This window comes from Triturus cristatus, chromosome 12, assembly GCF_964204655.1.
Source record: "Triturus cristatus chromosome 12, aTriCri1.1, whole genome shotgun sequence".
Taxonomy (NCBI): domain Eukaryota; kingdom Metazoa; phylum Chordata; class Amphibia; order Caudata; family Salamandridae; genus Triturus; species Triturus cristatus.
Window position 1 is genome coordinate 137,433,955 of NC_140595.1, and position 144,179 is coordinate 137,578,133.

The 144,179-nt window shown below is 44.4% G+C and overlaps 1 protein-coding gene across 1 annotated transcript; it reads right to left on the reverse strand.

The window, feature by feature from the left end:
* Window positions 1-55,846: 55,846 nt before the first annotated feature.
* On the reverse strand, window positions 55,847-120,512 carry LOC146772904 (ras-related protein Rab-11A-like). The gene is made up of 5 exons (XM_085637741.1): window positions 120,219-120,512; window positions 70,871-71,066; window positions 69,112-69,305; window positions 65,998-66,078; window positions 55,847-60,730 (listed from the first exon to the last, which is right to left on the reverse strand). Exons 1-5 carry the CDS (start codon window positions 120,256-120,258, stop codon window positions 60,591-60,593), a joined length of 651 nt encoding a protein of 216 aa, XP_085493867.1. The 5' UTR covers window positions 120,259-120,512; the 3' UTR covers window positions 55,847-60,590.
* Between the last annotated feature and the right edge of the window lie 23,667 nt (window positions 120,513-144,179).

A 144,179-nucleotide genomic window follows, 5' to 3' on the forward strand; every position in this document is an offset into this window, starting at 1 on the left:
TTTGCTCACCATGCCATTCCAGTTTGGACCCAGCCATATGCAAATCAGTCTTGACCCTGTGCCTCATGGGAACAGTCCAGCCCGAACTGCCAAGCCAGGTCCTCCCTGGACTGGAATAAGCATCCTAGGACCGGTTTCGGGGTTTCACCCCTCTTCAGCCAGGATAGCTTGATTCCAGTGGCATGGAGAGCACGGGACTCACGTGTGAGCATACCCGTCCCACTCGGGGTGACAAATGCAAAAACAACAGTTGATGGACAGAATGCAGAACAATGTCATACATTCACCCCAGTACAGAGATCTGGGCCTAAATCCATCGTTTTTTTGCTCACCATCCCATTCCAGTTTGAACCCAGCCATATGCAAATCAGTCTTGACCCTGTGCCTCATGGGAACAGTCCAGCCCGAACTGCCAAGCCAGGTCCTCCCTGGACTGGAATAAGCATCCTAGGACCGGTTTCGGGGGGTGAGTGCTTGCAATGTTCAACACTCCGTCCATCATTTCCTTTGGTTTTGCTCCACTATGGAATGGGTGTACCCACTTATGCCAAAAATTATGTGTAGTGTGCCAGTACATTACCTTTCTCAATTTCTTCTCTCACTCACTCACTCCCTTACTGACAATGATGCTTGATCCTTGCAGCAAGGGTCGGCATTTTTTCGTTCTACCAATAGTGAATTATAAGGCTATTGTTCATTAATGCTGAAACGAATAGAGGGGCACAATCAGGGTGGGCGGAGCTCAGATACCCATAAGGGCGAGCTTCCTCTGCTGTGCTTATAGCAGATCCCTCCATTGCATCTTTGGATCTCCACCCCCAGGCAGCTGCACCTGTAGTCTTTGGACCCTTTCACAGCTCCAGTTTATAAAGTGAAACTTTACTCTGGTGAGCCAGAAATTACTTTCAGTTCACAGGACTGAAACGTAAACATGAATGGCTGCAAGACGCTGTTGGAATTAACACAGCTAACTGTGACATAAAAGCACAGGCCTGCAACGTTTTCATAAAGTGTGACCCACAAAGACTGCCTCTTTTAACACTGCCAGTTCTAAGAAGCTGTTTTTCTCCTGAAAGTTCTGAATGAAGTTGGCTCAAAGTGTATGAATAGTGTTGTAACAAATGGCTACACTGCAGGGAAGCATCTGAGCTCTGTATCTGACAAATTGTAATTTACAATCTCAGTGAGCCACAGTCTACATTTATTTATGGAGACACTGAAAACATTGTTCCTGGTGGTGCCTGGTTACTGCAGAGGCCAGGGGTTGCAAGACCAATACCAGGGCCACAAGAACAATGGCAGGGGTTGCACGACCAATGCCAGGGTCACAAGAACAATGGCAGGGGTTGCACGACCAATGCCAGGGGTTGCAAGACCAATGCCAGGGCCGCAAGAACAATGCCAGGGGTTGCACGACCAATGCCAGGGTCGCAAGAACAATGCCAGAGGTTACACGACCAATGCCAGGGTCACAAGAACAATGTCAGGGGTTGCACGACAAATGCGAGGGTCACAAAAACAATGCTAGGGGTTGCAACAACAATGTCAGGGTCACAAGTACAATGCCAGGGGTTGCACGTGAAAGCTTGGGGTCTCGACTGCAGCCTCTGGTGACCTCCAGATGCCGTCCATGAGCTCAACCTAAATACTGTATGTATTGCCTCAGGAGGGGCAAATTTTGACAGTAGAAAGTGCTTAGGTAAACATGAGCAGTGAAAGGAACAAACAAAGAGAATAAAGACCATGGCAAGGACAAATACATGATGGACAAGGCAAGTCATTGAATAAGTAAGTAAGTAAATGACAGTGATAATAAAGCCAACCAGTGGTAGGCAATGGACGGGCTGCACCACACTAAGGTCTCGGTAAGCTGACAGCGAGGCAGCTTGCGTTTTCTGCTAGACTCGACCTAACAGGAATAGTGGCAGCAGGGACAAGAGTAGGGAACGATCAGTACTATATTGTGGCAACTACCAATGTTGGATTAGTTAAATCAAAGGATATTGTTAAGGATGCAGACCAGTTTTTCATATAGGGGGGAAAATTACAAGTGTTGAGTCCCAAAGTTTGCCTTAGTAATCCAATGCCAGTGTGCTGCCGAATGCTGGGATTGGCAAATGCAAAAAGAACAATTGATGGACAGAATGCAGAACAATGTCATACATTCACCCCAGTACAGAGATCTGGCCTAAATCCATAGTTTTTTTGCTCACCGTGCCATTACAGTTTGTATGACATTGTTTTGCATTCTGTCAATCAATAGTTCTTTTTGGTATTGACAAATAGCACCTCGTGCTTCCTTCTTCCTCAGACTTACTCTCTCTTGCTCTTTATTGCACCCGTGCCTCTCATTTCACTCTTTCATAATCCAACTCTTTTGCCACCGTTTCTTTCCACCTCCCCCTCTCAGAATCAAAGATATCAATTGTAAAGCAGGTACAGAGGAACTGGGGCCAAAGGTCCCACTGATCCCAATTTCTAGTTATTTTTTTTACTACTAAACTATGGTAAGGGAGTACTTTTCCTTGCTTGCAGCACCCTCGATATGCCAGTGCTGTCTCTTGCTGTCGGCCAGTCTGATAATAAACAAGCATTGGTAACACAAACAAGCTTGCCTTTGGGATATTTTGGCTTTGCCAATGATTTTTGGTGATGTTGTACAAAAACCATAGTGCTGTGCAGCATGGCTAAAGACGACAAAAAGAACCCTACAACTTGTCCACCTGCGTTATTAAGTAAGCAGGCGCACTTCACAAGCGTGCACCTACAATATGATGCAGGCACTTTTTTCATTTTATTTACCAATTTGAGTTGGTACAGTACATTGGATAGAAGGTGGGGGAAGCAACCTGAGGGTGGAAGCAAAACACCGTGGGAAAAAGATGGTAAGAGAGCAACATGGAGCACAGAGGGGAGAAGAGAAGCGCACTAGGGAGAGAGCTGGAAAACGTATGCACTCTCGTAGAGGGCTTAAGATGAAAGAAAAAAAATACTTCCCTAAAAGTGAGCATTGAAAGGACACAAGATGGACAAGAAAAGCCATCAAATAAGAACCAGGCAAATGAGAGTGACATTAAAGCCAATCAACGATAAGCAATGGGCGGGCTTCAAACCCCTCTAGGTTCTTGGTAAGCCCGCAGTATGCCTTTCGTAACCAGAGCTGCGCTGTCTGGCAAGCTCAACCTAATAATAACCATCAGTCCCTAAAAAAAACCATCTTTGCAACCACTGGCACAAATCAAGCACTGACGCAGAGGTGCATGCGAGGTTATGCGTAGAGGAAGTCTCTTCCTAATAAACACAGGGATAGAGCCATACATTGAAATGTACGCAAACGTCCAACTGAACCCTATCTGATCTTGGATAGGAGAGGCCAAGGGTGACCTGGCATGACAGTGACGTGAAAAGGAGGTGATCACAAGAGCTGCTGGAGTGGGAACAACCTAGAGCTGTTTGATGTGGTACTTCGGAAGGCCACAGTATAGTAAGTTACCATAATCTAAATGGCATCCGATGTTCGTTGGAAAGGTTCACTATTCCACATTAGTATTCAATACAGTGAGCACTTTATTAAATAAACACATGTACAAAACGAATATCTCGAAACTACCAAGTGGACGTAAGAATTGAAAGGGCATCATTTAGAGTTGGGCATATGTGGGACAACCACCAAAAAGTAATGTATATCACCCCTGCTTTAATGAGAGTGCATTAAAGTCAATTCTATTCTAAATATGGCATAGGCCAAACTGTTTGGTTTGTAATAAGTACTGCGACTTGAGTATGCTGCGCACAATACACTTGGTGCTACCACAATGTAAACATTCAATGTTCAAACTTATTTGCGTTTATTCTTTTTTTCAGAACAATTTTTAAACTCATAAATCAACACAAGTGTACATTTCATTTAGTCAGTACCATTTGTACATAAATCCACATCATGTGCATAATATACACGTTTTTGAAAAAACAATATACTGTTTAACAAGATCATGCAATTCTCAGTAATTATGCCCAATGCATTTCGGGACATAGAGAGTCCCTTCCTCAGGGGAAAGTCTGGAAATGAAACATAAAACATGATGTAATTACAGTCAATGGATGTCCAATTTAGCCCAAAATCACATTTATACACTATGTTATTTACAAAGTTGGTCACATGCTGACCTGTGGTTATTATTTATTCTCCTATTGTGTCTAGTGTAAAGTGATCACATCTACCACCTAATGTGTTTGTGTGCATGTTTTCAAATCATACCTTCAACTTCATAGCGTGCGTCTCATACGGCTATGATTCTCGGTTAGAAGCTACAATCAATCAATACCACGTGTTAAACGACTGAATTTTCTATCAACAACACTGCAATATCGCTTGAGCCTTTGTAATTCAACTCAGGTCTCTTACCTCCTTATCACCGTCTGAGGCCAAAATCTGTAATGAAAATAACCAACAGGTTCAACCCAAGTTCAACTCCTTCGAACTACAATCTACATGGGTCTGTCCTAACTACGGTCACCACTTGAGCTGCCGAAAAAATATTACCCAAGTGCATGATGCTGCAATCCATAAACCAACTCCTGTGGCACAGAGTATCTGCCTAATGCCGGACACGCTGATTTTTCAAACCGTGCATTAACATGTACGTAATCACGAAAAATGGACTCCCGTCTAAAAAACGACCCACGGGTTGCTTATTCGGTCGCCATGATGAAAGAGTATGTTAACACTGTTATTCAATCCCGGGTGAGTCAGAAAAAAAAAAAAGGTTACCCACATTAATCTATGATCCAAGCGTAAAAACTTCCTCAAATCACTTCAAAATGCAGCATGTTGCGCGCGTATTTACAAATAGATGTAACCTATACCTCTCGTTAGATGGTCATAAAAAACGGACTGCTAAGACCAGATCCCTTTCTGTATTCAAACGGTCACCATATTGAATTGTCAAGCAAACTACCAATTTATTAAGTGCTCCGTACTGAACTATAAAGATGCCAATTTGAACAAATTATGCTCTGTGACCACGGTCATTTTGCAAGAAAACATACTGATACAAACACATGCTGTATATGTGTAGCTTTTGTCATGATTCATGCTGAATCCGAATGTGTAGTGCAACCTCTAGAGTGTAGTGTTTTCCTAGGATGTTTCAAATGTATTTCAATTTGATGTAAACACGTGATTGCCTACAAGAAACATGACATGTCTAGTCTGTCGTTAAGCCCTTTGGGAATTATGGTATCCAGAGTTTTTCTCCAATATGCGTCACGTTGAAGACATTTTTTACTGTTGTCTACCCCTGGATGAATCATTACTTTCTTGATAATTTGGAATCTTAATTGTGATATTATATGATTCGCTTCTGTCCAATGAGTGGCTAATGCTGAGGTTACATTTTTTGTTCTAATTCTACTTTTGTGCTCTGTGAGCCTGGTTTTAATTTTTTGTTCGGTTTTACCGACATAAGCTTTTCCGCACCCGGGATTGAATAATAGTGTTAACATACTCTTTCATCATGGCGACCGAATAAGCAACCTGTGGTTCATTTTATAGACGGGAGTCCGTTTTTCATGTTTACGTACGTGTTAACGCACGGTTTGGAAAATCAGCATGTCCGGCATTAGGCAGATACTCTGTGCCACGGGAGTTGGTTTATGGATTGCAGCATCATGCACTTAGGTAAGATTTTTTCGGCGGCTCAAGTGGTGACTGTAGTTAGGACAGACCCATGTAGATTGTAGTTCGAAGGAGTTGAACTTGGGTTGAACCCGTTGTTTTTTTTCATTACAGATTTTGGCCTCAGACAGTGATAAGGAGGTAAGAGACCCGAGTCAAATTACAAAGGCTCAAGCGATATTGCAGTGTTGTTGATGGAAAATTCGGTCGTTTAACATGTGGTATTGATTGATTATAGCTTCTAACCGAGAATCATAGACGTACGAGACACACACTATGAAGCTGAAGGTATGATTTGACAACATGTACACAAACACATTGGGTGGTAGATGTGATCACTTTACACTAGGCACAATAGGAGAATAAATAACCACAGGTCAGCATGTGGCCTACTTTGTAAATAACATTGTGTATAAATGTGATTTTGGACTAAATTGGACATCCATTGAATGTAATTACATCATGTTTTATGTTTCATTTACAGACTTGCCCCCGAGGAAGGGACTCTCTATGTCCCGAAATGCATTGGGCATAATTACTGAAAACTGCATGATCTTGTAAACAGTATACTGTTTTTTCTAAAACATGTGTATTATGCACATAATGTGAATTTATGTACAAATGGTACTGACTAAATTAAATGTACACTTGTGTTGATTTAGGAGTTTAAAAATTGTTCTGAAAAAAGAATAAACGCAAATAAGTTTGAACATTGAATGTTTATATTGTGGTGTTAGCACCAAGTGTATTGTGCGCAGCATACTCAAGTCGCAGTACTTGTTACAAACCAATCATATCTCACCGCAAGTGTCAACAGCCCTTACTTTGCTGCAGCACCTTAGGAAAAAGAAAAAAAAAGTGTGAGTTAAAAAGGAGTGCACCGCCTAATAATATAAATAGGCAAAACTGTCACATTATGCCAGGTGTCCTGCAGCATTAAACACTCAGGCCCTGAGTCAGGCATAGGACATGGACTATCATAAGGCGCTTGTCGTTGGGGTATGGCATTTAGAACATCTTGTGGGTTGGTGCTGGAGGTTCCAGGTACAACGCTTTCAGGGGGTCAAATCTTAGGTGTAATCGACCAAAACCAGTTGTACAACAGTGCAATGGGCCCTAATGCAAGCAAGGGGAATGGGCTCCATTTCGAGCAGCTTAACACAGCTATAATTGGGGTCCTGTGAGCCCACACCATACCTCAGCACTCTCCTAGAACAACTGCAACCTTCAGCAAATATTGTCGGTGGCTGGCCTCCTCTAGAGGGGCTGGTTTGAAGACCATCCTAATATAACTTGATTAGCACCAAAGTCTTGGCTGAATTGAACAAGTTGTGTTTGAGTTCTTTCCTGAAGAACAGAGCATCTGGTTGCACATTCTGAGACAGTCCAGAACATTCCGCAGCAGCGTGTCCTAGCATCCTTTGCGGTGTCGTTCTAAAAGATACATTTGGCACAATTATCTGAATCCCACCACTCGCGTTGTCCATCTGAAGGGATTCTATGACAGAATCAAGGCAGAAGTAGGCACTGTGGAACAAAACTAAACTGATTGTTCTGAAAAAGCTGTTCCAATTCAGAATAAGTTTTTGATGCACAGTTGTGCCAACCTCAATACTCTTTTATTTATGTCTTTCATAAAATGATTTGTCAAACAACATTGACGGGGTCCAGTTCAACGAGGGTACACACAAGAATCAAGCGGGTGCCTGGCGCTGAAGGCGGTGTGCCATTTTGCCACCACCCCCCTCCCGTGACCCATGGTGCAATTAACGATTGCACTTCTCAAACTCGGTTCCTCTCTAAATTTTGGGGATCTCTGAACACCTAGTGTTTATGATTTTTACACTTTCAACCCCTAATTAGGTTGGGCCTTAGCGAGCCCATACCGCCGAGGTTCACTACACTTTGGTCCTGATGAAAGCCTGATTAACAATCACACATAGGCAGAAACATGTTGACCACACTTTCAGGGATAAAACTGAACAATATCCATGTCTGATTGGCAAAACTAATAAAATATTTTTTTGACAAAGTCCAGACATTTTTAATTTACTCTCCACTTTTCACCAATCACTTATTACCAGCTCTGCAGTAAAACTGGCGTCGCAACACACTAGGGTGGCACTCGGCCACTCCTGGTGGGGCCTGATGATGAAGCATGTCACCAGCCAGGTTGGTGAGTGAGGGCTTTCTTTGAAACCTATTGGGTTTCTCTATATTCTTAATAACCTAACAGTTTTTTCAACATGCTTGCTCTTCGTCTACTTTTTTGGTACACTCCTTTGTTGATTTGACAAACGACTGACAACAGACTTCTGATTTGTTCACCATCCTCACGGGTCTCCACAGTGAAACAAACAATCACCTTGGGCGCTTTATTATTCCAGGGCAGCTTCTGGTATTCCTTCACTCCTAAAAACCCGGCTTTTCGATTTGGGGGTCTTTGTTCACCTATTAAATCTTGTCACTATAAGTTTAGAAGTTTATGAGTGCTTAAGTTACATGACATAAGTAGAACAGGAAAACAGCATGTTTGCTGTACCTAGATGTACAGCCTGTGCAATGTAAATTATGGTAGGCTGCAAAACAAATTTGCACTGACAGTCTTATAACAGGAAGTTCTGACTCTGACCTGGAAGTGAAGTCTTCAGAGCAATGGCAGCATCAAGCTTTAGGATGAGAGGGCTTGTGAAGATTTGTATTTTCTTCCTGAGACCTAAGGAAGATAAGCTCTGGAGAAGACAAGGAAAGGGGTACTACAAATTACTTGTGGTCCCATTAAGCCTCTTATCTACCTGAAAGTGACAATTCAAAACAATGTTTTCCGGGCTAGCAAAAGAACATACTTCTATTCCATTGGGCTTTGTAAAGCGCATGGCTACCTAGCGGTAAAACTGCATTTACAACCACGATCTCTATTCCACACAAGCATTACCACACTTGCCTTTACTCCGCATGTGTGTGGTAAGGCAGTTAGCGCTCTAGATTCAGAGAGGATGGGCGGGAACAATGGAAGGAACAGGAAGGATCGGGGCGTGGCTTGGTGAGTTGGCCTGAGAGTGGGGAAGGGTATTGGCTGAGGGTTGGGGTTTATGGCTCAGGGAGGGTTGGGGTAGTTTTTAGAGCTGATGGACGGATTTAGGGCTCAAGGTGGGGGGCTGGGGTGTTTTTAAGACAGGGGTCGGGCAGGTTTTAGGGCTGGGGCAGGAATTTAAGGCTTGGAGGGTTGGAGTAGTGTTTAGTGCTGCAGGCAGTTTCAGGGCTCAGCGACGGGGGCGTTTCAGGGCTTTTTTTTTTTAGGGCCGGGGGTCTGTTTCATGACTCGGAGTGGGTGTTTTTAGGGCTGGGTATAATCTTTACTATGCATATGCCTTTACCAATCAGTAAATTCATTCTAAAGGTGTGGTAAGTACGCAATTGTGGTAAAGACCGCGCTGTTAAGGCATGCAATATAATCACATGAGTGGTCAGTCAACCAACCTACCGATAGACATCCCAGCGCTAGCATCCACTGACGCTAGCTGACATCAAACATTCACCAGAGCATCCTGAGCTGCGGAGAGGCTTAATTCCAAAGAGCCAGGTTTTTAGATACTTCCTGAAGATAAATTCATTGTCCATCAGGCGTAGGCTACTTGGCAGGGAATTCCATAGTTTAGGTATAAGATAGGAGAAAGATTGCCCGCCGCATCTCATCTTGCGAATCTGAGGAACCCTCATGACCCTCACATTAGTCGACTTCAGAGTTCTCCTTGGTATGTATGCCTGCAGTAAGGCTTGCAAAAATGGCGTGCCTCTCGCATGGAATGTTCTATGTGCCTGGCACAGAGCCTTAAACTTCACCCGTTGTACAATAGGGAGCCAGTGAAGGTTAGCCAATGTGTTTCAAGAGGATTGCTGTTTCGGATGTTTAACAAGAGGAGTGCCACCGCATTTTGTGTAACGTGCAACCTTTTGGCTTCATATCAAGGTGCTCCCAGGTACAGCGAGTTCCAATGGCCGAGGTGTGATAGTACCATAGCGTGGACAACGAGCCTTCTAGAAAGGAGGGGAAGTAGATCTAGAATTTTCTGAAGCATTCCGAGACTGCCATAGCAGCCGGCCAAGAGTTTCTCACTTGAGATTCCATTGAAAGGGTGTTGTTGTGTCAGACCCCCAAGCTCTTTCTGGGGCTTTTACGGGATGGGCCAGTTCCTTAACAGTCAGGTCAGTCCGATAGAGACTTGATGTTCAGATTGCTGCCAAACAGCATGACCTCTGTTTTGTCCCCATTGAGCTTAAGGCAGCAGCTGGCCACTTTCTTCAGACATGAACCAAGTTGTTGGGATTTTAGCCCGTGCTCCGGTGAGATGGAGACCACTAATTGGGCGTCAACTGCGTAAGTTACAATCGACATCCCAAATGCTTGAACGATCTCAATGAGAGGGCGCATATAGAGATTAAAGATCGGGGGACTAAGTGTCGATCCCTCGGGCACTCCGCATTTCCAGAGGAAGGTGCCAGAATGACATCTTTCGTCAAACACCTGAAAAGCCTGGTCCTGAGAAACAATGAAAGCCACTTTAGAGTAATATCTGTTATTCCCACATTGGTAATTCAATGGGCGAGAATCCAGTGATCTACCAAGTTGAACACAGTGTTAAAATTCAGGAGTATGATGGTGGCCGAGCCTGCAAGATTCAGCAGCATCTTGAGCTCCTCACCTACCGCCAGAAGCTGTTTCAGTACTGAGCTGCAGCTGAAATCATGTTTGAGTGCGATACAGGATACTATTGGATTCCAGGATGAGAGACAGCTGTTGGTTAACATGGCAAGCTATTGGAGAAACAACAACAGGTAGCTCTGCCATTGTCAGTATTCCAGTAAAGACTGCCCGGGTGTCTGCTATGGACTGATGCGCAACCTTCACAAGATCCCAGTTGTATCCAGGATGCCGCTGGTCCTGGGACCAATCATCAATCAGCTTGATTATGGAAACGCCATGATGGCCTCCATCAATGCAGAGCTGCTCACCAAACTCCAGGTGCTACAAAATACAGGTGCTAGGATTCAACTAAAGCTACCCTCACGGACTCCATTAGTACCAAGTTTGAGAGCTCTCCATTGGTTGCCCATCAGGAAACGCATCCATTGTAAGATCATTTGCCTGGTCCACCAAGACTATCCAAGGGAACTGACCGTGTTACATTGCCTAAAAACTCATCTGGTATCAACCTGCCAGAACTCTGAGGTCCTCAACCAAATTTCTTCTCACCCCTCTTAAGATCCGTACCAGCAGCAGATCTTTTTCATATCTTGCCCCCTTTCTGTGGAACTCACTTCCATTAGAGTTAGGTATGGAAACTAATCACAGACCATTTCACAAAGCTCTAAAAACCTGGCTGTTCTAATCTTTTCTCTCCCTTTACTGGCACTCTTTCGCCTCTTTCCCTTCACGTTTTTTCAGGGTTTAGGCAAGCGCTTTGAGACCCCTAGGTGATATGTGCGCTCAACAAAATCCTAAGACTATGTCCGGCATACAAAATTGTTTAAGATGAGAACATTCTACATCATGGCTTGTTTAATTCAAAATAACTAAATAAGTAAACACTTGCTTTTGAACAGGTCTAAGCAAATAAGTGAACTGGATTCTGACTGAACAAATAAATTCACTGCACACTGTCCAAGAAGTCGTCTTTGTAAGCTCGCTCACTCATCACTTGAAGAATGGCTCGGCTGATTTTAATACTTCTTCTCAGAAATTGTAATCAAGAAATGTTATTCTTTCATTGTTCCAACTGGATACCGTGCATCTCTCGCTTTCGATTGTAAAAATCGAATAAAAAATTCTAACCCCCCTCCCAATAAAGGATGCTCCAGCATAACAATTGTTTGTCCTGGTTGTCAACTCCTCGTAGGTGCTGGAATTTCATGCACATTTCTGATTTGCCGATTCATTTTGAATGATTCCTGCTAAAATTAAGAACTGATTAGCTATTCTTGCTTTAGGGGTATCAGAGCGATCAATAATTAAAAAAAATCGATACATATGCTATGCAGTGCAGTGCCCACTCCCATGACCCCCACCATCCATTGGACGGGTTTACCGCAATCACGGGAAGTCTGGTGTGCAGTACTGGTTATCATTTCGCTGCTGATGTTGACGCATGCTTGTGTGTGTGCGATATGGAATAACATCTGACTATGTCAGGTTGGCTGGATGAACAAGAAATTTCAATTATTTACAAAATTGGAGTCTAGTCATCATTCGCTCTTGGTGGACAGATTTTGCGACTGATGCCCGTATGAGCTAAAACTTAATGCTGTAGCAATGCAGTCAACGCAATATTCATTGTGGGGTTATATATGTGTGTATATATATGTATACACATAAACACACATATATATTATCTACTGGCGGTCGCCAGTAGATAGTTATAGTTAGGACCGTGTTTCCATAGGAAATCCGCAACATTCTATTTGGAATAACTTTGGCGCCGGTTGACGAATCCTCGCGAAATTTTCAAAATCGGTGGGGCGCTCCGCTCCGCTCCTACCCTGAAAGTCTCGGGGGGATTTGTCAAGCAGGGGCTGAGAAAAAAGGGGGGTCCCAAAACGCGTTTTCCCCATGCAATTTTCCATAGGGACCTTTAGTCCAAGGTACAGCCCGAACGGCTGAACAGAATTACTTGAAATTTGGCAGAGAGGTAGTCCTCAGCTCAGGCAAGTGCCTTTTGCAGGTCTGGTGTCAATCTGTTCAGTAGTTCCTGAGAAAATCAAAAGTAAAATCATATATATATGTGGGCGGAGCCTAACCACACATCTCATCCTGAGATCTGATTGGCTGTCAGCACTTCATCCAAGAAGTGTTGGCAGCCATCTTGGGACCAATATTCATGATAGCACCTCATTAAAAAGCATTGCAGTTAATAGAAGGTTTTAAGACTTTAGTTACATTATAAATCATTTGTTGATGGTACCATACTCATTTTAGGAATTGTGGTATGTTCTAAGGTGATTTCACCATGTGAAAAAGCCTTCTGCTGGGATATCATGATTGAGAGAAAAATACTTTCTCATGCTTTTCCCACAGAGGTTTGGAAGGTGATCTATAAGCTAAACTGAGAGCTTATTTTCTGTAAATTCACATTATCTTTCTCAGTCATGTGAGAATGAAGTCTGACATTCTCAGTAAAACATGTACATCCAACAAGGGCAGAGACTGTCAGTTGATTCCTTTGTGTTCTACTGCAGCTTCCCAGAGTGTTCCAAAGAACAACTAGAGCGCTAACAGTCCTACTTATGATAAACGTATGGCACACCTGAAGCCATCTTGCTTGGATTCAAGTGGTAACTCTTAAAACATTTAATTTAAAAAGGATGCCTTCTTGATGGAATCAAAGTAAAAAACTGAAAGTATTTCCTACTGAGGAGACTGCAGTAAATGAGGAAATTAGGAAACTTCATAACAAATAAGTCTCCCAAGATGGCCACCAGAGACAAAAGAGCCCAAATGTAGCCCAAATATCACCCAGATGTAGCCCAAGTATAGCCCAATGACAGAATGTCCCAGAGTGTTCTTAAAAACAACTAGAGCGCTTACTGTCTTCATTATGACAAAAGTATGGCACACCTGAAGCCATCTTGATTGGAATAAACTGGTAACACTTAAAACATTTAATTTAAAAAGGAACACAATGAGGGGGTTCATTTTGCCATAGAAATTATGATTAATGCTGAAGAAAGAAAATGAGGGCACATTTTGAGTGACTTCTCAAATCCTCTTCTATTTCATTAAAACATTCTGACATGCAGACTGAAACATGCACTTTTAATACCAGGAGCAGACTTCCATGGTGAACAGTAGTTTTACTACAGTGATCTAATGAGCAACTAGAGTGCTAACTTTCAGAATTTATGGCAAATGTGTGACATATCTGAATACCTTCATGATGGAATCAAAGTAAAAAACTGAAAGCATTTCCTACTGAGGAGACTGCAGTACATGAGGAAATTAGGAAATTTCATAACAAATAAATCTCCCAAGATGGCCACCGGAGACAAAAGAGCCCAAATGTAGCCCAAAATCACCCAGATGTAGCCCAAATATAGCCCAATGACAGAAGTGTGCAAAACACTTATTATTTTGTGTTTTTGCAGTGTTATATAGTGCAGACTTGTCAGGTATTGGAGTGCTTTACATAAGCATTGGTTACATCACACAAGAACAAATTCATTTTGGTTGTAGACATGGGGAGACTAAGTGATTTGACCAGAATCACAGAATGTCGAGCTGAAGCAGAAACTCCAACCTGGTTCCCCAGTTGCAAAGTCTGCAGTTCTGGAAGTATCACCACATCCTCTCCCCTAAGTGCAACATTTAATCAAGTGGTCAACTGGATAAAAAAACATAAAGATAACAAATAATTTAAAACTGCTTTGTCGCTATTTGAAAACTCAGAAAATATGTCCTTATTTTAGTCTTTTAGAGCACTAACCATAATTTTGATGCCAATAAGACCCTCTCATTTATGTAATTTCTAAAGGAAATGCTCTAGGTATTACAGTTTTGATTACATCAAGATGACGTCAGGCGTTCTACACTTTTGTAATAAATATAGAATGTTAGCAATCTAGTTGTTCATTAGGATACTGTTGAGAGGCAGAGGCCAGGGGCACGGACTCTGAAAATTGAAGGCAGGTAGGAGGGTGCAAAGGCAACAATTTAACCACACTGAGCAGGCAGGAAGGGCCGTGGCAGCACAACAGACTATGGAGGGCAGTGGAAAGGGGGGCAGGGGCAACAAACCAACAATACAGGACTTGCAAGAGAGGCTGTGGCAATGTAATAGACCATTGTGGGCAGAAGGAAGAGGCAATGGTAGTACAACCATACATGCCAACAGACCCGATTCAGCCAGGAAACGTCCAATGTTTTTAAGCTCAAATGGGCTTTATTTGATCTGTCTTCTGTCTACAATCTCCTCTTTTTCAATGTAACTCAAAGGGGAAAATCAATACCCCAGTTTATTTTCAAAATCTCCCTCTTACCAAATTCAAAATGTTCGCAAGTATGGTACATTGGATCATGGAAGGAAATGGGGTAGGGACATGGACTTGGATAACAGAGGACAGGAGGGACATGGAGAGGTGCACCAAACTGACCCTGCAGGGCAGGCATCAGGGTTTGCAGCAGCACAATACACCACACAGGGCATGCGGGACGGGAGTGCAGCACAACAATCCATAGAAAGCAAGAGGGAGGGGAAAGGACCATGCACATGGACAACAGAGAACAGAGGGGCAAGAGGCAATGGTAGCTAGCTGACCATAATGGACAGACAGGAGAGAAAGCTGCAGCATAACAGACCATAAATGGCAGGAGGGACGGATCAGGGGCATTACAATGGAACAGACAAGCCAGGAGGGAGGGAGTAGGGGTCTGCACATGTAAACAGAGGGCTGGGGGCAAGGGGGAAGGGCAGGAGCAGCAAGATAGCCATGGAGGTCAGGCAGGAAGGGCACTAGAAGCAAGACACACCATGAAGAGCAACAGTGAGACTGTGATGGCATACACACAGACCATGGAGGGAAGGTGGGAGGGGGTCAGGAGCAGCTAACTGACCACACAGGGAAGGTGAGAGGGGCCATAGCAGCACAGAAGACCATGCATGGCAAGTGGGAGGGTTAGTGGCAGCACAATGGCTATGATGGGCAAGAAGGAGGGTGCAGGGGCATGCACAAAGGACGATGCAGGATAGAAGGGAGGGTCAGGACCTGTGCACAGACAAGAAAGTTCAGGGGAAGGGGCCTCACAACAAACCGCACAGGGCAGGCAGGAGGAGCAGTTGCAGCACAACAGACCAGGGAGGGCAGAAGGGTGTGGCAGTACAAAGGACCATGTAGGACAGGAGGAAGAGGATAGGGGCATGGCATGTGGACAGGCAGGGTGGAGGTGGCAGGGACAGGTTACAGTCATCTGACAATGCTAGGCAGGTGGGAGGGGAGGGGCAGCTCAACAGAACACTCAGAGTAGATAGGAGTGGCAGGTCCATGGAACATGGTGAGCAAAAAGGATGGAGCAGGGGCATGCACAAAGACATCAGAGGGCAGGGGGGAGAATAGGGGCAGCAAGCTAAGCACAGAGTTTAAGCAAGAGGTCAATGATGGGGCATAGAATTGGGCAATGGAGGGCAGGAGGAGGGCAGGAGGAGGGGACTGGTACATCATACTAAATTGAGGGCAGTGGCAGCACATCAGACCATGCATGGCAGGAGGGAGGAGGCTAGTCCATGGATTCACACAACAGAGGATAGGGAGGGGGGGGATGGGGCAGCAAGCTAACTGTTCAGAGAAGGCGGGTATTAGGAACTTTATTGTTTTTAAAACGTGTGTCTGTGCGAACTACTTAAAATATGAACAAGTATGCAGCATAATCTCACTTTTATTCAGGAAGAAGAGTACGTTTGTGACTGTGACTCTGGGCTCACTTGGCAGAAACACCCCCTGACCCTCCACCCCCTATCGCAAAATGTAATGCCCGTGAAAAGGGTAGGTGAACACAGTGTTATATAGAACATAGTCCTGAGAGCACGATTGAAAATGAAAACTAGATATAGTGTAAGGTATAAACTATGCACCAAAAAGTGTGATATAAGATGAACCGGGCGTGAAATATAATATGCAATACATTGTGCGCAGTGACAGATTCATTGGAGAGCGCGAGATAGCACAGGCACTAGCGCGTGCTATGCGATGTGCGCCTTGGAGTGTAATATGCAAAGGGCAGTGTTGTGTAACCTAACTAGTCTCTAAAGTTGTAATATAAAATATGTGCTGGGGAGTGTAACGTTGCATATGCACTGTGACAAAGATATGGATCCCAGATTGTAATATGTATGGCATAGCACTGTGCGTTATAACATAGGCATCAAGGAAGACACGTTAGATGGGGCAATATAACCCGTGCGAAGACAAGTGTGGCATGACATATTCACGGGGTGGTGTTACAGTGCACATGGGCTAGAGAGTGTCATAGCATATGCACTAGCTGGTGGAATACAACACAGAGGTGTGTGGCACTCGGCAGGCAATGGTGGGTGTAACACAGCATTGGGCTCTGCCAGGAGCGCGCTGTGACTCTCAAGTGATGTTCGTCCCCTTTCCAGAGAGTAAAATAAAAAGTATTACACATCCGGCAGTGGATGTGTGTTTTATTAACCGTGAGGGGGGTTTCTTACATAGTTTTGGTCGAATTTTTGTCGAATCCCCTTTGAATGGCTTGGTGTGCATGTGTATTAAATGTGCCCGTCAATAGCTACCCATGTTTGTATGAATAAACGACAAGGGTGTCTACCGGGATTAGGCACGGTAGGGCATCAGACATGTCAGAGCTTCACTAGTGGTGTAAATACATTCCACGTGGATTCATTGTATGCACAGTCGCCTTTTAATGAATATCACTCAAATCGTCATGGTGATATGTACGTACGGTTTGTCCAGCATGCCCTAGGTGTGTCTATACATATATATTTTTTAAAAATAATAAAAAACAGTGGCCGGCCCTGGGGATTGGGGTCAAAAAAATATAATTAGGAGACAGGCCCTGGGGGATGGGGTCATCAGGGCCAATAAATTAGAATAAGAAGGGGAACCACACAGCCCCCCTTTTTAAAAAATTAAAATAAATAAAAGACTGGCATCGTGCCGGAGGCCACGCCCCCTCCTTGCAGCACTCTGCAAACGCGCCCCCTGGCGAGTTGTAAGTTGGGGAATTAATTCTTCTTCAATACTGAGGGTCCCTGAGGGCCAAATAGCCCAACAGGCATCTCCAGTATGCGCCAGGGAGCTGCGCTGCAGACAGGTGTTCTGAGGCCAAGCCCCTTTTTACACCTCTCTGCAACGCAGCTCTGTGGCGCTTACTGGAGGTACCTAGTGGTCTAGTTTGACCCTAGGGACCCTTAGGATTCAAGGGGACTTAATCTCTCAACTTAGAACAGCCACAGGGTGCGTTTACACAGTGGTGAAGGGAGGGGGGGGGGCCTGAGGTGACGTGTGCAAACACGCACTATGGCACGTTTTAAATTGGGGATATAATTTCCCTTCAATACTGAGGGCCCCCGGGGGCTAACTAGCCCACCAAGTGCTTCCAGTAAGCGCCACTGAGCTTCATTGCAGAGAGGTGGTCCAGGCTGTGCCACTTTTTACACCTCTCTGCAACGCAGCTCTGTGGCACTTACTGGAGGTACCTAGTGGGCTAGTTGGACCCTAGGGACCCTCAGGATTCAAATGAACTTAATCTCCCAACTAAAAACGGACACAGGGCGTGTTTACACAGTGGTGAAGGGAGGGGACGGGGCCCGAGTTAACGTGTGCAAAAACGCCTTGTGGCCTGTTTTAAGAGGTAGTTTTAATCCCCCTGCCCTATTATATACTAGTGGCTTACAGAGGAGGTCATGCTAATCACAGGAGGACCCCAACGCATAATGTTCCCTAGTGTATGTAGGTGTTTTCACTGTATTCTAAGTGTCTTTTAACATAGCACTGGCTCTAGGACTGGTTAGTCAGACTCAGTTACCACCAGTATCCGTCTGAAAAAGTTGTGGGTACAGGATGATTTTGCAACAAGGATTCTTTCTGCTCTTCTTTTTGTTCTTTATGCACGTTATCCTTCTTCCTGCACTTTTCTTCGTCTTTGAGGACTTCTGTTGCTTCTTTCTGCACTTTTTTTTCTTTCTGTGCATTTTTTCTTCTTTCTTCACATGTCCTAGCTCTGTAGGCATAGTTAGAAATTAGCATTTAAAAAACCTTTGAAATTCACAGAAAAAAACATAGGTTTCAGGCACGTTATAGTTAGGAATTAGCATTTAAAAAACCTCAGAAATTCACTGAAAAAACCATAGGTTTCAGGGGTGTTATAGTTAGCTGGACTTTTCACTTGTACAAAACCATTGAAATTCCCCCGTTATAGTTAGTTCAGCTAACTATAACTCGCGCGCCCGCAATGCACTGCTGATGACGTCACATATTACATCACTCATGACATGGTCAGTGACATCACTCATGACATCACTGATGACATCTCAAATGACATCACTGATGACATCATCCTTGGGATAGAGTGGCAGACCTCCTCTCACCCTAATATAACCTTTGATACACACATTCAAAAATAGAGACTAAAATTTTCAAAACAATGGACATACCAATACCAGTTACAACAACCGCTTCAGTAATTCTTAGATCCACATACACATCCACTCATTCACCAACAGTCCTATACAGTCACTCATACATGTACTCACTCATCATATGTACTCATACACCTATACATCCTGTTCCACAATGCCACTCATCCATAGAGTTACTCACACACATAGTCACTCATGCTAATAAAGAATCAAACATACATTTACTTGCATATACAGTTATACACACACCACAGCACTTACTTCTACGGAAACTTACACATACTTAGTCTTTAAACAATCACTTATAGAAACACATACTTATTCATACAGGAACTCTTTCAATCTCTCACTCTCACATATACACCAATAGTCACATATACTAGTTTAAAACATATGTAGTTACTCATAAAGACACTATTGAGACAGTCATTCACTCACTAACATACCAATACACACACTCATCCACCCATACAGTCCTGCACACATGCTGTCTTCAACACATACAAACAGTGAGTCACTCGTTCATGCACCTATGCACTATGTAATACCCCCCACCGAACCATGCAGACACTCAGACTGATACTCAAAAAACCAAATAATAACCTATATAGACACCCATGTAGCTACTCACCAACCCATGCAGCCACTTATACACAAAGTGAGAGACTGATACAGATATTTACATATTTAAACATTACTCTCTAAGCCATGTATTCACTATGATACACTTAATCAGTCAGTTACACAATCAATTTTTCAAAAACAAATCAACCATTTAGACACTTATATACCCATTTATTCTTCCATCGACCTTGAGATATACATGTATAAAACATTTAATTTTCAGAAAAACAGACATTCACTGGATGATGTCATCAGTGATGTCATTTGAGATGTCATCAGTGATGTCATTGACCATGTCATGAGTGATGTAATATGTGACGTCATCAGCAGTGCATTGCGGGTGCGCGATTATAGTTAGCTGAACTAACTATAACGGGGGAATTTCAATGGTTTTGTACAAGTGAAAAGTCCAGCTAACTATAACACCCCTGACACCTATGGTTTTTTCAGTGAATATATATATATATATATATATATATATATACACCCACAATGAATAATGTGTTGACACACATATATGTACAGATATACACATACAAATGTATATACATGCATGCTGCTCTTTCAAAAACACAATCTAGATACAGAATTATTGAGGCTACACAATGAAAATTGTACACCATTAGGAACTATAAAGACCCTGGAAATTAAGAATCCAGTGGTCAGGCTTATAACTACTTTCAGTTGTCAAGAGAAGCAGGTCAGGAAGATTATGAAGAGAAATTGGTCTATTTTAAAAACTGATATTACTCTAGCCCCAGAAATAGATGCACTGCCTGCTATTACCTTTAGAAGGGCACCCTCTATGAGGGATGCTCTAGTAAAAGCCAGTCCGGAAGTATGTGAAACAGGACACTGGTTATCCAACAGAACAGGATTTTATAAGTGCAGTTCCTGTAGGGCATGTAAATTTGGAGTGAATAAACAGGAATTTTTAGATGCTTTTTCTCCTATTTCCCTGTAAAATCAAAGGACTGTTCACATGTAAGACAGACCATGCAGTCTATGTTTTGGAATGTACGTGTCACCTTCAATACTTAGAAAGCACTAAGCTTCAGGTTTTTAACCATATTTTGCAGCATTTACGTGCTATTGTAAACTCGGATTCTACATATCCAGTTGCACGTCATTTCAAATTGGTACATCAGAACAATCTAAATGACCTCAGTTATTTTGTAATTGACGCAGTCCCAAGATCAATAAGGGGAGGTAACAGAGAGAAAAAATTGCGTCAATTAGAAAGTCAATACATTTTACGGTTAGACACGAAAATGCCAAATGGCCTTAACACCGGGGAAGATTTGTACAATTTTCTATAGTTTTCCAACTTGTGACCCTCTGCTGCTATATCAGTAAATGACAAAAATGAGAAAATAACAAATTCATCTCTTATACTATTTTATACATGTATATATGTTTTTTTATGTGGGATTATTTATTCGTCTGGATTTTAGCCTTACTTTTATCGGATTTTTACTGGTTTTACTAGATTTTTGGTTTTACTGGTTTTTATTCGGTGTCTGTGTGGTATTGGGATCTGGTTTAGTTTGAATTTTTCCAGATAATCAAAGATATATATATAGATGTTGATTCATGTTTCAAATTTGTAGTAAAGATTTGTATCTCACAAGATATCTAATCTTTTATAATTAGGAAATAGCGTTTTTTTGCACATATTTATATACAACTGATTTGCACTTTCTATGTGTAAAATTTGCACATATGGTTATTTGTGTGTATTTATTTGATTTTTTTGCAACATTATATTTTGTTGCCTGGCATACTTGCATGATTTTGTATTAGTATTTTACATTTAATTGCTAGGCGTCCAGTTTCACCTATTCTATTTATCATAAAGACATAACTTTTTAAGAAATAGTAAGTCACTTATGGATTTAATAAGTTGACTCGCAAAAGAATAAAATGAGAATACTTTTTTGCACTGGTGGGTTTTTATGCACTTTCTTTCCAGGTTCAGGACATAATTTTGCACTATGCACTTTAATATTTCAACAGACACAAGTGAATTTTGTTCATTACATTGGCAATATTGAGATGCTTAATATTAAAATGGGCACTTGTCCTTTATTTCTGATATGTAATTTGAACATACAGTATGATTTGAATGTGAATTATCCTAATTTTACACTTCCAAATATAAAAATAACGATTACCTTGTGGGAAAAGTTATTTTTTAATGAATATTGTATTTAAATATAGGATTAATGTTGGTTATTCACATCAAAAGTCTGTTGTCTAGCTCTATGAACAAATTGGGTGGATCTTATTGTTGTGCAATTGTATATAAGATCACGATAGGTCTCGACATGTCAAGTGATCAAGACCAGGGAAACCCTGTCGAAACACGCCATGTTGCTGTTTGTGAAATAAAGAGCACTGAAGAAATACCTTGCTGCGTGGTGGTCCGTTCCTGCGTAATTGCCATTAGCAACACTGAGCGAACCAGGATTTCATTTTAAATTCATTTTGGTTTTGCTTAGAACTTTGATGCCACTTGATGACTCCTCATTAAATTTAGCATGCGTCTACTATAACCTGCTAAGTTTCAATATGTTAATTTCCTGTAGATCCATGCAGGGAAAGGAAGTAATGGAGTGTGGTGTGGATTCAAAAACACAAAGTTGCTTATCCCTACTTTTGAAACTTTGCTTTCGTTTACAGCAAACAAACTTAATTCAGAAAGTATTCATTTTGAGGTTTGGAGTAAAAGTAGGCTTTCAGAGAATTCCTTTTAAATTTAAGTGTGAGGTATCACGACAAACAACTCCGCAAAGCTTTTGCGCACCATAAATGGACTAGGGTGCTCTCTCCCTAATGTGGTTTCTTTCAACCTCTCGGAGCCAGTGTGGGACACTCAGGCAGAAACATGCCTTCCTCAATATCCCAGACACCCTCCTCATGGCTCTGCAGCTTCTATGCCATGATACCTGGGTCAGAATTAAGATCGGGGATGGATCGTGCCTGTCACGGCCCATAACCACCAAGCAAGTTGGGGAGAGAAGTTGGCCTAACGGCTAGGGCGCTCGACCTCGGACATGGGTTCGAGTCTCGGTAATGACGCTGAACATCCTGTGATACTGGGCAAATCACTTAATCTCTCCGTGCCTAACAAAGAATGAATGTGTGTCCTCATGTAACGTAACTGGTGCTATGTAAAGCGCTCTGATACCTGATTGGATTTGGGTCAAGTTTGCGCTACATAAAACTCTTGCTCCCACTCTATTCAACTTATTCTTAGCCGATCGGTCTCTGGTCCTCAACTCCGTGAACTCGCACGCACCCAAACTAGGTGGACTCTGCCCTCTCAAATCTACTCTATGCAGATGACCTGGTTCCTATCAGCAAAACAAAGATTGGTCTGCAACGCCTCCTGGTTGAAATTGCCACCTTCTCCAGAAGGAACAGCCTGGAAATAAATAAAAAGAAATCCAGGATTCTCGCTGTCCGAGTTGCCAAAAGCCATCATGGTCCTTCGACCAGGAGAAATTAGAAGCAACCAACTGCCACAAGTATCTAGGCGTCCTTTTAAATGACAATGGCAGAAATGGGAGCCAGATGACGGAAATAAAAAAGAAAGGCACTGCACTTTCGGTTTCTCTCAGATCGGCACCCACAAAGCTAAAAGGCCTCACATTTACACCAATCTTCCAGGTTGACCAAGCGTAGGTTCTCCCAACTCTAACATATGGGTGCGAGGCTCTGAAAGAGTAGGAGAGCGGGACACTAAACAAAACGCTGACAAAGATCTACAGATCAGTTTTCCAGCTCCCTTCCTACACATCATCAGCGCATATAAGACTGGAATTCGTAGACAGGCGCTGGCTCGCAAGGCTGCCTTTGCTATAAACTGTCACAAGCTTAGGGACTCCAAGGAAGGCTCCCTGGCACACCACTTATGGATGGACTTGGCCTCAAACTATAGGGCATTGGGCAACGACTATCTGGCCCAAGCCCTCAGCACACTTGGCTAGGTTCCCACCTTGGACCTGCACACCAGCCAGCAGGAATTCAAAAGGCTGGCAAACAAAAAGCAGCATGAAATGGCTCTCTTCAATAGAAGACAGGGCCAGTCTCTCTGCACGGTCCCACAGTTTGATGACCCTATGCACCTATTAATAACTGACACCCCACTGCTACTTAGATAACCGCTACAATTAAAGGACAAACCCGCAGTCCATGAAGCTGAGAATGGGGGTAATCCGCACTGCTGGACACCGTCCAGTGTGGAAAAGGGGCACGGTCAAGGCAATGTGTCGGTTCTGCAATCAACACAAAGAGGACATAACACGTCTTGTGCCTGTGCCCCATCCTTCTAGAGGTTAGAAGGGCTCTGCTACGAAGGGGCCGGTTAGCTAACGACATAATATCCTGCAGAGGAGCAGTCCTGGCCTGCTTCGACCCATCGAACATAATGCTGAATTGTGCCCTGGTTAAAATATTGTTTTGTGTGTGAATCTCACTTGTCAGGGACTATTTTGTAATTGTAACGTACTACTACCCAAGGTCCCTGACCATTACAATTGGGTTCCCTTGTTAAACACATTGCTTATATTTATGGACTGCTTCTCTAGGAAGATTGACTCTCAGAATCATGCACGCAATGGGCTGACAAATAACTCATTCACCATTGGGCCCTCGCAAACGACCACTCCCCCCTATTGTCACCCCCCCCCCTTCTTCTGCCTAGTGACTAACAGACAATACAAAAGTGTTACACACAGTAAGTGCTTATCTACTTGCACAAACTTTCCTTATATTTATATCCCATTTAGATTTAAATGACGACAACTCCTTGCCATTTAACATATGTATGCACTTTTCATTCTAGCACCATTGTGTTAGTAACATGTAATATCGACCTCTGTGACTCAACGATTTCTTAAATTTTATTGTTTTAAACCTGCATTTTAAAAAATAGAACCTTATGAAATATGCAAACTGTGATCTGATGCCACCTTTTCACATTGCAAAGGTTTTAACTCATCAAGCAATGAAGTCTTAACCTACGTGTGAGGTGGTCTTCGAAATTTCATTATTATTTTTCTTTTTAAATATCTTCACTGTTGGGGCGTGACCAACTGCCAAGGGAGATGGCCGCACGGTAGCCGAGCTCCAATGTGCCACTCCCATAAAAATCCGCCTAATTACATATATACCCGGCCAACAACACTCACCTCGGCTGCCAAGTGCTCCGGTCCCGGCCCTGAGGTCCGCTCCCGATTTCGCCGCGATCCGTGGCTCCAGCGGGCTAGGAAGGGCACCTACCCAACGCGGGGCGTCTGCTGCACGTTGCGCGTCCTTCACCACTCAGGGCGCGCGCGCTACTCAACGCCGGGGTTGCGGCGTGGCGTACAGGCCCCGGATCTGAAACTAACCTTCAGGGCCCACTCCGCTACATCACCAGGCTGGAGAGCCGCCAAAGAAGCCCCATCCATCCGCGGATTGCAGCCTGTGCCCCCAGGGCCTATTAGTGATTCAGATCCGGTGGAAATACAAAAGGCTGCTGCCCTGGACTAGGCGACCAGTGACTGAGGCCTGGGATAGAGCGTGTCTTACGGCCTCATATTGTGATAATCCCCCGGGGCATTGAGGCCTCGCAGCGCAAGACGTGAGCTCTTTACCACTGTAGCCCAGACCCACGGAGCGCCCAGACCCATGCCAGAGACTGCAACTGGAGATCAGTTCCGGAGGCTCAGGTCTGTGATTATTTTGGATCTGGGGGGGGGGGGGGGGGGCCTCACACCCCCAACCTGAGAGTTACTTCTTGTGGAGGACTGATTTCATCCTACTACCCCCCTTCCCCGTCTTGATATCCGGGGCTGAGAGTGGTGTTGGACGGGCCTGTGTCCTGACTCTCTCCAGGGGAGGGAGGACACCTAGCTGGTGAAACCAGACAGGCCGGTGTGGGCTGCTGACCATGGCAGGCGGCGGTGAGTAGCTGGTTGGGACGGTTCTCCTGGCCCCCCCCCTGCCTTTTGCCGGCTGACAGACAGAGGCCCTAGTCTACCACAATGGCGACAGGGCGCGGAGGTCGCAGCTCAGTCCAGGCCACAATTGATAAATTTGCCTGGCAGAAGAACCAGGAGGGAGATCAACCGACCTCAAAATCCCAAGGTGAACAGACGGAGCCAACATTGCAAGACATCCTGTCCGCTATAACGGGGGTTTGTACCTCCCTTGAGTCCAGCATCGCTACGGTGGCCCTCATCAGGGCAGACATGCGGAAAATGTCGGACCGAGTGGGTGTGGTTGAAGAAACCACTAAGGAGCTGATATCTAACTCGGACCTTCTTAAACGCCAAGTATCGGAACTCCAAAACGCACAGGAAGCCCTAACCCTGCAACTAGATAACTACGAAGGCCGCCTGCGAATAAATAAGGTCCGTATCCTGGGAGTTCCGGAGCGGGCGGAGGGGCAGGCGGCAGACCTATTCATGGAGGAACTGGTTCTTAAACATCTTCAGCCACGTGGCCTTTCCAAGTGCTTCTCCATCGAGCGAGCTCATCGCGTCCCTGGTGGGAGACCTAGACCTGGGGCAACGCCCGGACCCCTACTCGCGAGAGTGTTCAACTTCCGCGACAGGGATGCCATTCTACAAACGGCGAGAGCAGCACCGCCAATAATCATAGACAATAGCAGGGTCACCTTTTTTCCCGATTTTACACTACGTGTTCAGAAGCAACGTCACAGCTTCCTGGTGGTGAAGTGCGCTTTGAGGGACCAAGACATTAAATATGCCATGATGTTTCCAGCCAAGCTACGGATTGAGTTGGAGGGTAAACTGTGGTTCTTCACCAGGCCAGAGGACGCCTGGGACTGGCTTGAGGGGTGGAGAATGGTCGGTAAGCGCACGCACAGGCAGCTCTGGGGGCCCTGATGGGCGCAGATCTAGGCGCGACTAGCCCCAAGGAAACGACACGACTACTCTGAGTCCGGAAGGGTGAACCGTACGAAACTGCAAGTATTAATGCCCTACAGGGGTGGCGAAGACCCCCTTGAGGGACCCCATATATGACACTGCCTGTTCCCTTTTCTAACGTTCTATTCAGGGGTCCAAAACGTTTGCATATGCTTCGATTGTTATTACCAAATGTCTAACCACGGGGGTTGCTCTCCTTCCGCCTACATATATAGGGTCCTAGTGTCAGTCTCCATGATAAATGGTGTTGATGGGTGGCCGGGGAGAGGACACTAGTTACTCATAGTTGTCTAAGGGAGTGGGGTTGTTTCACGTTCCCCAAACTGTTGCGGGTGGGTGATAGGCACTCTGCAAGTTGGGGGAGGTGGGAGGCTGCGAACCAGTCATGCAGGGAGGCAGGGTGGGGGGAATGTTGGGCAGGGAGGGGGGAGTTGGAAAGGTTTTCACACTGGGATTTTTTGTTGGTCCTAGATTTGTTGTGCTCGAAAGTCACTAAGTACAGGTTGTTCTGTAAGTGCTCAACTGCAGACAATGAATATAATGGGGAGATAACCAAGCACCGGAGTGCCACAAGGGATCGCCCATACGTCACACTAAGAGACCAGCATACGTTAGCTGCACTGACTGGAAACGCTGAGCCCGCAAAAAGTTTAAAATGTCCAGATCTAATTGCCCTTATTGCTGATGATGGGGGGTAGAATGGAAACGTCACTCTCAGTGTTTACCTGGAATGTAAATGGTATGGGGGATAAGATTAAGCAGCGAATAGTCCAACAATACATGAAAAGGCAGGCGCCAGATGTGGTACTACAGGAAACGAATATGATTGGTAACAAGACTAAGGCCCTCACCAGATGGGGATACAAACTTCTGGTTCATGCGGGGTATACCTCTGGCTCTAGAGGGACAGGCATCCTAGTTAAAAGAACCTGCCATTGATGGTGAAACGCACGTGAGCAGACATGGGGGGGGATAGGTTTGCAGTCCTCGAGGCTCAATTGGAAGGGGAAGCTCTCAATATTGTTTCGCTATATTTGCCGCCAGCACTGGGTAAAGAGGCACTAATAGACCTGGGTAAGTTAATAACAGACCTCCCGGTAGGAACCTTACTCCTGGGAGTAGATTTCAACATGACAATGGATGACAGACAGGATAGATACCAACAAAGACCGGGGGAGAGGCCAAATATGTTGATGGCAGAATTCACCACAGCCATGGGACTGTCTGACGTATGGCGAGCACTGAAACCAGATGGAGCCCAATGCACTTATTTTTTTATGCACACAAAAGCTTGTCCTGTATGGATTATTTTTTAACCTATTCAGCTACAATTGGTCACTTCCGAAATCCCCAGGTTCTGCCGAGAGGTATATCGGTTCACTCCCCAGTAAGGATTGAATTTACACATGGGAATCCTCAGCCACGGGCCACAATCACCATAAATCCCTGGCTCCTAAAAATCCAGAATATTTAACAGGAACTACATACACAGACGACTAACTACTTTAAAGAAAATGTAGGTTCAGTCGATTCAGCGCTCACAATCTGGGAAGCTTTCAAGGTGGTACTGAAGGGGCAGGCATTGTCGCTTAAGATGGGATACATTAATAAGAAACGCCAGCAGCTAGTGCAATTAGAAAGAGAGCTCCAGCAATCAGAAGCTGATAACGCTGGGGCACCTTCAGAAGATACGCTTCACTATCTAACACTTAAACAAGAGGAATATAAGATAAAAACTAGGGAACAAACGATGGCCAAACTACTCCACAAAAATCAATTGGAGAGTGGATCACTAGTCCTGAAAGAACCAGGATATGCAAAGTCAGTGCTTAGTATTGTTTAAGAAACCCTCATTCACGTTTAGCAAAGATCGAATAAGGCGGTATATTTTGATTCTCCGCTCAATTGTTATCAACGTGACAGCATCATCATTGGGTTACTGCAATGCTTCCTCCACCCGGAGGTCGTCCCACTGGTAGTTTCAGTAGTGATCGTAGAAAGAAAAAATTTGAGTTTTCAGTGAGGTGACGTGTGGTGAAAGGATACTCAGTAAAAATCTCGTAAAACCAGTAAATGTCTTTAATGGAACTGGGTTCGAGATGGTTTTAAAAATATATATATATTGTAAGTGTGCACGTCTAAGACTTGTTATGGTCTAGTGCACTATAAAAAGGTGTCCATAAAAAGGTCGACATGTTTCAGCCCTATTAAATCCCCGAAGGGTCAAGTGGGCTTTCTTCAGGACCCAACGAAGTGGAGGACCCTAATTTTCAAGGGGTCTCTGGTGAAAAAATCAGGATGGGATGGTTATTAGTCCCATGTATGTTAGTTCAATTTGAACCTATATTGATCAATCAGAAAGAATTTGTAGGGGGAGGGGGGGGAGGGAAAATAACAAAAAACAGACCATGTTAAATTTCTACATATGTTAAGTATATGCAAATCGTAATAGTTGCGTCAAACATTATAACAGCTAAAAAATGGCAATTCTTTAGAAGTGAATGGCAGTTTTTAGAGAGTCACTCATTATGGCAAAATTCGTCCCTCCTTCCAGCAAGAACTCCACCGACACACAATCCATTTTGTCATATGTTTAAAACCAACTCAATGAGATACAATCATAAAGGGTAACCAAGACATGCATCAAAGTGCGTGTGTTTCCCCATGGTATTGTTATTAGAAATAAGGTGGAAAGGTCCTTAGACGAAAAAACAGTCAGCTCATACGGTTATTGTTGTATTGCACAATGAACGTAATTTCTTATGCATGCTCGCTGGTAGCCCCGAATAACCAAGAGTGCAATCTATTCAATTCTTATTTTGATAATCTTTTATCATCAGGTGCAGCCTTAAGGGCAAGGCGCGCTGTGTTAGCGTACATGTGCAGTGTTAGTCCTGAAGATTTCAAGTAACGACAAGCGCATGAGACACACAGATAGGGACTAATTAGGGTACGCATTAAAGCTGTTTAAAGGCCAATAGTGTGCAAGTGATGACTCGTGCCTTATAGGAACTTAAAAATGTAGATGAAGCTTTTGTTGCCGATTGATTAGAAAGCGCATAAGAAGCTGCTAAAGGGCAATGGCGCATTACCTTGAAATGCAAGGCATGTACGGGGAAAGATTAAGGTACGCATTAATGGCTGGTAAGGGGCAGAGGCGCGTTACATAGATTACAAAGCATGCACGAGGAGGGGATGGAGTTGCGGCCATGCCTGGTATCCCTTGTTGTGGGCTACAACGGGTACTCTAGGGAGGTCGCTTCACGCTCTTTCAGTAATAAAGAGGGAAGAAAAGAAAGTTCCTAAAAAAGCGCCTTTGAGGAATACGTTACGGTTTTAACGGTGGCCTCTTCTTCCTGTTACCTCTTTGGCGTCGGTACGTGACCAGTGCGGACTCTGCCTCCTAGGACCCGGTAATGAGACGGGTGCCTGCGTTGCAAAGATTTTAAAGAGACAGAGAAGGTGTAGAGGGAGAAAGCGGACTTGTAACAGGTTATGTCCCACCCATGAGTTTTTTTATCGGCTGGATGTCCCAGTGTTACGACAGTTGTAAATGAAAACATCAAACGAGATAACAGCAAGACAATTCATGGATTCTGAAGAGTTAGTCGTCACAGTCTGTTCAATAGGAAAAAAAGGCAGAAGGCATTCCTTCATAAGTATGTCTTGTTTCCATCTTCACATGCTATTTTCAATAAAGTTACTTTAGGCATAGCTTCTTTGGTACAGATGTTTCGCAGTATTCCGTCACTGAAATTTTCTTTATTCTCAGCAACAGGATAACGCGTGGTTAGAAAGCACTATCTGCCCAAATGAAGGAGTTGGGAAATTATTCACATATATATGTTTAACATCCATATAGAGATGCTCATTATGAATACAGTTATATTGACACAGTGGTCTCAAAAAGAAGAAGTGCTGACAGAGGGAAAAACACAGTTTGTCAATATAATTAGTTCTTAAAGCTGAGCCATGGAATATTATCGTTCAATCCGTGTATGTGTGTTTGAAGACGATAGACCCATCTTTGTTCTTTTTCGAACAGTATTTTCTCAGCGTTGAAGTTCTTAATGGTCAAGGTCTCCAGGATAACCCATTGTAGGTCATTGACAGTATGTCCTTTCTCTAGAAAGTGACTGCTCATTTTGGTAGTGCTCTTCTTGCACTTGACGTTGCTCCTGTGCTCGCAAAGTCTCTGTTTGACTTTGCGACACGTCATTCCGATATAGCGTAAATCGCAGGGGCAGGTGATCATGTAGATAACATGGGTAGTGTTACAGTTAGTATGTGATCTGATTGTCCATTTCAAATTAGGCAACAGTTGCAGTGTCTTAGTCGCCGTTGTTAAATGGCAAACAGAACAGGAACCACATGGGAAATGTCCGGTTATTGGTGTATTGTTCCAGAGTCCCTGTGGGGCCTTATTGGCAGGTTTTTCCGGTGGTCTTGTGTGTACTAGTAAGTCTTTCAGGTTCCTGGTTCTTTTATTAGAGAACCTAGGTTTAGGCCATTTAAGGGATCCCGAGGTGAGGATACTCCAGTTCTTATTGATGATTTTTTTGACGTCGTTAGACACTGTGCTATAGGTACTGACACAGGTAACTAGTTCTGCTGTAGGTTCCCTCACAATGGTGTCAAGGAGGGCGTCTCTTTGTTGGTTTCTAGCCCTCTTTTGGCATCTTTTGATAGTCCTGGCGTGATAGTCTCTGATGTGAAGTTTATCGCTGAGTTTTTTTGCTTGATTCTTGTAGTCTTGAACATTACTACAATTTCGTCTTAACCTGAGGAATTGTCCGTAGGGGAGGTTCTCTCTCAACGGGCGTGGATGAAAGCTTTAGTATGACAGAAGGCTGTTCTTGGCAGTAGGTTTAAAGTAAGTTTTCGTTTGTATTTTGTCATTTTCAATAAAGATTGTTACATCCAAAAAGTCCAATTTCTTTGGGCTTGCTGTATATGTGAATTTCAGCCACTCGTCGCTGGTGTTTAGCCATTGATGAAATTCGGTCAGATTTTCTCTGTTGCCTTCCCATATTAGAAGGACGTCGTCGATATAGCGTTTCCAATGATGTTGGTCTCAAATAGTGATCAGCAAATCGTGCTGCTCAGCAAAGAAGGATATAACCAGCAATGTACGGAATTACTTTCTGACACTAAATTCTATCAAGTGATCACCATAGACCCCACCCCGCGCCTACAAAATACCATCGCATCAATGGTGGACGAAGCGGAAACCAATAATTGGATCTCGAAGACTGAAGCAGATTTCCTGGTGACAAAAACACCCAGGGTGCCGTACTTCTACTCCCTTCCTAAAATCCATAATGAAAGGCGACCACCACCAGGACGCCCCATTGTTTCAGGGATAGGTTCTATCCTTGAACCCTTGTCACAATTTGCTGATCACTATTTGAGACCACTAGTACAACAGACACCCACTTACCTGAAGGATACCAAAGACCTTCTGAACCTCCTTCAAGACCAACAATATTCAGAGGAGAGAATGTTACTAGTTGGTCTTGATGTCGAGAGTTTGTACACTAGCCTTCCTCAACAAAAAACTCTGGAAACTTTAGAGACGTTACTGTTCAACCAGCAATGGGATTACAGAACACCGAGACACTTCATTCTCGAATGCTGCAGGTTAGCACTTACTGAGAATCACTTTGAATACAACAAAACAATGTACAGACAGTGCCATGGTACTTCCATGGGGAGCACCTTTGCGCCGAGCGTGGCTGGACTCTAGGTTAGTGATTTTGAGGTCAACCACATACATGACACCTCCAACCCTTTCCGAAGCCGAATCATCTTTTGGAAACGCTATATCGACAACGTCCTTCTAATATGGGAAGGCAACAGAGAAAATCTGACCGAATTCCATCAATGGCTAAACACCAGGGAGGAGTGGCTGAAATTCACATATACAGCAAGCCCAAACAAATTGGACTTTTTGGATGTAACAATCTTTATTGAAAATGACAAAATACAAAACGAAAACTTACTTTAAACCTACTGCCAAGAACAGCCTTCTGTCATACCAAAGCTTTCATCCACGCCCGTTGAGAGAGAACCTCCCCTACGGACAATTCCTCAGGTTAAGACGAAATTGTAGTAATGTTCAAGACTACAAGAGTCAAGCAAAAGAACTCAGCGATAAACTTCACATCAGAGACTATCCCGCCAGGACTATCAAAAGATGCCAAAAGAGGGCTAGAAACCAACAAAGAGACGCCCTCCTTGACACCATTGTGAGGGAACCTACAGCAGACCTAGTTACCTGTGTCAGTACCTATAGCACAGTGTCTAACGACGTCAAAAAATTCATCAATAAGAACTGGAGTATCCTCACCTCGGGATCTCTTAAATGGCCTAAACCTAGGTTCTCTAATAAAAGAACCAGGAACCTGAAAGACTTACTAGTACACACAAGACCACCGGAAAAACCTGCCAATAAGGCCCCACAGGGACTCTGGAACAATACACCAATAACCGGACATTTCCCATGTGGTTCCTGTTCTGTTTGCCATTTAACAACGGCGACTAAGACACTGCAACTGTTGCCTAATTTGAAATGGACAATCAGATCACATACTAACTGTAACACTACCCATGTTATCTACATGATCACCTGCCCCTGCGATTTACGCTATATCTAATGACGTTTCGCAAAGTCAAACAGAGACTTTGCGAGCACAGGAGCAACGTCAAGTGCAAGAAGAGCACTACCAAAATGAGCAGTCACTTTCTAGAGAAAGGACATACTGTCAATGACCTACAATGGGTTATCCTGGAGACCTTGACCATTAAGAACTTCAACGCTGAGAAAATACTGTTCGAAAAAGAACAAAGATGGGTCTATCATCTTCAAACACACATACACGGATTGAACGATAATATTCCATGGCTCTGCTTTAAGAACTAATTATATTGACAAACTGTGTTTTTCCCTCTGTCAGCACTTCTTCTTTTTGAGACCACTGTGTCAATATAACTTTATTCATAATGAGCATCTCTATATGGATGTTGAACATATATGTGTGAATAATTTCCCAACTCCTTCATTTGGGCAGATAGTGCTTTCTAACCACGCGTTATCCTGTTGCTGAGAATAAAGAAAATTTCAGTGACGGATTATTGCGAAACATCTGTACCAAAGAAACTATGCCTAAAGTAACTATTGAAAATAGCATGTGAAGATGGAAACAAGACATACTTATGAAGAAATGCCTTCTGCCTTTTTTTCCTATTGAACAGACTGACGACTAACTCTTCAGAATCCATGAATTGTCTTGCTGTTATCTCGTTTGATGTTTCAATTTACAACTGTCGTTAACACTGGGATATCCAGCCGATAAAAAAACTCATGGGTGGGACATAACCTGTTACAAGTCCGCTTTCTCCCTCTACACAGTCTCTGTCTCTTTAAAATCTTTGCAACGCAGGCACCCGTATCATTACCGGGTCCTAGGAGGCAGAGTCAGCACTGGTCACGTACCAACGCCAAAGAGGTAACAGGAAGAAGAGGCCACCGTTAAAACCGTAACGTATTCCTCAAAGGCGCTTTTTTATGAACTTTCTTTTCTTCCCTCTTTATTACTGAAAGAGCGTGAAGCGACCTCCCTAGAGTACCTGTTGTAGCCCACAACAAGGGATACCAGGTATGGCCGCAACTCCATCCCCTCCTCGTGCATGCTTTGTAATCTATGTAACGCGCCTCTGCCACTTACCAGCCATTAATGCATACCTTAATCTTTCCCCGTACATGCCTTGCGTTTCAAGGTAATGCGCCATTGCCCTTTAGCAGCTTCTTATGCGCTTTCTAATCAATCGGCAACAAAAGCTTCATCCACATTTTGAAGTTCCTATAAGGCACGAGTCATCACTTACACACTATTGCCCTGTAAACAGCTTTAATGCGTACCCTAAATAGTCCCTATCTGTGTGTCTCATGCGCTTGTCGTTACTTGAAATCTTCAGGACTAACACTGCACATGTACGCTAACACAGCGCGCCTTGCCCTTAATCCTGAACCTGATGATAAAAGATTATCAAAATAAGAATTGAATAGATTGCACTCTTGGTTATTCGGGGCTACCAGCGAGCATGCATAAGAAATTACGTTCATTGTGCAATACAACAATAACCGTATGAGTATGTTTTTTCGTCTAAGGACCTTTCCACCTTATTTCTAATAATAATACCATGGGGAAAAACACGCACTTTGATGCATGTCTTGGTTACCCTTTATGATTGTATCTCATTGAGTTGGTTTTAAACATATGACAAAATGGATTGTGTGTCGGTGGAGTTCTTGCTGGAAGGAGGGACGAATTTTGCCATAATGTGCGACTCTAAAAACTGCCATTCACTTCTAAAGAATTGCCATTTTTTAGCTGTTATAATGTTTGACGCAACTATTACGATTCGCATATACTTAACATATGTAAAAATTTAACATGGTCTGTTTTTTGTTATTTTCCCTCCCCCCTCCCCCTACAAATTCTTTCTGATTGATCAATCTAGGTTCAAATTGAACTAACATACATGGGACTAATAACCATCCCATCCTGATTTATTCACCAGAGACCCCTTGAAAATTAGGGTCCTCTCCACTTCGTTAGGTCCTGAAGAAAGCCCACTTGACCCTTCGGGGCTTTAATAGGGCTGAAACATGTCGACCTTTTTATGGACACCTTTTTATAGTGCACTAGACCATAACAAGTCTTAGACGTGCACACTTACAATATATATATATATTTTTTTAAAACCATCTCGAACCCAGTTCAATTAAAGACATTTACTGGTTTTACGAGATTTTTACTGAGTATCCTTTCACCACACGTCACCTCACTGAAAACTCACATTTTTTCTTTTTACGATCACTACTGAAACTACCAGTGGGACGACCACCGGGTGGAGGAAGCATTGCAGTAACACAATGATGATGCAGTCACGTTGATAACAATTGAGCGGAGAATCAAAATATACCGCCTTATTCGATCTTTGCTAAATGTGAATGAGGGTTTCTTAAACAGTACTAAGTACTGACTTTGCATACCCTGGTTCTTTCAGTACTAGTGATCCACTCTCCTATTGATTTGTGATTATTGAGACAAGGAAGCCGAGTGAATCTGAGACTCTTCTTTCTCCCTCCCGTTTGATTTTTGTAGTTTGTCAAACTACTTCACACCCAACATAGAATATACGAGCAGGGAGACAGGGCTGGTAAAACCCCGGCCTGGCTAGAGAGGCGGGACCAAGGTGAGAGATGGGTGCCCCGGCTGACCCTAGCCGATGGCACGCAGGTTACACATCCAAGGGACATTGCAGATGCCTTTGCAGGACACTTGGAGCGTATCCATTCCCCATCCACTAACTATACTGCGGAGGACTCACATCAGTTCCTCTCCGACAGGGACATTCAGACGCTATCCGACACAGACAGACACACTTGATGCAGACCTGACAAATGAGGAAATCAAAAAGATCATAAGCCAAATTCAATCAGGGAAGGTGATGGGGCCAAATGAGACCCCCATTGAGTTTTTAAAATTGGTCGCTTCCCAGACAGTCCCTCACCTATGGGCCATGTATAACGAAAGGTACGAAACAGGAATACTGCCAGAAGATCAACGTCTAGCTTCCATAGTGATGATTCGCAAGCCAGGGAAACCTGTAGATAACTGCGGGTCCTATAGGCCGAGCTCCTTAATTAATGTAGAAGCCAAAGTGCTTGCAAAAGTACTTGCCTCGCGACTGGTTATGGTCATTTACTCCCTGGTCCACCCGGACCAATCTGGCTTTATGCCAGAAAGGAATACAGCACTTAAGATCGGACGCCTTCATAATGTACTCGCACGTCGGGAATACATGGAAGAGGATGCAGTGGTGCGGTGACTGGATGCCTCCATGGCATTTGACTATCGAGTGGCCATACCCATTTGAAATCCTTAAAAAAATGGGCTCGGTCTGAAGTTCCTGGGCTGGGTGAAATTGCTCTACACGGGTATAAAGGGTCAGGTGAGAGTGAACAACTACACATCTCGCACATTCAAACTAGAAAGAGGCACCCGACAGGGATGCCCTCTGTCCCCTTTGATTTTCTCTCTCATGCTGGAACCCCTGGCGGCCTGGGTGTGGAGAGATGTCATGATAAAGGGCCTGAGATGGGCGGAGGGTCATGACGACCAAATATCCCTCTATGCAGATGATATCCGGCTTGATCTTTCCTCTCAATATAGATCTATTCATGGGGTTTTAAATAGATTCACGAATTTAGGGAAATACTCTGGGTATGCCATAAATTGGAGCAAATCTGTGCGGTTTGTCCTCCGGGATCCGGTTCCTCGGCTCTTGGTGGGTTGTTGTGTGAAGGTGGTCACTGAGGGATTCCGATACTTGGGAATATACATAACTTCGAGCCCCACTATTTTCTATGACCGTAATCTGGCACCCCCATTGTCCCGCCTACGGGCGGATGTGAAACACTGGCGATCCCTGCCGCTTTCGCTGGTAGGCTGAGCCGCTCTTTTTAAAATGTTGGCTCTCCCACGCTTTCTCTATGTCCTCCAAAACTGCCCACATCGGGTCCCAGGTACATACTTTTCAGAAATAGAGAGTGCAATTCGGACACTGCTATGGGACGGTGGGTCTCCTCACATTGCACTTAAAAAATTGATGAAAGGGTGGTATGATGGAGGCATCGCCTTCCCGGAGCAAAGACTATTACTGGGCGTCTCAATTAGTCGTAGTAAATCATTGGATCTATTGTTCCCCTTTGGATCCAGCCTATCTTTTAGATAGATACCAAACGGGACGAGGAGGATATCTAAGGGCATTATACTCCAAAATGAACAAGAAAAGGTACTTCGAGCCCACACGGTGACGACCTGGCAGCACGCAAACACCCGTCTGGGATGGTCCAATAGCCTCACCGAAGCCACGCCCCTATGGTATACACAGAGACTAGGAAACTTATGTCATCAACCCGGCTTTGATAAATGGGACCTTATAGGAATCTCCACTATTGGATATATGATTAAAAAAGGTTCGATCATCAGGTTTGAGGAGCTTAGGGAAAGATATGGAATGGCCCAAGGCGAAATGTACAGATACCTGCAAATCAGACATGCCCTCATCACGGCACTACCCAATCTCACAGACATACCTGAGACATCACCCCTGGAAGACAGATTACTGGAAGGACCGCTGCACTCAAAAGCTGTATCACTGACATACAAAAAGTTATGCAATAATTTACCGGACACGTTTAATAAATTACGAGGGCAATGGCAGAAAGACTTGGGACTCATTGACGATGAGGACTGGCAGACGGCACTCATGTCCCCTAGAGAAGCAGCAATTACTCTGTTTCAGATTAATTCAACTTAAAATTTTACACAGGGCATATCTAACCGGGGTCCCACTGGCTAAGATAGGTGCCAGATCAGACGAGATGAGTCACCGAGGCTGCCAACACACGGCCACCTTTTATCACATGATCTGGGAATGCTCAGAGGTGTGGAGCTTATGGGAGGGGGCCACGACCCATATTCAGAATGAATTAGGTAAGGAAGTCACCCTCACACCGCGCCTGGGTCTTCTTAATATATGGGAGCCGACTGACCTCACGTAAGTGGAACAACTAACTACACTGGGTTACACCCTTGTTAAGCATGAGATTGCGAAGGGATGGAGGTCGGTGGTCACACCTACTTCTAGATCTAGACTGTGGGTGAAAGAACTAGATAAATGCATGATTGCTTAAACAGAAGTATTCAAATCGCGAGGATGTCCGAAGAAGTGGGATAGGAAATGGGGTAAAAGGAATGCTTATCAGGGCAACCTATGTATATCCCCAACGGTGGAGCTAGAAATGCAAAGAAGGGAAGAATGTGATATTGTGATATAATGTTTGTAATATAATGTAGCTTACGATGCAGCAGCACTGTATAATCACTTGAACTGTCAACTTTATACTGTATGTGACTTCAGAGTTATAAAAAAAAAAAAAGTAAAAAAATATCTTCACTGTTAAATTTAAACAAAACTCACAAGTTCGGTCAATCATATTTGAACTATCTCATCAAATGCAAATGGCTGTTAAACGGTTTGATGTTTTTCCATATCGTCGAATCCAAAGTTGCGAATTATCCACCACTGAAAAAAATCTCAGAAAAAAAGGGGAGACCTGATGGCCAGTTCAAAAAGCCACAAAGGATGTGGGTGAGACAGGGTTCCAAAGGCACGGTAAAATTAATCTAAAAATTATGAAGATGCATTTGAAGAAGGTACATTTTCGAATGCCCCAAAAAAATTAACACCAAGCACTGCTATTGTGGATCTGAGAACGGACAACATTTCCCTCCAACCTTGCAAGTTTGAGAATTCCCAAAATTCATGAATACAATTACAAAAGAAAAAACACAGTTAAGACATCAATGTAAGCAAGATTAATGAAAGAGGGTGGATGAAAGAAGCATAGGACAATTATTGGGGTACAATAAGAACATTTTCATCTTGAATTAACTCCTAAACACATACAAATTAGTACTAAGAGTTCCAAAACATTTGCAAATTAAAATGTTTTCAAAAGATGGGAGTTACGTCAACTGGTCAGTGGCTGGGTACAGGGACTGTGGTGGGATGCATAGGTTGTTGACAACTGGGTCTAGCGAGACAGGAAACTGGGTGCCCTCTTTCAAAGTGATTGTAGAGCACCCGGGACTGTAGGAGACTAATTCCCACTACTTTCAGGTACCTATAGATCAACACAAAATTGAGCCAGTGAAAATTTAGGAGAGGTTCCATCCTCTTTTTTTTTTTTTTTTTACCAGCTAGAAACAAATGTTTTACGTGTCCTATGGATGCAGAGTCATCTGCCCAGAGTGATGTTTGGTTTTCAGCGCAAACTCATTGACTACAACTAGAGTCATGTGTCATACCCACATGCAATCAGGGCCGGACTGGCTGTAGCGTGCACCCAGTGTTTTCCCAGTGGGCCGGAGGGGTGGGGGTGGGGGTGGGGGTGGGGCGGGCCGGCAGGGCCTGTTTTTGTGTTTTTGGTACACAGGGCCGGTTTTGCAGCAGTGTTTCCCGCCAGTACCCCTTCCCCTCCGTGGCCTGTCCTACTCAATTGCCGGGGCTGGTTTGCGTTCCCAGTCTGGCCCAGCCTGCAATCCCGACTTCTCCATACAATTCCCATTCACAGGATGCTGAGCTGCCGGTGGCGATCGAACCATGAGCCCCACGCTCTGGAGTCAGCCGCTCTGGGCAGTGCGCCTCATCTCTCCGTCTCTACCATTCACCAACCCCACATACTTTTACCTCCTGCTCAGAACATGTGGGTAAATATACAGTAAAACCACATAGAATAGTGGATTCCATGTGGTTTCACGCATGGAAAAATCATCCCCACTTCGGTTTTGCTCATAATTGTTCAGTACTTTACAGCATGGAAACAGTAAAAACATCCCAGTACTGTGTAATTCCCAATTGGGGTTTTGTCCTCTTATCCGACACATGAATGTTAGGGATTAAGGGTAGTGAGGTGTGTCTCCAGGATGAGGAATAGGTGGACTCAATGGCCTTGTGGGATGAGGGTGCTACAGTTTCATCTCATGATTGTTTTGGCCTCATGCAGCCTATATCGCCTCTACGACTCATTGTACTGAAGAGATATTCAGCAGGCTCCTGAAGTTTATACCACCATAGGGAGCCTCTCTCAGATCCCTGGGTCCCACCTGCTGAAGACTCCTTACCTGACAATCTTAATGACCGCCCCCTCCACAAGCACACTCTTGATTCCATGTTGGGAACTAATTGCGGTTTTTAATTCTCTAGTGATTATTTGTTGAATGCCAATTGTTTGACCTTTATTTTATTTTTTTCAGTGTGGCTTTTAGGATACCATGCCTCGCTTCTGTGTGGATTCCAAAGAGACCAACAGGCCACTGCAGCCCGCCTCATCGAGGCACGCGTGCGATGCCGTACCAGCTCCTCAGGCGACAAGGAGCCCAGGCCCAGAAACTATTAAAAGTTCCTAGTCTCCACCCCAGCCATGCATTCTCAGGGAAGTAGAATAAGGTGCAGGGTCAATGGTGCATCACACTTAAATAAGGTCTGCACAAGCCTCCTATAATCCGATTGGCAGAAATTAAGTGCTTCAGGTGTACAATTATTTTTGGGGAATGTTACGTATTTTTCATCAGCAGGTTTTGACCCAAAACAAGAAAGAAGGGCAGAAAAGGCATTAAGGAGGAAGATATTAAAACATTGTCGTGTCGAAGGGAGAAAGCGGGGATGAAAAAGAATCTGCAAGAGGAGGATAAGGAGACAGGAAGTGTAGGGTGGTGGAAGAAAGAGGCATGAGGTGGAATCAAGAATAGGCCACCTTGATGCGCTACAACCCCATCAGCAGCAGCTCCTATGAAAATTTTGGGCGTTCCCTCAATGATTTCTTCAAAGCGTAGGCCCTTGAGATAAAATAAAAATGCATGCACACTTTACATGTTTAAAAGAGCAATATTAAACAGTTTTCCCCATTGGTGGAAACAGCAGGCAATAGGAAGTGACATCAGAGAGAGCAGCTGGAGGACCGTGGGCTAGCAGTGGGAAGGGGCTCGCAGATACCACGTGGTTGCTTTCACTTTAATGGGAGGCGAAAATGTAAACATTGTAGCAACTTATTTGTTGCTAGTCAAAGTACTGAAATTTCATTTCTGATAAGATGAATAATAAGTTGTGTACTAAGATGCATGCTGGTTCCAATTTAATATTCGAGTCGACATCTCTGTTGCGCTTGTTCTTGCATGCTAGAGCACTAGCCTCACGCTATTACACCACTGTATCCAACTCTCATTCCCTCTCAATCTAATCAGTCGATGGCTTCAGAGCAAGGAATGCGACATCGAAGAGTCCATGCACTGTGCAGTCTGATCGGCTGTGATGTCCCCATCAAGGGCCAAGCGAAGATTCAGTGATCACTGGGTCAATTTTCTATACCGATTGACTCGACTGATTGTGTTGGTTTAAAATCTCATTGCTCTTTTCGTTGGATCATCTTTTGATCGAAAGATCAATTTTCTGGCGCTTGTCAGAAATGAAAGTCAAGACTTTGCTTAGTTTTAAGATTTGGAAAGAGAAATCACAACTCTTTAGCCTCAACGCCTTTGGTAGCCAGTCTTAGGGCGAGGTTGAGCCACTACTCATTGGTTATTGCACCTGCTAGAGACACAGTCATGACTTGCTTGTACCCACGCTCCATCACTATCATATAGGATATTAAGAATCAGCTTGTAGACATCATCTTGTGGTCCCCCCCAGGAGTTATGAGAACTTCGGTCTTGGGGCTTTCATGGCTCAAACCGCCCAGATATGGTATAAAGGAGTCACAAAAGTTGGGTTAAGTTGTGAAACTTTTCTTTTGCAACTTACTACGGAAAACTATAACTAATAGCTGTGGTTCGCAAGATTTTCCGTGTGTTGTCTTTCACATTAAAATAAGGCTTTCTGTCCTCTTTTAAAGTTGTCTTGGCGGGGGGGGGGGGGGGGGGGGGGGGGGGGATTTTAAAGTTAACTTTGCAGAAAACACCTCTCCCATTTTGAATGCTAGCATGCCCTCATGAAGAAATATTAGCCATCACGAAAAAATATTTTCCGTTTATTAAAACTGCGCAAGAGAGTAGATGTAAGAAATCTAACAAGGCAGCCAACTACGAGTAGGTCAATAATTGGGAAATACACGAGACTTGGGTCACGTAATAAATAAAATCGTTGCACACCCCTACTCAAAAATTAAAACTAACCTACAGTTCTGCCCGATTACCAAGTGTCAGATTACACCTCCATTTATTCTTTGTGCCATGTAAGTGTTAATTGTTCTTTATTGTAGCGCCAGTAAGATACATCACCTTAAAGCCAACACTGCAGTGAATGTGCCCTACATAAAATCATTAACATGCCATTGTAATAAATACTATGGTCCTCATCACTAGTAAGGTGGGAATACGGTGATTTATTTACCCCTAAGCTGTTAATACCATTAGCCCTGGGTGAGGTATTTACCATATATGGTAAATACCTCCTATTCCAAGTTTTTGACTTAAATATACAGAATCAGTATGTAACACACCGAATTCCACATGTTGTGCCATTTTTACTCACCTTTTATCCCCATTAATGTGGGCAAGTTTGACTTGCCGGAATCTATCAGGGGGAAACTGTGAGGGTGTGATAATTATCTCACAACTCCCAATTCCAAACCTTTGCACAGGGATCGGGATATAGCCATACATTTATAATCAGGGCCTATGAGTCTCTTTACAAGGTCCCCGGTTATCTCGATTTACTCGCTGAATCGGGATTAGAGATCTACAGGCGGTCTGCAGTATTTCACACAGACACGTCACGAGCTTCACACTAGGGAGGTTAATGGGTAAAATGCCAGGTGCAATATTTGAGCCAGACTAAGCAGGATCAAATTAAAGGTTTCCCAGGTAAATCCTCATTTTTAAGGGGACTATCAGGGTCTCACATAATAATAGTCAGAATACCACCTACCAGAGTTACCAATGTCTCCGGATATTGGTAACTCTAGGCACGAGTTATCAGGTATGATTATGGGAACCAGTGCTTATTTTTTTTAAAGTGCATGTGCCAGGGCCCAAGGTATTCCGCTTCTGCCGCCACCCACAGCTCCTGCCACTACTACCAAATGTACTTAAAGAGGTGTGACAATGTGGAATATTGCAGGTCATACCAGGCTGTGGATATGGCATGGGAGTGCAAGTTTTATCATTTTTTAATACTTGAGCAAGTGCCACTGTTTAAAATTAAATGCTGGTGCTGAGCACCTGAAAACACAAGCCCAAATTAAGCACTGACTGGAACCTTGTAGCAAGACACTATAGGATAATCGCAGCACAACCACCACAAAGATAGGTCTTTCCCGTCAAGTTAGCCGGTGTCAACAAGTTCTGCATTTATCTCTAGCAATCCAAGCAGGGTATAATTTGTGTTCATATATTTAATTAACGTATTTTAACAGAAGCGGCTTTTCGCAAGCCAGTGATTTTCACAGTGTGCTTGAATTATAATTGTTTAAAACATTTGTGACCTTACAATCAGTTTGTCCAATTCTATTGAAATACTGATATTGCTTGTTTACAAGTGGGTCACGTAGAATTCTTTTAAAAAGTAGCCTCTGCAGTGAAGGAGTTTGGTGCAAGAGGGGCTTCTGGAATGAAGGTTTGGTGCAAGAGGGGCATCTGGAATGAAGGTTTGGTGCAAGAGGGGCATCAGGAATGAAGGTTTGGTGCAAGAGGGGCATCAGGAATGAAGGTTTGGTGCAAGAGGTTTATCTGCAATGAAGGTTTGGTGGAAGAGGGAAGGTTTGGTGGAAGAGGGAAGGTTTGGTGGAAGAGGGAAGGTTTGGTGGAAGAGGGAAGGTTTGGTGGAAGAGGGAAGGTTTGGTGGAAGAGGGAAGGTTTGGTGGAAGAGGGAAGGTTTGGTGGAAGCGGGAAGGTTTGGTGGAAGCGGGAAGGTTTGGTGGAAGCGGGAAGGTTTGGTGGAAGCGGGAAGGTTTGGTGGAAGCGGGAAGGTTTGGTGGAAGCGGGAAGGTTTGGTGGAAGCGGGAAGGTTTGGTGGAAGCGGGAAGGTTTGGTGGAAGCGGGAAGGTTTGGTGGAAGCGGGAAGGTTTGGTGGAAGCGGGAAGGTTTGGTGGAAGCGGGAAGGTTCGGTGGAAGCGGGAAGGTTCGGTGGAAGCGGGAAGGTTCGGTGGAAGCGGGAAGGTTCGGTGGAAGCGGGAAGGTTCGGTGCAAGAGGGGCCTCTGCAATGAAGGTTCGGTGCAAGAGGGGCCTCTGCAATGAAGGTTCGGTGCAAGAGGGGCCTCTGCAATGAAGGTTCGGTGCAAGAGGGGCCTCTGCAATGAAGGTTCGGTGCAAGAGGGGCCTCTGCAATGAAGGTTCGGTGCAAGAGGGGCCTCTGCAATGAAGGTTCGGTGCAAGAGGGGCCTCTGCAATGAAGGTTCGGTGCAAGAGGGGCCTCTGCAATGAAGGTTCGGTGCAAGAGGGGCCTCTGCAATGAAGGTTCGGTGCAAGAGGGGCCTCTGCAATGAAGGTTCGGTGCAAGAGGGGCCTCTGCAATGAAGGTTCGGTGCAAGAGGGGCCTCTGCAATGAAGGTTCGGTGCAAGAGGGGCCTCTGCAATGAAGGTTCGGTGCAAGAGGGGCCTCTGCAATGAAGGTTCGGTGCAAGAGGGGCCTCTGCAATGAAGGTTCGGTGCAAGAGGGGCCTCTGCAATGAAGGTTCGGTGCAAGAGGGGCCTCTGCAATGAAGGTTCGGTGCAAGAGGGGCCTCTGCAATGAAGGTTCGGTGCAAGAGGGGCCTCTGCAATGAAGGTTCGGTGCAAGAGGGGCCTCTGCAAGGAAGGTTCGGTGCAAGAGGGGCCTCTGCAAGGAAGGTTCGGTGCAAGAGGGGCCTCTGCAATGAAGGTTCGGTGCAAGAGGGGCCTCTGCAAGGAAGGTTCGGTGCAAGAGGGGCCTCTGCAAGGAAGGTTCGGTGCAAGAGGGGCCTCTGCAAGGAAGGTTCGGTGCAAGAGGGGCCTCTGCAAGGAAGGTTCGGTGCAAGAGGGGCCTCTGCAAGGAAGGTTCGGTGCAAGAGGGGCCTCTGCAAGGAAGGTTCGGTGCAAGAGGGGCCTCTGCAATGAAGGTTCGGTGCAAGAGGGGCCTCTGCAATGAAGGTTCGGTGCAAGAGGGGCCTCTGCAATGAAGGTTCGGTGCAAGAGGGGCCTCTGCAATGAAGGTTCGGTGCAAGAGGGGCCTCTGCAATGAAGGTTCGGTGCAAGAGGGGCCTCTGCCATGAAGGTTCGGTGCAAGAGGGGCATCTGCCATGAAGGTTCGGTGGAAGAGGGGCATCTGCCATGAAGGTTTGGTGGAAAAGGTGCATCTGCAATGAAGGTTTGGTGGAAGAGGGAAGGTTTGGTGGAAGAGGGGCATCTGCAATGAAGGTTTGGTGGAGGAGGGGCATCTGCAATGAAGGTTTAGTGGAAGAGGGGCATCTGCAATGAAGGTTTAGTGGAAGAGGGGCATCTGCAATGAAACTGTTTGTTGGAAGAGGGGCATCTGCCATGAAGGTTTGGTGGAAGAGGGGCATCTGCCATGAAGGTTTGGTGGAAGAGGGGCATCTGCCATGAAGGTTTGGTGGAAGAGGGGCATCTGCCATGAAGGTTTGGTGGAAGAGGGGCATCTGCCATGAAGGTTTGGTGGAAGAGGGGCGTCTGGAATAGATGTGTGGGGGAAGAGGGGCATCTGCCATGAAGGTTTGGTGGAAGAGGGGCATCTGCAATGAAAGTTTGCTGGAAGAGGGGCATCTGCAATGAAGGTTTGTTGGAAGAGGGGCATCTGCAATGAAGGTTTGGTGGAAGAGGGACATCTGCCATGAAGGTTTGGTGGAAGAGGGACATCTGCCATGAAGGTTTGGTGGAAGAGGGGCATCTGCCATGAAGGTTTGGTGTTAGAGGGGCATCTGCCATGAAGGTTTGGTGGAAGAGGGGCATCTGCCATGAAGGTTTGGTGTTAGAGGGGCATCTGCCATGAAGGTTTGGTGGAAGAGGGGCATCTGCCATGAAGGTTTGGTGGAAGAGGGGCATCTGCCATGAAGGTTTGGTGGAAGAGGGGCATCTGCCATGAAGGTTTGGTGGAAGAGGGGCATCTGCCATGAAGGTTTGGTGGAAGAGGGGCATCTGCCATGAAGGTTTGGTGGAAGAGGGGCATCTGCCATGAAGGTTTGGTGGAAGAGGGGCATCTGGAATGGATGTGTGGGGGAAGAGGGACATCTGCCATGAAGGTTTGGTGGAAGAGGGGCATCTGCAATGAAGGTTTGGTGGGAGAGGGGCATCTGCAATGAAGGTTTGGTGGGAGAGGGGCATCTGGAATGAAGGTTTGGTGGGAGAGGGGCATCTGGAATGAAGGTTTGGTGGAAGAGGGGCATCTGGAATGAAGGTTTGGTGGAAGAGGGGCATCTGGAATGAAGGTTTGGTGGAAGAGGGGCATCTGGAATGAAGGTTTTGTGGGAGAGGGGCATCTGCAATGAAGGTTTGGTGGGAGAGGGGCATCTGCAATGAAGGTTTGGTGGGAGAGGGGCATCTGCAATACAGGTTTGGTGAAAGAGGTGCAAAGAGAAAAATTGATTGACAGAATGCATTACAAGGTCATACATTCACCCCAGTAGAGAGATCTGGGCCTAAATCCATCGTTTTTTTGCTCACCATGACATTCCAGTTTGGACCCAGCCATATGCAAATCAGTCTTGGCCCTGCACCCAATGGGAACCGTCCAGCCCAAACAGCCAGGCTAGGTCCGCCCTGAACTGGAAACAAGCCTCCTAGGTCCGTTCAAGACTGATGTGCATATGGCTGGGTCCAAACTGGGCTGGTGTAGTGACCAAAAGAATGATGGATTTAACCCATATCCTTGTCACTGGGGGTGAATGTTTGCATTGTCCAGCATTCCGTCCATCAATTGTTTCTTTTGCATTTATCACCCTAAGAGGGAAGGGTATGCCCAGACATGGGTCCTGTGCTCACTACATCAATGGATTCACGCTAGCCTGGCTGATGAAGGGTGATGCCCTGAAACTGGTCCCAGGATGCTGGTTTCCGGTCCAGGGAGGACCTGGCTCGGCTTTTCAGGTTGGACTGTTTCCACAAGGAGCAGGGTCAAGACTGATGTGCATATAGCTGGGTCCAAACTGGGGTGGTGTGGTGAGCAAACGAATGATGGATTAAACCCAGATCTTTGTGACTGGGGGTTAATGTTTGCATTGTCCAGCATTCCGTCCATCAATTGTTTCTTTCTGTTTGGTGGAGAGGGGCATCTGTAATGAAAGGTTTGGTGGAAGACGGGCATCTGCAATGAAAAGGTTTGTGAGAAGAGGGGCCTCTGCAATGAAAAGGTTTGGGGGAAGAGGGGCCTCTGCAATGAAAAGGTTTGGGGGAAGAGGGGCCTCTGCAATCAAAGTTTGGGGGAAGAGGGGCCTCTGCAATCAAAGTTTGGGGGAAGAGGGGCCTCTGCAATCAAAGTTTGGGGGAAGAGGGGCCTCTGCAATCAAAGTTTGGGGGAAGAGGGGCCTCTGCAATCAAAGTTTGGGGGAAGAGGGGCCTCTGCAATCAAAGTTTGGGGGAAGAGGGGCCTCTGCAATCAAAGTTTGGGGGAAGAGGGGCCTCTGCAATCAAAGTTTGGGGGAAGAGGGGCCTCTGCAATCAAAGTTTGGGGGAAGAGGGGCCTCTGCAATCAAAGTTTGGGGGAAGAGGGGCCTCAGCCATCAAAGTTTGGGATAAGAGGGGCCTCTGCAATCAAAGTTTGGGATAAGAGGGGCCTCTGCAATCAAAGTTTGGGATAAGAGGGGCCTCTGCAATCAAAGTTTGGGATAAGAGGGGCCTCTGCAATCAAAGTTTGGGATAAGAGGGGCCTCTGCAATCAAAGTTTGGGATAAGAGGGGCCTCTGCAATCAAAGTTTGGGATAAGAGGGGCCTCTGCAATCAAAGTTTGGGATAAGAGGGGCCTCTGCAATCAAAGTTTGGTGGAAGAGGGGCCTCTGCAATCAAAGTTTGGGGGAAGAGGGGCCTCTGCAATCAAAGTTTGGGGGAAGAGGGGCCTCTGCAATCAAAGTTTGGGGGAAGAGGGGCCTCTGCAATCAAAGTTTGGGGGAAGAGGGGCCTCTGCAATCAAAGTTTGGGGGAAGAGGGGCCTCTGCAATCAAAGTTTGGGGGAAGAGGGGCCTCTGCAATCAAAGTTTGGGGGAAGAGGGGCCTCTGCAATCAAAGTTTGGGGGAAGAGGGGCCTCTGCAATCAAAGTTTGGGGGAAGAGGGGCCTCTGCAATCAAAGTTTGGGGGAAGAGGGGCCTCTGCAATCAAAGTTTGGGGGAAGAGGGGCCTCTGCAATCAAAGTTTGGGGGAAGAGGGGCCTCTGCAATCAAAGTTTGGGGGAAGAGGGGCCTCTGCAATCAAAGTTTGGGGGAAGAGGGGCCTCTGCAATCAAAGTTTGGGGGAAGAGGGGCCTCTGCAATCAAAGTTTGGGGGAAGAGGGGCCTCAGCCATCAAAGTTTGGGATAAGAGGGGCCTCTGCAATCAAAGTTTGGGATAAGAGGGGCCTCTGCAATCAAAGTTTGGGATAAGAGGGGCCTCTGCAATCAAAGTTTGGGATAAGAGGGGCCTCTGCAATCAAAGTTTGGGATAAGAGGGGCCTCTGCAATCAAAGTTTGGGATAAGAGGGGCCTCTGCAATCAAAGTTTGGGATAAGAGGGGCCTCTGCAATCAAAGTTTGGGATAAGAGGGGCCTCTGCAATCAAAGTTTGGTGGAAGAGGGGCCTCTGCAATCAAAGTTTGGTGGAAGAGGGGCCTCTGCAATCAAAGTTTGGTGGAAGAGGGGCCTCTGCAATCAAGGTTTGGTGGAAGAGGGGCCTCTGCAATCAAAGTTTGGTGGAAGAGGGGCCTCTGCAATCAAAGTTTGGTGGAAGAGGGGCCTCTGCAATCAAAGTTTGGTGGAAGAGGGGCATCTGGAATGAAGGTTTGGTGGAAGAGGGGCATCTGCAATGAAGGTTTGGTGGAAGAGATCTACAGTCTATCTGCAGTATTTTACACAGACACTCCACCAGCTGCTAACTGGTGAAGTTAATGGGAAAAATGCCAAGTGCAATATTTGAGGGGCATCTGCAATTAAATAGTTTGGTGAATGAGGGGCATTTTCAGTTAAATAGTTTGGGGTAGGAGAGGCATCTGTAACAAAATAGTTTGGCGAATGGGGGGCATTTGTAATGCAATAATTTGACAGAAGAGGGGCGTCTGCAGTGAAAGAGCATCTGGAAAGAACCAGTGGGCATCCAGCACTCCACACCTGCTCCATTTAGAGGTGCACAAACAAATGAGCTTCAGAATAGCTTCAAACGGTTACAAAATGGCCGACCCGGTGTGCGACAGCCCATCTACAAAATGGCTGTAGACATCTGAATGCTGGTAATATTGACCTATTTAAAGTAGACTTTCTAACATGCATTTTTTCTGGGCAGTTCAGTCATGCACAACATGGTGCACAGAAGCGGGGGTAAATAAAGCAGACAACTCCAGGTACGCGTGGCACTTCTTTTGCTTCACAGCAACAAAACTCCTGTGTTGGGTCTACTTTCCGTGAAACAAAACGAAAACAAATGCTAAGCCAGGCACCATGGTACGGGGACCATGTCAGTCAGCAGTATACTTTTGATGAAAGTGCTCTGTGTGGTAGTTGGAACACTTTCAGTACAAATGTTACCACCTTGTTGGTAAACCAAGTTTGTGCCTAAGCTTTGGCAGCAGACATGTGGGCCTCCCCACCCAAAATTAAATGCCACGCCCTTTTTCACTTTTGACTAAGGCAGAAACTGCCAGGTACGGAGTACTAGTAATCCTTTAATTTGAGCAGGTACTCCGAGGCAGTGAGTACCGGTACTATTATGCACTGACTGAGCTAAAATAACCGGCCCAGACCCATAGAGCTTCGACCAGATTAAAACCGGGGCCTCTCGGCTGTCAAGGTCACTCACTTTGATGGAAAGATTGGCACCTGCTGCTTCATTCACAGCTCTGATGTGGGCACACTGACCCACTGTGCTACAGTATCTATCCACAGTAGCCCGCTTTAAGGAACGAAGTGGTTTCAGTGAAAGCACCTTAATTTTCTGGGCGCCCAGAGCATGTGGGTGTGAATTCCTCTGCGCTCATGAGAATGGAGGGGGGGGGGGGGGGGGGCGGGGGTATTTAATCGAGCCAAGTCAGACATCCTGGATTCCAGCCAGTGCCCCCACACCACACTCTGAGCTGGGGCCCATTAAACAAGGTTAAATATTTCCCTACGCTCCAGTCACTCGTGTGAATTCCCCTTGGGCAGGGGAGCAGCTCTTCGCCGCATAATTACAGAGCCAGGCGCTGCCAAGCACCGCTGCCAAAATATATCGCGGCTCTTAAATGGAGGGGGTTTGCTAACCATTGTTATTTTCTGGCCATGTGTCCAGAGCAGTAACTGCCAGGACAGGATTAGGAAGGAAACAGAGCGCCTTTGAATTTATAGGCCCCGGGACCTGTTGCAGCTGTACTAATGCGTGTGTGTTTTTAGGTAACCGGTTTGTGGCTGCAACATCCTTCTCCAACCAACAGACTGCAGAAGGATGGTTGTGAAACCAGCGCTTGTGTTTTGAGGTTGGTTTACTTAAACCAACTGTTAATGGTATGTTTTTTGTATTAAAAAAAAATATATAATTAGTCCACAAGCAGTCTTACTGGGGTAATACCATCTGCTCTAAAGCACTCACTACAGCTGGTTTCTAGACGCTTTAAATTAACACAAGAGTCATGTGGCGAGTAGCAGTTGCCACCCACGGCTGGTCCTTTGCTAGCCCCATCACTGCTCAGGCTAGACAGGATCTCAGGGTTTCTGAAGGTGGCTAGGGGTACAAAGTAAACATGGCTCCCAGAGCCATGCTTTTCTCCTGCAGTGGTCACTCAATGCTGGTTTCACAACCTATGGCAGCCATAGGAGGCTTCTGGGGACCAAGGTTGGTTATGTGGGGGCAGCAGGCGTCGAGTAATGTGTGATGTCGCGTCTCCTACCCATGGCATTTTGGTGAATCAATGTCCATGACTGAACTGCTCAGCGAATTCAAAAGTTCCAAGAACTGTTAAAGGGTTGGGGACAAAAACTCTGGTTGATTCATGAAGGCAGGGATTTTTGAATCACCTGAAGAAAGTCTTTAAATCTGAACTGGTGACGGAGACTTCTCCGCCAAAGTTTCAGAATTCTGCGGAAGGGAACGAGTGAATCAAATGGCGGTATAAGATCTAGCGTGGAATAAGTGTTCAAAACAGTGGCAAGCGGAAGGCCAGGTCTATGTGCTACGCACAAGGCTTTGAAGGGAACCCCCAAATCCTACCCATTGGAGGCCACCGAGAACAGTGGTGATGTGGCATCGGTATGGAGATCCAGTTACCCAATGTGCCATCCTGTTTGAAGGCGGTGCAATCGGGCAACACATTTATAAGGGAGATCCTAGTCCAGGACACTTCTGTAATTGAATAATGTTGGACAAACATCTTCGGGTGCAACAAGGTGTTTCAATGAGGGGCCTGTTTTGCCCCAAACTTAGCCAATCTCAATGTCGACAACCTTAAATAAAATAATTCTTACATGTATTAATCTCTTCCACACCCAGATTTCTCTTTGGAGACACTATATTGAAAACCTTCTTCTCATTTGGCACGGCGAAATGGACTCCTTATCTCTTTTTGTTAACTGGTTTAACAAAAGAGATTTTTGCTGACCCTTTCCTCTTTTCATATAAGAGAGGAAGTAACTTAGGAGACTAGTTGGTCCATGCTGTTATGTGGAATCCCAGGACTAAAGCTAACCGGTCTATCACTACAAGTTGGGGGTTACCGCCCCTCATAGGCCACTTTAAATGCCAAAACTGTACTGTGTGCTCCCAAGGTCTCAATACAAAGACCTAGAATAGGCACTAGTATATATCCTCGGAAGAAAGTGAGCAATTTCCGAGCCACCATTGTCATATGCAATCCGCTGTCCTTGTGACTTGGTGTACATCGGGCAAACTACCCAGATGATCCAGGGCTGCATCAACCAACGCAAGAGCCGGATTAGGTGCAGGGTGAAGGCTCAATTGGTTTCCCACATCATCTCTCATAACCATACCGAAAATTATTTCGCCTGGCAAGTAACTGACCGGCCTTGCCTTCCAGTATGGGGTGGAGATATTTTGTACCTTCTCACATGAGAATGTGGATAGATTTTACGGTGCGATTCAGTTAACAGTGGCTTTAATACCCTGGAGGAATGGAAAAGTATGGTGGCCACATAATGCCCTATGATTTCAGCGGTTTTCAAGTTTTTAATCCTTTTCCATTTTTGACATTGTTGTTCTTATCCAATTTTATGATAGAGATTTGTTGCCCAATGTGTTCTTCTGAAGTGCACATTTGAAATTAAGTCCATATTGTCCTTTCTTCTTCTTTGAAAGGATTACATTATGTATTTGTGGCCAGTCCCCTGTACTACTTTTGATTCTCAGTTATTGTTGATTTTAGGTATATACATTTTTACTGCGTTGCACATACACCGGTTTGCATATTTAGCTAGACTCTATGCCCTTGATTTGGGGGGGGGGCGGGGGGGGGGAGGGGGGATAAAACCCATTATACTGTTCTTTTGTTCCTCTGACACTTTCTATCTTTTGGACTGATGCACCTCTCAGCAGGTTGGGTTCTCAGTCTCCCAGGGATTTCATGTTCTTCACAGGCCTCCCGGGCCATTGATTCTGCCTTTGACTGAGTGCATGCTGTGTGCTAGCATCTTCGAAAGTAGTGTGCCGTACCTGCATAACCAGCACTCCTGCCTGCAGGATGACTGACTCACTACAGGTTTGATTATATACTAACAGTTGCTGACCTCTTTCAGCCACGGTAGCTCTTTTCCTAGCACCAATACATGGTTTTCATTTTCTTCACAGAGCTCATTGCGGTGCGACTGTCTGACACACCACGGGCCCGATACTAGGTGCCCTGATCGTGAGCAGATTCCTTCGCTCAGTGATGCTTTAACATCGTTCCCCACTCTGGTGACTTATTTTAGATTGACGAAGATTGAAGGTTTTCTACGCCAATTGGTAGCTGCATCATCCCTTCGGCACGCTATTTTGTCCTGTCTCGACAATTACTTCGGCAATCAGCCGTGAGTGTAATTAACCTTCCCTACTCCTTTACGGGGTACTCAGGGGCTTGCCACGATTCACAGTTTACTTTCTTATTATTCCTCAGGTTTCCTAAATATTCTGTAGGACAGCTGTCACAGTATTCCACGTGTTGTGGGAACAGGTAAGAACAGTGGTTGTTTGGTAGTTCCCATGGCACAGCTGCCATAGATAAATCTCTGAATCAATGGAGGGAAGGAAGAGCGAGATATTTTACTGAGGTCCGACACCCCAGCTCCTCCCGGGAAACAGTTCATCTGTTATCAAAGTCAGGGTAGCTCCTCCTCTGCCAAGTAGACAAAAAGAGTTGAACCAGATGGCTAAGGTACGTGTTGCAGGAAGATCTGAAAATCAGATCTTGGTGCCCTCACACACCTGTTCGGGTGTCATGATTCATCTTTGGGGGTGCCTAGTCTGGCCGGCGCTACAATGCCTGACGGGCCTGGGTTATTCTTTGTCAGAGATCTTTTGATCTGGAGATGCTGTGTAAATGAATGCAAGTGAGGGAATTAAATGAGCTTGGTGAGCGAGTGGTGACTAAAATAGGCGGCGGTAACCTAAAACAATTGCTTTTAATAAAAGGGTACCAGGAATAAGTAAAAACAGTGGTGCCATCATGTGGTCTCCAGGTACCAGGATAGCTACTAGTCAGAAATGGTCACCAGTTTGGTGTGGTCAACATGCGTCATGTTTCAAGAGCCCCATGGTCGAGCGGGACTTCATCAGGACTAAGAAAGAATCAGTTAATGCCCTTATCTGGGGCTGAGGGTCTCCTTTCCAATAAAGGATGGCCTCTTAGTGTTTACCAGTGTCCCCTGGTGGGTGCTGGTCAACGATTACACCTAAAAGAAGGAAACCAGGTGGAAAGGTACAAGCAACACAAATTTTTAGATAAGGGTCAAGGTGTACCATACAGGTGCAATCGTTTATTTACAGGTGCAGTAGTGTATTTACAAGTTCTTCTGTAAAAGGTGACGTGTGCCTGCTCGGTTTTACAGTGAGGTAACCAATCCTTACAGTGCAAAGTTCAACAGACATTCAATTAGAATTCTTACGTGCAACACGTAGAGAGAGGACATAAATGTATTGTTTAGATAGCAATGGGCTTGCAGACGTGACTTAAGGGAGACTGTGCTTTAGCATTGTAATGACTTACCTCAAAAGAGCCGGGTTAGCTGCTTCTTAGGCGAAATGGAGGGTCCCGAACACAGTGAGGGGCACCTTTATTAGAAAGAAAAAGAAGCATCCGTAGTCATAGGTTTAAAGCATCTGATCAGTCCGTTATGAGTGTCCTCATTAGTGATAAGGCGCAAGTACTTATTGTTCGGCTTAGTGGGATGAGTAGTAAATGCAGGGTGACACCACTGCTGTGAAGGAGAATGTTCTCAATGGTCAGATCCACAGAGATGTTAAAAAGTGCTGGTGTCTCATGCACTATTGTCACCAGACGTGTTTGTAATGTGATACCAGGTAAGATGTCCTAACATCCTGTAAGATCCTGGCCTGGGGTACTGTAGCAGTTTGAATATTAAGGCCATCTAGTGGCACTGTATGGGCAACCACTTGAACGTCTTCACTAAGATTGTGAAATGTGGTCGTCAAAGGTTCTCCTACAGCCTCGTTCAGAAAGCCTTAGAAATCATGTTTAGAACATGAATGTGCAGTGTTTCCCCTGCACATATTTTGCAATGTGTTATCCAACGAAACAGGAGCATGGGAAAACTGCAATATTTTGAGTTTTGCTGTCAAGCATGGGGCAAAATGCGTGGTATTATTGGGTTAGCCCCATTCTGCCTTGTGGAAATGGCACACATTATAAATTGCGCACTTTGCAATATCAAGATATACCAGATGTGGTATTTACCGCACAGAAAAAAGGCAGCTCCGATTAAGGCCATAAGACATCACATAAGTGATACATAGAAAAGAATCAATCTAAACCACAGAACTCTGAGCGAATTGCATAACATTTATTTAGCTCCTCTGTGCCATTTCAGGCTTGGACCAACCATGTGCCGATTTCCCATGGTTCCACACTAAACTCTTCCTCATGGTCATAGCCCCTTGGGTGGCGAACTGCCTTCAATGCAAAATGTTACAACACAAGTGGATCATAAAGTTGTTCAATATCATAACCCATAGAATAAGGTTAAGCATTTGTCTTCTTGAGGCTCGAACCTACTGGGGACATCCACTGAGCTGTGAAGTGTTGTTTTCTCCAACCTTTCGTCATAAATTACTTTCTCTACAACAAATAAAGGTATTAAACACTGATAAGCTGAGACAAATAAGAGACTTCATCAGTAAGTTGTTTGTACGTATTTTTGCTTTCTATTGGGTTGACCGGTAGAGTTAGGGTCCTAGAAAAATACTGGTGTGCTGTGCATAAAGAAACAACCTTTATATAGGACCGCCATGCAGTACCAGTTTCGCTTGCAGGATGCTTGTACAATTCCAATGTTAGGCCACTCACTGGTCAGTACACGCCAGACTACAGATCCAGGAAAATGATTACCATGGGAAGGACAGCTTACAGGGACATGCTGGTTGTTTATCACATTTCCAAAAAAATATGATTACATAGGCAAATTTCAAGTACGTACAACCTCATCTCTAGGGACTGGAAAAAAAGAAAACTACAATTATTTTAATAATGTATAACATTTTATTCAAATATCTTTATTTCAGAAAAAGTAGAGGGTCATTTTAGAGAAGGCATTCCCTTTCAACACAATGTGGGATAGATCCCATTGGTTATTCACAGGTTACAGGATAGGAGTGGTTAATTCAGTATTTACACAAGATGGCATAAAACACGTACCCCACCCCATTCCCCAGGCACACAGCGAGTATCTGCAACAACAAAAACAAGTTCTACAGGAATGCTTTGTTCACCATGGTCAATTTGTTGGCGATCGTACAATATACATAAAAATATTTCGTTTTTCCTGAACAGTTTCTCAATTTTTTCTGTCTCCATGGCCCAGATTACCAAATCTTTCCATAAAGAGGCGTTGTTTCTCCTGACAGACATGACTTACTAATGGAAATTCATCAGGAAGCTACATCTAAGTCCGGTCTACTCAAGGAGAAGGGGGAAAAAAACATTTGCCCACGTTCATGTTGATTAATTCAAACAGCCACAGACTAAGGGATCTCCAACTGAAAAGATTAAAGAAAGGACAACACAAAAGAAAAAACACTTCACGACCATCTTCAGTTAATATATGCTCTAATCTAGAAACCTAGAAGCAGAATTTCAAACATCACCTCCGAGGAAGATCATGTGTATGACTTCTTCAATCCAAGGCTTTTCTGCGCATACATTGCCAACAACAGTATTTACTTTTTTTCACTTCAAAGAAAAAGAAAGAAAAAAATTCTAGACTCCCGTCCAATCAGATTTTTCAAAGATATATGGACAATACAGTGTAGAAGATGGGAACATGTACTCCGTCCTCTTCTGAATTTCATCATCTTGCGCTGCATGAGCTACTAGTAGTCCAATGCAAAATCCTGAGCAAGCCTGCACTAGATGGTCATAAGGCACAGCCTAAAGTTATGGGTTGGTGAGACTGCATGGCTGGGGTTAGTAATGAAATAAATTACTGTCTTAATGAAATGCAGGTCGTCAGTCTGGCCAATGTAGGTGTGGTCAAAGAAAGGGACCAGAAAAAAGTGATTAGCAGTTGAATGATTTCAAGAGTGAAAATGAAGGGCTTCATACGTTATTACCAGAGAGTAAGCACCGATTAGTGAGAACACAGTCCTAGTAACAGTGAAGTAACTAAGCGGAACGGAGCTCTATGAATTCACCCCTCACGAGCAGCTGCAAACTTGACTTTGAATTAATCTAAACAGAGTGGAAACGGTGAGTTTTTAGTGAAAACTATGTCCGATAGAGTTGCTCAATTTCACTCAGGCAATGATCAGCTCCCGAACATAAAAAAGATCGGAGAGGATTACAATTCAAACTCAAGCAGGGTCAGCATTCCTGGGTTTAAATTCAAGAAATAAACATTTCATGTTTCATAAAATACTGAAAAGTTTCCCTGAAAAAATGCAAATGGATTGTGCGAGGCAAGGATAAAGATAATTCACTTGGCTTTTTCTACTTTAAAGCGAAAATTAAATCCCATTGAAGAGAAATTCTAAATGAGACACTGATAACTTTGTGTATGTATAATTTACCTAAATGATTATTCCCTGCCTGCAGTTGCATAAAATCAGAACAGCTAGGGAAAAAGAAAAAAAGAAAAAGAAACCACAGGATTTTGTTGATCCAGGATGGCCATGAAAAGTTTAAGCTCAGAGGACATTTGCTGCCAAGATGAAACACAGTGAATAGGTTCAGTATACACGATTGCACTTGTGTCCCAAAAACGTGTACTAAACACAAGCGGGATAATTCTACTGGGCATACCAAACACATCCGGAGTCGAGCTAGAACAATGCTCCCAATGAAAAGCCAGCTTTGTGGATCTTTGTATGTATTACACCCTCTTACAATAGCAGGACATCTGCAAAAATAAAATAAATCTCAACTATATTCCCAGTGCACTCAAGGGCAGTGATCAGCAATGTCCAACTCACTGAGAACTGGATTCGGTCTACTGGGCCCAATTCTTTGGGAAATGTCCTTGCTCCACAGCTCTCACACTTGCTGTACATCTTCAAAGTAAGATTTTCAAGGCAACCACAGAGTTGGTATAAGCTATCGCAATATCCTACAACTGACTCCTTCTCAGATATTCAGTCACACAGAGGAAACCCCGTCCGGGGGGGGGGGGATGCAGGGGGGGGGGTGAAGGTGGGGAGGAAACCGGAATAGAACTTTCCGATTACACTATGATCTCATGTGTGTTCACAGGTACCCAATTTTCCTCAAGTGCTTGTATCCGTCTATACACAAAAACTAGTCAAGCATGATCACACCTGTGATAGATTCCTGATTAAATACTTCCAGTGCCAAGACAGAGTCCACTGAAACAAAGAGAAAAATACAAGAATGCTCCACAAAAAAAAAAAACACACACACCAACAATAATATAGGACATCTTCTCTAATATATTATTTTTCACTCCTCACAGCAATGCCCCCCAAAAACTCATGAAACGCGAAGCTCCACCAATCCAGATCACTTTCCACCCCCCCAAAAACCAACAAACCTTCAGATCATTTCACTTTTCAAAAGATCATCTAACCTCAAATCAGCAATTTCATCAAACTGGCTAGTAAGGCATTAAGGCACTAGTGAGACTACCATTAGTTTAAAAAAAATCTATCGTGGGGATCCATCACGCTGGGAATTAGCACTTCTCGAACTTGATGGGCTCATTATTAGAAATTGTATGCTAAAAAGTATATTTTCAAAATGACAGGGTTGGGCTCTTGAATGCCTTTTCCAACACTTAAGCCAGAAAGGGCCACCGTTTCTGCTGATCTAGTGAATACATCTACCCATTGACTGCTGCAGAAGGAATTTTAACTCCCCCACACTTAACATTCATGTCTACGTCATGACATATCTGCAATGTTTGTATTGTCTGGTTTGTTAGAACTAGGCACCAACTAATCATCCTGCCTTTTAAATGTTAGCCACATGACTGCTGCATAATTCTAGGTGCACTTACTGGGCAACAATGGCTTTCGCAGACTGAAGAATCAGATGCATGGGTAACGAACTCAGCCAAGTGCCCTCAGCAGCTTCCGTCTCTGCTCCGCTCATCCCTGCCCTACCCCAAAATCATCCCATAATCAGAAAGGGTTTAATTTAACTGAACAAAGAAAAACCCAACTCCACTCACCAACATGATAAGCAGAGGCATTAATGACAGTGTGAATGCTAGCAGAGAACCCTATAAAGCGTTCTGTATTAGCTTCTGAAACAACTCAATATGCCACAACAGCTTTTCAAAATGGACCATCTGTGAGCAAAAATACATTAAAAAAAACACTTGCTTACGAACTTGAAAGCTGGTTGGTACAAAACTGAAGATCACAGGATGATCTAAACTCCTGGCACATTTGAAGGAAGCCACCACTGATTCTGTAGCAGTTCACTGGCAAACTAATAACAAGAAGGTCTAAAGTTTCACCAGAAAGTGGGCGACTCTTATCCAAACAAATATCTGCAGTATTTTCCACACCTGGACCTTGGACTGCTCCAGTCAATTAAATATCTACCCAAAACCCATATCAAAGGCATTAATTATACTCTGCACAGAAACCTTCCATGTTAACTCCCACACATGACGGAAACTAGAGGGTGCAAAATGTAAAAGCCTTGCACCAAGCAGAAGGTCGTAAAAAAGGTTAATTACAAAACACATCACTCGGACACCGTTTGGTCAGAAGTGGGCAAAACAATGAAATTCCCCAAACTTCGCTGCACTCAATGTGTTACTAAAGTGAAGGCCATAAGACATATCCAATAGCAGCAAAACGTGAACTGGTCGATAAAAACTCAAAATTCTGAACGGACACAATCTTCTAAAAAGTCAAGAGGAAACACTGAGTCAGTTGCATGGCGCACATTCTCTAGACTGTTACAGCCACTATCTGAGTCCTTCAAGCCTTGAAGAGGTTTTGGCCAATCAGAAATTGAGTTTTTTTTAGGCCACTCCACCCCCTACATGTTAAGGCATATAAACTGGCAGCATACACAGAGTTTGTGAGAAGAGCTGGAATTACTCCGTTAAGAACTGTGCTCATGAAGAAGATGAGATAATATCTAGTCCGTACTTTCTTGTGCGGCCTATCCCAAAGGATCTAAAGAGGATCCCAGTGAGAAAATGGGGATGCAGACACCACAGCTGCTGAAAAGAGCACCTTCAAACAAGAAAGGACAGCCGGGGTGTATTAGGGCATTAGTATACAGAAAACCACCAAAGGCCAAATACAAGTAGCACCACTACAAGTATAATTCAACCTTCTGCTGCACTGGTTTTATTCAGAAATCCAGATGAAAACTACAAAACGAAAAGTGTGGTTATGCATCTGCGGGTCTTTACACGGTAGAAAAGAGCAACAGTATATACCAATCTGACTGAAAATTGGATTGGCATAGCCCAGGAGTAGTGCCCATTTCTTCACCAATCACAATTTAGACAAAGTGAAACTGTGTTCTTCATGTTGGAGAACTGTGTTCTGCAAACACCAACATCAGGAAACGTCAATGTTAAACCGTGCAATAACCCAGACATTTATTTTGCTTCGGCTTAAAAAAATATGCAGGTTGAGAGCTAATAAAAATAAGTATTATTTGTGGAGTAAGGAGATATACACTTTGACAGTGTCCTTAATAGAGATGCTTCAATCTTCTTGACCTTGTTGTGGCGCTGCCTGCTGCTGCAGACTGCACGTTTCTCCAGATTTTGCTCTGATGATTTAGATGTTCTGGCAGCATTGAGTGTTTTTAGTTTCCTGACGAGTTGGTAAAACCTTGATTGGTTCAATTGTGGAACTGGGCCCAAACTCTGTGTCTTGCTGTCCTGACATTTGCCTCTGTGAGACAATCCGATAGATTTCTGATGAAAATGAGAAGCAGAGAAAAGTTAAATATATGTACAAGAAACTGCAATGCCACTACAATATACATAAAGGGAGAGTTCAGATTTTTTTAATTGAATTGTTCTACTTGTGGTGCTGACCAACATTTTATCTTACTGAAAAGATAAGTGAATAAAATGAATTGTAAATAAGTTCAAATGAATCTTGCACACCATATACAAAAACAAAGTTTCTGGGACATGTACTCAGCAAAATATACAGTTATTAACAGATGAAGAGCTTTACTCATTACAGTGGGCATGACTAACGAGCTCAATCTGGCCACTGGAAGCAAACGCCATTGATTTGTGAGTTTGTCTCTTAAAGCGCTAATTTTTTCTGGAAAATATTCTAAATAAGTACCTCTCCCACAGTGTGAGGTTCCAATGGCAACACAAGAGCAGTAAACAAAAGGCAAATCCAATTCGGTTTCTGATGTGTTTTTGGAAGAGAGTTTGAATGGTAAATCTTTGGGTAAAGAGATACAGCGGAAGCTCTTCTGAGTCCTTCTATAAAGAGAACAAGCATTTGCAATGCAATAGGTCTCGCATTTGTGAGAGTTAGAGCTATTTGCGTTGTAAATGATAATATTTTTTACCCATGTGCTTTGGTTTAGAGTGCAGTGGATGTAGGTGGTGTGGAGTGGAATTGTGTGGGTCGAATTGGTATTGTTAGTTGTGGAATTCTAGGAGGTAGAATTGTGTGGTGTGGAGCGGATTAGTGTAGTGAAATTATGTGGTATGGTGTGCAGTGTTTTTTGTGGATAGTAAAGATGTGGTAATGAGTGCACTGGAATTATGTGGAGTGGCATCGTGCATTATGGAGTAATTATTTGGAATGGTATTTTGTGTTCGGGAGTGGTATGTAGAGGAGTTTAATTATGTGGTGTGCTGTTTTTTGTGGCATGATGTGGAATTCTGTGGCATGGATTGATTGAAGGTATGTGGTGTGTTGTGTAATTGTGTTGTTGAGTTGAATGATGTGGTTTGCTGTATGTGGTGTGGAATGGAAATGTGAAGAGTTGAATTGTGTGGTGTGAAAGTGCATAGCTAGGAGTGAAATTATGCGGATTGTATAGGGAAGAGAAGGGGGATGGAGCACGTAGTGGTGAGGGAATAAGCGCTAGAGATGAGAAGGAAAAGGGAAGGGTGATGGTGGAGCGGTGAGAAATAGAAATGATGCCGATTGCATTAGTTGGGGGCAAAAAAATAGAAGAAAGGTGGAATCTGTAAGGAGACTGGTGGAGCTAGAGGGGGAGGGAGTGGGGGAGGCGAAGGTAAGAGAAAGGTGGGAGATGATGGGGCGACCCTGTAGGACGTGGACATGGGAGGGTGACCGAAGAAGGACGAGGAGGAAGAGAGGACAATGAAACTGGGAGACAGAGAAACATTTAAGAAATATGTAGAAGTAGAAGGCAGAGACCCAGGTGCGAGAATGAGGTAATGTGGAAAATATGCAGGCGACGGAAGAAGAGTGGAGGTGGGAGAGAACCAAGGAATAAAAGTGGAGCAGAGGGAAACTGGGAAATAGGGGCAATGGCCAGAGTGAAAGTGAGAGCGAGCAGTGGAGGGTAACGGTTTATATTTTTTTATGGACGATTTGTTGTCCCTGTTGTCTGTGCGCGGAGTAAGTCACTGAGGAATGTGCATGAGAAGGAACGATAGGGGGCAGTGTGGTAAGGAAGAGAGGGGTAAAGTTAGTGGGGAGAAAGTGAACTGGTGAAGCTGGAGTGGGTGGAAGAATCAGCGGTGCAGGTGGAGAACCAGAGAGATGAGGGTGAGAGAATGCGTGGTGGAAGTCAGAGCAAAACTGTGAGGGGGGGGGGGGAAGGGGAGTATGAGAGAAGATTGAAGAGGGAACTAGGACGGAAGCAGCGCTTACATGTAGGGCGGCGCCGAGTGCATGTGCATCTCTGAATATATCTTCTCCTTGGTGAGTACAGAGCTGGGCAACCGTGTGCATCCATGGCACAAAGTGGAGACCTAGTGTAGGCCGCCTGCCCATCACAGAGTTCAGGGTTCGCACCAAATTGTTACCCAACCCACAGTATACGCAGGGCAGTAAGCAGAAAGTAGCACATTATGTGCAACACTGGGCACAAGTATAAGCCTGGCACGGCATATGGGCTCAATATGCCCAGATGGAAAGCATGCAGGGCAGAGTATACGCACAACCTGCAGGGTGACGTTCTCGGGGTCACCGAAGCGCCATCACATCAGAAGCTGGCAGTGTGTAGAGAGGAGCAGGCGACTCAACTACAAGGAAAAATATCTCCCGCACACCCTTGTTCACCTTTATATAAAACTTTTAAACAATAAAATCATCTGCAAATCTACTGTTCTTCCGCAGGGACCCACGTGCAGCTCTGCCAAACCACATCAGTCCTGGTCTGCCGCACACTGCTGTTCCAATGCACCTCATTCCTCACCAACACAACGCTGCAACTCCAGCAGTTGGAGCCGCGTCTGGGCCTCTGCCAGGTCACCGCAATCTGGCCGTGGACCCCCCCCCCCCTGCTGCATGCTTTGAGCCACAAGAAACATCCCTCGCGCACCTCCCCCACACTAAAAAAACAGCCAAAAGCTCGCTTGTAGCTTCGCCCAGCCCACTTCCTAATCCTTCCTGTCTCCAATGATGCAGTGATTGCTCTCAGCACTCCCTGTCAGGCACAATATCCCCTGCAGCACATGTTCTTGTAACTGCACGCTACACACATCCCTCTCCCTGCAATCCCTGCTCTGGGCTCCGGATGCTGTGAGGGATGCTGATATTTTTAAAGAATTCCGAGTTTGGAACAATCAGAGGAAGTGAAACGAACATTAACCATTTCAGTCAAGATGGAAGAGGCTGGGCAGTCAGTCATTCAAGTTTGCAAAGAACTAAAACCAGAAACGTCACCGCTTTCCAATATCAGTACGAGTCTGCTTCGGATACAATGAATCCAAGAGCCGGTGCACCCCCTATAAAGGGAACTGTTGTGCCCTTCTCAGCATTGTGCCTCGCAGGCCCTTAGACCAGAGGGTCTGCCCCGCCAACACTTTCTTTCGATGCCAGTCATTGTTTCTTGGGAGACCCACGCCCAGGTTACACAGTCCATGTGGACGGCACCCTGGGCCTGTGTGACCCTCTGCACTTGGCACTGGGGAGCAGAGACCCCGGTCCTCTTGTTGTGGTGCTGAATGATCTAAGCCCTTGGGGTGCCGAGAGGTGCGTACCTGTGCTGTTGGGGAGACCTGTTTATGACGTAGGAACAATGTGGAAAAGTGGGTGCTTTCATCAGTAAGGAAAAGGCCATTGACTGAAAGTTTACTCCTCTTCCGCAGACCAAAATCTGGATAATATTTAGAGCCTGTTACTGTGTAATTAAGCACAGGATGTGTAATTACCAATGGAAACCCAGTGCCTGCTCCAAACTACAGCCTGTCCCCGGAGCATACCCAGCACAGTGGCCTGCCCCCTCCGCTCAGCATTGGTATCTTCGGGCTACGGCACGTACATTCGAACAACAAGAGGAGACGCTAGGACCGAAAGGCTCTGCGCATGCTCACATCGCACAAGCGCTCACCATGACGTATTTGCTCGGCTTCTGTCAAAAGGTTTCTTGTCTTTATGGGGCCATGTGTTTGGTCCCATAACGATAAGAAACCTTTTGCGACCAACGCAAAGCAAGCGAGTCCGTCCAAATGGGACGGCTCGGAAAGCCAAGCAAATACGTCACGGACACCTCTTTTCCAATGGCTGGCCACAGTTTAGCATAAACGGTGACGCCAGCCAATGGAAAAGAGGGGCGAGGCTTGATGCCCCTCACAGAAAATACCACATCTCATTAAATCTCACCAGCGAGACTGCGCATGCGCGCAGCCTATGCCAGGCGAGACCTAAAAACGGGGGGTGTTTTCCCCCACCATTGTTCCCAAATCCACTGAGCAATTATGTCAAGACACTACAGGATGAAATGTATCCTACAAGACCCATGCCTCTAGTGAATTTGGTGGAACTATGGAATCTGTCCTCACCTTTTCGGTGGTGAGAAGAGGAAACAGGGTGCCTGTCTGCACCATTGCAGTGGAGTCAATAAATGTAATTCCAGTAAGAGTACAAATTTATTAGCAATTAGAGTTAATTTTTGGGGGATGTGCCCAATCTACATGTTCATGTTTCCCACAGCCAGTGAGCAGTAGAAGCTTAACAGAGAAACATGTTACAATATCAAGTTATGGAATATGGAGAAGGTTAATCTGCTTTGTCGCTTACCCCAATGTTCGCAATCATACATCAGAAGATGAGCTTCATGAATAGTTAGCAATTCAAAAACAAAGGATTACTGGACATTATTGTAAAAATTAATGCAAAACGGCAATACTTCTAATTTTTGCTTATCTATATCTTGGAAAGGTGTACCATCAGTACTTGATTTCTTTGATTCAAGAGATTTCACACTGCAGCAGAAGCAGCTATGTTATAACTGTGGGAAATGCAAATGTAGAACTGTAAACTACAAACACTTGCTTATGGAAAGCTCTGTGATAGCTCCTCGCTTTTTGGGATTGGTATTACAACAAACAAGTCAAATATCTGCAAAAGAAAGCAGTTAAACACACTCTTCAGGCACATTCCTGGAAGTGTACCTCTAGGACAGGGGATCCAAAAAGCGATGATGGTTGCTAAAACAAATTCAGTGAAAAGGATCTTGAATGTGCTTACATTAAAGACTATCAACAAATCTATAAAACAGATACTCTATCAAATGTGATTTACTCATCTAGAGATTAAAAAGTATGTCATTCATAAAACATGAGAAAAGACTAATTTCAAAGGTAAAAAAAATCCGCATTTAAATGATTGCTCAGACACCTATAGGCATTATAGTTAAATGCACTATTTCTATGAAGATTGTAAATATCTTCAAGAGATGTAATCTGCTCTTCAGTAGCAATAAACTGAAAGTGTTATTGCATTTATTTCACTTGTTCATTTCAGTAATATCCGTCTACAAGCTCAGGAAGAACTATATATTAAAAATAGCGGCCTCTACCACAAAAGATTATCAGCACGTTCCCTTGACATCAGGGTCTCCTATATTATTGAATAAAAGGCCCATGATCTGAGCTAATTGTCAATTTCAAGATTTAAGATGCACAAAAGCTGTTTAGAGCCGAATGGTCTAATTGGGGAAGAAGGAATGACTTTTCAAAGACAACAAATAATGGCCAATGTTTTTCTTTTTTTGCTCACAAAGCTTTACCTGCAAGGACATTGTGGAATGCAGTTTCTACGTTTGTCGAGTCCAGCGCAGATGTTTCCATAAAAGAAAGGCCATTCTTCTCTATATAAAAAAAGAGAAGGGTAAAAGGTGAACGTTTGACACAATGTTACAAACCTTCAGGTAAAAAGTCTCAAATGGTTTTAACCAATACATCTCAAACCACTGAATGTCTGGTAGATTCTTTTCACATTCCCTTCACAGTCAGTTCAGGCCGTGATGAACGCAATGAATGTGGTTGGCAAGCAGATCATCAGGAGCAAGGCGACTCGGGGCCAGCAGTGCTAGAGTTGCTGTGAGTAACTTGCACCTACATCCAGCCCACAAACACACATCCTCGCCAAAGTGTTCCTTAGTATGAGGCAATATCTAACAGACTTTGTGAGTCCATCAATGGAACAATGTATACCCCAGTGCAAATGATACACAGCAGAACAGAGTATAAATGCCATAGAGGCTGCCATATCTGATGCCTTCCAAAAATAAATACAAAATGGGGGGGGGGGGGGGGGGGGGGGGCGGGGAGTTGGGGTGACCTTAAACATGCATCACTTCCAGAGACATGAAACCATCCACTGAGTAATGAAGATTTTTAATCCGTACATCTCACAAAGAACCAGACTAGTGTGTTGTATTGCAGGGGCACAAACCCTTGTGAACACAATAAGGTAAAATCTAGCATTCTGGAAGCAAACTCTCAGTTCTCAAAACAGAAGTTCTCAAGAGTCATTTTGCTCATGTCTACATCAAGAATGTCACGGGGATAAAATATGTTTTGGATGATGTTTCATGCTCTTAAACAAAATTGTTCAAACAAGCTCTGCCAAAAGCTCGTCAGGGAACAGAGTCCAACTCCTCTGGAGAGAGAGTTGCATCAAAGATCAAGCACGCAAGTGGTAACAAATGGAACAAGATCTACTATGTAGGATTACACCGTATTGTACTGTGGGCAGAATTCCTATCTGCCATCATGGCCCAACTGTGCTCTGAATGGGGGTGTTGGTTCTCTCATCTGTCCTTGTTTCAATGTCCATCTCAGCAATGTTTCAGGTATGTCATATGTCAGCAATACTTGGATCAGTGAGGACGAATAAAACATTTGTTCATGAGGACCGGATGGCTGCGTCACTTTCCAGAGGCTTCTGAAGAGGTTGATGCTATCTGCACAGATTTAGTCAGCTCTTTGAGCATGCGACTCATTCACACTGCTTGCATCTCCCTGAAGTCCCCTCTGCAGTGGATCCTTATTAACATGTGCCCTTATTAACACTATATTGGGGACTATTATTTTTAAGCCTGGTGCACAGGATGAAACAATCATGAGAATATACACTGCGAGGGCACAGGTAGGCTTTGGCAGCGAAAACGCCATACTTCATTACTACTAAACCACCAAGGACTGAACTGCAGTAAGGGTATGCCTTCCCAACATCCAAGAATGTCGTGCCTGTCAAGTTAAAATTCCAAGGTCATAGAGCCCAGGAAAACATACTTTCATGTTGCTTCCCAACATCAAAGTCTTAGATATCCTACATTGAAAATACTAGTGGACTGGAGACCGTGCGCATGTTTCACAAACTGGCAATAGTACTGCTCCCTACTACAAAAGGCAATTTACATGTCTATGACTGAAGACCTCCACTGGCACTATCTTTTTTATGTGGAGCTCTCCGTCACAGTGATGGTGAGCTCTGCACATGCAAGTATGGCACATTGTAGTAAATTGGACGGGGGCAAGGGGATGGTGGGAAAATGTGGAATAATAACTCCCAAAAAATGGGAGAGCTTACGGGAAATGTAAAGAGAAGGTTGGACTCTGCATACTTATACAAACACAACCAACAAAAGTAAGACCATTAAAATTCAATAAATATACTTCAAGAGTTACTACACCTTAAAAGAGTCAAAACAGGTGTAAATGTACTCCAGCCCAGCCTTCGAGTGAGTCAAGCACCACACATGGCTACTAAGAATGCAGCATACTCCCATACAACAATACAGGTACACAATTAAAATAACAGCCATAGGAATTCATGTTAAATTACTTCAATATTTAAATTATATATTAGTTTTAAAAAATGAGTACAATTGATTTTTTTTATATTTTTAAAAACTTAAACCTAATAAATGTAATTAAAATTTTTATTGGATTAACATGCATTTATATTATTAAATGCATAACTTTTAACCAAGTTAAATTAAAATGTAATTTACAGTGGGTCATTTGTCATCATTTAAACAGTAATATTTACTAATAGAATTGATTGTCTTAATCTTTATTCCATATTTGATATGTTAATGTGCTGAAATATTTTATTAGGTCCAGGTTAATAATCATTTACATTTATTCTTTTTTTAAACAAACTATTACATTTGCCCTATATTTTCCAATGGGGAAATTGCTATCACAGTGGCAGCAATCACCGCCAACAAATGAACAGTTATTAATACTATTTACACTCATAAATTCTGTTGGAGATACCACCTCCACATGAGGGTTGAAGACATGCAATTCAACGCCTAGGTGTAACTCACTACTTGGAAATGTTGAATAGCAAAAAAGTGGAGAGTTAAACCTGGGTGTAGGAGTAGACCTGCATAGGAGTAAATATACACACGTACACCCCTGTGAATCAAGCCCCAATTCTTTCACACCCAAGCTCGGGTCAAACAGTGACCACATAAAAATGTGATGCTGAGATCCAAAACCTCTTTCTTAATCTCTGAATGCGGATATGATGGAACAGGAATGTTACCTAAAAAAAGAAAATTAACTAGCCTTCCAAAGAATTCCATACTTAACGTTTAGGACAGTGGTGTGTTCTAAATGCTTGAAACTATTGAGTAATTTATGCTGAAATGAATGGCACACAGTTATAAATACCATGAGAAATAATTAAGATTAACTTAAATATTACTTCTTTATAAATACCAACTAAATTAACCTTAGTATCGTGAACTTACTATACAGAGGCAACAGTAGTAACCTAAAACAAACTACTGTAGTTTTAAAATGTGCAATTCATATGTAAAATGTTATTTCATGCCTTCGTATCTGCATGGCACCTTCTGCCTCCCCTTAGAAGTTTTAGTTACCTGAAAAACTCTTAGCCTCATCGGTTGGTACTGCCCGCAGGTGCCGGAGGTCACTCTTATTGCCTACAAGCATGATGACGATGTTGCCGTCAGCATGGTCCTGCAGCTCCTTCAACCAGCGTTCCGCATTCTCGTACGTCAAGTACTTTGCAATGTCATACACAAGGAGAGCTCCAACAGCTCCCCGGTAATATCTGCAGGAAAAAGGGTGTAAAAAGACAGTAATAATTGCCCTTTCCTTATCTGCTTGCACAAATTCTTCTGGTACCCAAGGGGTACTGTCTCTAAAGTATAGATTGCACAAGAACAAAACCAAACTATCCATTTTAAATTTGTTGACGGAACCAAACACTTACTTACAGCTGCCAAATCCATCCTATACCCAACAATTTATTAGCGGTTCGACTATTCTAGGGTAAACACTGACCTTATGCATTTCCCAATATGGACTAGATACGACCCAAAAGTATTCTTAGGGTACTCTTGCTTATTCTTCCTTTATCACCGATTACGAATCATAAATTACTAACACTAACCAGAGAACAATTACCCTACGTGGTTTTAGTCTAGAGTAAAGTTAGTTTCCAACAAATTAACAAATGCCCCCAGGCGCTGAATTTTAAAGTAGACTTTCCCTTCACAGAATCTTTTCCTCCAAGGCCACCCTTTATTCACATCTGTTATCCTCGGTCTACTTTAACCTTAAGTATTGTAGCATTTGGTGCATTTACTCTGGACCAATTTAATCTAAAATGGCTTATTGAAGAACAAAAACCAGTTAGGATGTTTTAATGGACTGGTTGTTTGTGGCCCTTTGCATATTATTTCTTACAAGGTAAATCTGGTCTTGTCCTGGAAACGCCTAGAATCCAACAAAATGTTGTACCGCTTGAACAGAAGCCAAACCTAAATGAATGACCAATAGGTTTTGTTCAGGTCCGGCACTCATTACCAATTGACGTTTAGTTATTAAAGTAATTTTGTGAAACCACACTTTCTTGAATTTATAGCATTTAATTGCAGACACTAATGTCTTGCTTTAGACTGGTCCAGAGGTATTACCTCCAGCCAGGCCTAAAGTCGCGCCCTACTACACCATTTCACCTCCACCACCAGTAATTGCCATTTATGAATGCAGGGTCCAACATTAGCACAGTAGTGCAATCAGCGCCTTGCTGATCTCAGTTTCACAACGCTCTCCTTCCTTAGACAGAATGGTACCTTCCAAGTGAAAGCATTTGTCCAATTAAAGGGAAACCTCAAGTATTACCCACACCTTAATGCAGATTCCTACACACATGCGAGGAAGAGTAATCCAAAAGAATACCATTGGATCTTAGGTGAGAGTATGAACGAAGATTTTTCTCTTCCTGAGGACCAGAGAATCCATGGGGCTCTGGGAGGCTTTCCCAGAGCTCCACGACGGAGGAAGACAGAGTTCTACTTCTAGCTCTAAGCATCACAAAATATTCAGAAATTGACACCTTTCCGAAATTGTTATGCAATTCACACAAGACAGCCAGTTACAATCATGGTAAGTTCACTCTAGTTTCCAATAACCTGTCTTAATGCTAGATGGTGAAGAAAAAAGCAAATAATTAATTGTTTTTAAGGTCAAAGCCTTAAGGAACAGCTTTCAGTGGTCATGTGCACACTATAAAGGATGTCATTCAGAATGTGGTTCTACCGACATTAGGAGTTCTACCAACAAGCACAGAGCATGTGCGCGGTGACCACGCCTGATGCGAGAGGTACTCACGCTGAGGTGATGGCCCGGTACCGCTCCTGGCCAGCGGTGTCCCAGATCTGCGCTTTCACAGTCTTGTTCTCAACTTTGATGCTTCTCGTGGCAAACTCCACCCCGATGGTGCTCTTGCTCTCCAGGTTAAACTCATTCCGGGTAAAGCGGGACAACAGGTTACTTTTGCCTACACCAGAATCTCCAATCAACACAACTATGGGATCAAAAAAAAGAAAAATATTTAAAAGATGACTTTCATTCCAAGTCCACTTTACTGCCAGTATTGACAGAGTCAACTTTCATGATATGCAAGTTTACAATGCACAGGATTTCAACCAAATGCATCTGCAGAGTCACTGCCTCAGGCAGAGCCAGCCATGGCGGGCAGCTCTTAATGGAGATCCTCGGCAGAGGGGCGTACCCTGGCAGATCTCTCTGCAGACTGCGCCTTCACGAAGAGGCGTTAGAGCTTGGAAACGGATATTTATTATGCAGCACAGACACATAGGTATTTAATAAGTTACACGGGTGGTTGACCTTCAAACAATACAATATTCTGAGACAATGAGGCGTAGCACCAAACATCTCCATTGCACAAAGCTAAAGGTGAAGTGGTTAAACAGAGTATGACAGTACAGTAGAACAGCAATAAAGGAGAGAAGCTTGCAGAGCACCCAGGAGGCTTGGAGCTCTGGAATGCACAGCGAAGGGCAGTGTCCTACTGCGCGGCTTGGGAATGCAGGCCAGTTTTTGTCCTGGATTGACAAGAGCAGCGGTCAGCAAGATCTGTTGTTGATTTAAAATATTCCCCTGAGTGGGTTTTAGCGCCTAACACAGGAGTATTGCTTTATCACCTCGCACCATTTGCTATTTGGTGAATCATTCAACCTTAAACGGGAGAGCTTACACTACAATGCACGAGGTCATTTTCCACATCTCAAACGTTTACGCAAACGTATTGTTGCAGGTTCAATTCTTTAGGAGTCTTTTAAATTAATAAACGTTTGCTTTGTACTGCAGACAATCTTTAATATTTTAGTCAGGGCTCAAAATGCATACTGGAGTTACTGGGTTTGCCAATGTTTGTTTGAACACAAACACATGGCCTTGCTGGGCAGCAACAGACTGATCTACTACCACTGGAGGCTGGAGGGGATGCCAAGTCCTCTCTATCCAGCGGGGGGTCTCGAGTCACTCAAAGCCATTTAGTTGGCCATTATTCGCAACTTCAACGGTACATCTATTCACACTGATCCACACCCGAATACACCGAGAATGTCATCAGGGGGACATAATGGGGACAATGTATTGAAGCGCAATCAACTGAAGAAATGGGCAGTGCTCAATTTATAAAACAATAAGTGCCGGACCCAGACTCAGAATCGGCCACAGCATCTTTCATCCACCCGACACTCCCTGCTCCTCTATATCACACCAGCACTCTATTCCATTTCTGCTTTCTCCCTTTGCCACTGTTTTTCCACCTCTCTCTCTTCCTCGAGATGTTCCCCTTTTGTATTTTTAGGTCTCGGCTGCGAAAGGCTGCGCTTGCGCAGTCTCGCTCCGAGATTTAATGAGTTGGAGTGACTTTGAGAAGAGGGGCTTGCACCTGCCCCTCTTCTCTCCTGTTCTCCATTGGCTGGCCTCTTAAATGCTGGCCAGCCAATGGAGAAGAGGTCCAGTCACTCCGTTGAAGCCCCGTCCTTTTCGGATCGGGGGGCGTGTTTTTTGCGAGAAGTCTCAGGGAGGAGACAACAGCAAAACACGCCCCCAAATCCGAAAATGAGGCTCCCTTTCTCCGAGGCATTTTTGCTGTGCCTCGGAGAAAGGCGGTGGTGTCTTCCGGTGCCCTCGGCTTGTAGGCATCAGCTGGGTCAGTTTGTGGTTATACTCTCGTTCTTTAGCACCATTTGCCAGCAGGATGTTTCTTCGCATAAACTGATGAGCTTCGTTTCCTACGAAGGCAATAATCTATTGGATTTACATCTCACTGGAGTAAAATAGGTGTTCTAAATAGCTGCTCTTGTGTTCTTAATTCTACCAACCAGGAGGTGCGGAATACCTGAATCATCCCTTTTGTTTCCCTTACGTTTCTCTTGTGTTTTCATTGCTTGTGCACTCAGCTGTCTGTTATGGATGTGCTTTTAAGAGTCATTGATCATTTGATAACAATTTGGCCCCCAGTTTTCTCCCTGCCGTCTTGTAATCTGCTGAATGATCTATACGCTTTCTTTGCGAGGAGAAGTGCAGACACACCAGGCGCGCAACACCCATTGGACTCACAGGGCTTCAGCCCCCCCCCCCCCCCCCCCCCCGTCGTGTGTGGCAGCCCGGGATGAGACACCTTCCCGAGCAAAAAAGAAGCCGCACCCGAGCACTTCACAGGTCTTTAAAAGACCATTTGCATGTTAATGAGGCCTTGCTGTTGTTTCACCCCTTCTAAGAGCCCCTGCAGCTCCACTCTGCCTGTTGCTTAAAGTTCAGCCCCCCCCGAAATTTTTGCTCAGCCCCCCCCGAAATTTGGCTCTAGTTGCGCCTCTGAGACACACCCTGCGGTTTTTAGCAATGCTGCCTCTGGATGAACTGAGGTTTGCCAGTCTTGTCGTGATCACTTTGTTTGCCTACCATATGGAAAGTTACAAATTGTCAAGTTCCATTGATGACAAACTTTAAAACCTCATGTTTTTTAAAACGTGAATGGCAAATGAGCTAATAAAAGCATGTCTTTGGATCTCCGCTTGGCGACGCTTCTCTTTGGAATCGTTTTGAAGTCTTAACCTTTTTCCACTGGGCATTAGCCCGGGTAAATGTAAAGGCACTTGTATATTGATTGATGGGTTTTTCAAACGCATGTTCCGTGGCGTAGATTCATCCGTGAACTAGCAGTAGGTCGAAATTCACCACGTGTGTGCCTCGATTGAATTGGGATCTTCCGCATCCATTACCCCCCCCACTCCCCTCCAGCCTTCCAAAAGCCGAAAAGAGCTTTTTCGTACCTTCAATATGTTTTAGAAAATTAAAGAGACGGATTTTGTAAGGGTTAGTGCAGTTTTGTTTGCCTTCTACATCTATAAATCTATGTAAACGGAACTTCTCGTCTGCCGAACTCTCTTTTCCCCTTCTTTTTAAAACCGTTAATACATAGCTCATCACTCCAAAGGATTTGGCAGTTTCTCTTCAAAGAAAAGCCATACACGACTGTAAGGTCCATCATTTACAGCTGACTTCGTTGGCGCTTTGCATCGTGTAAGTGGATAGCATATCAATACTTTCTGTAAAGGATTCTCATTGATTTTGTTTTCTTTTAGTTGGCGATTTTGCAGCATCAGCAAGCTACTAATTAACGTGCTTTGAATAAGTCTGCCCTCTAGTGGCTAGATCCAGAATACACTTCTTTTGACAAACCGCGTGTGGATGTTTACAGAAGCAACTTCTCTGTCTGAGTCTACTCCTGATGCCGTCTTCAGTCCGCTCCTTTTCATATTTTATTGTGTGAAGTTACCAAATCGACACCACCGCACTTTTTCAGTATCTATGTCGCATTACTAAGGTATACTCCGGTCACTTGTTCGGGGTCAACGGCACATTGTACGTTTTTAGGTCTCGGCTGCGAAAGGCTGCGCTTGCGCAGTCTCGCTCCGAGATTTAATGAGTTGGAGTGACTTTGAGAAGAGGGGCTTGCACCCGCCCCTCTTCTCTCCTGTTCTCCATTGGCTGGCCTCTTAAATGCTGGCCAGCCACTGGAGAAGAGGTCCAGTCACTCCGTTGAAGCCCCGTCCTTTTCGGATCGGGGGGCGTGTTTTTTGCGAGAAGTCTCAGGGAGGAGACAACAGCAAAACACGCCCCCAAATCCGAAAATGAGGCTCCCTTTCTCCGAGGCATTTTTGCTGTGCCTCGGAGAAAGGCGGTGGTGTCTTCCGGTGCCCTCGGCTTGTAGGCATCAGCTGGGTCAGTTTGTGGTTATACTCTGTCATTTCTGAGGACGATGACTCTCTGCTCAGGTGAATGCTTCGCGTATTATCGTTTACTGTGTCCGTGCATTGATGACGTACTCGGAGATCGTCGGTATTATAGTAGGGAAATCATATTGCTAATGCATGAACACGTTTATTGTAAAAGTTTAAATGTTAAAAGCCCGTAAATGGATTTTGGGAGCGCTCGCTTGTGCTGAGCCGCATCACGTGCCTGGCGCCGACCTCAGTCCTGCTAAAGGGCGCTGCGGACATCAGAAAGTATTGTATCGCATTGCGTTTCAATATGGCCTCTGCAGTCGTTGAAACCCCTTACTATCTTCTAGAAGTAATTGAACAAGATGGGAGATGCAGGCTTGTGCTACATTTTTTTTCAAGTCACTGTAAATGTATTTAGTTTCTGAACTAATTGGGAAACGTGCAAAAAGTAAAGTAAAAGTAAAGGTAAAAGTGAAACAACACAAGGTGCGGAACTGCTGCACGGGTAAATAGAGCAGCCATCTTGAAACGGTAGTAGATCTCCATGTATTAGAAGTCCAAATCACCAGTAGTAGGACACGCCATTAGTGCACGGGCGTACAGGAAACACACGAGGCAGATTATATGGAATTTCCTACCTCCGCATCTCATCTCAGAATTGCTAGTCACTTTTTCCTAGGACAGAAGTGAAACTTCACTGCACTTACCGTGTGAAACAGGTAAAGCGTTGAACGCACAATTTGTTGATTGCAGCAGCAAACGGTCTTAAATCGTCATATAGGGTAGCGATTCTCACCCTACTGACTGTATCTGCTTATCTGCATTCTTGCTTGCCATGCGCACTGCCTAGCCGTAGCCGATGGAAGGGGGGAGGGGGGCTATTACGTAGCTTAAAAGTTCTTGTAGTTTTCTGGGTTGGCTCTCACTCTGTTTGCAGTGGATACAAGGCAGCCTGCATGATCAGCATGTCTTTAGAGTGTGTGCAATTATGAGACTGATTCAGAAAAGTAAAATTACCCGTTTTGTGTACTATTTGTTTTTGCTATTCACAAGCTCATCCCTATTTTTAGGTCGAGCCTGAGGATTTGTTGTAGGTACTGCAAGGAAGAGAAGACCTGCCCACATTTGTCATTGGCTTGTGTTTTTGTCCTTCGAAACTGCTGTCATCTGATTCCGTAATAGGATTGTTAGTCTCTCCTTAGTATGGCCATGTGGCCATGTCGTCATTTGTATCCCCCCCCATAGCTGGCCCCTTTACTTGGTTGTTACACGGTATGTCTCCTTTTTTAGGTCGAGCCTAGCGGCAGCGCACATGCTGTAGTCGAGTATGCTGTGGAGGCTTTGCCTTCTCTCTGCCCATATTTTTAATTGGCTGGTGTCATTGTGCTTGGTAAATGCTAGCTTCCGATTGATAATGAAGCTACAAGCTCCAAAACAGGGCCGGCTTTAGGGCGGTGCGACCGGTGCCACCGCACCGGGTGCTGGCTTCCTGGGGGCGCCGTGTTTGAAAGTTTATTATGCTTTTGAGCACCTGCTGCAGCGTTTCTTTCTCCCGGCAATTACCAGGCCCCACATAAATGTGGTAAACCAGAAGATTGCTGATGTTGATACATTTGAGGGATTCTGCATGTGTTCTTTCTGCGTGCTCGTTGCTGCTCCTGTTGTAAATATTTTGTCTGCAAACTACAACCTGACGCGACGCACAGCGCTCGCAGCTATAAATGTAAAGTCTTGCATTTGGTTGTTTCACAAATTTGCTTCCAGAGCCTACTCTTTTAGAATCGTCAACTCTCACTTATCAGCAGGTACTTTTTTGTTTAAGAAAACCCATTCCAAGACAGCAGACAATGTATCATCATGATTGTGCACACATGGACTGATGTATGTCATTACCATGCATGCCTTTAGTACACATTGCCTCTACAACAAAAATGATAAGTTTATATCAGGCAACTCAAAAAACCAATATATATATCAGTTGCTCGCTTTTGCTTCGTTGCTTCTTTTCGCCAACAAACGAGTGGACCCAAATATGTGCAATTTGGATTTATTTACCGCTCAAAACAGCCACGCCATTACGCGTTTCGGCAGCTGCCTGCCTTGATCACATGACATATAGACACACACAACAAAACATTTTCTCTTGCGCAGAAAAAAGCCATTGAGACCTATTCCATGGAGTTCACGTGCTTTATTAAAACAGATACAGTTCATAAGTTGCCTGCAAATATTCTCTGTCCCAACGCGTTTCAACTCGGTTCTAGAGCCTCGTTCACGGGGAAATAATCACTTGCTTTTTTGAAATGAACATGATTTAACAGCAGGAAGCTCTGTGTCTGCTACATTGATGCCGCCTTATTTGAGTATAGGCCCCTTTCACGGAGCAACTTTGGGAGGTGGTTTTTTTGTCAAAAGAGGCCCTACTCACTCTTATTATGCTTTGGAAAAAGAGGGGATTTCCCAATAATATTACCAAAGAACACGAGGCAAGGATGTGAGCTGGAATACCCTTCAAACTCACGGATTCCAAATGAAGTCAGATACGATATGGACTATCATGTGGTGCATGCCTGCAAATCTGGTGAATTGTGGTTTTATTCAATGACTTTGCGCACTGAATTGGCTTTTAAAAATGACACTGCAGTGTGTGCAATAAGTCAAAATGCTGCATGAAAACACCAAGTGCCGATTTGTATTCACTGTGCATGCTAAAAGTAAATGACCTGCAGGCTCCGTGAATTGTGTAATCAAGGGGTCTATAAAAAACACATGGTCATTTCAAACAAGCATTTACAATGCTACGGTCTCGGCATTGTTAAAGTTAGAGCTATTGGCATTGCTCATGACAATGCCGTTTCTTTAAATGTTTTGAAAACAAAAACATAAATAAAAATAATGTCATGAGCAATGCCAATAGCTCTAACTTTACCAATGCCGAGACCATTGCATTGTAAATGCTTGTTCTCTCTTGTTCTGGGTCCAACTCGATGAGGTAAAATATGTGCCGGTGGGCCCTACCTGCCAACCACAGCTCAAATTAAGCACTGCAAACGGGCAAATTCCACACCCCAGCAGAACTAAGCAAAGATAATGTTCCACACAGACCCAGAGCCCAATCTCGCAGTTCGCTATACAATATATTCCATGACTAAACAATATATTATCCTACTCCAGCCTTACTAACCACCATCCAGCACACCGTATTAACAGGAAACACTACAAATTGCAATATCAACAGAACAAACGTCAACAAGAACGCCAGAAACGTAAAGGGTACACAGATTGTGAAAGCACCTGGGAACCATAAGATTGTGACAATGCACTACACTGCACTGCACTTAAGAGAACATATTTGCACTAGACATTCTATGTTGCAAACAGAGCAAGAGTGACTCGCACAAAATGGCACTACATGTATTCAAGTTCAGATACTGGATTTGTAGCCGGCTTATCAGATTCTCAGAGCAGCACTTCAACCACTAGCCATTATCTCTTTCTAATATTGAAAGAATGGTGCACCACACTGGAGCTACTGCATCATATCCTAGGTTTCCAAGGAAAGATACAGAGTACCTGCACGTACTTTTTTATTTGTCGGAGAAGAAGAAATTTTTTTTTTTTTTTAAAGCAGGAAGTACCAGCACTTCTCATAAAGGGTGCTTCTCAAAAGAAAGAGGAAATCGCGATACAGAGAGCCTGCATTTTTGCGTTTCCATTCTAAGCACTAATCAGGCCTTTGAAAAAGTCACGGTGGCCAAAAGCCTGGCACTGGACAAGGAAGACTGAAATAAGAACTTCGGAGTGATACAGGAGAAGAAACCAAAACCAGGGTGAATTTGGTAGGAACTCTCTGGACCCTGAATTTGCCTGCGCTATACCAGATATAACAGCGGATGCAGGAGGCTTAGCAAGTGCTCCAAGAGCCACGCCTGGCAATAATGGACACAGGAATTTTGGCCCCATTAGACCCCAGTTCAGTCATTCACCAGCTGAAGAAGAAAAAAAAAAAAAAAACCTCTTTAGGTCACATGCTGTGGTGCTTCAAAGCAGTGGCACAGAAGTTAGTTTAGTAACATTTCCAGCCCTTAAAAACATTATTTAATTTTAACTGAATAACCAATGTACTGCCAATTACTTTTAAACTTCCCGTTTCAAGTTTTTTTCTATTGCTTTTGCCCCTTAAGGTCCTACATTAAGTGTTAAATAAAATATCCTGCAGCTCTAGATTCTGCTTTGCCCTGTGGGACATCGTTAATGAATTTGCCAAAAGCAGGGTATTTCACATTTATTAATTACATTGGCGAAGGCCTCGAGTAAAGGCTTCTGGCGCAAAAGGGGGTTTTGAGGGCCAGCCACCCTCATCATCCCGTGTAAGGCACTGGCCTTTGCAACATTTTATGTCCCAGGGCCAGAGGGAGGGTTAACCGTGCAGCCGGGCATGCTACACAATTGGTTAACTCGTGCCTTTGAAACCAAAAAAAAAAAGAGTTATGGAGAGTTCTGTAACTAGCACTGTTCAGAGTAGGGGGGCGGGTGCGGGGCGAGGGGGCAGCGCGCACCATACAACACCTGCCCGCCGCCCCCGCGGCCCACCCTAGCCAGCATCCAAGGCAAGGGCCGGCGCCGCGTCACAGCCCTGGGATTCAAGGAATGCTTGTGTGAGGACTGAGCCTTATCGGAGCACATTCCTTGCCCTCACCGCCCACAACACGACCAGCTAACAGGCAAGCCGACAAATCCTTTTTTTTTTTTAATTTATTTCTTTACAAACCTCCATTCGCAAACGCAAAAATGTAAATGTAGCACCTTTCAAAATTATTCTTATGCGGTCTCGGAAATACCAACTCCGAGAACGGTAAAACGCTGTTAATTTAACAACTGAGTGGATTGTGTATCAAAATAAAAATATCAAAATACCCCTATGTGGATTGCACTATTGGAACCGGCTACAGTGTCTGAAAAGTGCCATCTCACATGCGCGACCAACACTGCCATACGCACCGGAGACCTCCCCCCCCCCCCCCTAGGAGGACTCTCGACCACTCTGGAAGTCTCACTCCAAGGGACTTGTTGGCGGAAGGACACGCATTGATTTCAGAGCCTTGGCAGAGGAGCAGGACAGTTCCTACTACAGAGGGGGATCTTCCATTCTATCACGAGATGATAGTACATGGGTACCACAGATCCCACAACAAAATCATTGAAGCTGGCAATTTACACAACAGGCAAAGGGCGTGGAGCTGCTTCGTGGGCCTACACATCCCAGTGTCTCCAGACAAGCACCCAGCGACAAATGGGAACAGACCGCAGGATCGGTCTTTAACAGCAAAGAGCCAACAGGCCTTCGAATACACCCAAAAGGCGACTCTTAAAGCTGGTTGTAAATACATCCAGTTTAAGAAATTATACAGAGAATCTCTCACACCGTATACAACATATGCTGTGTAACCCGTTCAACTGAGAAACCAAAACGTAGACAATGAAGGCTGTTGGCTGGCAGTGTATCCTCCATCCCAAAAGAATAAGGTGACCACTAGGTTCATCGATCTTGCACTATTATTGGCAAAGAGCTTTAGGTATGAGATGGAAATCAGCCTAGCCCCTAGGACTAGAAGCTTGGAGGCAAGACAGGATATATTGGGTGGAAGAGGAGAGCAAGGCGATGGGAAGAAAGAAGAGGGTTGCACAACAGACCAATCCCAAATACCTGGGATGAGTTAGTTTAAGTATATTAAGAAACTGGGAATAATAAGGATAGCCCACCTTAGATGGTTGTGACAGATAAGCTACATAAACCTACGATACCATAATCTACCAACATACACTTAAGAGCTAGGCTTCACTAGGCTGTCAGAAATGATTGGATCGAAGGATAAAAGGAAAACCATGAAGAACTATACCAAGAGGTACAGATTTATACCCAAGTGCTTCCCCCTGCAACCCTGCCCTATCCCTGTATAGTTAGTGGTACCCCTTTCTGTGGTGGCCATTTAGATGGGGAGACAGAGTACTCATTTGACCACCATCTAATTCTACACTTGGATTGTAAACTGATGGCTTTATGAAGAATATTCTAAGTGGCAAATGAGTCAAGGGTGAGAATATGTTCGATGACTTATGTATACTATACACTTGGAAATGCAAAAAGAATAGGATACATTATCATGAATCGCAATACTGGTTGTAAATTGTTGACTAGCGTAGATTCCGGTATAGATATTAGTGTAATGGAACTAATATTGGTCTACCAAAATGTGCACACGTGAAAAGTTGAATAAACTAAAAAATGATAATAAAATAGTTGAAAATAAATGTTGTCTACACAAGATCAACTTCCAACATATCACAAGGGAAAGCAAACATTAGGTGGTGTAGGTATATTATTGCAACAGCACATCTACTAGCCTTGACGATATGCATTAAATGGGTACTGTGCAAACTAGTTTAATACTTTATTTCAGTCAAGGACCATAAAATCAGCATAACATAGGAAACACATTGTATTAATACTACAGTAATAAAAGTTTTGTTTTTAAGTTTACATAAACATCTGTATAACAAAAAGGGAGTTTCACATATTAGCACACAATTTTGAAGGAAAAGATGTATAAAAATCAATATTTGGCTAAAAATAATTGCTTTCTTGGCAGGTTGTGTTTGACAGTTCGCCAAACAGAAGTATGCAGCTGTAGCTAAGCTATCGTAATTGGAGTCGATTTACATGCTCAATGTTTAGATTCTGGCATTTGAAAGAATCCTAGAACGAACAGGCCAGGCTCATTCCAAGAATTTAGTTATCGAGAAAACCACACAAGACCCTATGTCTGATTCGCAAATATGCAAAGCTTGTTTATGGAGCCGTATTCCAAGGTATCTGCACAAGGGGACAATCCAGAGTAGCTGGGCATCTGTCTACTGCGCTGCTCTACATGCAGAGCAGGCTGCACTACCCTGTGAATGGGATCTCCATTTACTGGTGAATGGTGCAAGTGCCAAAGTACCCAACCTACATTTTATATACAGAGATCTATTAAATGGCAGGTCAATTTCGTCCAAGAAAGTCTCAAACCTTGGCTCAGATTTTTGTCATGCAGTACAAAAATAAAAATAAATCAGCATGACTACCACTGCTGGTGGATTCCAATAGCATCCTCCATTCATTCGTCCAGAAGGCTTTTTTAATCCCCTTTACAGAGGAAGCAGAAATGCCCTCTGGCCATTGCCAAAGATCAGAGCCCAGTGCAGAAAAGGATTGCTTGATATAGCTTAGCCACGGCAGAGTTTTGACACACTTTGGGATGAGAAGAATGTCCTTCAATCCATTCCGAAAACATTCCAGCTCGGGAACCAACCATAATCTCAGCCTGTATAAGATTGGTATTAATCTCACTATGGCATTGATTGGGCGAACATGTAGGTCCACTCTGAAAAAGACCCGGGGCGTGCCTTGTGCAAGTGCTGTTCTCAAAAACGTGTTTTTGGCAATTCCCAATTAATTAACATTGCTATGGCCTCATAGTTCGTAGCCATAGATAGCCGTAGCAACAGCTTAGGCTCGCCAGATTTCCAGTAGTGGGGATACTGGTTGGAAAGATGTATTCTTATCAAAGTTCAGGGTGGCAGCTGCCCTATGATTAAGAAGCAATCCACTCTTGACAACCTGGCTGTTCCACGAACTGGTGTTGAACAGACGTATGTCCAGATTAACTCCCCCTAATCCAACTGTTTCACAAAACTGGTTATGTGGGTGGATAGCCATAAATTTAGTTTTATCAGAATTTATTGCTAGACCATTGGTGGTGCAGAACATGTTGAATCTTTCCAACAATAGTTTCCAAACCTTTAGGGGTTTTTGACACTACTAGGTATCATTGGCTAATAATACCCGGATCTTCTTAACACCACCCAGGACCGGGGAGTAATTTATGCACTCCATTAGGAATTCGACATGCCTATTGATAAAAAGTAGAAAGAGTGTTGGAGCAAGGACACATCCTTGCCTTATACCCTTGTCTACCAAAATAGAACGTTAGTTTACCCTATGGCCCCCATCTTACTTGAGCATTATTTCCAGTGTGTAATCTCACAATTTCCAGTAGCGAGGGAGGGGGCGGGGCCATTTCCTTCAAGGTGGCCCAAAGTTAGTCTCTGTGCAGACAATATATGTACTGGTCAATAAAAAAAAAAAATCTTGCAAATTTTGGTAGAACACCATGGAGTAAGATGGCCACACATAGCAAAATTCTGATCTGAATGTTAACAAGCACTGGCAAAAGCAAATAGAGCTGACAGTTTTAGTTCACACAGGAACAAGTCTGCTGCAGTGAGAAAAAAAAAAGCACGGTTTTCTGTTTAGCATGGATTTAGGAGTTTAAGAATTTAATGTGTGATAATTGTGTATTTTGAGTCATAGAATAGTCCCTCATGCATTGTAATGCAAGCACTCAGGCAGATTGACACAAACAGCACAGTAACTCTCGAAGAAATATGGAGCTGTCAAGCTAGGCAAAAAAAAAAAATAAGGGACCGGAACAAAACCAGTTTCCATCACAAAAAAATAAATAAAAAAGGTACACAATACACAAAGTCATTAAACTTCACAGTTTTCATGAAGTGTAACTGTGGGCACATAGCTAGATTAGATGTATACATCTGTTATTTTAAAACAGAGAGCCTGCCTCCAAAGTCTCTGTAGGGATGTTTAGGTTCTGTAATCTTTAAAATAATTTCAAAGGTCTTATGAAGGATTTGGGTGCTGGCTGTGCAGTGTCATAACCCCCCCCCCCCCCCTTGGATGACATTTTGAGGGTTGCCACCAAATCCGAGGAGGGATGACACAGCTTCAACAGAGGCACTTTAAAAAGTAGTTTTTGAATATCTGCCCAACTTTATTCGATTTAAAAAAAAAAAAAAAAAAAAAAAAAAAATCACTAATCCACAAATGCACCCTGGCTGAGTTTATATTCAATGAATGAATGAAAGACAGACAAATCAAAGCTCACAGGGGCGTTCTAGTTAGGCTCAGATTTTACTTGTACAAAACCAGAGAAATTGTTACTGATAGTTACCCGAGCTAACTGTAACTTCCGCCCCTGCAATGCACTGCTTATGAGCTCACATATTACATCACTCATGACATCACTGATGACCTCATCCACAGAACCACTAACACCCCATACAACCTCTCGTATGCCCACTCACACACCCACATAACCACACACCCATTCAGACTCATACCAGTACTCACACCCATTCACTTCTCCATAGAGCCACTCACACAACCAACCACTTACGCATACAGCTACTCACAAAACCAGTCACTAACCTATACAGCCAATCACACAGCCACACACTCAGCCATACAGCTACTCACACACCCACTTATTCACCTAGACAATAACTTACAACCACTCACTCACCCATACAGCTTCTCAAGAAAGCCACTTACCTATACAAACAAACACACATCCACACAATAACTTACATACCCGTTCACACATCCATACAAGCACTCACACATCTGCCCTTACAAGCAAGAGCATTAAGAATGTTCGCTCTTTCTGGAAGTGACACAAAATTGCTTTTACACAGGGGAAGCTGCAAGTGTAGCAGCCCCCGCCGGCCCAGTGAATAAAGGGAATTTTTTTTTTTTTAAGCCGGGTGCAAGTCAAGGCCTGCCTCTTTCACTAGCACTCTACAAACATGCCTCCTAGTGCGCTACTAGTTGGGTAATGAAGTCCCCTGGACTCCAGAGGGACATGCAGTTTTTTTTTTTTTTTTTACATTTTTCTTTTTATTAGGGTGCACCCCTTTCCTGTGCAGTTTCAGGGATCCCACGGGAAATGAAAAAAAAATAAAAAAATAAAAAACAATTTTCGGAGTCCCCCCCCCCCCCCCCAAGAGGACTGGGGGGGGGGGGCAGTTTTTACCCAGCCCCCTTTTCTTTTCACATTTTTTCTGGGATTTGGCTCAAGCAGAGTCCCAAGATGGCTGCCAACACTTCCTGGTTTGAAGTGTTGGCAGCCACAATAAGGAGCTCGAGGGTAATTTGTCAGGTGGCCCTCCACTCACTAATCATAAGAACAAAAAAGGGCTGACAGACACTGGGGGTCACACCAATTTTTCTTTTTCTGTGATACTAGACAGGCAAAGTACATTTACTCTATGTCCTTCAATCCTCTGTTAAATATACAGATAATATACATCAAGTTTCAACCACCCCACCAAGTTAATAAAATTGTTTATCAGTCATCACTCAACAGACATCTCCCTAAATATAGAAGTATATGCAAAAACAGCTAAATGTGTGTGATGGTGGGAGAGTCCCTCACATGCGCACCACCAGAGGGGCTACTGGTTGCAGCACAATCCAGGATTCCCACACTGGAGCAGGCCCTACGGGATCAAGCGGAGGCACTTGAGACGGCCACCAGGTTCAGAGACGAAGCCCATCCAATTCTGTCGGACTCCTCAGATGGCACTTCGAACCATTCAGACTCAGAATCCAGTATTAACTTATTTAGCAACATTACACCCCAAACTGCTGATTGTTTTTTGGGATAATGCTTGGTTATGGTCTAAGTTGGGGCAAGCTGTATGATAACTCCGCCCTTTCTGCTTATGGATGTCTTGTAATTAGCAAAATAAGGCCACACCCATAGCTCCGAAACTGCAAAATATGATAAAAAGCGGAACGGGCCGCATGAAGCTTGTGACGTTCTAAACTACCTAGGCAGTCTGCAGACATGCACCCCCCTTTAGCGAAAGCAACACACACACTGTTCTTATAGTTTGCACCGTTGTGCATATGGTTTGGAAAAGCACAGTTCGAATAGCTGGCCCGAGTATTGTAGTAGGTAGTTATGTAATTTCTAGGTTCTGGCCCACCACTTCCGCTATTCAGAGCAGTGCTACTCCCCCTCTGTTGCGCATGCATTCCATAGTGGTACACCTTAGATACCAATGCAGGACAGCTACAACGTGATTACCTGGAATGTACCTGGAATGTACGGGGCCTGGGGTCGGTCCACAAATGACACAGAGTTCACGCACAGTTAAATAGGCGGTGTGCACACACAGTATTCCTACAGGAGTCCCACCTGACTGCTGCCGAGGCGGCCAAGCTCCGCAAAAAATGGAGGGATCACGTCATATTCCGCATTTGCCAGGGGCGCGACCATAAGGGTTAGGAGTGGGGTCCCCTTCAAAGCTCTGGAGCAACGGGTAGATCCATTGGGCAGATATATCCTAGTGAGAGGCACCCTAGATGGCACACAGATAGTCCTAGGCAGCATATATTCACCCAACTTTGAGCAGAATAACTACCTCTTGAGCCTTGACCCGGTCCTGGCACCCTGGGCTACACGTCCGTGGATACTGGGAGGGGACTACAATGCCGTGATGGACCCCTCCATCGACAGATCACACCCCCGCCCCTTGGAGGAGCAAATACTGTCCGTCAAGCAGAGGCACTGTGCTGCTTGGCCGAGGGATGGGGCCTGGGAGATGTCTGGCGCTTGAAATACCCCACCAGCAGAGAATACTCATTCTTCTTGCACCCACACCAACTCCACACCCGGATAGGATAGTTTGTTCTAACCACATCATAACTCGGGTGACGCATGCAACATATTTGGGTAAGACACTCTGACCATAACCCCCTGGAGGTCTCTCTCGCCTCGGGCAGAATCCCTACCCCTGTTCATACCTGGAAACTATGGCCTCTGATGCTTGAGGACTCCGTCTTTCGGGAGGCACTGGCTGTAGGCATAGATCATTACTTTGCTGAGAACACGGGAACTGCATCCACACCTCAGCTGGAGTGGGATGCATTCAAGACGGTGATCAGGGGGATAGCCATTAGCACCACTGCGGGGAAGCAACAGGAAATACATAATAACTTGAAAGAGATCGAGTACTCCCTGAATGGTCTCGAACACGACGCACCGAATGACCCCCACTAAGGGAGCACTTTTACAAGACACCGAATAAAACATGCCGAGCTGCTTGACACACTTAGGCACATTGACTACACCGCCTACACGCACGTGAAACATGTTGACGCCGACAAGGCGGGCCCGCTGCTAGCATGCATACTCAGAGATGTCCCCCCCATACACCCAGATACATGAGATAACCGCTAGTAACGGGGACACAGTAGATACACAACAGGATATTAACGCAGCCTTCTGCGACTATCAGGCTTTGTACCATGCACCCCCGCTGGTGGAAGAGGCCCTGGACGCATTTTTAACCAGCACAGGACGCTCTCTCTGGCCCAATCACGAGGACCGAAATCAAGGCAGCCATTAGGGACTTACCCCGGAATAAGGCCTCTGGTCTGGACAACCTCCCAACCAAATTCTTAGCCACGTTCTCGGACACCCTGGTGCCGCAACTAGAGTGACTGTAATACCGTGTTGACTACGGGGGACACTGCCCCCTTCCACTAGACAGACGCTGGTAGTGTCTCTCCCCAAACCGGGACGCTCGGCAAAAGACCTGTCGGGTTACAGACCTTTGTCCCTACTCACAACCGAATATAAAATATTGAGTAAGGTCCTTGCTGGCTGCCTACTCCCTTATTTACATAAACTAATTCACCCAGACCAATGCGGGTTCGTACCTCACTTATCAGGATACTATATCATGTCATGGCAGCCGCCCCCACCCCCCGGAGAGAGATAACGCAGGATGTGTCACCTTAGATTTGAGACAGGCATTTGGCAGGCTCAGATGGGACTATGTTTTGAGCACTCAAAAGATTTGGCATCCCCCCAGATTACCTAAAGAGGGTCAGGCTCCTGTATACAGATCCCAATGCGAGGGCCCGCACGGGACGACACATCTCACGGAAGTACCCGATTGGTAAAGGCACCCGTCAGGGATGCCCTTTGTCTCCCCCCCCCCCCCCCCCCCCATCATTTGTGCTGGCCCTGGAGCCACTGGCCCTTAGGGTACGGCTAACGGCGGCGCAACAGGAAATTCACCTGGGGCAAACGACACACGTAATCTCCGCATACACGGACGACATTATTCTATATGCCGATGACCTAACCTCTTTCACACCCATCCCGGACATTTTTGCCTCTTTTGCGCAGCTCTCAGGCCTTAGAATTAATGACAGCAAGTCTTATGCCTTCTTTTTTCAACAAGGGGAACGCCCAGAGATGGTCCAGTTCGGCCCCCACTCCTTAACTGTCGCCGCACATACGTTTAAATATCTCGGTATACAGGTTTATCGAACAGCGCCAGACCTCATTCAGGGTAACCTGGGCAAGGCTATACGAGCTCTCCGTTCGCAGGTCACCTTCTGGTCCCCCCACCACTCTCGGTGATGGGTCGAGTGGCGATTTCAAAAATGGTAGTCCTGCCTATTGTACTTTTTCACTAACCCCCGTGTTGTGATCCCGACCCCGCTGCTTAACTCCCTGAACACTATACTTTCCACCTTGATTTGGGGTAATGGCCGCCGCAGAGTAGGGCTGACCAAGCTGCCGTTGGACACTGATAAGGGTGGCCTAGGTGCCCCAGATTCAGGCATACTGTTCCGTGAGCCAACTACAATGGCTCTCGTATTGGCTGGCAGGGTACAACTTTAATCAAATGGGTTAATCCCTCGCTGATATAGACAGGGGGCGGTTTCATACCCTGCTCCTACCGCAGGCTAAGATCCCAGTCAATACCCCAATGCTCCTGTGCACGGCACTCATACTGGAGAAAATCCATACATTACACGCGGAGCTGCCTTCCTTAGTCTGACACCACACCGCTTCTTGGAATCCCTACTCCCACTGGCCTCCTCACTAAAAGGCAACTGCTTGCCTGGGCGGAGGGTGGTGTGGCCACTGTGGGTGACCTATTTGATGAAGGCACACTCATGGACCATGGTAATTTTGTCCGACGAACGGGAGTCACTGATGTGTTATATTTTCTACACGCCGTAGTCATAAATAAACATTGGGCCCCTCACAGAGAGGAACCCCCTCGACATGAAATGGTCTTCATGACCTACCTAATGGGAGAAGGCCGTCATCTCACCAAGTGGCTCTACAAAAGCATTAGTACCCACACTAGAGTCCCACTGACGGACTTGCGCAATAAATGGTCCATAGACCTGGGTACAGACTTGAGAGATGGGGACTGGTGCAGGGCCTTGACATACCCTAGGAAAATCCCACAAAACTTCAAATTTATCCAATATATGGTTTTACATAGGGCGTACCTTACCCCGCATCGACTGCAACGTATATTCCCGACCACGCAACACTGCTGCCCCAGATGTAAATTAGAGGACGCTGATGCTGTGGCAGTGCCCTGTGCTCGTGCCTTATTGGTCAGAGGTACTATCCTTGCTTGAAGCTGCAGTTGGGATTCCCGTCCTGGGCATGCCTGCAGCATATCTCTTGGGACTGATATGATTCCCTAAGACGCAGAAAGTGCAACTTCGATTTATAGATTTAACTTTACTCCTGACTAAACGCTCCATTACGATGTGGTGGAAAATCGGTGAAACCCTCCACAGCTTTATGGCTGCTATCTGCCAGGAGGAAGCCCGGGGATTGCGTAAAAAGATCATCTCTCTAGACTGGGACAGTATTCTGGAAGCGTTCAAGGCTCTGGCTCCGCCGTCGGTAACTCGGAACTAGTACCTGCTTTGTTACCTAGCCCGTTTCCAGTTTATGCTAACATTGATTTACACTTTATGTAGACCCTACATCATAAGGTATAATATATATATACACATACATATACACACACACACACACACACACACACATATATACACCCATACATACACACACACACACACACAACCTCGAACGTGTGAGTGCAACTGGGAGTAGCTAGCAGAACACCTTGCCAAATAAGTTGTACGCGGAAGGTGCCAGACGAAGTTGTTGGGGGGGGGGGGGGGGGGGGTTGGGATAGTTGCGTTCATGTATTACACAATTCTTGTATAAGATGATGCACTTACACTGCACAGTGATTTCAATGTGATGCATTAATGTGTGTAAACACATTAAGTTGTAACTGAAGGGATGAAAATTAATAAAATAAGTTGAAAAAATATATAATATATATATATATATATATATATATATATATATATATATATATATATATAAGAAGTTAAGAAGTTGACGTACACCAAGTTTTTAATTTTTAATTATACTCGTGGACGATACTCAATAACATCTAACTTGCACATTATAGACCATTCAAAGATGGGCCATCCTAACCTTAACTCAATTTTACTTGGGAGGAAGGAAATTTTTTCAAAAGATTTCTTCCCACTTTGCACTTTTCTGGTCTATCTTTGACATACACATTTCGGTTTGCACTTTCTTCCTTTGCACTGGACACGTTCCATTCTATTTTCTTTTGTAAGTGAGAGTGATACCGATGATTAAAAACGTGGGCAAGCTGGTGAGAACCAACCAGTAGCCCCTGGTGGTGCGCATGTGAGTGACTCTCCCACCAGCACACACATTTTTCTGTTTTCGCATATACTTCAACATTTAGGGATAGGTCTGCTGAATGAGGACTGATAATTTTATAAACTTGGAGGGGTGGTTGATACTGGATGTATATTATCTGTATATTTAACAGAGGAGATTGAAGGACAGAGTAAATGTACTTCGCCCGTCTAGTATCACAGAAAAAGAAAAATTGGTGTGAGCCCCAGTGTCTGTCAGGTCTTTTTTGTTCTTCTAATATTGAAGTGTTAGCAGCCAATCAAATCTCAGCATAAGATCCGGTGGGATAGCGAATCCTCTGCATCCCTTTTTATACAAATTTTGATATGCTTAATTTATAAAACTACTGAACGGATTTACAGCATTTTACAAAAAGGGTGCTTTCTGGACGAAGAGATACCTTTCTTCCAAATTTAGAATAATTACGTTCAGCAGTTTGGGCTGTAGCCATGTCTAAAGTTCCTATGAAAATTAACATGGGGACAATGTGTTTTAGACCCCCCCACCTTTTCCTCAGCCCCCACTCGACGGATCACCCTTAAACTTTCAAGATAGCAGCTGAAGTAAGCGACAAACTAGTTTTGAAAATTTCGTGAGGATCCATCGAACGACGACAAAGTTACTGGCAAACAAAAAAACACTCTTCCCATGGAAGCTAGGTCCGAACTATAATAGTCGCCAGTAGGTGAGAGATATAGAGATAGATATCACTAAGAAAGGGCTTCACAAATTAGAATTGTGTTTGTTATACTGTGGAATCGCAGGATATGATCGCTGGAATAAGGGTGCGTAACATTCTACAGCACCCCAGGAGAACCATGAAAGTGCTCAGATGCCCGTTCAATGTTTCTCTGCTGGTAGTTATTGCCATCCTAGGTGAGGCTGTAGCGGTTTTTATAAAGATTGACTTTTAATTTCAGGCAGTTTATTCCGACAAACTGCTCTTATTTTTTTTTTTTTTTTTTTTTTTTTTTTTTTTTAAACATGGCATGTTTTTATTTTCCTTCCTCGAACCTGGAACACAAGTGAATTTAACTTTAACCCCTTCGATGCGAGTGACGGAGCGGTTCCGTCATGCACGTCGGTTGCGCATGACGGAACCGCTCCGTCATGGCCCCGCCCGGATCCTTCAGCACAGCGCGGTAATCCGCGCCGCGCTGAAGGGGTTAACCTAGTCACAACATATTGGAGTCTGTGAAAGAAAAGGCAACAGCATGACAATGATTTCATACATGCAAATAAAGGTATTTCTGCATTATGGCCTAAACTTTCGGATTCTTTTTATTTAACAAATATTTGAAGCACACAAGGAAGCATCGACTTTGGGCAGGATTTCTTTTTTAAGAAAAGCAATTTACACGAGTAACTTAACTGGAGCACGTAAATGGCTTGTCTTACAAGTGTAACTTCTCAAAAAGTGAATTAGCACTTGCAAAATGATTTACTCATGCGTAAAGTCATCGTAACAGATTGTAATATTTTGGATGAGTAAATCTGCTGCCAGGTGTTTGTAGGAGGAATGCCAGCACAGAGATGGCCTGAATGTTTGGGAACACAAGCACACACCAAAGTTAAGTGTTGTGCCTATTCTCAATCTTCTCCCCTTTCCACTTGTGAAATATACACTTGCACCAGTCAATAATAGGAGCAAATCGGTTCCTGAATGGGAAGGATACACTTTCACATTTGGTGGCGGTGTAGGAATGTTTTCCTTTAAATAAAAATATTTTTTTTAGTGGAGAAAAACATTTTTTTTACCATTCAATAGAACTAATGCAATGGCATTTCCCATGCACAAGTATACCTGGGGCTGTATTACGGAAGTGTCCTGGGGGCACAACAGGTGTTGGCTCCCGCTTTATGTAGGGCTGTGGCACATCACACAAGAGAGCACTTTCAAACGTCCCTTTAGTAAAGATGAAGTAATGAATAGATGAAATTAATAGACAATGTGAGTGGACAGGCAGTGTCCTATAATACAAGAGAAAAATAAATCAAGTTTCCACTTAAGACAGTATACCACATCGTGGATTTACTTAAAAACCACCCACAGACATGAAACTACTGCTATAAATCCCAGCTCGACATTCACTCTGTCCCAATCAGAACATAAAGTTAATAAAATCTGCACGTCTGGAGCGTTGAAACTTTTCAGACATTAAACCCCAGTCACTATTAGATCTGCGTTAAAGCCATCATCATTCTTCCGCTCACTTTGCCACCCCCGTTCAGACCCATGGAAATTCAGTCTTGCCCCTGTTCTTCATTGGAACAGTCCAGCCAGAACTGCCAAGCCAGGTCTTCCCTGGACCGGAAACAAGCATCCTGGGACCGGTTTTGGCAAAGAGACCTAAAGAACGATGAAGGATTTAACCCAGATCTAATAGTGACTGGGGGAAGTGTGTCGGAAAAGTTTCAGCACTCAGTCCATCATCTCCTTGGGTTTACTTAAGATCAACGCGTCATTGACTGAGGCTGTGTATCCAGATGCTGGAACAGATGGATTCAGCTTGTCTCCCTTTATGTTTATTGAGTCACTGCGCTTTAGTGACAAGCAAAACACCCTAGGTTTTTTTTTTCTTCTTTTTTTTAGTTTGCTTACCACCTCAAAATATTGACTATGGATAACATTTCATAAGGTATGCACATCGGAAACATTGAAACTCCTGTAGGACTAACTATCGTAATGGCGAGTCCCATAGCCAGTGGTCACCCCATGCTCACATTGGAGCACAATTTTGGAGAGCCATTATAATTTTAGAGATCCATAGCAATTGTAATGTGTTCTAAAACATTTGCACAGTTAGTTTACAGGCATTTAAATTTTGTTGTGTGCTCGAAAAAAAAAAAAATATCATACAGCCTTCGTCCAGCACACCCCAGTACCCTGCATGATTGTCACCTAAATCCTCTCACTTTGAAGTCAGAGAAAGAAAAGTAAACACCAAGGACCCTCTGCAGAAAGACCCCAACATTTGACATCTGTATTTAAATGAACAGCAAATGTAACAAGATAAGAACAAATTTTAAGAGCCAGTTTACAGTAAGTGAGCACTCATGGAAAAATACAATAAACAGACTATGCTCCATGGTAGGGACAAAGACATACTACACAGCCTCAAACAAATAAAGCCAGCATATAGCACGCAAGCAACTGTGAGTTACAAAACACAAAGCCAATGGTAAGCAACGGGTGGACTGCATTCCCAGTGAAGCTTTCCGAATGTCCTCAAGCAGTCTTTGCAAACCAGACAGCTGAACAGTCTGGTAGCCTTCAACCTAAAAATCAAAGTTGGTAAACAGAAGTTCTGCTACCAGGTAATACATGAAAATCAATCCATAGGGCTATTTAGGATGGTGCACACATTAATAAACTCTACACGCTGCTTTGCAGGCACAATTCCATCACCGCAACTCTGTAAGCAGCAAAATTCTTCTTTCACTAACAAAATCAACCTTTTCATTGGAGAGCTGCCGTTGATTATCGAACCTGCCACTTACATTTCAGAATCCCACTTAGGAACCTTCCACTTTCTCTCTGGTCCTCACCTCTCCAGATCAAATTCCTCTAATTTCTAAGGACCTTAAACCCACTTATGTTGCAGTGGACTCTGTACCACCACAACTAATCGGGGGATATGGTATCTAGTTAACACCTTTAGTAACTCAGCTGCTATATGGTACAGAATATAACAAAGTAACAATAGTAATTGTACATTTGGCTGGTAAGTAAGATGTACAGAGTTATATATCTTGTTAGACTGCACTAAGTTAGTCATCGCTTGAACGAAAAATGTTTAAGGCCTTTTTTTAAAGAAGTACAGTACATTTACATCAGAGACAAGCGGTTACATTTTTTAACGGACATGAACTATCTTGAGGCCACGTGCAATATAATGGCTTTTAATAGCCGTGTAACTTTTGAACGTTTTAATTAGTCTGGTCAAAATAAAGATTAACAGTTGTCAGTAAAAAAAAGTTTCAAAAATCTGATTTTGAGCATCATTCCACAAATGTGGAAAAAAACCATTAATGGCGTCTTTCTGCCAGGGTGGGGGGGGGGGGGGGGGGAAAGACACCACACGCAGTCACAAGGGACTATGCTGATAATACTCCAGTGTACATAAAGTTCTCCTTCAATAACAAACTCATCAAGTTCCTATCAATATTGGACAAAACAGCTGAATAGAGAAATCTAAAGCGGAAAACACTATTCCTAGATCACACAATTTGAATATATTCCTCAAACAACTAGACCTTTTGTTTGTCAATATAGATCGCAATCATTTTTCAATCCAGTTTGTTTTAGAACAGTAGATTAGCAAGAATTTGGTAATCGAGGAATTTATTTTTGGGAGTAAGTCTCCATTACCGAAGGAGCATCAGATGCAGACACTGAAGCTTGGCGGGTCAGTATCACATTTTTGCCTAGGACTGGTACATGCCTCAGTCAGTAAGGCCGCCACTCAAGCTTACCGTCAATTGCAGCAACATACAAGGCAGAGGTACAATTCCTTTCAAAGGACGTTATTAACCGTGCTATAATGCGACCCAAGTCAATGGCAAAGCCCATATAACCTTTCCACTGGGAAAACATCTATTTACGTAATTCGTCAAGAGTGTTATATAGCCACACAACATACTCAAATTCAAACTGGACAAGAAGAACCGTCTTGTGTGGAAGTGGATAGTAGAACTAAAAATACTAGTCTGAAAATATTGAGAAATATGACAATGCAAACTAGGATCATTCCAATATGTTAATTTAATGGTGATATTTGAAATATATTTATATATTAAAAAATTGTGAGTGTTTGGCAGTTGCACTCTGCTGCTGTCATAGGGTGCGGTGTTGAAAATTAAGTGCCAGCGCCAAGCACCGGAAACCACCAGCTCAAATTAAGCACTGATTTCTGAACTCACAGCATGAGGAAGTAAATCTCCTTGGCTTCAAGGAGGAACTTAGTGCACCCTCTTCACTGACCCTCCGAGTTGCCCCAGTCTCTGTTCCCCTGCCACACACAGCAACCATGCCCTGCTGCATGGACCAAAACTACAAGGTGAGCTTAGAACTTCCACAGAGAGCGGTGCTCTTTGGCTCAGAAAAGTCAGTGAATGGTCCTCAGCCTCAATACATTCTTTATTACTTTTTGTTTACAACATTTCTAAGCGCAGCCTAACCCGAAGGAACTGGAATGGGACACTGCACAGGGCCAATTCTTAGGTCTTTCCTTTAGAACAGAAATAAAATGGAAAGGGGAATAAAAAAAATACCAATCCTGAAATAGAAATACCAAAAAAAAGATGTATTTAACACATACCCAACACAACGTAACCCACCAGCCAATTAAACCCACCAACCAATGAACTACCATTCATCCGGGAAGAAGGACAGCACAGCAAAGTCCTACAGCCCACTCATTGAGACAAAAGACGCTTTGCAAAGAATCAGTGAAGACTCGGATACAAGCAGGTGTGCTCTATGCAAGGTATAGAAAGGTACTGAAGGACACACCTTGACAGCTGTGAGCACCATGAGCCCATGCAGTACACAAGTGCTAAGGTAGCACAACACTTTAGCCGACTGCAGACATCAATACTGCAACCTCAATTAAAAACACAAGGCCCCATCCAACCGTCAGTTCACCTTCTCCAACAGTACGAGAAGCTAGGTTGAGCAGTGTGTCAAGTGCCAAAATATGGTGAAGAAAAAGCTAATGCCTTTAAGAAGTAGGGTCAGAACTAAAGGGGACTGTATACAAAAATGAAACAAAACCAAACACCAGAGCACAATATGACAAAACGTAATTAGAGGTGGAAAAGGTATATATATCATTCCTATCCAGACAGTCAATAGGATTTCCATAAATGGTGCATACCGCTGTGGCTGAACAACTGGAAGGGAGTTACACTAGTGAATGAAGACAGAGCGCTGTAGATGAAAATACATAGGACGGCTTGCAGTCTTGCACCGTTGTGCATGAGAGACCAGGCGTTCATCCCCTGGGTAATACTTTAGAGTAGTGAACCTGCTTGATTCGAAGGAAGGGCCTCGTGGGGACATTGCTGCAAGCGGAGGGTTCAACTCTGAGTGGATCTGTTTGTAGAATAGAATCATACCAAATATATCAACCAGGATGGGTGTGTCTGTCCAGCATCTTTTCTGTGTATTACCTAGAAAGAGAATATGCACAACTCACAAGAGTGTGCGTGTGTATAGCGGTGTCCGTGTTCAGTGCAAATAGACTCCCTTGAACACAACCCCTTCTCCAAATTCTGGTGTCCGCACCCTTTCCCGACTCTCTGCTTTGAAACACTCCTCCGGCCCCTTCCAGTGTACCGACCATCACTCCCCATCTGGACTTTTCTCGTCATTCTCAAGCATCTCAGAGCACTTCAAAGCAGATGGAAAACCACACGCAGGCGATGCACAAAACACCAAATACCACTGCCCCGAGTCGGCTCATGAGCGAGTGCGAAACACGAGCACCCGAGACTATGCCAAGGTGCATTAGGATAATCGGTGGAATGGAATAAAACACATACTAAAATTAGTAATTAGAAGTAGTTTAATGTCACACAAGCCTGTACCTTTATACCTCTTTGCTCAGTATGTTAGACAATTGCCGCATAAAAAGTTGGCTTAAAACACTAAAAAAAAAAAAAAAAAAAAAAAAAAAAAAAAGACTCGAGTAATTCTTCAGCATGAACTCTTAATGCAGATTAAGTTACCGATGACGATTGAATAAGTTTCCGTAAACCTAATGAACCACAATAAAAATGTGGCAGTTTTAACCTTGAGATACTGAGAGTGCGGCCTCGGTGGCTAATTCCACACGCGCGGCTGCTGGGGTGAGTCACTGGGCCACTGCCTCGTGACTTCAACGCCCAGGGAAACTGCTGGCAGGCCGAGGCCGCCGAGCAGGCACTGCGTGTGCAAGCCCCTCCTCGCTGGAGGTGAAAGGCCAGCAGTGCACGGAGGGTGGAGGGAAGGCAGTATTCGGTGGGACGCGGTGTACACGCTTGGGCGCCACGGGGCCTCCGAGAGTCGCCCCCATGTGCACATTCCACGGCAGAGGCACTGTGCAACTCGCTGGGAGGGATTAACAAATTGTCCGTTCAGCAAGAGCTTTAAAAATGTGTCTCAAGTTGTTCTGTGCCTGGTGCGAGTTGCGCACTGATGGCGTTATAGCTCTTATAGGTCTATATTTAAAATAAAACTTCAAAATGACCGGTATCAGCTTGCCAAAAAAGCACGTGTCGTAGGGAGCTTATTTGCACCTGGTACAAAACATTTTCTTAAGATCACTTCTTTTGGGCCACAATTATTACATTGCAATGGTAAACGTTTCCTTGTAAGTCAGCTTTAAATGGGCCGGGACTCGCCGGGACTCACCGGTACTGAGTACCGGCACTTCTTATTTTTACCAAGCAGAGTACCAGCACTTCTCCATTGTCAAGGAGAGTACCAGTACTCTGGGTCGGATTGAGAAGGTGGGCACTGGACTGGTGCCAGAGGGCCAGCATGTTGCCTGTTGCCGTCTGTCTAGACTCTAGATCATTTAACTGTGGCAAGCTGCCCAATGGGGCCTGAACGGCCTATTGGAGGCCTACCACTGGGTCATCTTTGGGACATTGGCGAAGCCCTGTACATGAGTGGCCATGGAGAAAAGCATGTACAAAGGGTCATTTTCACCCCTTGGCCTCCCACTGGGGTTGGATGGTCTTTCTCCCGACTCACTTGACCCTGCAAATCCACTTCCCACCCGGCCCGCCTGCTGGGACTTCGAGTCCATGATGGGAGGGGATGAGGTGGTGGAGATGGTCTAAGCAGCCTACCTGGTGCCCAGGTGAGGCGGGAAGAGGTCATCGGACCTTCCCATTGGAGGCAAGTATCGTTCTTCCCCGGACCTCTACCCTGCTGGACTCTGCACATGCTCGGGACCCTGCAGTGCTCACTGCCTGCCACTGCAAGCTCTCCTGCCGAGGGGAGAGGAGGGATAATGGGTGCGAGTGAAGGTAAAGACTGAGGGGGAAGGAGCAGAGAGTTTAAAGTAGGAAAAGATAGAGAGGCAGAGGGGCTAACCACAGCTAGAGAAATGGAAGAGACTGCTATGGAAAGAGGCAGAGAGGCGCGGAGACGGCGGATTAGAAATAGAAAGTGATGGTAAGAGTGATAGGATACAACTGGGGTAAAGAGCAGGACAGAATTAGCTCCAAACAGAAGAGAGTGGGTGCAGGAGGGATCTCGCGGTAAGAGATGTGAAGACAGAGTGTATGTTTGAGAGGAACAGAATCAGGAGGTATTTGAAAAGAAATGCTTGTTTGTGGCTGTGTGCACTCTTGAATATATAAGGATTTTCCCAAATGCAAGCAAGTAGGAACATCATAATTATTATGATATTAAGAAGCTGCAAGTTTTACAAAAGCAGGAAACATGAACATTTGGTGTTTGGCCTTCATTTTGTTTAACAAGTGAACACATTGTGTTTAGATTGATACATTACTCACATGTTTTCCCGCAACCGGTGTAAGTGCCAGAGTGTCTCTCGTCCTAGAGCACATGGATTATTAACCTGAAAGTGCTAAATGTACTGTTGATGGCTTGCTCATTCAGGGTTTTCGCTGCTAATCTGCACATATGGAAAGTTTGAGACCACTATCCAGGGCAACGCAAGGGCAAAATGAATACTCAATTGAAGTGTTTTTGTATCATCATGTCTAACTCCGCCTTTAACCCCGCCCAAAAGCCACAGCCCTAGCTCAATTTAATGAGTACCTGCACTTATGTTTTCCTATTTAAAGCACTGTGGTAAGTTATCTGTAAACTACACTATGATGGCGGTACAGAGTGGCACTTTGCCACCATTTTATATGGGAACACGAACTACGTATGGCAATCTTTTCCGCATTCATTTTGACTCCAAAATACAAGAATGATGGCCTGGAATTAGTGTCAAGGCGCCATTTTATTCCCCGATTACTAGACCGAAGAGGGAAAGATGCCACTACTGTCCCACTCCCCAGAGATCACATTTTGTCCAGGTGCTGACTGGGATGTCAGGACCAGCCAGCGCTGGCTGTGGCAGCAGTCCAGTTTCAAGAAGCAATGTGTCAAGTCCCACTGTAAATGACTGACGGAATGGGCCAACACCAACATCTAAGAACGACACTCCTCAACAGTCGATCATAAGGCCATTGCTGCCATGTAAGGAATCAATGCTTTATTCTGCATCATGGATATCGCGATGTGCTCCTTGCAAGCCCAGCACACTCCGACCATGCACCACGTTACATGGATGTTCCTAAAGATAGGCCTATATTGGCATTCTTTTGACGCTACACTGGAGTAGAGAGCCTTATATTAAGATTTTGATTTCTTAAGAGACTAATATCCAAGCTGACTGAGCGTTTCAGGTTCAGGCAAGAACTCAATGGCAATTAAGGTACATCCATCAACACTCGGGTGACCATGGGAGTCCTGGTGTACTATAGGGCTGCTTACCCCCAGTGCACCGCAAAGCAGCCCATACAGGTTCAAGCTGCTCCAGCTATCCCAGTTGTCTACCCACAAGCTCATGAGAACATCCTGAACACAGATACCAATTCTGACAGGCCATCCAATGACCAATCAGAAGTGGTCTCTGTATTGAAGACATTACTGGTCATAGGAAGCATCAACAGGCCAACGAAATTCACAACGGTGGGACAAGTGCAAAGCAAATAAAACCCCAAGAGCAGAATTTAATGTAATCTGAAAGAGGCAGCCTACATCATCTTGTACCGGAAGCACCTCACAAGAGTGCAGTGCATCAAAGCACATCAGTTTCGGTGTTGTAAGTCCATCAACTATGATTCCAGCAGTATCCTGAAAATGTAATTGTGGAATGAGCCTCTCATCCTCTGAAGCTGGCTCTGCAGTGTAAAGTGCCTTGAATGTGTGTTAACTTATTTACATTTCAATCTAATTTAGTGATACGGGTTCTCTTCAGAAGAGTCTGTCTCAATATTGAAAGTTAGCATTTTTTCTTTTTAAAATGAATGTCACATTACATTAATTACAACCACAGAATTTGGGATTTTCCTTATTTTTTCTCACATGGGTGAGAGCACCACAAGGACCTTTGCAAGAGGTATCTCCTGCAGAACTCGAAGAATAGAAATGCGTTATAGATTTTGAAAGGGCAGTTTCGTACAGTGAATAGGACACATCCGCTTTCCTGGTACAGGATGTGAACTGTTTCCCTAATGTGACATAACAATCATGTATCCAGTGTGTAAGAGAAGCAGGATGCGATACGAAACATTTCCAGCAAAATATAATTGAATAAATAAAAAGTAAAAGTAATTGAATGGCTCTGAAGATCACAGCCTGTAAGCAAAAACGGACCGCGGCAAGAATGCTAGAACTAAAAAGAATTCATCCCTGGTGCATCCAGATCTGCTGGCCCAACAGTCCTAACCGTTCATATTACAAGATAAAATAAATTACATATATATTAGAAGAAAAAAAAGCACAAATTCCCGCCAAAGAGCACAAGCCACTATTTTTGTTTTTAACCGCAACTGCAACAATGGAGACTGGATTACCATAAATATGACTTACATCAAAGTTAAAGCAAAATGCATTTTTCAAACGTTCTGCCAGTTCGATCTCCCAATAAAACAAGCATTTACAATGCAACGGTCTTGGCATTGTTAAAGTTAGAGCTATTGGCATTGCTCATGACATTTTTGTTTATGTTTTTAAAACATTTAAAGAAACGGCATTGTTATTTACAATGTCAATAGCTTAATCACTCTCAAATGCGAGACCTATTGCATTTGCACCCACACACAGAGCCACACACACACACACACACACACACACACACACAGTCTACTCACATAGAGCAACCCACACACAAATAGAGCCACCCACAGGGCCACCTACACACACACACACACGCACGCAGCCGGACATGGGAGCCGAGAGCAGGGGGAGAGGACGCCATGAACACCACCGCCTTTCTCCGTGGGCTTTAATCCCTTTAAAGTAGTAAAAGCAGAAAACTGTGTATAATATGTTGACCGTATATTCTCATTTCAGTAGGCTTTCTCAGTGGGTTCTTTCACCTGATGCGAAGATCAGCCCTGCAGGAGCACGTTATAGTCCCAGTGAAATAGCACAGGTGGCTGATGTACATGCAAGCGTGACGTGGGTGTAACCTGTAGACCATATGTCTGAATTAGGGAAAGTTCTTCTAAAACATTAAATCTCGCAAGCGAGACCTAAAAAGGCATAGACTCCTCCAATTCCCACGACTCTCCGACAGGAGTGACCCCTGCTAGAGACACCAAAGTGTGAATAGAAAATGCAAAGATTTGGATTGTTTTAATAAATACCAAATATGGTTCTGTAGGAAGCCACGCAGCTAAGTGACACCAATTCAACCGAACATGTAAAGTTTGGTCAGCTGGGTTTATACCACGTATAACTTCATCAACATCATACAGTCCGTGCTTTTTTTTGCAACAGCAGCGTACATGTTGGAACTTGGTAGCTCAAACGTACAACAGCACAAGAGAACGCACATGTCCAGAATGCAAAAAGCTGTTTTGTGTCATTCGACATGGGACCGCGGGCAACTAGTCCGCGTCACTCGCTTAGAAATAGAGCCTACGTCTCTTTCCTAACTTTTCTCTCACCTGTGGCTCCAAACACGACAATGATGCGCTTCGACATGGTGGAACAACAGGTAGATGCTCGCTGGCAGGAGCGTCACACTACACAGCGGTGGGGTTGATGGATCTGTGCCTGATGGTCTCCGCATGCCCCCACTCACTCTCTTGTGTCCCAAGCGCGCGCCCTGCGCTCTTCAGCAGCTATATCGCGCCGAGGGGGCGGGAACAACGTCACGCCCTGACGTCATGCAGGCCTCTTGCTGATTGGATGGTGGAGTGTATGTCAGATTGATCGATGTATTCTTCACCGTAGTTCCGCGGGCAGATGTTTGGAAGTCCTTGAATTTATTCACTAAAGCTTTTTATGATACATCTTGTTAGGGAAGCTTCTCGGTCCCTTCCCGGGTAGGCTGACTTAATGCCACACTGGCACTGGCACATACCTGCGTGCACAGCCTGAGAGGACAGGGGGGTAGGAGACCAGAGCAGCAGCCGAACACGGGAGCCAAGAGCAGGGGAAGAGGACACCATTAACACCACCGCCTTTCTCCGAGGTCAAGCAGAAATGCCTCGGAGAAACGCAGCGGCGTTTTCGGATTCGGTGGCGTGTTTTTCTTTCTCTCCTCTTGCCATTGGCTGGAATGTTTACATTCCAGAGGAGAGAAAGAAAGTAAAAAACACGCCCCCGAATCCGAAAAAGACGGGGCTTCTTTGGATAGACAAAGCTCTTCTCCAATGGCTGACCAGCATTTAAGAGGCCAGCCAATGGAGAAGAGGGAAGAAGAGGGGCGGGTTAAAGCCCCACTTCTAAAACATTAAATCTCGCGAGCGAGACTGAGCAAGCGCAGCCTTCGCTAGCCGAGACCTAAAAAGACTTAACAGCGTTTAAACAGAGTAAAAAGTAACATCCGCCAAGTTATGTTGTAAATAAAGCACAATTCACACGTTTTGGTGTGAATGATGCACATTGGATGGCAACTTAAACGTCAAATCTAGAGAGAAGTGCATGTCAGAAAATTTAATTAAAGAGGAAGAAAGCTTGAAAGAACAAAATGAAAAATAAAAGATGAACACAACTGTTATGCATCCGTCTTTCTTGGGGTCTTTTTCAAATATTTCAAGTGACACTTTTACTAAGTGTCAAACCTTACGTTATGTAAGCATTATTAATAATGTACCACCAAGGTTGCTTTTTTCATTGAAAGGACTAAAAGGATAGAATGGTGACAGAAATCACAATTGATTTATGAATCAAAAACCGTGAGTTTCAAACTAGTGGCCAAACTTATAGGTGGACAAATTACAGGGAGATTGTGACTGCTAACTAGACTAAACATTTGCCAGCGACTAGACAATTCCTTTGAAATTACTGAATCGTCAGTCGTGTAATTTAGAGTTTTTCTCTTCACAGGACAGGATCCAGGGTAATAGACTTCCTATGGTTTAGTCTCAGTCACATCAAAACCAGTGCAAAGATGTATACACCCAAAGCAAAGTGACATTTACTAGTCCCATCCTCACAGCATGGGTGAGGCTCACATTTGCACCTTTAAGCCAGAAACCGAATGCCATTTACATGCCTCTGTGGAGGGCGCATAGTCTTGCCTCACCCTAAAAATCAGCCCTGGTTACAATTTAGAGGTTAAAAATGTAACAAAATTGCTCCTGAAAATTTAGGAAAAAGTAAAGACTGTCAAGCAGATCCGCAATTTTAGGATTATTTCAGCTATGCAACCATTAGGCCCAACCCAATGATCAGAAGCCTAAACATAATAACAAAAAAACTAGGTGCAATCAAAGAGTCCAGTGCGCCTCAGGCAAGTGGAATTAGCAGAGTGAACATCTGGTCACTCCTTAGCTGCCAGGCCGGTAATGCATTCTTTCACTGTTACCAGGTATAATAAACATGTCAGTAGGGCACAGAAGGTGCGCGCCAAGCACACCCCTAATAGGCATGGAGGATTTTTGCCAAGTGTGGCAAAGTAATGCACCTCGACAAGTGGTTCCTATGTGTAAAGTCAGTGCTCCAAGATGAGCACAATGTAAACAAGCATTGGTATAGCAAACAGATCTCGCATTTGGGACCCTATAAGTGTTTAGGCAGATCTATTGGCTTTGCTAATGTTTAAGCCAAAAGTGAAACTACAGTCTGTGAAAGGACTAGAAATCAGGGATGAAGGGCTGAGGCAAGACATTGAGAGTTAAGGAAGAGGACTAAATGGACAGCAGAAGAAAGAAGGTACAAAATTAGGGAAGAAAGGCTCAGGCAAAACAACGAGCCTCCCATCAAACCTTGAAAAAGTTGTTTAACTTCTCTGTTCCGTCCTGTGGCAGCTGACCGAGGCCAACTCAAAGAATAAACTAAATACAAGCTGTCCAAAGAGCTTTTAATGCAGATGGGCCTGCAGCAATTTTGGATTGGTCCCGGCAAATGAGAAATAAATACAGGAAACAAAAACAAAAAAGGAAAAGAAGACGGCAAAGGGAGGCAGCAGTGGGGAGCAGCAAAGGAGAGCGGGCAGGGAGGTGGCAGCAATGGGGAGCAACCAGGAGATGGGGTGAATCAGAAAGCAAAGCAGAACACACGAGTGAGAAAGCAATGCAGGGGAGAAGCACACGAGGGCAAACGCAACAGAGGAGGGCAGGGGCACACAGGCGAAAGCAACACGAAGCATGTGCAAATAAAAAGCAAACAAATGAGACTGACAAAGTTTGAAGCCGACAATGCCGTTTTCGACTGGGCAGCTTGTGCTGTCTGGTAACGAAGAGCTAAACAGGTCCCTAGGGTGAGAGAACACATAGGGTCTCTTCTAGCATACAGCATCACCCAGTTGCTGTACCCATTAGCTGTCTCCTCGCCAGTAAACAGACTTGCTTCAGAATGAGGAAACAGATTTTACAGCATGGTCCCTGAAAAAAAGCATTGGTCTGGGGAATAAATAAGGCCCCCTCATCAAACGGCCCGGGTGCAGACAGTTGTGACTTTTGGTTATACTTTCCCCCCCATTCTAAATGCTGGACCACCTTTAACAGTTCCACAGCCCCTGCAACCCCCCTTCCACTCAGCTCTGCCACTCTCCTCACACACGGACTCTCTCCAAGTATCCTCCTCTATCCACTGTTAGCCCATTCTCTCCTGCCTCATTCACACCCTCTTCTACCCATTAGTCTTCGCAACCCACAGTATAAACTCCACTATGTTCAATGCTCTTTTGCTTTGTAGTTAGAAATGTGGCATGTAAGCGACAAACATACCAACCAAGCCGTAAAGAATAAAAGACAAAAATACTAGAAAGGAACAAGGGCTGGATGAGGAACTTCCTGGTTAGATTTCTCTGTGAATAAGCACATCCACACAGAGATGCACCACAAAGCTTTCACGAATCCAACAGGGAAGATTTTTTTTTTGTGTGGGCATTTTAGTACTTGCTAAACAGACTTGTGATAACAAAACTAAAGTATATGCCAGTAGCCCGAGACTCTTCCGTATTCGAACACCGAATTGGAAAATAAAACACAGTCTTGGTGTAGGAAGGCTTCTGCAGACATGAGAGTATTATGTTATAGCTTGTCCTTAATTAGCAAAGTGGCACAAAGCACTTTAATTACGTGAGCGATGGCCTGCGTTTTTTGGCATTCCCAACCTCGGAGATCTGCAGTGGCGTAGGACAAGAGTGGAGTTTGGGGGAGGGAGAGATTACATATGAAGTTACAGGCACATTTAATCATGGCAAGCCCATCTCCCAAGTTAGTAGTCAGCCTAATCACCATGGGGTAAAAGATTGCCTGCTCTTGTGTGCTGAGTAAACACACCGTGTTTACATCTGCTTAATGGTTACACTCCACTAGAACACAGTTGCAGAAAGACACCTTTTCTAAAGTTGGATTCATGTTACTTTTGTTTTTTTATGTGCAGTATTTTTTTTCGAGATGCACTGCTATTTGTCATTTAAATTAAACAGATTCCAAAATGTATCATTGACAAATCATTAAAAACATGCACATTTAAAGAACGCGAGACCGATAGTAGATCGTTACATCACGTTCCTGTCTTGTTTTACTTGCAGGCTGTATAAATTTGTGCAAGCGGTATTGCCCTCATTGTATTAGGCTACACTGAAATAGGGTCTGCTCTAGTAGCGCCGAGAAACTCGACAATCAATCAACAGGTTCCAATCATTTACAGGACACATGCACATATAAAACATGCGCATATACTGTATTCTTCAGTGAATACAATAAAACATTTCACTATAAAGTGGCGCTGCGTTTGTCATGTGTTTGTTTTCCTGAACTCACTCCCTGGAATTTCTGATTTTATTTCCATTATCCAACTACAACCGGCTAATCTATCTTTTTAGAAACATTTATATGTATTTAGTTTAGAGAACATTACATTTGAAGCTTGCGGAAAATTGGCTAAATTAGCATGTGATTTACTGAAATATATATATATTTGAGATGCTACTTTCTCTCTGCAAACGTCTAGAGAAAGTTCCAGGATTATTTTCCCTTGCAATTTTGAGCTCTGACCGATTCCTTCTTAATGGCGACTTTTCAGCATTCTCAGATCTGATCGATTCACAAGGCTGTGGGAAGAGGGAGGGGGGGGGGCTTAGAGAGGTTAGAGTTAGTTCTTCTGCCCTGCCACAAATAACAAGCATTGGCATAGCCAATAGGTATCGCCTTTGGGACCTTATAAGTGTTTAGCCATGCAATAGTTGCATAACTAAATACTTATAAAGGTCCCAAAAGCGAGACCTATTGGCTATGCCAATGCTGGTTTCTTTTTATTACTGCTCTGTAGTAATGGCGGCACCCATGCTTTAGCTTAAACATCTTAAGCTAAAGTCGGGTGCCGAGATTGCTTCAAAAGTAAAGAATTGTCTATTTCTTTACTTTTGAAGCCATCTCAGCACCCGACTTTAGCCCAAGATGTTTAAGCTAAGGCAAGGGTGCCGCCATTACTACATAGAAGTAATAAACAGAAAAAAAAAAGCAAGCGCTCACTTATGCTACCGCCGGCCACAGCTTGCAGTGCATGTGCACGAGTGGTGCGCGCGCAGCAGTAATCACGCCATATGACGCCTCTGCTCAAGCGCACGCCCGCGCACATGCACTGCAAGCTGTGGCCGACGGTAGCATTTTTTGAAGCCCTTACTTTATGTCTCGCCAGACCAGCGCAAGCGCTGGGTCAGGCGAGACCTAAAAAGCACGCTGAGAAAAATAAAGTGCAGCAAAAATGCACCCGCTTTCAGCCGGACCCAGCTATACTGGAAGAATGCAAAAGGCGAATCACTGCGGAAATTAGGAGAGAAGGTGATGCAAGCTATTCACATTAGCGGTTTGCGATGAAACAACACTACAGAAAGGCAGCGCTGGGCACCATTTACTACACCCTGGGACATTCCGACATGAAAGGAAGACTCTGGAAGATGTGGGGCGATGCGCGCGTCAGCGACAGGCTAACGAGGCATCTCGCACTTATTTTATCTACAAATGCGGTGTATTTGTAAATGCTCGGTGGAACAGCTAGGTGCATTTTTTTGCCGTACACGTGGTGACAGTCTGTAAACATTATGTATCGAACATTTTGCAGTAGTAGGAGGAAGGCGACGGGGCCAAGATTACAGAGTGCCAAGCGAGAGGGAAACAAAAGAGGGCACGCGCGAGTGAGCAGCCCATCTGTTTTGAATTATCGTGCCCAGACACGGGCACGATAATTCAAAACAGATGCCGCCCGTGCGGGTAACCGCAAGCATTAGGCCGTGGGCGTCAACATTGGGACAAAAAGGTGACAAAAAGACGCCTTCGGCCAATTGCGTGCTGTCTTTTTACAAAGACGCACGCAAAGGCCAATGGAATGTCAGGACTTCGAGCACGAGCTTGCTCTCTCGTGCGCGAAGTGCTGGTCAGCTCTAAGAGGCCCTCTCTTTAGAGCAGCGCATGCGCGCTGCGCTACGGCTCGACCTAAAAAGCTCTTTATAGTTGCAATGAATAGCTACTCAACATTTGGAGGGCTTTACCGCTGCTGCAGGAAGGGAGTGCAGAGGAAACAAAACTCTTCAGCTCTTCCGTTTATTGTCAAACCACAACCTAACCCACAATTACAAATCCATGAACATTTTCCTGCACTGCTCCCTCCAAATTGCTGACAGTTTGAATCTGCCTTCTTGCGATCCCCAAAATAAATCCCGTTTTTCAATGCGGAAACATCTCCCATCATTTTTACAAAGTTCCAAAACAGTATTGCTGAAGAGACCCGACATTACAGGATTGGTGTTTTGCAAAGCAGATCTGTATAGCAGACGTATCGCCCAAGGGACACAGCTGACAAAATGTATTACTCTTTAAGAATTGTTTTTGGATCAGCAATGCTACATGGCCAGTTACTATTTCTGGCACACAGAACGGTGAATATCCCTTGAAGGGTTCTGGAGGAAATCTGCTGCAGTGGACACAGTTAGGGCAAAAATATACAGTATCCCTACAGGAGGATGCCAACGTGGCATACCCTTGAGGAAGGGACTCTCTCTACCACCACCAAGGCAAACCCGAGCTTATTTCAAAGCATCAGAGAGGAAGAGGGCACAGGATGGGGAGATTAAAGGGATACATGATCAGAAATGGTGAAAGCACTCTGGCGATGTTATCAATGTAGTGAAGGATTGAGGTATCGAAAATAGCAACGAAATCTCAAGCCAGCTGTGCATGTGCGCCATTCTATACATGTATTCACAAACAATGATAAATCCAGCCAGTGTTACAGGGATTTATTCAAATTAGAGGAACAGACTTTACACCTGTGTTCCCCAAACAAAGGTTTACTCCAGGACCACGCGTGACGAGACTGCCCTTGACTGCAGGTTTATTAAGACCTCTAAACCTACACGGGAGTTCAGGGAGAGAAGATACATGTGACTATATACTGCAGGTATTACACCGTCAATGAAGGTGGTACACGTTTCATATGGACAGAGAACTATTTTTCCATAATGGTCCATTTTCGTGTTTAGCCTTGAGAAAGTCATTTCGGTCGAAACACGTGTCGGCTGCCTGTTTCGAATGTTATGAAAATCATACTTTTGGAATAAAGGATACACAAAGAAAAAAAAGAAGAAAAAAAAAAATCAAGATTGTTATATGGTCTTCTTATCTACCCAAGTGGCTAATAGCCAGCTACACCAATTGGACTCTTTTTTGTGCCTCAGCATTTGTGTAACTTTTCCCCAAACAAAATTGTTGTTGCCTCAACAATAAGTTTGACAGTGGGTTTTTTGGACGCATGTGTTTTTTATTCAGAATCACTGTTCAGTAAAAGGAAATTTCGAAAGACACCAAACTGCTAAAGAGGACAAAGCATGCAAGCATACAAAAAAAATCTTGACGCAAGGCAAATTAAATATGTACAGCTTTATTCATGTTAATTTCAATTCATTGTCTATGATGTTTTATATTGTGCCTCTAGGTCACCTTTCAGCTACCATGCACTACTTTGAGAAACTGGAAAGGCATGCAGACAGAAGAGTCGTGGGACTGGAGGAGACAGTATGAAAGACGTAAAAATAGGATGCCTAGGAGGAGTGGCAACACAAGATGTCAATACACAACTAAGGAGTGTTTAGAAAGGTAAGGGACTGGGCAAACAATTAGATTGCCGTGCTTTCATTAACCCCTTCGCTGCGGCGGGAATTCCGCCGCAGCGCTGGGGGGTGCAGGGGGGGGCAGCGCGGTGGCGCTGTGCTCATGACGGAGCCACTCCGTCATGAGCCACGGTTGAGCTGTGCTCATGACGGAGCGGTTCCGTCATGACTCCGCCCAGTTGCGTTGTCCCCCCGCACAGGCGGGGAAACAGCGCTGCGTGCGCGGAGCGGCCGCCAACGGTCGTGGCATGATGGAACCGCTCCGTCATGAGCGCACGGCAATCGTGGCTCATGACAGAGAGGTTCCGTCATGAGCGGGGAAGGGGTTAAGAAGGTGAATAATAAGATGCGGAAGGAATAGAATGTGGAAAATTGGTAGTAAAGAGGAAAGAGCACCAGAGAGCTCTTGCCCCGGGGTCCCAATTGATAAATTGACCAGCAGAGAGCTAAGCTGTAACAAGCACTGGCAAATCTAGTAGGTTTCGCCTCCTTGACCTAATGGCTTTGTCAGTGATGTCTGGCAAAGCTGTAGAGCATTGGTAAATAAAAAGAAAAATAGAGGCGCAATGTTGCGATCACGGCTGCTAGTCATATCATTTAGTAGCCGCATGCATCACTACACACTTGCAGAATTAGGAGGGTTGGATATTTTTTTTTCCCTTTACAGTTCCAAGATGGCAAGGAAGAGGGAGAGCACAGAGTATGGGTATGTGGGACAAGCACACAAGGGAGACAGCTGATAATTACATGGACTCGCAGAGTGCTTAACCAAAAAGAAAGAAGTAGTTCTCTAAAAGTGAGCAGTGGAACGATGGGGAGTCAGACAATGAAAGGGGTGGTAAAGAGGATATGCTCTAGGGCTGGGGAAAATACGAGGGAAGGAAAGGAAGATGTTAAATAAAAAGCAAGCAAATGAGAGTGGCAAAGCCTCCACTGATAAATAATGGCTGACTTAACCTCATAGTAAGTCCTTGGTAAGCCTACAACTAGTGTTCACAGCCAAGCAGATTGCACTATCTGGTATGAAAAAAAAAATAAAAAAAAAAATTAAAAAAAATAAATAAATAAATAAAAAAAGGGGCTTGAGGTGACGAGAGCTAGGTCGCCATCTGTTGCGCACCCACTGATTTCATCAAGTGCCTGGATCTATTTGGAGGACAAATATGGAGTTTGAGAAGTACTGCCCATCATGGTTGAAGTGTGACAGTTGAAACTAAAACCTGTGAGCGGAGTTCTATTGTAGTGCAACACAAATACAGCGCCTCCTAACCCTCTTTGTGGTGCTGAAGCTCTTGTCTGCTACACTATATTTAGTATGTGTAGTTGGAAGTGTGTTGTCTTTGTTACGGTCCTATGAGGGAAGTGTTTCCATGTTGTGCGTGAGGACCACCGAGGTGCATTTTCGTGTTATGGGATGCAGCGCTTGGCAGTATGATGGACGAAGCAGGGTGTGGGAAAGGTTTGCAGTTCATGGTTTTCTGTAGGCTGGCAGCTTTGAACAGCTCTGCAGACCCATTTATGGCACTTATTATCACAGTCCACTTAACTGGTTACTGCACTGGGATGTCCGTTCTGAGATGTTTTGTTTACATGTTATGGTCCAGAGCAGGCATAGATTGGAGGAAGCCCGAAAGGAGACAACTGCTGGGAATAGACTTTGTTAATGTAATCCCATATGCAACTGTCAATGTGTAACATCAAGAAATGATCATAGTACGTAGCTCTTTGGGATCTGCAATGGTGGAGTAAATTAAAGTCAGCCAGCAGCATGTGGCAGATCTCTTCAGTTATTCACTGCCTGGGCAGTTGGTGATGGGAGATTTATTGCTGCAGATTAGTAAAGTACTGGCTGATGGACGTGACCCATACCGGTTTTGTTTTACATGAGTGTCAAGCAGTATAGCGAATTATTACGCAGTCTGCATGAACTATGATTGACTGTACCCAAGAAGGAATTGGGTCATTTTACATTGGGCAGCACAGGTCTCTAGGATTCAAAGTTTTTTTTTTTTTTTTTTTTTTTTTTAGAGTTTATTGGGGTTCTTCTGCTCTTAAGGAAACCATTCCATGCATTCACTCCAGTTTCTATATACTGGATTACAGCAATACGAGTTTGGTGTCATCTTTAGTGAGGTGGGGGAATGTGAATTCATGCAATTGACTGGCGGGAGTAGAGTAGTTATTTTTAGGATGCAGAGGTTTGACTTTAAAATGAGACGTTGTGACTTTTTTTTTGTGAAATATTTTAGAGCGCTCAAATCACCCTTGGGCATCACGGCGCTGACTAGGAAAGTGTACTGAGGGTAGGAAGGCCCAAGAGAAAAGGGGATCTCTATTAAAACAGATAAGCTTTCAGCTGTTTCCTAAAAATGCTTAGCGTTGGAATTTTTACGCAAAGCTAGAGGGAGCTCATTCCAATATCTTGGCACCAGATATGAGAAGGCTGTTCCTCCAGTGCGGTTGAGGCAGATTCGAGGAACCTGAAGGAGATCCAGAGTACTGGATCCAAGTTTCCTACAAGGGGAATATTATAATAGTTTTTTCCGCAAATAGAACGGGCCTCTTTCGTTCAACGCATTATGTGTAAGACAGCAAATCTTAAAAAAGGATCTCTTCTTTACTGTTAGCCAATGTAATTCCCTTAACAAAGGGGCTGAGACCGATCCTGCCAGGCTATTTAAGATAATTTGCGGTGTTCTGAATTACTTGGAGTTTGGCCAATTGGGTCTGTCCCACTTCTGCCAGCAAGGCATTGCCATAGTCCAGACGACTGATGACCATTGCCTGGACTAGAGTTCTGCGGTGGGAGGTGGGAAAGTATGGAAATTTTTTCCTAAGAAGCCTTAGACCATAATAGCACAAACTTGTAGTCGCCGCGATATGGTCCTTCATAGTCAAGGCCTGGTCCAATTTTAGACCTACATTTTTTACTGACTGTTTGGGGGAGGGGGCAGTGCCCAATTCTACAGGCCACCAATCATCCGACCATCTGTCGATGGCTTTACCCATCAGCATAACCTCAGTCTTTTCCGGATTAAGCTGGAGACAATTTCTTGTCATCCAGTTGAAGATGGCAAGCATACCGGAGGCAAAACGGATTTTGCCGAGCTCTGGGTTAGGTCAGATGGTGAACATAAGCTGAGTATCATCAGCATATGAGATGATCTCAAAACCCAGCTGCTCGACAATCCGTGCCAGCGGAGCCATGTATATATTGAAGAGGGTAGGACTTAGGCAAGACGCCTCTGTCAAGGTGCATTTTTTCTGAGGAGTAAGGTCCCAGCATAACAGTTTGGGTTCTCTCAGACAGGAAATGTTTAAGCCATTTCAGGGCAGTCCCATTTATACCACAAGAGAGGAGTCTCTCCGTCAGCTTAGAATGTGGAATAGTATCAAAAGCTGCGGAGAGATCTAGGAGGAGCAGAATTACTGACCCTCCCGCAGCGACAGTCTAAGAGAGTCGGTTACCGCCAGAATGGTGGTTTCCGTACTGAAACCTGGCCAAAAACCAGATTGCGAGGGATCCAAAATAGGATTGTCTTCCAAATAAATGCTTAATTGTTGATTAATACTGCTTTCCAGTATTTTTCCCAGCAATGGTAGCAAGAAAATAGGGCGGTAGTTACCAAGAATTGAGGGGTCCGCAGTGTTTTTTTTTTTTAAATATAGGGTGAACAACAGCCTCCTTCCAGGTAGCTGGAATGGTACCGGTACGGATAGAATAATTAAATATGTCTTGGATTACCGGGGCACAGCTTGAGGCTAAAAACGCCATAATTTTAGGTGGACCAATATCTAAGGGTGACCCGGATTTAGCCCCAACAAGGCCTTTTTTTACCTCCTCCATTGTAATTTGTTCAAAACTGTTTAAGGAGCTAGCTACTATCTTGTTCTGCTCCTCAAATTTGATCGAAGATACCAAATCAAGAGTGGTTGGTGAAGAGAAATTCTCATAAATTTTTGATATCTTCTCCTGAAAATAGGTCGCCAGAGAGGTGCAAAACTCCTGGGATTCCATTGGCATCTGTCTGCAGACTTTAGGGGAAACAAAGTCCCGTACTATGCCGAACAGTGTTTTTGGGGAGTTGCTTGCATTTTCAATACGATTGATGATGAACTGCCGTCTGGCAGCTTTTAAGTTCCAATGATATTTAGACAGGGACTGTCTATAGAGCACTCTGTTTTTATCAGTCTTACTAGTGCGCCATCTTCTTTCCAATCGCCTGCAACTGGCCTTTTCCATTTTCAGTTCCAGCGAATACCAAGGAGTAGAAGTTCGACATTGTAGGGAGCCCTGTTGTTTTTTTGGTATAACTGCATCACAGGCAGTTTCTATGGAAATATTGAAAGCCTCCAATTTTTTGGATACTTTCATGATGTTAGTTGCCAAATCAGGGGAAAAAACCTCATTAAATGCCTCTAGAGAGAGATTGCGCCAAGTCCTCCGCTGTTCGGGATCTTGTCTAATAGATCGTTTAGAACTCTTCTGGCATGACTGCTGAGTATGGATTGTGATCATGAAATGTTCTGTCCAGAAAAGGGGATCTGATCTCATCTGGTCTGTGTTGGAGAAGACCAGATCTAATAGATGGCCTGCTCTAATGAGTGGCGCCTTCAACTCTTTAGGTAAGCCCCATTAATTCGAGGGAGGAAAGAAGTTTGTTTACCTCAGGATCGGCAAGATTTTCCCCATGAAAATTGAAATCTCCGAGCAAGAGAAATGTGATTGCAGCAAGTACATTTAATGCAATATGTTCTACCTGGAGATCTGCAAATTTAGCTCTAGGTCCTGGGGGCTGATACACTAAAGCGCAGTACCAGGTGTCGGAAGAGGACAAAGAACCTTAAAAATTTCGAAATTCTAAACAATCATTACTAACCGTAAAAACCCATTTCACATCCAAGTAATTCTTAAAAGTGATGGCAATCCCTCCTCCTATTTTAGTATCCCTATCCAAGTGAATGAATTTGTAATTCTCTGGTATAGCCAAGGTGATCATGGAGTAATTTGAGGGGCATAACCAGGTTTCAAAGCAGGATCATGCGAGACAATCATGTCCCATATTTCAAATGGATGTTTTGCAAGGGATCTAACATTACACAAGATGTTTTTCTGGAACATTGCGGCTGGCTCTACAATTCTATCAAGGTCCAAAGGAACTCCTGCAGATATTGCCATTTGAAATTGACAATAATTGCAGGTAACTGGCCCTTCCAAGCTGTGCGGAAGCTTCTGAGTGCAATTCAAGTGAGAGCAATTATTCACTTGAGCGCGTTTTAATTTGAATCAGAGATTCAGCTGAATAGTATAGGGAGGGTGCATAGTGCGTATTTACCATGGTGGTAGCAGCGTTTTTGGCCTCTGGGCTCGTTCGGGCTTGCCTTTGGCGCGCCCGCGATTGCATCCTCTTTAATAGTGCCAGAGGGAAACACTAGCGCGCTGATGTCAGAATCCCTCCCCCAAGATGTCCGCCTGCTCCTGTGACGGAGCAAGTATGTGCCTTACCTCCCAAAACCCAGCACCTAATCAGCTAAGTGACAGGCAGTAATCGAGGATCCAACAAAACAAGATTAAAAAAAGTAAAATAAGGTTTCAACTAACATGCGGCGCAGACTTTAAAAGCGTGTGACAGCTCCCGGCTTCCGCCTCAGGAGAAAGCTTCCTACTATTGTGCGCACGTGTTTGCTTCCTCTCCAATAGAGCCAGGGGAGCGAAACACTAGCGCGCTGATGTCAGAATCCCTCCAAGATGTCCGCCTGTTCCCGTGACGGAGCAAGTATGTACCTTCCCTCCCGAAACCTTTCAAATAAGGTGTGGTATTTCAGAAATACAGTAATAGAGAATAACCTAAACATGCATGCGATTTAGAGTAGGCCAAGCAGAAAGTGAGGAGGCATGCAAAGGATGAAAAGTTTTCGGTTTGCATTACTGTAGCTTGAAGACAAAGTGTAAATACTAAAGGTGATTACGAAAATTAGAAAGGACAAGGAATGGATGGAAAAAAGCATTGACAAAGTAGATAAGCCCACCAGTTACGGCTCCGGAGTGCATTTCTTTATAGACCGACGCCCACATATGATCTTGAAATATCTAGCACTAATAGGACCAACAGCTGAAGTGGGGTGGCCTGTTGCCCAGGGGTGTACAACATAGTAGGTGGAAGCAAAATGCAAGACAGTTGAACTGACGAATGGATGAAGTAGGTTGACCCACAGCCACTCTAGGTATGTATACATGTTCTTTTTATTATTTTAAAATATTTCTACATTACAAGAGGCAGGCGAGAGTCAAGGCTGCCTTTAGGTCAGATACAAAAATATAGTGAACTTTGTTCTTCCTTTTTGTGACCCAATTCAAACTGGCCTTTGCTCAAAATCAGGTTACACATTCTTCTGGTATACACGTGCATGGGTCTGCTAAATAGAGAATTGATATCACTATCCTTTCAAACCGAGCACAACTCAAAAAGTTACTTGTAGAGAGCCAGGAGATGCTCTCTTGGGTAGACATGACAATGACTGGATTATATTTAATATTTGCTGTGGTTGTATCTTTGGGAACAACTCAATAAAAGGTGGCTGTGTCGATACTTTAGTTGGACAGAGTGAAATACCGTATCCAACACTTCAAGCAGGATCAGCCTACAGACCCCGTCAATGCTGCAGTCAACGAGTCGCCGTGGACAAGGAGAGGAGAGCTGGCTCAGTTCAAGTTTCTGGGTACAAACCTATACATCAGATTTCTTAATAATAAATATTATACATGACTAAATATACACGGAGAACTGTCCACAAAAATTAGCACACCTCGTACTTTAGCCTCGTAATGTCAATTTGATATATCAATTCTCAAAATTAGGGAAAAAACAAGACGCCCAATAATCATGCATTAATCAGTGTGCCATGGAAGGCGTTTGTGTCCAGAACGAAAAGGAAAAAAATATACACAAGAGAATGCCACCTTGCCTTCATTCCAAGTTCTATCCTGCCCACCACTTACTCTTGCAAAGTGGGTGCTTTGCCCGAATCCCACACACTGCCAACAAAAGAAGGCAAGTGAGTCACTCATTCACTGGGCTGGTGTAAGGAAGTGAATACATCATTTCGTGTCATGACTACTGAAAAAGCCGCTGGACTTATTTTCCACTTGCGGCAGCACCACGAAACAGAGTTAATTGTTTTACAACAGTGAAATAAACCCATGTAGAACTTCAACATGAGTGTGTATAATTTTTGACTTCTTTGACAGCTCTTAGAAGGGCACACAAACCTCTTAAATTATTAAAGAAAACAAACTGTTATGCTGGACTATGTACGCTGCGGAAACAGGAAAGTAAGCCTTTCAAAACATTTCCTTAGAGACGAAGCTGAACTGCTCACGACGAGTATTAAACAAAAAACATACAGATGGGATGGAAACACTGGTGGTTTGCAGTCAACGCTGTATTTTTCACTGCTTTGCACACACTTTCTTGCTATTTGGCACTACTTTTTGGTTCCTTAAACAAGCAACCAACAATCTGTAAAACAACTTAATAATAATTCACAAACAGTGAAATCAAATATTGCATTCACCAATACTTTTCTTTTGGAACAGATCTAATTAAGACCACGGTTCTCTCCCTAATCGACTGCTTGTATATGCGTGCAATACAAAAACAAGAAATAAAATGAAGTGCTATATAGAATCATAGTACGGACCGACATGCCCGGGTAAACCTTTCATCTGTAGGATATGTACACTGGTAAACAAGGAGGGGCAGGAGACATGACGTGTGCCCAGCCTGCCTACAGGTATGCCAAAAACAACACAGAGATGGTGAATGAAGCCTTAGCACAAAGCCGCCATGCGTCGCCTGACAATAGCTGTGCATAGCAACAAACGCTGGCTGCGTGACTATGTCGAGTTTTTTTTTTTTTGGGTCAACAGTGTGGCCGGTAAACCAGTCCACCCAATCACAGTTTGCAACTGTGAAGGTTTAGTTTTAAGAATGTGTTATCTGGAGGTAAGTGGGGTTGGTACTACAAGGAGTTATCTGGTAGCACCATCGTAACAAGGAACCAGGCTGACTCCAGATGAACGCTCTACGGGACGGGAGGGCATGTGGGAGGGAGCCAGCAGCCATTTCTATGGGTTTGTTCAGTGTGGAGGTGGGCTTGTAGATATGTGTGGACCAAAGCCAGCATTACACTCTGTTGAAGGACACCACCCTTTCGCACCCTCAAATTACTGTGACCTCAAAAGCGTTGCCGTCAGGGGCTGGACTGTAGCATTCATCCCTGTTTCACTTTACAACTTTTTTAGGTCTAAAGTCAATGTTGTATATGATGTAATTTGACTCTGCTCCAATGACACCAAGTGGCAAGTTATTGTGAGAACTCAATGTATATTTAATGAAGGTATATACACAGACACACATGGGAAGGCCCAGTAGGGCATTCTTCTCCCAGGCGCAGTTAACTTAGACAAGTTGTATATCCTAAATACATTTAAGGAAAGGTAAATGGGCAGAGAGACTGGTGGTAAATTCTCTAAACCCGTTTTAAAATGGTTTACTTTTGCAAAATAGAATGTACTCATTTCAGCTTAGATTAAGGAAGTATTATAAAAGAAAACCTGGTTTCTTCACGCAATGGGAGTTTAGTTTTCTAAAGGCTGGGCATTTCCCGTTTAGACATTACACTTCTGCTTTCAGTTGTACGAGTTCCTCTGGTGGCATCTGATGGCGTTTGAAAAGATGATGAACAATGACTGTCTGTAGGGGTTCACTCGATACAGCACGCTATTGAGTGAGATAAAGAGAGTGCTCTGCCATATTGCTTGTTATTTAAAAGTCCGCTAGTGATGCAGCTAGCCATATATTGAACATCCCGATCCCAACTCTCACTTCAAGTGTGCCTTAGTGTTGACTGCTATCACAATATACATAGAATATGACCTAACGCTCTCCAGAACCTACCTCCTCTTCAATGCAACAATTACAGGTTTTAACCATATGTTTATAACATTAGACCTAATACTTTTAAATATCGCTACGCACTGTACTGAGGTCTACAAAAGGAAATCTGGCACGTGCGAATATTGGCCTCAATGAAACCTGGCTGTAGACCCAGTAGTGTAACATGCAATAATGGGTTATGAGGCTTCAATAAAAGGACCCTCTACCTCAACGACAAATCAATAAGTTTTTCAGAATCTTTCAGTGTACATCCCGAGCCCTATGGAGTACAACATTAGACATTATGATAACACCTATACAAGAAACAGGTTGTATGCGGACTGCTGCCTCACCTTTTATATGTTTAAAATTGATGTTTGCCAATATGACAAGCTTTTCTTTAGGGTCAGGTGTATTAGTTTTACACAATGGGGGAAAAGAATTACCGAACAGCCTGTCCCATCCGGATGTAAATTCTACTTACAACTCTGGCTCTCATCAAAAAATATGCACCTAGTTTTAAGGTTTTCCAAGCCAAGTCCTTTTCCTCGGGTGCCCCAGTCCTGGAAGCATATACAGCTTACCACCTTCAGGTATTATCACTAGTTGTTATATTTCAGCCCTAAGGTCTATCTCAGGATTTACCACCTTCTGCACAGTTTCAGCTCCTCAAATTCTAGGATTCCAATTCTCAGTTTTTACTAGAGTTTCAGAAGCTTCTAATAAATCCTGACAGATGTGTGTCCTTTCAATCTGCTCTCAGAATTCAGGGCTCAGTTACCGCCCGGATCTAAGAACTAAATCTACTTTGCCACACCAATCACACGTTTGCGACTCTTAGCTCCCCTTAGTGTTCTAAATTGCATGTATTGAATTGAGGCTCCCTGTCACAAATCAGCCCGTAACACATTAGCATTTTATGTGTTTTCCTTCCACAGTGACAACACCTACATAGCCCTCCACAGTTTCTGTCTCTAGTTCTTTTGGACAAGGGGATCCATCTAGTTACTTACGTTACCCTCGACTGCCCCTTATTTTTTCAAGCCCTACTCCAGCCAGTTCTTTTCTTAATCAAATTTGCTTGTTTGAAGGACATATATTCTTTTACAAACGTCAACACCCTGTTATTTTAGATCTCTGCATTCACTGGCATGATCTCAGGAATCCGCCCAAATACCCTCCTAATAAGAGTGCCATAAGGGCGTTGGCCTTTTTGGGCCCATCTTAAACTTCTATACGGGACCACCCACTCTGAGAACTTAACTTATACACCCACATTTTTTTTTTAAATTTCCAACTGAATATGCTCACTCTGCAAACCTAAACAATCTCACCGGAAGGGTGAAAAACTTGAGAGACATGCCATTCGTTTAAACGGCCCCATGTGACTAGATCCAGAGATCCCTTGTCCCACTTATCTAGAGAGAGAGCCAACAGGTGGCACACGGGCGCCGAATGAATACTTATAAGAGTAGAACCCGACCGCATTCTGCCTATGACGTCACCACAGCCCGATTCTCAATCCTCCCTCTTACTGGCCGTGGTCCTACGACCCCACCAGATCCCCTCCCCCCACCCCACCCCACCCCACCCCCGTTTCAACGCGCATGCCCCCCACGCAGAGGGAACAGCGGGTCTCACCGACAGCCTGTAACCGGAGAAAATGCGCGACGCTCCCGGGAGATACTCACTCTTGAAGAGATAGTCGTACTCGTCGTCCTTGCTGCCCATGTTGCCTCCGGAGGAAGTCTGTCCGACCTTGCTCGTCGTCCGCCGCTTCCAGGTTCCCGAGCTCTGCTCAGCTTCCGTCCACCAGCGCCGCTGACCTCATTTCGCAGGTATTTCCTGCTTCTGCGCGTCACACCGTGCCGGCATCCCGCCCACACCGGCCACCTTTCAAGGGCTTCCCGAGAGCGTGAAGGAAATACCTGAAGGCAAGGGCTCGGTGAGTCCAGGCGGATTCGATGCCGTTGATTGGTCAGCTTGAGGTGCTTGTCACTCGATGGGCGGTGTCTATTAGCCTAGCTGGCGCAGTGTCTCTCTCTGATTCGACAGTGCAGGAGACAGTTGCTGAGTGGGCGGGGCGTGATGTCAAAGGGCTCACCTCTGGCGTTGCAGGTAACTAGTGGGAAGTCCCTACAGGTACAGCTCTGTCTGCCGGAAGTTGCACCTTCTTAAAGGGGCACGCCTTTATGTGAAGTCGAACATGTTTAAAGTGGTCCAGCCTGAGTCTGAAATCCCAGGGACTGGTGTTCTTGGGGTGCGGCCGAAGACCAAAATACTTTGAGCACTTGTCTGAGCACATCATTTTCTCTCCATTATTTTTTTTTTAGGTCTCGCCTGGCGAACGCAGCGCGAAGCGCTGCTGTCGCCAGCGAGATCTATTGTTGCTGACTTGCCTCGGAAGTGGGACAGGAGATGGGCACGCTCAGGCTTTGGCGGATTTGAGTTGGTGTACGCGCACGTACAGCCACGTGGTGTGCACATCTCCTGTCCTCTTCCGTCCTGAGCAGCCTCATGCAATTTCATTTTTTTTTTAAATGCGCATACGCGCTCCAAGCACTTACCGGCTCTAGTTGGGACTCTGCGCTGCTCCTCTGCTGTTCCTGCCGGTCACTGCAGCAACACGCGGGGCTCCATTTTGCTCACAGGAGCCCCGCCTGAAATCCTGCTTTGGCCGCACCATGCACCATTCACGAAGGCGGGGTGGGCTCCTGCCGGACTTCCTGTGGTGTGTTGTTTTTTTTTTTGTCTTGGACACTTTGGCGGCCACCTCCCTGGTACGTACGAGCCGCGCAGCACTCATTAAAGTCCGGCGGTTTGAAGTCCGCACATGCCGCCACTGGGCACGAGCCGCAGAACACGCAAAAGTTACAGGTACCGCGCATGCGCGGGCAGCCCTCTCCCTCGCAGGTCTCCTCCCCGACCCGGATATGGAGCTGCTTTCTCTTTTGCTTGTTACTCTAATGTAACCTAAGCCACAATGACACCTATTTGCTTGCGACGTTTTTAATTAAAAACAATCGCTAAAGTAGTTTTTTCTGAAAATGTACGCACCGTGTAAATTATATGGGCTCGATTTTAAAGAAGATCAAGAATCGTAAAATACACATTATAATCACAATTATAATTATTTATAACATATATAATTTGGCGCATAGAAAAAAAGTCTTTGGAAAGTTTAATTTCTATGTGAAGCTTGGTGGTAGTTAGTATAAATGTACTCCAATCGAAGATGGACGCCCGCATCGCAGACTAGTCAAAAAAAAAACTGTGCCTTCAGAGCTTGTCTGTTTCCAGGGTCTCTTTATTTCCATGTAGTTCCTCGGTTCTTGACATAGAAAACGGACGAAAGAGCAGAGTGCTCATTGAAACAAAAGACGAGCTTGTGTTCAGCCTACTCACCAGAGAGCAACAGAAGCTGGGTTGTTTCCGGAACTGGGTTTTCGAAGCCGGAAGTACACTCAACTATGGCTGCTAGGAGTATTAGGACGATGAAAGCAGAGGCGATAGGGAGATGGAGCAGGGTGTGTCAGTGCACCGCTGTATTGGTCCTCTTCCTTCTTCCGATGCCGGGTGAGCATTATGTCTCTAGGACCATCAGCATCATTGCTCCTGCTACCTGTAGCCATTTACCCTAACCTCCTTTCGAGGGGAGGCAAATCGTATATCCGCAGTGAGGTCGTCTTTGATACAATTTTTATTTTATTTTACTTTCTCATTAGTGAGTCTTGTGTTTAACCCTCTTTACCTTCAGCGTAGGGTAAGCGATGCTGATCTTCCCCTTTTAATGTATGTTCACAGTGTAGGTGGTCTGTGCCTTCGTTTTTCTCTTCTTTTTTATTAGCTCAATGTCGTTGTCCTCTGTTCTCCCTACTTTAAGAGCAAGGCGTGTGCATCTAGGTCTGTATACTTTAACTTCGAGTTTGTGCTCCGAGTTATCACTCGTCTTTCTTTAGTGGATAGTCTGTATTGCGATGCACTCCTCATTTAGTGATTGTTCACATCCCATGTAATCCCCTAATGGCCCTACAATTGCTTCTTTTTAGGTCGTGCCTACTAGTCACTTCAAGCTGTGTACGAAAAGATCTATTGTTCTCTTACCGTGAGCTTAGAGCTCGCCATTGCTTACCCACGGTTTGCTTTTTTGGCCTCACTCTCATTTGTTTACTTTGTATTCATTAGCTTGTGTTGACTTGCCTTCTGTTCTTCGCCCAACCCTGGATCATGTCCTCATTACTCGTGTCCTTTCACTGTTAAATTTTCAGGCACTAATTTTTTCTTTCTGTATAAGTCTTCAATGACAGTGCAAGTGTTTTCCAGCTTTCTCCCTCATGTACTTCTCTAGCCCTCTGTGCTCCGTAATGCTCTCACTCGGCTCTTGTATGTGTACTTTTCTCCCACCCCCTATGTATTGCACTCACCATCATGTCTTAATGCCCCTTCTTTGTTTTGTCACCCTGCTCTTTAGCCTGTGTGGTACTTTTCTCTTCATGCTGCCCATGTTGTATACTTTTTCCCGCTCTCTGTGTTGCTTCCGCTCTTGCCCCCTGTGTTGCTTCCGCTCTTGCCTCTTGTGTTGCTATCTGTGTACCTCATCCTCCATGTTGCTATTCATGTTCCCCACCCTCCATGCTGCTTCCGCTCTACCTACCTTCGGTGTTGCTTCCGCCCTACCTACCTTCGGTGTTGCATCATTCAACCCGGCATTCTATGTTGCTTTCCGTGCCATAGTTTTTGCTTCCCGCTGCCTTTCCGTATTGCTGTCCGCAACCTTTCTGTGTTGCTTCACCTTGCCTGGCCCAGAAAGAAACAAGCATTTGCAATGCAATAGGTCTCGCATTACTGAAAGTTTGAGCTAGTGGCAATGCTTTATTACTTGCAACACCAATAGCTCAAACTTTAAGTAATGCGAGACCTATTGCATTGCAAATGCTTGTTTTTTTTGTTGCTGGAGGTTGGAAAATCGTGTTTCCATTCTGCTGTGTTATTACTGCTTTAAATGCTCACGTCTGACAGCTTGTACCTGGTATTTTTTTTGTATTTGAATGGCAAGCACCAGGGCATTTCACCAAGGTTGCAATACTTAAGATTCTCAATCACAAGACAGGTGGAGTCAGAGTTGGCATCTTTCCCGGATAAAAATATTGCCATCTGTTCGAGTTTTAAGATTATGCAAAGGCCCGGACACAATTTTTAAGTAGAACTTTATATGGAATTGTCTGTATTCATTTTTAATATGCTTTTTCGGTCTTTGTTTACTTCAATAATGAGGCAGTGGTCATTAAGGCAGCCACAAAAAATATTTTAAACAGTTTTACTCTTATATTTACTGTTTAAAGTTTGTACTGGTAAGGGGAAAAAATACCAGCTTTAAGGTGATTTTCTCAATATTTTAACCAGTTGGGACATTTGAAATCCGGGCTAGGTGGAGTGGTTGTTCCAGAAATCTTTGCACAGAAATACATCTGGAATCTGGAAAAACATGTAAGAATGAGTGTGGTAAATTTGGGTCTTACATGTTATTCCATAGTCAGACCAAGAAAACTTAGATGAAACATGTCAACTCACCCTCATTTGGTGACCATCACCCGCTGTGCAATAATATTTACCCTCCTGAAAGGCAACATGCCTTCGTAGACTTTGATCATCTTACACATCTAGCCTCACTCTCATCCACCAGCCAAAAAGTTGATAGGTACAGTCAGAATAGTAGGATGGAGGGACAACATTTCTGACTGGATTCAGAGATTGGCGTCAAGTGCATTGGTTTTGAGTAAAGTGGTGTGGAGTGCAGTGACTTAGAGTGGCGCAGAGTGGAGTGGTGCGTCGCAGATTGCAGTGGCATAGAATATAGTGGCACAAGCCTGAGTGGCGCTGAGAGGAGTAGAATGGCATACAGTGCAGTGGTGTAGAGTAGATTATTTCAGAGTGGAGTGGTGTAGGATAGAGTGCAGAGGTGTATAGTAGATTGCCGTAGAGAGTAGTGGAGTGGAGTGCAATGGTGCAGCGTAGATTAGAGTGGCGTAGAGTGTTGTGGCACAGAGTGCATTGGTGTAGAGTGCAATAGAGCGGTGTCGAGTTGAGTGGTGCAGAGTAGGGTGCAGTGGCATAGAGCACATTGGCACAGAGTACATTGGTGTAGAGTAGCGTAGAATAAAGTGGCGGAGAGTGCAGTCATACAGAGTTGAGTGTTGAATACATTAGTGTATAGGGCAGTGGCATAGAGTGCTGTTGAGAGCAGTGGCATACAGTACAGTTGTGCAGAGTAGAATAGAGTGCAGTGACGTAGAGCCAATGGTGTACAGTGGTGTAGCGTGCAGTGGTGTGGAGTGCAGTGGTGCAGAGTAGAGTGTTTTGCACATTCGATTATAGTAGTGTAGAGAGTAGTGGTGCAGAGTAAGTGGCGTAGAATGCATTGATTTTGAGTTAAGTGGTTTTGAGTAAAGTGGTGTATAGTATATTAGCATAGAGTTCAATAGTTTAGAATATAGTGATGTAGAGTGCAATGGCATAGAGCTGCAGAGTAGAGTGGCACAGCATGGAGTGGAGTTGCATAGAGTAGTATATAGTGCAGTTGCATAGAGTGCAGTCATGTAGAGTAGGTTGTTTCAGAGTAGAGTGAAGTGGCATAGAGTGTACTGGTGCAGGGTAGGGTGAAGTGGTGCTGGGTAGAGTCTAATGGCATAGAGTAGTGGCGTGAGTAGTGGCGTAGAGTGCACTGGAGTAGTGTGGAGTGATGCAAAGTAGAGTGGAGTGGCCTAGACTGGTGTGGTGTGGAGTGCAGTGGTGAAGAGTGCAGTGCTGTACAGTAGAGTGCATTGGCATAGAGTAGAGATGTGTAGAGTAGGGTGGTGTAGAGTGGAGGGTTATGCAGTGCACTGGCATAGAATATAGTGGCATAGAGTGTAGTGACATAGAGTGCATTTGCGTATAGTAGGGAGGTGTAAAGTAGAGTGGCGTAGAGTGCAGTGGCATAGAGTATAGTGGTGTAGACTGCATTGGCGTAGAGTACAGTGGCATTGTGTGGCATAGAGTAGTGCAGCAACATGGAGTGCAGTGGATCAGAGTAGAGTAGCATAGAATTCAGTGGTGGAGAGTGCAGTGTCGCAGAGTAGAGTGTTTTCGAGTCCATCGAGGTAGAGTGCAGAGGCATAGACTGGAGTGGTGCAGAGTATAGTGGAGTAGAGAGCAGATGCCCAGAGTAGAACAGCGGGGTGTAGAGTGCAGTGACATAGAGTACAAGGGTTTGGAGACAGCCTGTTGTAGAGTACAGTGGCACAAAGTGCAGTGGTGCAGAGAAGATTGGCGTAGAGTGCATCATATCTGAGTAAAGTGGTTTAGAGTGCATTGGCATAAAGTGGCATGCAGTGGCGTACACTGGAGTGGCATAGAGTACAGTGGCAGAGAGCTTAGTGGCATAGAGTGCATTGGCGTATAGTAGCAAGGTGTAAACTAGAGTGGCGTAGAGTGCAGGGGCATAGAGGCATAAAGTGGTGCAGCAGCATAGAGTGCAGTGGTGCAGAGTAGAGTGGCATAGAGCTCAGCGGTGGAGAGTGCAGTGTTGCAGAGTAGAGTGTTGTAGAGTATATTGAGGTGGAGTGGAGTAGAATGATGTAGAATAGGGAGGGGTAGAGTGAAGTAGCGTAGAGTAGAATGGTGCAGAGTAGAGTGCAGTGACGCAGTGTGAGTGGCATAGAGTGGAGTGGTGCAGAGTAGAGTGCAATGGTGTGTAATGGAATGGTGTAGGGTAGAGTGGAGTGGCGTAAAGTGAAGTATGCATGGTGGGTTAACTTACTGCCATTACAGACAACACTTCTTCAATTCAATTGAAATGATGATTACATTTGAACAGACACAGTTTTACTGATAAAAGTACCCAGTGCACAAATGGCAAATGTCTGGAAATGCCTTCACCTAGTGTATTAATTTGTTTTGATCGTATTCAAATGTTTGTTTCCACTACAGTTAAGAATTACAAAAAATTAACTTAATTTTTACCTTCTTACTTCTGATGTATTCTGAAATACGAGCACAGTTCATTTGTGGTTGTTTGGTAGAAAAAAGCCTTTAGTTTCCCAGTAGGATTGTCACATACATTCTCTGACTTCAAAGTGAGAGTAAACATCAAGCTCCCTTGGAAGACAGAGCCTGACATTCTACCTATGTCTTTGAATGCACAGGAAATGTATCAAGATAAGAACAAGATTTAAATGCCCGTTTACAGAAAGGGAGCACTGGGAAGGATACAGTAAATAAAATACGGGCAGCATGAAGGGCAAACTGAAGCTGGACAGCCTAAAACAAATAAAGCCAGCAAATGGAAAGCAAGAAAATGTGAGTTACAAACCACAAAACCAATGGTAAGTAACAGGCGGGATGCATTCCCAGGGAAGCTTTACAAATGTCCCCAAGATGTCGTTGGGAAACCAGACAGCTGCGCTGTCTGGTAGGCTTCGACCTAAAAAGCTGAATGTACCAGCTGTCATTGAGTGCGGCAGCAAAGCAGAGGCCTCTCTGGAATCCATTTGCAGAAAAGCCTTCAAAATAAGCTAGAATATCATCCCTATTACCTTTAAAACCATCACCAATTTCCTCCCCGCTATCCGGACTGAATGTCGACTTTTGCAAATCCTTTCAAAGAGAGATATTCACATCAATCGAGTAATAATATTGAGGGGTGCTATTCATGTGCCCTAGCAGTGGAACAATCTTTTCTTTGTAAAGAACCTAAAAGTGATAGTGATAATTTTCCTTCTTCGTAGTATTCTTTATCACCCCCTGCAGCGAGTACACAGTGAGCTGCCACGTCTTCAGTATACATGTGCGTCCTATATATATATTTGCAGTTTCCTGTTTCTTACACCAGCATGCCTCGGGTGTGACATTTCGAGTAGCACCATTTTCACACACAGGTTTAAACGAAAACTCATGCCATGGTGAAAACTACAGACTTGTAATATTTGTCAATCAATAAAATAAAATACAAAGCGTCCACCGCAGAGGTGCAAAATAATATCACCTCCTAAGAGGCAAAAATAACTCCTAAGGCACTACATTGAATAACGTTCTCAGAAATAAATGCATCAGATGGCTATACTGGCATATAGATTAATGGCAGAGGAATTCTATGCATCTGTCACCTCAGGTAGTTTTGGAATCAATGACCCCAGACATTGTATGCACAGTGGCCAAGGACTGTATTGAGTTTGCAGGTACCCAAGTTCTAACAAGCATCAATGGCCCAATGTTGTAATAAGCATCAGTATTGGAAACATTTTCTAAACAATTAAGTTCCCAACTTCTAACAACCAGCAAGTCCCTTTGTTCATCTTCTTGAAAACAAAGATGCCACCTCGAAGATCACTTCCGCTGCCACAGCCCACCCGAGGGACTAAAAGTACTCATAATGACTCTTTTATCCCACCAGCCATCCTTGCACTATAGCCACAGTACACAGGCAAGCTGGGTGGAGCGGCACCACTCTGATGCCTGCATTTTTCAGTTTACGCACGTCCATTTTACCAGGAACCTGCCCTATGGACCTGCCAAGCCTGAAGCACTTGGGGCTCATTGGCTCATCGGTGGGCTTCAGAGTGCTCCAGCCCAAGCAGATGTTTTGGGTACACAACTGCATTGATGGTGGGTGCACTGGACTGCATAGTTCCAAAGTACCGGGCTATCGTGGGCGTCATAACAGCAAGATAAGTCATATTTCCTTTATGTGACTTACTTGAATAGAAGAGGTTGCCAGGCCTGAAGCGCACTGTGGTCATGGCAGTCACACTCGACACCTTTGGCTTCTCTCAAAATCACAACATTCACGTAGCACGTGTGTAGTCCTGTATTTTATTAAACTAAGTAGCAAAGAAGAGTGGATCCAGGGGCATAACATAGCCCCCCCCCCCCCCGCCTCCACGGGCTGGATGGGGCGAGCACCAGGGGTGGCACTCACAGCACAGTTTCCTGGCTTGAGAGCTCTTGACTGAGTTGGAGGGGGGCACTTCCATCTACTTTGCAGGGGCCCCCCTCAAGTTTTTTTATGCCGCTGAGTGGACCAGCTCACCCAACCTGGACAACAGCAGTTCAAAGAGATTTGAGCAGGACCGGACTGGGAACCAAAAACAGCCTTGGCAAAAATGTTCAAACCAGTCCTGCTCCCTTCCTCCTTGCTCTCTCATCTCTCTCTTACCTCTCTCTCTCTCCAGCCTCCCCCACCCCAAACACACACATCCCTGATGTAATTTCCTGGGGAAGCTGGAGGAAGTGACAGTGGTGCCATCAGCAGCCTCCTGCTCTAAAAACCAGCCTCTAACGACTCCAGCCCAGGGGCCACATGCCTGTGGGAAAAAACGGTCAGTCGGGTGCTGGGGTCGAGCAGTCAGAGAATCTGCATATCCTGCTGTAAACAAACCTTGCACTGGCTGCATTGAGCCAGCCTTAGGTATCACTGTGAGTGATGGGTGCCAACTGAAGGAAATTAGTCACCTTAGAGCCACTACAGGTGACAGATAATCTCAACACGCTCATGTTCTTGCTCAGCTAATGTGCTTTGCAGTCTCTGGTCCTTGCTTTGATGCAGAGAATTGATTGAAATGCGTTGGTATAACATGCAATGGTTCATATCTGACTGGACTGTGAGTATCTTCAAACAATGGGAGCAGGACGCGGACATGCTTTGGGCTTTGTTACACTGATTGCAAATTTGTGAAGGTTTTTCCTTTCAATTTTTGCATACTTGCAAACTTTAAGAGGTTGTTGAAATATAAAGAATAGAAGGTAAAAAGTGCCACAAAAATTAACATTTGTGGGAGAAAAATTGTAAAACGTGCCTCTTTTGTTGAAGAAAATAAGCCTCTTTCATTTATTTTTTGCTTTGCTTGAAATTTTGCCTGCAGATAAAGTTTGGTCGAAATTTCGACTTCGTGGCGCGGCGAACCTTGTCACCTATGTTTACCTTGCTATCCAAATTACAACTTTGAACACGTGTAAGCCTGCTCACTCTGCCAACAGGTTAGTGGTCAACTGCTTTGAGGCAGCCACCTTTCCACCTTCTTTGCTAGAGACGTGAAGGCATTGACTGATGCAGCAGTCATGAACCGTAAGAAAAATCTGGCCAGCGTCCTCCTGTGAGTAAGTAGGTGACATCAAGAGCAGTCCTATAAATTGCCAAAACCAAGATTACCTTATCTATTCTCTTTATAGATAGATCAATCAGAACAAACCAATGTGCCAGGGGTTAGAAGTGACTGGACTTGTCTGAAGAGGGCCACAGTCCTCCTGCATTGTGTAGATGCTGCAATTGTGAAAACCATAGCATTCAAAACACTTATTTCTTTAAGAGTTTGTAGAACATTGATGGCTCATGAACACTGTACTGCCAAACATTCTGTACTCCATTCGTAAGCTGATACGTCAGATTGAAATAAGCAGCAACGTGTCACCAATGCAATCGGCATGTGTGCGGACACCTCTTCCTAGGTGTTTGGGGTCAAACCTTTCAGAAGAAATACACAGGATGACTGTATTAATTTACTGTTCACAGCCCCAAACCATTCCAAAGAAAAAAATAATTGCAGTGGCTGGTGCTCTTACTTCTAAAGATGTGGCAGAGTGACATGCATGTGAGTGATAGCGTGTGTTGCGTAGAGATGGCAAAATGGATTTCTAGAGCCGTGAAGCTGTCTACTTGTATTGCGTGGCTGGTGCGTTCCTTGTGGTTGCATAATAACTCGGGTCAAAATTACTGCTGAAGTCAACATGAACGGATACCTTGTTCATGAGTGAATTATGCTGAGACTAGAGTTATAGTTGTGTGTCCTTATCAAAATCTCCAGCGGGACTTTTGCTTTTATACTTAAAATACACGCTTCAACGCAATACAGGTGCTTGTCTGGTTCCATTTTCTTAAAATACCATATAACTCAAACTTGCTCTCTACTTTAAAAACAAGTCTGATCCGCGTGAAGCAGATGGGATTTTTTACAGGGTGCCCTTGGTAAAGAAATATGAGTATGTGCATGAGTTAAATATTATAAATTATATATTCAAATTAGTAAAATGCAACAAACCCTAGAAGAAGAGCATAACATATTCTGAATTCTGGGCCCTGCAAGATACTGCTCAAAGCTTCAGGTGATTTTCATTAACATTCTGAGAAGGTGAAGTCAAAAAGTCAATTTTTTTGCTAAACTGCTGTAATTGTGCTGTAGGAATCAAAGTGAGCTAAGTGGTAAGTAGAAGGTGCAGATAGAACTAATGTATTCTGGGAGGCAAAAGAGCAAATCCAAGTCAGCTGAAAAATATAAATGTACCTTATTGCTACAAAACAATCAGATATTGTCATAAGAACACAATATTTATGTGTGTTTGTTTATGAGCCCTCATCACCAACACTGCAAGATTCACAAGCTTGTTTAGACCCAAAGGTATTAATATTCACGAATCTAAGTATATTCCGAATATGTAGGAGTACGCAGGCATGCATATTTCAAAACTATAATATCGAAATTAAATGATTTGGTATTGTGAAGTTTAGAAGTCTCTTACAGTCTCTGCCAGTGAAAAGTGACAGAAGACAAGATGACAGCCCTGTCAAAGTCACTTTGAGAAAGACATACTACATTTTGTGAAAGGTAAAATGTCTGTGGTTGGGTTCTGAAAAAGGTTCATATTCATTTTTCAATATTAAGTTTATTGACCTTATATGACAAGATATTAGGTGGGTAATAATACTCATCATCATCATCATTTCTTTATTCGATAAAAAATTCATCATAAAAGAAAACAGTTTACAATACAATAAAAATATGATGCAAGAATCACCGAACCTAAAATACATCCAACAGCTCCTGTTTCACCATTAAAATAAAATGTACAAGGGGAAACATGTCAAACAGGGTGGGGGCAACCAGCCCAGGGCCTTTCCGCAGTTAGGTGGAATGGGGGAGGGCCTTGATACGCCTCATGCGTAACCGCCAAGCACTTCCCAAAAATGTGGCTACTGCGCATACCATAGCAATAGAAGACGTGTCAGTGCAGAGAATCCGCAGGGCCATTTTATGACATCTAAGGCCCAACCCCTTGCATTGCGGCTTCAGCCATGTCCTCCTGGCTACCCTATATGCTGGGCAGGCAAAAAAGAAATGCGCCACAAACTCTGTAGGAGCTGCGCACCCTGGGCATGAATTCGGTAAATCACCCTGCTTTTTCCACCCCGAAGTGAAATCATTAACCGGGAGAATCCCAAACCTAACCTTTAGGTAAAGTGCTCTATCCAGGGGTATCTCTATAAAGTCCAGAAACGGTTTGAAGCTTCTGGCCCATTTAAACGACAAGAACCTCTCAGTCAGGGAGCCCCCTAGATTTCTACTAAGGGACTCTTTCTGAACCCAATCCCAGTACAGCTGCTTTATCACTAACTTAGGTGGTGGTGTTTGACTTTTCCAAGTATCACTCAGACCCAAATGAACAACCATCTGCCTCAAGTTGCTCAACCACTTGATCCTGTTGTTAGTGTTGAGCAAAATTAATTCATCTAGGGCAGCGGCGTACTTTTGAAGCTCCCTAGTCCTACGCAAGCGAACCCAAAAAAGTAGAGGTCGCAAGCGCACTAGATCTACAAGAGGATGCCTGCCCATGTCTGCCCGTAAGGGGATTAGCGGAGTAAAAACAGGAAGGGCAAGCAGATCTCTCAAGAACTTGTTTTCAGACTTTACTATCTCTGGGATATTTTCGAACCCCCATAGTTCAGAGCCGTAAAGGGCAGATGGTAGAACTTGGCCCTCATAAATAGCAAGGAGCGGAGCCACAGGCTTGCTCTTGGACTCCTGATGTTCTCTCAAGACCGCCCCTGAGACTCTTTTGAAATTTAGCAACATTTTGGCCAGGTGATCTTTCCAGCTCATCCGGTTATTAACCCTAATGCCCAAATAATCAAAAGAGTCTACCAGCTCCAAAGGCTCACCATTGAGCAAGAGATTATTTCTGAATCTAGTAGAGGGTGCTAGGGCCATGAGCTTTGTTTTAGTGGTATTGATAGTAAGACCTCTCTCAGTACAAAAGGTGCTAAAACGATTCAGAAGCATTTGGAGGCCTGTCGGGGTCTTGGAGATCAAAATGGTGTCGTCCGCGAAGAGGAGTGTAGGGATTTTTTCGCCTGCCAGGGATGGAGCATCAGCCGAAACCTCTCTCAGGTGGTCCACCACTCCATTCACAAAGAGAGAAAACAGCGTTGGAGCCATAACACATCCCTGGCGTACACCCCGCCTCACGGGTATCCTCTCGGTCAGTTGACCTTGAGTGCCCCATCTGATCCTCGCATAGTTCCCCTCATGGAGTTGCACAATAAAGCCTAGAAGAGAGCTTGGAAAGCCCATCTTCTCTAAAACTTCCCACAGCCTATCACGAGGGACCAGGTCGAACGCCATCCTGAGATTTATGAAAGCCAGGTATAAGCTACCCTTGTTGATGGTGACTGTCTTCCAATAGATCGCAAAGAAGCGGAAGACCTGGTCCATCGTGCCTACCCTTTGGCGGAACCCAGCATGGAGGTGAGACAAAACATGCTTCTCTTCCATCCAGATACCTACCCTCATAATAATGACTCTGCCAACCACCTTCTGGATCACGTCGATCAAACTGATCGGTCTGTAGTTGGCAGGATCTTCTCTGGCACCCTTCTTGAACACAGTGACCACCTCCGCTCCCTTCCATGAATCTGGGACGGGGAATCCCTTGGAGATCAGATTCATTATTTGGGCAATAAGTTTAGCCCATATTTCCGGGCCTTCCAATAGGAGGTCTCCTGGTATCCCGTCTGGGCCGGCAGCTTTCTTCGGGGTCAGGTGTCTGATAGCCAGCACCACCTCAGCAGGCAAGAAGGGGTCCTCAACCGGCAATAAGGGGGGAACCCTAGAAACATGATCAGGGGGGGAGAGGGCCACTTCTGACCCACCATACAATACTGAGAAATGGGAAAGCCACTGCTGGCTGGTTATATGATTGACTAGTGGAGGAGAGTTACACAACCTGGCTTTGTTAATCAGTTCCCAAAACAGCCGTGGGTTCTTCCTATAGGAAGCTGCTTTGAGATCCTGCCAGTATTGTTCCTCCCTCTCTCGTTTGGCCTGCTCCAATGCCTTTGCATATTCTTTCCTGGCTACACTAACTAGAGGTTGACTCTTTTTACGCAGGGCAGCCCTAATCTCGTTTCTTTTTGCCTTGCACTGGGCAGAGTACCAGGGATTACTTGTTTTTGTCATATGAATTTTTTTATTGTCCCCACTACCCTTTTTGTTCTGGATTGAGAACAATTTCCCTACCTCCTCTACTACATTTTTATATGCCTGTGCAAAGGACATACCCTGGGCACTCCCTGAACCCTGATCGAGGGCCACCAATTCTGTGGTCAGATCTACTACGAACGCCCTGATCCTTGCTAAGTTGCCAACCTGGGATTGAACTGTATCCCATTTCAACCTACGGTTACCTTGGAATGGTACCACCTCATTGGTGGACCGCAGATGGGATAACCTCTTGCCGTCATTTCGCTTCCCCCATCGTATCTTCATACATAAAGAATTGTGATCACTGTCCTGTGAAGGTATCACCTCCATGTCTATTAGATCACACCACAGTGACACGTCTATTAAAATGTAATCAATTCTTGACGGGCTACTGAGCCTGTTAAAGGTCATCGCACCGTCGGGGTCAGAGGGAGCCCTGCCATTAAGAGCTCTAATATTATGTTCCACGGTAAGGGCATTGATCTGAATTACCTTTGATGACCACTTTTTAATTTGGGCCAAGGACAGGGCCAGGATAGACCATCTAGAGTCCACCTCCTCGGTGCCCAAGGGGTCGTCACCACCAAGGGGCTCAAATGTACAGTTAAGGTCCCCCCCACGATGATTTTAGATGAGGGGGGGCAGGTGGTTAATGCCTGATCTAAAATGGTTACTGTGCTTGAGGATATGTCTCCTGTAGACCCTCTTATATAGATGTTAAATAAATCAGTCCTACTGGCCTTGTTTGGTCCCACAAAGGATATGTGTTGAATGTCCCAACTGCCAGAGTCATGATTAGTAACAACCCAGTTCAAAGAAATTTTTATCCAAACGTGAAGGCCCCCGGCTGGTCTACCCCTTCCACAGCCTTGAGCTGGCAGGAAGAAGGTAGTATAACCGGATTTGTGAACTGGGAGCATACTCCAGGTTTCTTGGAACATACAGACATCAAACTTCTCGATGAAGGAGTTCCATTCAGGGAGAGCCAACTTTCTTTGCAAACCAGCCACATTCCATGAGACCAAGTGGATAACCATATTGTCTTCTACATATAGGTCAGAAGTGACCCCCACGTTCTCATCCAACACTTGTGGATTGAAGACATTTATGGAATCTATTTGATGTAGTGAGTTTGACGATGGAGAACCTACAACACTGCAACCCGTGGACACGGGTACAGTGATGGTAACAATCCCTCCAGTATCGAATCCAGTTGGCAGGGTTAAACCCTTGTGCCCAAGGGCAACACCAGAGGCCTCTGTACACATCTCACAAGCACTGGCCTCGGGGCTAGCTAAGCCTAATCGTCCCTCTGAGCCCTGGGAGATCTGTAATCTTCAGTCGCAGTTTTCCATGCTGGTAAGCACATCAAACCGGTTCACTGCCTCCAAGGGAGTGAAGGGCCTCGAAAGGTCCCATCTCCTATTGAAGTTTCTATTAGATCTTGGGGGAACAAAGTCCCACCTTGGAGTATCAACTGCGAAAGCTGTGTAAGGGTCGTGTGCTTGATGACTAGGAATGGATACTATCGGAGGGTTTAGATGAAGTAAGGCCTGCTTGCTTATAGAGGATGAGGGGAACACCAAAGATCTAGGATAAAAATATGTTAGTGCGCGTGGAGTGATGCAGTTGTTGACACTTCCTGAGTGCCAATTCAAAATATAGTCAACTGCACGAGTGTCTCTAAAATTTACTACGACAATGTCTCCCTCGATGTTTTTGCTTCTGCCGCCCAACCAGGAAAGGCGCCTAACATATAGTATCTCACCGTTAATATTCTCCTCAATTGGTCTGTGAGTACTAAGCCAATGCATAATTTTGTTTTTCAGCTGAGTGTACCCTTCTCTTTTGTTATTGGTCAAAGGCGGCACCCCCGTCAAAACAACCACCAAAGGCGCAGCTTCAAGGGGCAAATCAACTTGCGGCATGTTATTTGTTAAAGAATTGCTATAACTAAGTCTATCCCTCTCTTTCCACGAGGTCCCTTTGGGTGCATTTGCTCTTCCCCCCCCCAGGTCACTAGATGTAGTCTCAACCAAAGTACTCACGGTTGTGGGGGGCAATAACCTATGGTGGTTAGAAACTATCTGGTTAGTGGGCTGGGATATGATCTTAGTAGAAAGGGGGTTATAATTGAGTACCTCTGTAATAGGTACTAAGTCAATGGGTACAGCCACATTTGCCTGATCTGTAATCGGATCCACCTTCCTGCTTATGGCGGATTCTATATCCGCAAGTCTTTTTTCCAATCTCACTAAGCTTTCAATAATGGGAGTGATGAGAGACTTGATCAGATGGGCCAGAGCTTCTTGTTGGACAGCAGAAGGGGCAACTAATAACAATGGTTCAGCAAGGGTAGGGGATAGCTCTATGGGGTTCACCTCGGGTTCTAAGATAGCAGTTGAAGAAGGGAGAGGCAATTTAAGCATGGAGATCTCTTCGGCTGCCTTCCCTTGTGACGAACTAACAGCCTTCAATGAGTACTTCCCAAACTCAGAGTGGCTAAGCTTAGGTTTAGCCGGGTCCCCCCCTTTCTTACGTCTTCTTTTGTTCGGTGGAGGGCCTTGAGACTTGACCACTTTAGAGATCTTGGTGTTCTTCTTAGCCTGTTTACCGCAAAGGGGGGTGGGTATGTTTAAAACTTTGGATATACTAAGGAGATTATGGGGTGGAGTTTCACTACTATCCTGGACCGTGTGGGCGCTAAGTGTAGGAGTGCACTCCACTGGCAGGAGAGGGTCACTCACCTGTGAGGGGGGAACACCCAAAGCAATAGGACTGGCTCCGACGCAAAGAGGGACCTGGGAAATGAGGCCGTCAGAAGCCCTAAGCTTTAAATTTTCGACTGAGCGGCGACGTTCAGTCCTTCGTTTGGCCAGAGTATTATCCTTGTCCTCATCGGGCAATACCCTTTTAAAATAGGTGTCCAGCGGACCAGATGACGTAACCCCCGGCATTTCAATAACATTTTTAACTGGGCTTGGGGCCATAATGGCCGTATAACCAGGGAAGTACAGTGTGAAAATCACTAACCAGGGTATCACACGTAAATAACCGGGCCCTGCCCGGCCTCACTCGGCCTCTGAGGGCCTAAGAGGGCCCGCCCTTTGCCCGGGCTTCGCCCCGGACTACGCCCCGCACGCGTCCCGCTCACGCGAGACTGGAGATGACTAAAATAAGAAACAGGAGGAGACAGGAGGAGGAACCAGGTGCAGCAGGTAAGCAGTCCGCAAGGCGCCCTGGTCCTCACAGTCCCGAGGGTAGAAAGAGAAGTTTTAAAAATATCGTTGTCCTCCTTAATCGCCAATCAGATCCTCCGTGGCAGCCCCAGCGAAGAAAACACAGTCCAAGCCTGCGAGCGGCTCCCGCAAAGCGGGGGCCGCGAGGCGCTAAGTAGTAGGCAGGGGAGGAGTCGGGAAGAGGAACCAGGTGCAGCAGGTAAGCAGTCCGCAAGGCGCCCTGGTCCTCGCAGTCCCGAGGGTAGAAAGAGAAGTTTTAAAAATATCGTTGTCCTCCTTAATCGCCAATCAGATCCTCCGTGTTGCAGCCCCAGCAAAGAAAACACAGTCCGAGCCTGCGAGCGGCTCCCGCGAAGCGGGGGCCGCGAGGCGCGGATGTATGACGTTACAACGCATGCTTTTACACCGCATGCCGTTACAACGCATTTCTTACACCGCAAGATCTGTTACAACGCAAGCCTTAACAACGCATGCTTTTACAACGACGTACACTAGATGGAGTGCTGACATTAGAAATGTATAATTTACTATTCTAACTCCAGTCCACGTTGCAGTAGGGAAGGTGTTTGGATAGTAAAACTACACTATTTCTAATGTTAGCACGCCATCTAGTGCATTTCGTTGTAATGGCATGCGTTGTAATGGCATGCGTTGTAACAGATTTCGCGTTGTAATAGTTTCGTTGTAATGGTAGTGCGGTGTAAAAGTTGCGTTGTAAAGGTTGTTCACCGCGAGGCGCTAAGTAGTAGGCAGGGGAGGAGTCGGGAAGAGGAACCAGGTGCAGCAGGTAAGCAGTCCGCAAGGCGCCCTGGTCCTCGCAGTCCCGAGGGTAGAAAAAGAAGTTTTAAAAATATCGTTGTCCTCCTTAATCGCCAATCAGATCCTCCGTGGCAGCCCCAGCGAAGAAAACACAGTCCGAGCCTGCGAGCGGCTCCCGCGAAGCGGGGGTCGCGAGGCGCTAAGTAGTAGGCAGGGGAGGAGTCGGGAAGAGGAACCAGGTGCAGCAGGTAAGCAGTCCGCAAGGCGCCCTGGTCCTCGCAGTCCCGAGGGTAGAAAGAGAAGTTTTAAAAATATCGTTGTCCTCCTTATTCGCCAATCAGATCCTCCGTGGCAGCCCCAGCGAAGAAAACACAGTCCGAGCCTGCGAGCGGCTCCCGCGAAGCGGGGGCCGCGAGGCGCTAAGTAGTAGGCAGGGGAGGAGTCGGGAAGAGGAACCAGGTGCAGCAGGTAAGCAGTCCGCAAGGCGCCCTGGTCCTCGCAGTCCCGAGGGTAGTAAGAGAAGTTTTAAAAATATCGTTGTCCTCCTTAATCGCCAATCAGATCCTCCGTGGCAGCCCCAGCGAAGAAAACACAGTCCGAGCCTGCGAGCGGCTCCCGCAAAGCGGGGGCCACGAGGCGCTAAGTAGTAGGCAGGGGAGGAGTCGGGAAGAGGAACCAGGTGCAGCAGGTAAGCAGTCCGCAAGGCGCCCTGGTCCTCGCAGTCCCGAGGGTAGAAAGAGAAGTTTTAAAAATATCGTTGTCCTCCTTAATCGCCAATCAGATCCTCCGTGGCAGCCCCAGCGAAGAAAACACAGTACGAGCCAAGAATACTTGTAAATTGACATTGGAGTATTCTTTTTTAATATGATTTGTAATGATTAAATTGACAAACACAACTTAACTAACTGATACTATTGCAAGTATAAACAGATTACTCAGAGAATTAATTACATCTTTAAGGTATACACTGCCATTTAATGTAACAGAGTTTATGCTGATGCTGCAGAATTTGTAAACATATATTGATTTACAATGAATTGTGGCTTGAAGAAGTGATCTATAATTGCAAAACCTGTTGGTCAGAATCGTTTACATGAGAAGCATATTAAAGATTACCAAATTAATTTGATCATTTCTATCTCTCCTTTCTTTTGAATAATTAGATGGATATCCAGGGCCACTGGAATTATGTGATTCTACGGCTGCAGCGATTTTTGCCTAACCATGTAATACATCATCTGCTGCATAACCTGCATATTTTAACAAAAAAATTAGTTTTTAGCTCAAACGGATCCAAAATTGCAAAACATTCGGCGACTTGGGTCCCTACGCACTGGAACGCTTTTTGCAAAGTTTGACTGGTCATCATTAAGTTGCTTATTGGTGTATTTAGGTGTTAAATCACTACTAAATAGGTGGGCTGTTTTCCACGACACAATTACCAGGTGTAACACTGACAAAATAAAGAAGTAATAAAATATCACCAAATGTGACACATTATGCCGCATAATTTGCTTTTTCTTGCTGCATAATTTGTTCAACCCAGCCACACAATTTGGTCCTCCTCTGCTGCATAATTCCAGTGGCCCTGTGTATATCCAGCGAAGCTAGCTGCTATGAACTGAGGGTGCATTGCGCCAGTCTGTGTACTGTAGATGCCCATTTGCCGTGTGAGGTGGCAACCTGGGACCTAATTTGATTGGCTGCCAACACAAAGATGGCGGTCTTTTGGAGTAAGCGGACCTACACGTTTGTGATCACATTTAAATAAAGTAAAACATTTTCTCAAAGGCAGCTGGATTTCCTTGAAGGAAACCGGGCTGCATTTGAAAAATTAAAGTTTACTTTAAAAAAAGAATTTGTGAGAGTTCGCACTGGTCCTATGGACTCGCAAAGGGGTTCCATGGAGCCCCTTTCATTTTATGAATGATTTACCACCCCAATTCGAAAATGTGCAAATTTCTGTAGCAAAACATTGATACATCTGCTAAAGAATCACTATTTGGGAAGGAATTGCACAACACAACACTTCCCAATAGTGATTCATTATAGGGTTACAAATCCGTTTTCTGAGTCCCGGATAGTTTATTGACTCCTAAAATAGGGCTTGTTTGTATTAAAAAAACGTGTTTATGATCCCAAACAGGCTGAATCGCTGTTTGTGACTGTAAAACGTTTTGCACTTCAAGTTCTACATTTCCCTAAAATTTCTGAACTTCACGCGGGTGGATTCAAGTCTCTGTACTCTCAATGATCTTCAGCTGAATTTCACCATCTTACGTGATTGCACCAAATTGGCAATTAAATGCAACACGCAATTTTGCGACTCAGACCTTAATGTGATCGTGGAACTTTTCGACTATGAGTGGTCTCAAATGCCTTTCTCTTGTGGAACACTCCAGCTCCATCTAGGACTGACAGACCGACTGCATTTTTCCGAGAAGACCACCTTCAGAGCCAATTTAGTCAAGTTAGCAAGAACATCATTGCTTTTCTCATCCTGAGGCATACACAATCACTCATAGGTATTAAGATCTTGCTTTGAATGGACTACTGCAGTGCCTTCTATACAACTCTCTCGACATGAGCGCAAAAAAGCTTACAGATTGTTCAGAATCGATCCGGCTAGTACTGTACAACTGTAAAACATGGAACCACATCTAGCTAGTACTCAGATGTTTCACACATCTAGTTCAAGCTGATTAGAATTACCAACAAATCAATTGCATGTTAGGCACTGGGCTACATCAACTCATGATATGTGTGTATCCTTACCCACAGAATCCTCCCAGGACAATCTAAGAACTCCTAACTCTAAGAAATTCAAAAGAGACATGAAAATAGTCTTCTCGTTTCAAAGCTTTGGAACGCTATGCACCTTTGGCCAAAGGACAGGGAGGACCCGCTACCTTCAGGAAGACGTTGAAGGCCACCCTGTGTTTCAACAATACTTTTGCAGCTAACAGATTTCTCTCCCCCCTCATTCATGGGTGGGGGAACGGAGGGCCTGATTCACTTGTGGTGAAGGCCCCTCAGTTGCAGCAGGACCTCCGTACTACAGTTACCCATTATGGTTCCCCTGCCACGACTGCGCCCCCCACCACAGCTGTAGGGCCTCCGCCACGAGTGCGAAGGCCCTTTGTGAATCGGCCCCACAGTATTTCTGCATCAGTTGATAAACCCACATACTTCCTTTAGGCATTTCTTTTTTTTAATTCTCCATCCATTTTCTTCACAGAACTACTTCCTCTTAAAATTCTCTGCTATGTAGCTATTATGCCTACTTTTTTCGTCCACTGTGCTATCTGAAAAATATTTTTTTAAATTGCGTGGTTCCTTCACCCACTATTACCTGAGATTCAGAGAACATCTCAGCTTTTGTTGATGCTACCATGGCCCTCTATGAGTCTTACATGATATTTAAACTTTCTTAACGCTACTCAGTGAAGCAGTTATGCCCATTTCTAAGTGCCCCAAATGTGGGCAGACAAGGGAAATCGACGGGGGCAGATAACATTACTGGCTTCGGATCACATAATGTGGTCAAGTGGAAGAGTCAGGATTGAAGCTCTGTCTTAGATTTAACAATGCTCAAGTCATTTATGTGGCCAGTTTATCACATCTCCTGTTCCCCCAAAGAAGTCGACTCCTTAACATGACAAAAAGAGCTAAACTAGTAAACAACATAATATCTCCACTTCTTATGCTCTCGCACAGTTCTTAGACCTCTGCGGATCACCAATGCTCAGCACAGACTCCCAGGTTTGCGTCCTTGTTGGCATCTGTAATATCCAGGGGTGGATTAACAGCATTATAGGCCCCCGTGCAAAACAGTGCACTGGGCCCTGCCTACACCAACACTCACAGGAATAAAAATGTTTAACAGAAAATTAGTGTTACGTTCTGGTCTGCATGGGGGCCCTATGCTCGTGGGCCCCAGGGCAACTGCCCAACGTGCCCAGGCGTTAAGACGGTACTAGTAATACCACTATTAATAGGGTTGCCACCTGGCTGGTTATGTTACTGGCCTGACCAGTATTTTTTTTGTATCTCAATTCTTTATTACATTTTTCTGTTTTTAAAATAAGACAAATAATGATCAGCAGTCAAATACCATCGCAGAAACATAAAGCGCCGATGATACATAAACGTATAAGCAGAACAATGACAGAAGAATAACAGAGGGAAAATTCTCCAAGTACCGCATATAAATCCATAAAAGGTCTGTCGTCTCAACGATGTATAGAGATGTATGCAACAAAACAAAAGAGAATATGTAAACATGAAACTTTAAATAGATATAAACCCATCGATAATGAGTGGATAATAAAAGATTGGATCATAACGAACCTAAAAAAGGCCCCAAATGTCCTGGCAAGTTCAAATATTTGGAAAATCATCCCATCAGTACATACTTCAAACACCAAATCTAAGAAGAAAGCACTTTAAAATGTGTCTTAGAGCTGCCTTAACCATCCATGAATAATATTTACAATAAACAAAGAAAAGGCATGTTACAAATTAATACAACGGTTTTTCCTAAACTTCTATTTTAGAATCATGTCTGGGCCTCTGCAAACTCTTGAAACATGAACAAATGGCGGTGTCTTTCTCTTGGAAAGGCAGCAGCCCTCACTGGAACACATTGTTGCAAGCCAAGGCGTCCTTGACAGTGTCGGGAAAACTACAGCTAGCCGCAGAATATTTGTTGCTGACACCAGAAGACATGTTTCCAGGAAAAACAGGCGTCTGGGGTCGGATTGCATCCACGGCCTGGGTGGTGCTTAAAGAGCATCATGGGTCTTCGATTTAGCATCACATTGTAGCAAGTTAGGTTGCACCTTTGATTCATTTGCCAGCTGCTTGTGGTGCTTTGCAGCAGCAAAATCAGGGCTTGCATTTTACCACTGTATTAGTGAATGTAAAAAAAATTTCTCCTACTAAACCAGAGCAGAATCGACTGCTGCCAAAGAACTGTAAACAAATAGCACTTTATTGTGCATTCCCTATGTTGCTTTCCAGTCATGTTGTTGTACCTTATAACTCCTGCATAGTGTCTACATCCTAGGTGTCGGGGTGAGTTCAGGTTGTGGATGGGTGTTCATGAAAGGACACGACTGAAAGCTCCAGGGCTTCTCACGCTTCCTGGCAGGGGGTCATACTAGTGTTCATCTTGCGTGCACACCCACTTCTTGGCCTTTGTGCAGAGTTTACGGAGCACGGGCACACATATGCCTCCTGTATTTACCCATTTTATGTGAAAGTGTGTGAAGGAGGTATGCACATCTGTTGGCCAAAGTATTTGATGATCCAATTAGATGTAAGTCAATCTCAAGGAGGGCCCTCAAAGACCTATCGCTAGAAAAGCATAGTAAAGACAGATGGGTATCCAATCATAAAAAGCCCAGTGTTCTATATCTGCCAACACCAAGAATGGATTCAACCGTTCCCTCGTATTTGACATTCGTAATGCATGCTAGGCACAGATTTTTATTAACAAGGTTTCGATTGAATAATTTTCCGCTCATGCTGGGCTATCCATCTGATACATATTCCATTTATGCCCTCACCCCTTGCCCATGTGATTCCTGCTCCCCTCAATGTGATCTTCATTTTCTATTGTTTTGTAGTTTGTACACTGAGGAGAGGATAACTTTTCTTTTTTTAGTTTTATATAGCGCGAACTAGACCCGAAGATATCAGGTATAAGAGCGCTTTACATGAGCACCAGTTTCATTACAGATGGACACATTAATTTTTTTTAGGCACGGGGAGATTACGTGATTCTCCCAGAATCACAGGATGTTGAGCATCGTTGCCAAGACTCAAACCCGGTTCCCCAGTTTTGAGGTCGACTGCTCTAGCCGTAAAGCTACATCCTCTCCCGACATATATTGTTCCTTCGTTGCGTAGGCTGCATTTCAGACAATGTCGCCCAGCTATATATTTTTTTTAATTATTAATGGATCCTTTTACCTGGTATTGTGTGGCTAGTTTTCTTCAGGCGCTCCGTCCATCATCCCCTTTGGTATCGCTTAGTTCTCTTCAGTATGCTCTAAAAAAGAGGAAACAGAACCCATGTTGTGTGACAGTATGATTATGATTTTAGTGTCCCTTATGTGCTATACTGGCATGTTTTAAACGATCATGTATTTAAAATGCAATATATCTAGAGATGATAAATTATAATTTTTTTATGTTTGGAACTAATTTCTCCTTATTGTATATAGTATACTTTTTATGCCATTTTTCTATTGGCGAAATTAAGTAATAATGAACTGTTCTGAAAAGAAAACAGTGCTGGAGAAAGCAAAAGAGAGAGAGAGAGGGGAGAGAGAAAGAAAGGGAGAGGGGAGAGTGAGAGAGA

Bases quoted from the DNA above. Each gene is read 5' to 3' on its own strand.
- LOC146772904 (XM_085637741.1), bottom strand. From the start codon at position 120,258: ATGGGCAGCAAGGACGACGAGTACGACTATCTCTTCAAGA. The intron at 69,306-70,870 runs GTGAGTACCTCT...TTTTTCCTGCAG, and splicing joins TACCGGGCCATCACCTCAGC to ATATTACCGGGGAGCTGTTG. The intron at 66,079-69,111 runs GTAACTAAAACT...TTTTTTATATAG, and splicing joins TGAGGCTAAGAGTTTTTCAG to AGAAGAATGGCCTTTCTTTT.